Source organism: Apostichopus japonicus, chromosome 21, assembly GCF_037975245.1.
Source record: "Apostichopus japonicus isolate 1M-3 chromosome 21, ASM3797524v1, whole genome shotgun sequence".
In the NCBI taxonomy this organism is placed as follows: Eukaryota; Metazoa; Echinodermata; class Holothuroidea; order Aspidochirotida; family Stichopodidae; genus Apostichopus; species Apostichopus japonicus.
The window spans coordinates 322454-444349 of NC_092581.1; the positions used below are offsets into that span (position 1 = coordinate 322454).

Genomic DNA, 121896 nt, shown 5'->3' on the forward strand with positions numbered 1-121896 from the left:
ATTTTGGATCGCGGGCTCGAGACCAGGTGGGGGCAGTTTGCTTTTGCCGCGATCTTATACGGTCTCTGGAACTTTAAGTATTAGAAACGAACATAGATTTATATCAACTGCTGTCGTGGCGCGGTTGGTTGCTCTGTACCTCGAGAGCGTGACGTATTTTGGATCGCGGGCTCGAGACCAGGTGGGGGCAGTTAGCTTTTTCCGCGATCTCATACGGTCTCTGGAACTTTAAGTATTAGAAACGAACTTAGATGTATATCAACTGCTGTCGTGGCGCGGTTGGTTGCTCTGTACTTCGAGAGCGTGACGTATTTTGGATCGCGGGCTCGAGACCAGGTGGGGGCAGTTAGCTTTTTCCGCGATCTCATACGGTCTCTGGGAACTTTAAGTATTAGAAACGAACATAGATTTATATCAACTGCTGTCGTGGCGCGGTTGGTTGCTCTGTACCTCGAGAGCGTGACGTATTTTGGATCGCGGGCTCGAGACCAGGTGGGGGCAGTTTGCTTTTGCCTCGATCTTATACGGTCTCTTGGAACTTTAAGTATTAGAAACGAACATAGATTTATATCAACTGCTGTCGTGGCGCGGTTGGTTGCTCTGTACCTCGAGAGCGTGACGTATTTTGGATCGCGGGCTCGAGACCAGGTGGGGGCAGTTTGCTTTTGCCGCGATCTTATACGGTTTCTGGGAACTTTAAGTATTAGAAACGAACATAGATTTATATCAACTGCTGTCGTGGCGCGGTTGGTTGCTCTGTACCTCGAGAGCGTGACGTATTTTGGATCGCGGGCTCGAGACCAGGTGGGGGCAGTTTGCTTTTGCCGCGATCTTATACGGTCTCTGGGAACTTTAAGTATTAGAAACGAACATAGATTTATATCAACTGCTGTCGTGGCGCGGTTGGTTGCTCTGTACCTCGAGAGCGTGAAGTATTTTGGATCGCGGGCTCGAGACCAGGTGGGGGCAGTTTGCTTTTGCCGCGATCTCATACGGTCTCTGGGAACTTTAAGTATTAGAAACGAACATAGATTTATATCAACTGCTGTCGTGGCGCGGTTGGTTGCTCTGTACCTCGAGAGCGTGAAGTATTTTGGATCGCGGGCTCGAGACCAGGTGGGGGCAGTTTGCTTTTGCCGCGATCTCATACGGTCTCTGGGAACTTTAAGTATTAGAAACGAACATAGATTTATATCAACTGCTGTCGTGGCGCGGTTGGTTGCTCTGTACCTCGAGAGCGTGACGTATTTTGGATCGCGGGCTCGAGACCAGGTGGGGGCAGTTTGCTTTTGCCGCGATCTTATACGGTCTCTGGGAACTTTAAATATTAGAAACGAACATAACATCAACTGCTGTCGTGGCGCGGTTGGTTGCTCTGTACCTCGAGAGCGTGACGTATTTTGGATCGCGGGCTCGAGACCAGGTGGGGGCAGTTTGCTTTTGCCGCGATCTGGTACGGTCTCTGGGAACTTTAAGTATTAGAAACGAACATAGATTTATATCAACTGCTGTCGTGGCGCGGTTGGTTGCTCTGTACCTCGAGAGCGTGACGTATTTTGGATCGCGGGCTCGAGACCAGGTGGGGGCAGTTTGCTTTTTCCGCGATCTTATACGGTCTCTGGGAACTTTAAGTATTAGAAACGAACATAGATTTATATCAACTGCTGTCGTGGCGCGGTTGGTTGCTCTGTACCTCGAGAGCGTGACGTATTTTGGATCGCGGGCTCGAGACCAGGTGGGGGCAGTTTGCTTTTGCCGCGATCTTATACGGTCTCTGGGAACTTTAAGTATTAGAAACGAACATAGATTTATATCAACTGCTGTCGTGGCGCGGTTGGTTGCTCTGTACCTCGAGAGCGTGACGTATTTTGGATCGCGGGCTCGAGACCAGGTGGGGGCAGTTTGCTTTTGCCGCGATCTTATACGGTCTCTGGGAACTTTAAGTATTAGAAACGAACATAGATTTATATCAACTGCTGTCGTGGCGCGGTTGGTTGCTCTGTACCTCGAGAGCGTGACGTATTTTGGATCGCGGGCTCGAGACCAGGTGGGGGCAGTTTGCTTTTGCCGCGATCTTATACGGTCTCTGGGAACTTTAAGTATTAGAAACGAACATAGATTTATATCAACTGCTGTCGTGGCGCGGTTGGTTGCTCTGTACCTCGAGAGCGTGAAGTAATTTGGATCGCGGGCTCGAGACCAGGTGGGGGCAGTTTGCTTTTGCCGCGATCTTATACGGTCTCTGGGAACTTTAAGTATTAGAAACGAACATAGATTTATATCAACTGCTGTCGTGGCGCGGTTGGTTGCTCTGTACCTCGAGAGCGTGAAGTATTTTGGATCGCGGGCTCGAGACCATGTGGGGGCAGTTTGCTTTTGCCGCGATCTCATACGGTCTCTGGAACTTTAAGTATTAGAAACGAACATAGATTCATATCAACTGCTGTCGTGGCGCGGTTGGTTGTGCTCTGTACCTCGAGAGCGTGACGTATTTTGGATCGCGGGCTCGAGACCAGGTGGGGGCAGTTAACTTTTTCCGCGATCTGATACGGTCTCTGGAACTTTAAGTATTAGAAACGAACATAGATTTATATCAACTGCTGTCGTGGCGCGGTTGGTTGCTCTGTACCTCGAGAGCGTGACGTATTTTGGATCGCGGGCTCGAGACCAGGTGCCGGCAGTTTGCTTTTGCCGCGATCTCATACGGTCTCTGGGAACTTTAAGTATTAGAAACGAACATAGATTTATATCAACTGCTGTCGTGGCGCAATTGGTTGCTCTGTACCTCGAGAGCGTGACGTATTTTGGATCGCGGGCTCGAGACCAGGTGGGGGCAGTTTGCTTTTTCCGGGATCTGGTACGGTCTCTGGGAACTTTAAGTATTAGAAACGAACATAGATTTATATCAACTGCTGTCGTGGCGCGGTTGGTTGCTCTGTACCTCGAGAGCGTGACGTATTTTGGATCGCGGGCTCGAGACCAGGTAGGGGCAGTTTGCTTTTGCCGCGATCTCATACGGTCTCTGGGAACTTTAAGTATTAGAAACGAACATAGATTTATATCAACTGCTGTCGTGGCGCAATTGGTTGCTCTGTACCTCGAGAGCGTGACGTATTTTGGATCGCGGGCTCGAGACCAGGTGGGGGCAGTTTGCTTTTTCCGGGATCTGGTACGGTCTCTGGGAACTTTAAGTATTAGAAACGAACATAGATTTATATCAACTGCTGTCGTGGCGCGGTTGGTTGCTCTGTACCTCGAGAGCGTGAAGTATTTTGGATCGCGGGCTCGAGACCAGGTGGGGGCAGTTTGCTTTTGCCGCGATCTTATACGGTCTCTGGGAACTTTAAGTATTAGAAACGAACATAGATTTATATCAACTGCTGTCGTGGCGCGGTTGGTTGTGCTCTGTACCTCGAGAGCGTGACGTATTTTGGATCGCGGGCTCGAGACCAGGTGGGGGCAGTTAACTTTTTCCGCGATCTTATACGGTCTCTGGAACTTTAAGTATTAGAAACGAACATAGATTTATATCAACTGCTGTCGTGGCGCGGTTGGTTGTGCTCTGTACCTCGAGAGCGTGACGTATTTTGGATCGCGGGCTCGAGACCAGGTGGGGGCAGTTAACTTTTTCCGCGATCTTATACGGTCTCTGGGAACTTTAAGTATTAGAAACGAACATAGATTTATATCAACTGCTGTCGTGGCGCGGTTGGTTGCTCTGTACCTCGAGAGCGTGACGTATTTTGGATCGCGGGCTCGAGACCAGGTGGGGGCAGTTAACTTTTTCCGCGATCTTATACGGTCTCTGAAACTTTAAGTATTAGAAACGAACATAGATTTATATCAACTGCTGTCGTGCCGCGGTTGGTTGCTCTGTACCTCGAGAGCGTCACGTATTTTGGATCGCGGGCTCGAGACCAGGTGGGGGCAGTTAGCTTTTTCCGCGATCTCATACGGTCTCTGGGAACTTTAAGTATTAGAAACGAACATAGATTTACATCAACTGCTGTCGTGGCGCGGTTGGTTGCTCTGTACCTCGAGAGCGTGACGTATTTTGGATCGCGGGCTCGAGACCAGGTGGGGGCAGTTTGCTTTTGCCTCGATCTTATACGGTCTCTTGGAACTTTAAGTATTAGAAACGAACATAAATTTATATCAACTGCTGTCGTGGCGCGGTTGGTTGCTCTGTACCTCGAGAGCGTGACGTATTTTGGATCGCGGGCTCGAGACCAGGTGGGGGCAGTTTGCTTTTGCCGGGATCTGGTACGGTCTCTGGGAACTTTAAGTATTAGAAACGAACATAGATTTATATCAACTGCTGTCGTGGCGCGGTTGGTTGCTCTGTACCTCGAGAGCGTGACGTATTTTGGATCGCGGGCTCGAGACCAGGTGCCGGCAGTTTGCTTTTGCCGCGATCTTATACGGTTTCTGGGAACTTTAAGTATTAGAAACGAACATAGATTTATATCAACTGCTGTCGTGGCGCGGTTGGTTGCTCTGTACCTCGAGAGCGTGACGTATTTTGGATCGCGGGCTCGAGACCAGGTGGGGGCAGTTTGCTTTTGCCGCGATCTTATACGGTCTCTGGGAACTTTAAGTATTAGAAACGAACATAGATTTATATCAAATGCTGTCGTGGCGCGGTTGGTTGCTCTGTACCTCGAGAGCGTGAAGTATTTTGGATCGCGGGCTCGAGACCAGGTGGGGGCAGTTTGCTTTTGCCGCGATCTCATACGGTCTCTGGGAACTTTAAGTATTAGAAACGAACATAGATTTATATCAACTGCTGTCGTGGCGCGGTTGGTTGCTCTGTACCTCGAGAGCGTGAAGTATTTTGGATCGCGGGCTCGAGACCAGGTGGGGGCAGTTTGCTTTTGCCGCGATCTTATACGGTCTCTGGGAACTTTAAGTATTAGAAACGAACATAGATTTATATCAACTGCTGTCGTGGCGCGGTTGGTTGCTCTGTACCTCGAGAGCGTGAAGTATTTTGGATCGCGGGCTCGAGACCAGGTGGGGGCAGTTTGCTTTTGCCGCGATCTCATACGGTCTCTGGGAACTTTAAGTATTAGAAACGAACATAGATTTATATCAACTGCTGTCGTGGCGCGGTTGGTTGCTCTGTACCTCGAGAGCGTGACGTATTTTGGATCGCGGGCTCGAGACCAGGTGGGGGCAGTTTGCTTTTGCCGCGATCTTATGCGGTCTCTGGGAACTTGAAGTATTAGAAACGAACATAGATTTATATCAACTGCTGTCGTGCCGCGGTTGGTTGCTCTGTACCTCGAGAGCGTGACGTATTTTGGATCGCGGGCTCGAGACCAGGTGGGGGCAGTTTGCTTTTGCCGGGATCTGGTACGGTCTCTGGGAACTTTAAGTATTAGAAACGAACATAGATTTATATCAACTGCTGTCGTGGCGCGGTTGGTTGCTCTGTACCTCGAGAGCGTGAAGTATTTTGGATCGCGGGCTCGAGACCAGGTGGGGGCAGTTTGCTTTTGCCGCGATCTGGTACGGTCTCTGGGAACTTTAAGTATTAGAAACGAACATAGATTTATATCAACTGCTGTCGTGGCGCGGTTGGTTGCTCTGTACCTCGAGAGCGTGAAGTATTTTGGATCGCGGGCTCGAGACCAGGTGGGGGCAGTTTGCTTTTGCCGCGATCTTATACGGTCTCTGGGAACTTGAAGTATTAGAAACGAACATAGATTTATATCAACTGCTGTCGTGGCGCGGTTGGTTGCTCTGTACCTCGAGAGCGTGAAGTATTTTGGATCGCGGGCTCGAGACCATGTGGGGGCAGTTTGCTTTTGCCGCGATCTCATACGGTCTCTGGAACTTTAAGTATTAGAAACGAACATAGATTTATATCAACTGCTGTCGTGGCGCGGTTGGTTGCTCTGTACCTCGAGAGCGTGAAGTATTTTGGATCGCGGGCTCGAGACCATGTGGGGGCAGTTTGCTTTTGCCGCGATCTCATACGGTCTCTGGAACTTTAAGTATTAGAAACGAACATAGATTCATATCAACTGCTGTCGTGGCGCGGTTGGTTGTGCTCTGTACCTCGAGAGCGTGACGTATTTTGGATCGCGGGCTCGAGACCAGGTGGGGGCAGTTAACTTTTTCCGCGATCTTATACGGTCTCTGGAACTTTAAGTATTAGAAACGAACATAGATTTATATCAACTGCTGTCGTGGCGCGGTTGGTTGCTCTGTACCTCGAGAGCGTGACGTATTTTGGATCGCGGGCTCGAGACCAGGTGGGGGCAGTTTGCTTTTGCCGCGATCTTATACGGTCTCTGGGAACTTTAAGTATTAGAAACGAACATAGATTTATATCAACTGCTGTCGTGGCGCGGTTGGTTGCTCTGTACCTCGAGAGCGTGACGTATTTTGGATCGCGGGCTCGAGACCAGGTGGGGGCAGTTAGCTTTTTCCGCGATCTCATACGGTCTCTGGAACTTTAAGTATTAGAAACGAACATAGATGTATATCAACTGCTGTCGTGGCGCGGTTGGTTGCTCTGTACCTCGAGAGCGTGACGTATTTTGGATCGCGGGCTCGAGACCAGGTGGGGGCAGTTAGCTTTTTCCGCGATCTCATACGGTCTCTGGGAACTTTAAGTATTAGAAACGAACATAGATTTATATCAACTGCTGTCGTGGCGCGGTTGGTTGCTCTGAACCTCGAGAGCGTGACGTATTTTGGATCGCGGGCTCGAGACCAGGTGGGGGCAGTTTGCTTTTGCCTCGATCTTATACGGTCTCTTGGAACTTTAAGTATTAGAAACGAACATAGATTTATATCAACTGCTGTCGTGGCGCGGTTGGTTGCTCTGTACCTCGAGAGCGTGACGTATTTTGGATCGCGGGCTCGAGACCAGGTGGGGGCAGTTTGCTTTTGCCGCGATCTGGTACGGTCTCTGGGAACTTTAAGTATTAGAAACGAACATAGATTTATATCAACTGCTGTCGTGGCGCGGTTGGTTGCTCTGTACCTCGAGAGCGTGAAGTATTTTGGATCGCGGGCTCGAGACCAGGTGGGGGCAGTTTGCTTTTGCCGCGATCTCATACGGTCTCTGGGAACTTTAAGTATTAGAAACGAACATAGATTTATATCAACTGCTGTCGTGGCGCGGTTGGTTGCTCTGTACCTCGAGAGCGTGACGTATTTTGGATCGCGGGCTCGAGACCAGGTGGGGGCAGTTTGCTTTTGCCTCGATCTTATACGGTCTCTTGGAACTTTAAGTATTAGAAACGAACATAGATTTATATCAACTGCTGTCGTGGCGCGGTTGGTTGCTCTGTACCTCGAGAGCGTGACGTATTTTGGATCGCGGGCTCGAGACCAGGTGGGGGCAGTTTGCTTTTGCCGCGATCTGGTACGGTCTCTGGGAACTTTAAGTATTAGAAACGAACATAGATTTATATCAACTGCTGTCGTGGCGCGGTTGGTTGCTCTGTACCTCGAGAGCGTGAAGTATTTTGGATCGCGGGCTCGAGACCAGGTGGGGGCAGTTTGCTTTTGCCGCGATCTCATACGGTCTCTGGGAACTTTAAGTATTAGAAACGAACATAGATTTATATCAACTGCTGTCGTGGCGCGGTTGGTTGCTCTGTACCTCGAGAGCGTGACGTATTTTGGATCGCGGGCTCGAGACCAGGTGGGGGCAGTTTGCTTTTGCCTCGATCTTATACGGTCTCTTGGAACTTTAAGTATTAGAAACGAACATAGATTTATATCAACTGCTGTCGTGGCGCGGTTGGTTGCTCTGTACCTCGAGAGCGTGACGTATTTTGGATCGCGGGCTCGAGACCAGGTGCCGGCAGTTTGCTTTTGCCGCGATCTTATACGGTTTCTGGGAACTTTAAGTATTAGAAACGAACATAGATTTATATCAACTGCTGTCGTGGCGCGGTTGGTTGCTCTGTACCTCGAGAGCGTGAAGTATTTTGGATCGCGGGCTCGAGACCAGGTGGGGGCAGTTTGCTTTTGCCGCGATCTCATACGGTCTCTGGGAACTTTAAGTATTAGAAACGAACATAGATTTATATCAACTGCTGTCGTGGCGCGGTTGGTTGCTCTGTACCTCGAGAGCGTGAAGTATTTTGGATCGCGGGCTCGAGACCAGGTGGGGGCAGTTTGCTTTTGCCGCGATCTCATACGGTCTCTGGGAACTTTAAGTATTAGAAACGAACATAGATTTATATCAACTGCTGTCGTGGCGCGGTTGGTTGCTCTGTACCTCGAGAGCGTGACGTATTTTGGATCGCGGGCTCGAGACCAGGTGGGGGCAGTTTGCTTTTGCCGCGATCTTATAAGGTCTCTGGGAACTTGAAGTATTAGAAACGAACATAGATTTATATCAACTGCTGTCGTGCCGCGGTTGGTTGCTCTGTACCTCGAGAGCGTGACGTATTTTGGATCGCGGGCTCGAGACCAGGTAGGGGCAGTTTGCTTTTGCCGGGATCTGGTACGGTCTCTGGGAACTTTAAGTATTAGAAACGAACATAGATTTATATCAACTGCTGTGGTGGCGCGGTTGGTTGCTCTGTACCTCGAGAGCGTGAAGTATTTTGGATCGCGGGCTCGAGACCAGGTGGGGGCAGTTTGCTTTTGCCGCGATCTGGTACGGTCTCTGGGAACTTTAAGTATTAGAAACGAACATAGATTTATATCAACTGCTGTCGTGGCGCGGTTGGTTGCTCTGTACCTCGAGAGCGTGAAGTATTTTGGATCGCGGGCTCGAGACCAGGTGGGGGCAGTTTGCTTTTGCCGCGATCTTATACGGTCTCTGGGAACTTTAAGTATTAGAAACGAACATAGATTTATATCAACTGCTGTCGTGGCGCGGTTGGTTGCTCTGTACCTCGAGAGCGTGAAGTATTTTGGATCGCGGGCTCGAGACCATGTGGGGGCAGTTTGCTTTTGCCGCGATCTCATACGGTCTCTGGAACTTTAAGTATTAGAAACGAACATAGATTCATATCAACTGCTGTCGTGGCGCGGTTGGTTGTGCTCTGTACCTCGAGAGCGTGACGTATTTTGGATCGCGGGCTCGAGACCAGGTGGGGGCAGTTAACTTTTTCCGCGATCTTATACGGTCTCTGGAACTTTAAGTATTAGAAACGAACATAGATTTATATCAACTGCTGTCGTGGCGCGGTTGGTTGCTCTGTACCTCGAGAGCGTGACGTATTTTGGATCGCGGGCTCGAGACCAGGTGGGGGCAGTTTGCTTTTGCCGCGATCTTATACGGTCTCTGGAACTTTAAGTATTAGAAACGAACATAGATTTATATCAACTGCTGTCGTGGCGCGGTTGGTTGCTCTGTACCTCGAGAGCGTGACGTATTTTGGATCGCGGGCTCGAGACCAGGTGGGGGCAGTTAGCTTTTTCCGCGATCTCATACGGTCTCTGGAACTTTAAGTATTAGAAACGAACTTAGATGTATATCAACTGCTGTCGTGGCGCGGTTGGTTGCTCTGTACTTCGAGAGCGTGACGTATTTTGGATCGCGGGCTCGAGACCAGGTGGGGGCAGTTAGCTTTTTCCGCGATCTCATACGGTCTCTGGGAACTTTAAGTATTAGAAACGAACATAGATTTATATCAACTGCTGTCGTGGCGCGGTTGGTTGCTCTGTACCTCGAGAGCGTGACGTATTTTGGATCGCGGGCTCGAGACCAGGTGGGGGCAGTTTGCTTTTGCCTCGATCTTATACGGTCTCTTGGAACTTTAAGTATTAGAAACGAACATAGATTTATATCAACTGCTGTCGTGGCGCGGTTGGTTGCTCTGTACCTCGAGAGCGTGACGTATTTTGGATCGCGGGCTCGAGACCAGGTGCCGGCAGTTTGCTTTTGCCGCGATCTTATACGGTTTCTTGGAACTTTAAGTATTAGAAACGAACATAGATTTATATCAACTGCTGTCGTGGCGCGGTTGGTTGCTCTGTACCTCGAGAGCGTGACGTATTTTGGATCGCGGGCTCGAGACCAGGTGGGGGCAGTTTGCTTTTGCCGCGATCTTATACGGTCTCTGGGAACTTTAAGTATTAGAAACGAACATAGATTTATATCAACTGCTGTCGTGGCGCGGTTGGTTGCTCTGTACCTCGAGAGCGTGAAGTATTTTGGATCGCGGGCTCGAGACCAGGTGGGGGCAGTTTGCTTTTGCCGCGATCTCATACGGTCTCTGGGAACTTTAAGTATTAGAAACGAACATAGATTTATATCAACTGCTGTCGTGGCGCGGTTGGTTGCTCTGTACCTCGAGAGCGTGAAGTATTTTGGATCGCGGGCTCGAGACCAGGTGGGGGCAGTTTGCTTTTGCCGCGATCTCATACGGTCTCTGGGAACTTTAAGTATTAGAAACGAACATAGATTTATATCAACTGCTGTCGTGGCGCGGTTGGTTGCTCTGTACCTCGAGAGCGTGACGTATTTTGGATCGCGGGCTCGAGACCAGGTGGGGGCAGTTTGCTTTTGCCGCGATCTTATACGGTCTCTGGGAACTTTAAATATTAGAAACGAACATAACATCAACTGCTGTCGTGGCGCGGTTGGTTGCTCTGTACCTCGAGAGCGTGACGTATTTTGGATCGCGGGCTCGAGACCAGGTGGGGGCAGTTTGCTTTTGCCGCGATCTTATACGGTCTCTGGAACTTTAAGTATTAGAAACGAACATAGATTTATATCAACTGCTGTCGTGGCGCGGTTGGTTGCTCTGTACCTCGAGAGCGTGACGTATTTTGGATCGCGGGCTCGAGACCAGGTGGGGGCAGTTTGCTTTTGCCGGGATCTTATACGGTCTCTGGAACTTTAAGTATTAGAAACAAACATAGATTTATATCAACTGCTGTCGTGGCGCGGTTGGTTGCTCTGTACCTCGCGAGCGTGACGTATTTTGGATCGCGGGCTCGAGACCAGGTGGGGGCAGTTTGCTTTTGCCGCGATCTTATACGGTCTCTGGGAACTTTAAGTATTAGAAACGAACATAGATTTATATCAACTGCTGTCGTGGCGCGGTTGGTTGCTCTGTACCTCGAGAGCGTGACGTATTTTGGATCGCGGGCTCGAGACCAGGTGGGGGCAGTTAACTTTTTCCGCGATCTTATACGGTCTCTGGGAACTTTAAGTATTAGAAACGAACATAGATTTATATCAACTGCTGTCGTGGCGCGGTTGGTTGCTCTGTACCTCGAGAGCGTGACGTATTTTGGATCGCGGGCTCGAGACCAGGTGGGGGCAGTTTGCTTTTGCCGCGATCTGGTACGGTCTCTGGGAACTTTAAGTATTAGAAACGAACATAGATTTATATCAACTGCTGTCGTGGCGCGGTTGGTTGCTCTGTACCTCGAGAGCGTGACGTATTTTGGATCGCGGGCTCGAGACCAGGTGGGGGCAGTTTGCTTTTGCCGCGATCTTATACGGTCTCTGGAACTTTAAGTATTAGAAACGAACGTAGATTTATATCAACTGCTGTCGTGGCGCGGTTGGTTGCTCTGTACCTCGAGAGCGTGACGTATTTTGGATCGCGGGCTCGAGACCAGGTGGGGGCAGTTTGCTTTTGCCGCGATCTTATACGGTCTCTGGAACTTTAAGTATTAGAAACAAACATAGATTTATATCAACTGCTGTCGTGGCGCGGTTGGTTGCTCTGTACCTCGAGAGCGTGACGTATTTTGGATCGCGGGCTCGAGACCAGGTGGGGGCAGTTTGCTTTTGCCGCGATCTTATACGGTCTCTGGGAACTTTAAGTATTAGAAACGAACATAGATTTATATCAACTGCTGTCGTGGCGCGGTTGGTTGCTCTGTACCTCGAGAGCGTGACGTATTTTGGATCGCGGGCTCGAGACCAGGTGGGGGCAGTTAACTTTTTCCGCGATCTTATACGGTCTCTGGGAACTTTAAGTATTAGAAACGAACATAGATTTATATCAACTGCTGTCGTGGCGCGGTTGGTTGCTCTGTACCTCGAGAGCGTGACGTATTTTGGATCGCGGGCTCGAGACCAGGTGGGGGCAGTTTGCTTTTGCCGCGATCTGGTACGGTCTCTGGGAACTTTAAGTATTAGAAACGAACATAGATTTATATCAACTGCTGTCGTGGCGCTGTTGGTTGCTCTGTACCTCGAGAGCGTGACGTATTTTGGATCGCGGGCTCGAGACCAGGTGGGGGCAGTTTGCTTTTGCCGCGATCTTATACGGTCTCTGGAACTTTAAGTATTAGAAACGAACGTAGATTTATATCAACTGCTGTCGTGGCGCGGTTGGTTGCTCTGTACCTCGAGAGCGTGACGTATTTTGGATCGCGGGCTCGAGACCAGGTGGGGGCAGTTTGCTTTTTCCGCGATCTCATACGGTCTCTGGAACTTTAAGTATTAGAAACGAACATAGATTTATATCAACTGCTGTCGTGGCGCGGTTGGTTGCTCTGTACCTCGAGAGCGTGACGTATTTTGGATCGCGGGCTCGAGACCAGGTGGGGGCAGTTTGCTTTTGCCGCGATCTTATACGGTCTCTGGGAACTTTAAGTATTAGAAACGAACATAGATTTATATCAACTGCTGTCGTGGCGCGGTTGGTTGCTCTGTACCTCGAGAGCGTGACGTATTTTGGATCGCGGGCTCGAGACCAGGTGGGGGCAGTTTGCTTTTGCCGCGATCTTATACGGTCTCTGGGAACTTGAAGTATTAGAAACGAACATAGATTTATATCAACTGCTGTCGTGGCGCGGTTGGTTGCTCTGTACCTCGAGAGCGTGACGTATTTTGGATCGCGGGCTCGAGACCAGGTGGGGGCAGTTTGCTTTTGCCGCGATCTTATACGGTCTCTGGAACTTTAAGTATTAGAAACGAACATAGATTTATATCAACTGCTGTCGTGGCGCGGTTGGTTGTGCTCTGTACCTCGAGAGCGTGACGTATTTTGGATCGCGGGCTCGAGACCAGGCCAGCGCAGTTTGCTTTTGCCTCGATCTTATACGGTCTCGGGAACTTTAAGTATTAGAAACGAACGTATATTGATATCAACTGCTGTCGTGGAGCGGTTGGTTGTGCTCTGTACCTCGAGAGCGTGACGTAATTTGGATCGCGGGCTCGAGACCAGGCCAGCGCAGTTTGCTTTTGCCGCGATCTCATACGGTCTCTGGAACTTTAAGTATTAGAAACGAACATAGATTTATATCAACTGCTGTCGTGGCGCGGTTGGTTGTGCTCTGTACCTCGAGAGCGTGACGTATTTGGATCGTGGGCTCGAGAACAGGCCAGCGCAGTTTGCTTTTGCCGCGATCTTATACGGTCTCTGGAACTTTAAGTATTAGAAACGAACATAGATTTATATCTACTGCTGTCGTGGCGCCGTTGGCTGTGCTCTCTACCTCGAGAGCGTGACGTATTTCGGATCGCGGGCTCGAGACCAGGCCAGCGCATTTGCTTTTTCCGCGATCTTATACGGTCTCTAGAACTTTAAGTATTAGAAACGAACATAGATTTATATCAACAGCTGCCGTGGCGCAGTTGGTTGTGCTCTGTACCTTGAGAGCGAGACGTATTTTGGATTCTCGGCTCGAGACCCGGCCACCGCAGTTTGCTTTTGCCGCGATCTTATACTGCTAACCCCTACTGCTTACACAGTATTGCTCATATGTGTATCTACACACTTCACCGTGTGTACTGAAATGTCTGAAAATACATCTTTATGGACCAAAAATGATAATTGCATAGAATTCTGTTGTGGTTTATATTGTGACGACAATAAAAAGTATCATTTTGGTAATAACAAAAAATCATCTCTCACTTTAGGTGGCATACTCCTATTGGAGTCTATATCAATCCGCTCAAAAGCAGCGGGAGAACATCTTTTTGTGACCTGTTATCAATCATGATCTAGTTTTTTGTGGCATGCATGCTAAAGAGCATTAATGGAAGTACATGTGGTGAGAAAATTGGGTTAATTGAGGCTATTTTAGACCCCTTTATGCCTCCCAGGAGCAGCGTAGGAAGTTTGTTTACCACTGAGTGAAGAGGTTTGTTTACAAGTGACGAAAACTTCCGGCTCGGATAGCAAAAAATCTTCATGATCATGGTACGGAAACCTGATGATGCCATGAATGGCCAATTTGTCAGCTATCCGGTGATGGGTAGCGTTTAGCTAGTGAAAACTTCTTTCTAGACTAAGAGACCACATTACTTTTGTGATTTAGTGTGTAAGTCAATGGGGCTTTTAATGGGCGTATGCTACCTTAAGCAAAAATGCAAAAATTTTTCATTTTAAGTGCTAGAAGTCCCAATTTTGGACCAAAGTAGTTGCTATGGTGTGTAAAAATGGTTTTCAAGCAAAAGTCTGAAAATTCAAGCTTGTATGATTTTTACGCATAAATTAGTATTACAGACTTAAAGTACCACAAAGAGCATGTGCGTTTCTATACATGAGACCAGAACAACATTTTGAGCATTTCTGACCAGTTTTCCTCCCAAATAAACTATTGGGTCATTAAGCCTTGACCTACCAAAGCTTCCGTAATTTGATTCATTCCTTGACCCTGCTAAGTAGGTGCCAAATGCACGATATTCAAAATCCTTCAGAATCAGACCAAAATGCCTGCCGTGTGTGTGACGTGAATGACTTAGTTCAGTGAAATTTGACATCCGTGGGCACCTATAGTACATGGTAACCATATTTTAGGTTATTTTTGCTAAAGTTGGAAGTACCTGGTGTTTGACTAAAGACAAATACTCAGTTTCAATTCATGAAATACCCATAATGTTGTTAGCTTAGGCCTCAGGTTCATAATGGCGCTACGTTAGTACCCTAGACCACGTCTACACCAGCTGTAGCACAATGTTGTATGAGGTCTGTATCCTAAGTGGAGTGGCTGCTGAGTGCTAAAACCTTACACAGAGAATGTTTTGAGTCTTATTTAGCAAATAATCCACAAAGGTATGCATTTTCTGCTCCTACATATGTGCATCAAGGGGTTTTGAGCCTATTTTCACTATCATTAGTTTTCTGTTGTTTTGTCAATTTTCAGAGAAAGTTGATGTGCCAAGTCCTCAGCATTCACAGCGATATACTTTGAATGGGTGTGGTATCAATGGCCTCAACTGGTTAGATGAGGTAACAACAAATCCCAAACAACTCTGACAGCAGAAAGAGATATCCTGATGCTTCCATGGGAGATCTACTGTAGTAACTACAGTATAGGAACCAGTGCTCGCCACCAATGGAGAATAAGGTAATTTGACGTTGTTGTTCTTTGCCGAGCAACAAATTTGAATGTTTTATCATGAAATATGCCCCCCTATCCACCTCTCTTCCCTTATAACTGTCTTTAATACATTGTAACAACCTATGCACAAACCTTTAAATGGACTGGATATGCTGTTGAGGTGAACAGTGTATCTAGATAGCATTTCAGTATTTGTTCCTTTTGACTACTGTACATACTGTTACAGTGTGTTTCAGTGTGTGGCCGTTGAGCGTGTCGTATCAAGAATATAGGAGGCGATCATTTATTTAGTAACAGACTTGGTTTATTATTGTACTTCAGTAGCCATATTCAATGGAGTGCACAGACTCGTAGTGTGTAATATGAAGAGCAAGTACGGTAGCTCATATTGATCAGCTACATAAATGTACTTGTCACACAGTGAGGCTGTGGTTTACAAATCCCGATGATCCAGTTTTGGCAAAGAACACCTTCAATTCTCTTCTCTTATTCTTAGTAACTTAGCAGTTGCACTGGAGTGACATGCAATATCAGTTTAACATGTTCCAAACAGTTCAGGAATACATTGGGGTATGTCCTGTAGGTCAGTTTGGGAGGAATCAGCTGAGCTAAACAAAAGTAGTTTTCATCACTTTTCAGAGCCAGAGACGAAAAAACCCTCCCCGCAGACCCTTCTCTGGATGACGTTTCTGCAGGTAGGGCAAGCCAGACCAAGTGGGCGGTGATCAGGAATACCAATACAACCTGCAGGAATCATAGATGCACCCAAATTGGTCAAGCTTATCAAAATTGGTGACTGGAAATGTTGTTGCAGTCGTAGACCTGGTTACTGCTTACACAGTATTGCTCATATGTGTATTTACACACTGCACCTTGCATACTGAAATCTCTGAAAATACATCTTTATGGACCTAAAATGATAATTGCATAGAATTTTGTTGTGGTTTATATTGTGACGACTATAAAAAGTATCATTTTGGTATTAAAAAAAAAAATTCATCTCTCACATAAGGTGGCATACTCCTATTAGAGTCTATATCAGTCCGCTCGATTGTTCTCCTTCAAGAAAAGTGCCAAAAAGCAGCAGGGGAACATCTTTTGTGACCTGTTATCAATCATGATCTAGTTTTTTGTGGCTTGCATGTTGAAGAGCATTAATGGAAGTACATGTAGTGAGAAAATTGTGTCAATTGAGGCCATTTCAGACCCCTTTAAGGCCTCCCAGGAGCAGCGTAGGAAAATTGTTTACCACTGAGTGAAGAGGTTTGTTTACAAGTGACAAAAACTTCCGGCTCGGATAGCAAAAAATCTACATGGTCATGATACGGAAAATTGATGATGCCATAAAAGGCCAACTTGACAGCTATCCGGTGATGGGTAGCGTTTAGCTAGTGAAAACTTCTCTCTAGACTTAGAGACCACATTACTTTTGTGATTTAGTGTGTAAGTCAATGGGGCTTTTAATGGGCGTATGCTACCTGAAGGATTCTTGCCAGGTTTGTTACTGTTTTTTTAAGCTTTTTATATGGACAAGAGTTCACTCTTGTAGCTACATAGTGATTCCAAACACAACCTTTGATTCAAGTCCTACAATTCTTCCATATCAGAAAGACCTATAGGGTCGTCCCCACATCCATTGCTTGTCTCTCTGTGATAGCACTGTGATAGGCCCTTAATAGAGCTTGCAAATTAACAAACCTGTTTCCTGTAGATTCTGCAAACATGGTTTGTTGTGACTGAGTTGAAAATATCTCATGTCCTTTATCTGCTGGGTTAATTACTCTCTCATACTCTTCCTTGTCGAGCCTTCTATAAGCAGGTTTGCAAGAGGAATTAGTTGCCATATCTGTATCAGAAGAGCTAGGAATATCACCAGTGCAATTGGCATCAGCTTCAGCAGCTGTTCAAGCAGTAAAGCCAAACCTGTTACCTGGCTTGAAGGTTATTACATGCCTATCAAACATGCCTTTCCTTCTACCCATTGTTCTAAATACTAATCAGTTTTTATCCTTAAAACATACCAATTTTCCAGTGACCTATTCACTAGTTTGGTTTGTAAGCATTTATTGGAAGTCTAAGCAGTTGAATAGCTACACATAGAATGATACAAGACAAGACTTACACTGAGAAACTAGTCAATATGATCGACTACAACTAGTTTGGAATGTTGTTTGAACAGTGCCCTCATTCTAGATCCGGTCACAGCTAGTGCATAGATCTCCTAAGTAGTTTTTGCACCAAAATCTGACAAAATACCTTTGAAAAGCAGTGCCAAAGTAACAAGTAACTTTTTCTCTTTCACTTTAGAGCCACAGCTAAGGGCACATGCTTACTGGATGCTGGGAGTGATCAAATTTTCAGAGGGAAGAAGGCCAACCAAGTTTCCACCAGAGGGGGTAAGTAGCACCAAACTGAGGGACTGTGCTTAAAACACATTGTGTGGACCCAAGAACAATTTAGACATTCAGTAGATGCCTGTCATGCTGATGGAATGACTTCTTATCACACTAGGGAATATGTCAATCATTGGGCTCTCACTTGTTTAAAGTTCAGTACTGTATTATTCATATAGACTGTACAACATGTGTGAAACACCATATGATGATTCACCCAATAGACAGAGATACACAGAAATGATGTAAGTCACAACTTCTCAAACTATCATAAAAAGGAGGTTTAATGTGGAGTTTAAATATCTCAGCTGTTACTTAAGGTGGCATACTCCTATTAGCATCTATATCAACCTGCACAAGTGTTCTCCTTCAGGAAAAGTTCCAAAGAGCAACAGGAGAACATCTTTGTTTATATCTTATCAATTAGGATCTGGTTTTCTTGGTTTGGCTGTAATGGAGCATGAATGGAAGTACAAGTGGTACACAGATTGGGTCAGTTGAGGCAAGTTTAGACCACTTTAGGTCTCCCTGGAGCAGCATATGAACATTGTTTACTGCTGAGTAAAGAGGTTTGTTTACAAGTGAAGAAAATTTCAAGCTCTCATAGGAAACAAAAAGTCTGCACAGTCATGATAAAGAAACTTGAGGTTCAAATGAATGTGATAAATTAATTAGAATAAACCAAAAGCAAATAGAATAAAGGGTAATTTAAACCAAGAAATACTGCATGACGCAACTCACATGCATACCTGTAAATGTTACCCACGCACGACGACACATACAACACTGACACGTAAAGGGAAACACAGCATCACACGCATTAAAACAATCGAAGACCATTAACAGGGTGTACTGCTGAGTTTCTGGAGAAAGATTGTAGAACAAACCACCTGCTGCTGAAGAAACAAAGTCTAAACATTCAAGAGTTCTGCTGCCTCCATTGGTCTTTATTATAACTTTCTGTCAAATATCATTGGAGATATGGATATTTTGGCTTCCAGATTAAAGGTACAAAGCCAACATGTCTGGGAGGAAATGCTCCTAAAAAGGTCAATGCCCGTTCACTGATGCACATATTATATGACATCACGGTCACGCCAATACATGTGTCTAAATGCTTCAAAGCATGCCTTTTCTTTCATTGTTGATGCTGGATCTGGAAAATAACCATTTCATCCTTAATTAGAAGTCTTGAATTTTAATATATCAACACTGAGGGAACCCTGAAGGATTGATAATCCAACACAATTGTAGAATAGAAAAGGTGAGGGATTTCTCAACCAAGGCTTCCTATACAATTGAGTTTTCTCCTGGCATCTTGAATCCAGTGAAATGACCATTGGCTGGAAACTCACTTCTGATTCTTTGGACTGCACATGATGGTAGCACAACCCTGACGTGTCTTGCTAGGAACCCCCAGCACCTTTGAACCTGTTGACCGTAGGCTATGTATCTGTACTGCCTAAAAAAAAATATTGAAAGTTCAAAATGTATGAATGTTGGCCCATGATGTCCACAATAACAAGCAGGGATACAATGTACAGTTATGGTTACATTTGTTGTGAATTTACACCTTCCATATTTCATGAAACATTCTTTTGTTCAGACAATTGATTTGCAAAACTCCAGGCCTAAGTACTAGCCTAGTAATAATGAGTATAAAATGACACATATGCCTACCTAGCATGGCTGCATAATGCAGCTTACGTCCCGAGCCAAACTTTCAGTATGTAACCACCACTACTACTACTACTACGCACCATACTGAACATGTATGAATACATAGCCAACACACAGTACATATGGGTTGTAAGGATTCTATGGTTGTAAGTCACCGTAACACAACTCACAATATGGTTAAGGCAGTTCCGCGAATTCCAACCACACATGCAAAAAATGGACTGGATTTTGTTTGCTTCATTACTAAATTCTTACCAGGTTGTATGCTCCTTGCAATAGTTCCGAACGGGTTTCTTCTTCGATATGTTGTGGAGCTTCAATTTCGGCTCATTTGACAGGCTCGAACTGATACGGTTCTATATCCTAACAGTAACACCTCAGGTCCACCCTCAACATTTGGTTCAATATTGGCATGATCATCGCCTTCACTCTCTGCTTCGAATATTAGAAAGGGCACTCCAATTCTAGTACAATTTCACTGCCTGGTGAAGAACCACTATCACTTTGAACTTCGGTTGCCACATTTGGTTCTAAATCTGACATTCCACAGGAAATTTAGATTTGAATTCGTGCTGACTTGTTATCGATTGTTTTGTGTATTTATGTACACTTGTCGGAGTGTAGGTATGATATATGTTCGGAGGAAACAGCGAGAGCAAATCGTGTTCCTAAAATGTTGTCACATTAGGTCATGAGATTACGAAAAAAAATTTCGAAGGGAAAAATCAAGTTTCTAATTGGCAGAGTGGTTGATATATGTTCTAGAGAACATGCTTAGATGGATCCCAAAAATACAGGATGTTGAAATTTTCGTGTCGTGGCCATAATAAGTAAGAATTTGAAAATTGCCATTTTAGACTCTATGAGCCTTAAGTATAGCTAAGGGTATTGGTTATGATATGTAATCACGGAATATGACAAAAAGGTCTCATCATTTTACGCTTGAGTGATTTGGGGGCAAATTTTGTGAAAAATCACCAAAATATCGCAATGTGGCACGAGATTGACACGGAAGTAACAACACATTGGTACACCATGGCATGTGCCCAAAAATGCACTGATGAAGTAATAATTAGACTGGAAGAACATGTTCATGGCCTGTAGATACCAATGTACTACCTGTGTCTGTTGTTTTGATCTGTGTGTTATTGAGATGTGTAGTAGTACAAGTAAAGGATGGTATAAGGAGCCACTAGTTTCAATGTTAAGCTATTGAACAAGTAAAACCTGAGGAACTGAAGTTGTACATCTGGTGAGTAGTCTACTTTTATACAGTGTAGTGCTGATAGTCGTGATCGATTAATCGCCAGTAGTCGCGATTACACTTTGGAAGTTTGATTAATCGCTCTCAAAACCTAAGTTGCGATTACTGGACTAAAGCTAGCACTACACACAATCTGCTATTGAAAAATAGCCTAACCTATCAAAAACAACACTTAAGCAGTTTGTCAGCAAATATTGCAAACACAGGTTCTTACAATGCTACACTAGAACTGTGCTGTGTTAAAAATCAGCAAGCACCTGTTCAGGTTAGATTCATGCGTTTACTTGTTAGTAATACGATTGTTCTGCAGTGCAACATTTAGTCCTAGCAATATTTCATCATTGCGCATAATTGCAAATTCCCAAATTTATTAATCTTTAATGATTGCCAAAGAATTTGTAATTTCTTCAAACATGCATGTTTACAGTATATTTCATTTCTGGCCAGTGGTTCACATGTATCATATGTCTGATAGAGTGTGTCGATTGCGGTGAAGTTTCATTTCAATGTGTCATAATATGTGCGTGCTATCACACTAGGCTAAAGCCTAGCCTAGAAGGTGAACGTCCTTCTACAGAAAACTCTTGCATAGTAATCATCACACCGCTACAGGGTGTTGCATCTATTCATTTTTTTGCTGTGATTAGTGCTAGTAGTTGTAGTAGCCTTGTAGATCCATTCCAAAGTTTTTGATTTACTTTGAAGGATTTTAAGAAATGTTGAATATTGAAATTTGTTGACAGTTTTTGTTTGGTAGATGTTTTAACATGAATTAGACATCACACATTAAGACTTGAAAGAACAAATAGGGACAGTGCACCATGGAAAAAGATTTGTTTGACTGTATTTCTGCAATGTAGAAATGACAGTGATGATGCCATAACTGTAACCGAGTATCGCGAGAAGAGCTATGCGATTAATCAACTACAAAAGTAAGAGTCGACTATCAGCACTAATACTGTGTACCTAGCAGAGCAAAAAGCGACAGTCAGAATTTAAATGCATACATTACAATGTAATATATGTGGTGTAAGAATCAGTTTTATTGAGACCCAGACTGCAATCAGAATAAGGATAGGCCTATATACAGTAACACATTTGTAAATGGAAAGCTCACACCTTCACAATGTCAGACTAAGATTGGATGGCATGGGCTGATGAAATAAATGCAAATGTTGCAAAATATACATCAGCCCCAACAAGTTACACAAAGGGCTGCAGGATGTGGACAGGTGCCTACACCATCAGTAAGCCAGGGGCACCAGCATATGGCATTATCCGCACAATGCTATCCCTGGCAGCTAAGAGAAGAGCCACATACCAGCATCTGCTCTTCAAAGTATTGTGCAAAGAAATTAACTTTTTAAGTACCAAATCATTTCACATTTCCCACATATGCCACAACAGCCTATGTGTGGAGGTGTCACATCCATTGCTTGTGTCTCTGTGAGCCATCATAGCACTGTGACAGGCCCTTAATAAGACTTGCAAATTTACTAACCTGTTTACTGTAGATTTTGTCATATATCAGAGGAGAGTACTGCTTTAGTCAGTGCTCTGTAGAGAGACCTGTTTATTGAAATCTAAACTGTACACTATGGGTGTTTCACATCAGGTTCTCTGCTGGGTGGATGCTTTTCTGAGTGATAGAGAGCAGTCGGTTGTTGTCAATGGGTCTAGGTCTAATCCTTCTAAGGTTACTTCCGGTGTTCCGCAAGGGTCAGTTTTGGGACCCATTCTCTTCCTGGCCTATATTAATGATATTGGTAATGCTGTTTCTTCTGGTGTCCGACTGTTCGCTGATGACTGTGTCTGTTATCGGGTTATCGATGATGTCAGTGATGGTCAGCAACTTCAGGAAGATATTAATATACTAGGGCAATGGGCTAAAGATTGGGGCATGAGTTTCCAGCCGGGGAAATGTAACATTATGACCATTACTAGAAAGAGGAAACCTGTAAATTTCAATTACATGCTCAATGGGGTTCACTTGGTTAAGGTTGATTGTATTAAATATCTGGGTATTCATATCACTTCAGATCTCAACTGGGGAAAGCATATTCAAAATGTGTGTAACAAAGGAAATAGGATATTGGGAGTTCTTTGTAGAAACTTATCCCCTTGTTCGAAGGATGCAAAATTGGCTGCATATAAAGGTCTCCTCCTGCCAGTATTGGAATATGCCAGTTCTGTCTGGGATCCCCACCAAGCTTTCTTGCAGCACAACCTCGAAAACATTCAGAGGCGTGCAGCCCGTTTCATCGCTTCAGATTATTCAAGAGAGCCTGGCTCTGTCTCATCTCTGTTACGGGACCTAAACCTGGTGCCCTTGGCAGAGAGGCGCAGACAAAGTAGAATCATCTTATTTGCTAAGGGCATCTATGGTCAGGCTCAGATCCCTATTGACTGCCTAAGAAAGCCTCTGCGTAGGAGTCGGAACATGCACGATATGCATTTCTGCCAACTGTATGCCAGTACCAATTGCTATAAGTACAGTTTTTTTCCAAATACAATTAGGGATTGGAATAGTCTGCCTTCAGACCTCATTAGTAGTTCCAGTGGTTCTGTGAATCCTGTCACTTATATCAGTACTCGGGTCAGATCTAATTAATTACTCTCTTGACGTGTGTGTGGTGAGATATTGTCCCTTTTTGCGGATGTGTCACCGTATCGAAGACGAAGACGAGGTGTACTACATCAGAATGATAAGCTGCAGCCATTGTTCTACTGAATCCATTACATGCCTTGCCATCAGCATCAGTTGTGAGGTACATGACCGTACCCATTCTTCATAATAATAATCAGTTTTTTATCCTCAAAGTTCAACAAAATTCCAGTGACCTATTCACTAGTTTGTTTGTATACAAATGCTTAAATGGTTATAAGCATTTATTGGAAGTCTAAGCAGTTGAATAGCTACACATAGAATGATACAAGACAAGACTTACACTGAGAAACTAGTCAATATGATCTACTACAACGATTTAGGAATGTTGCTTGAACAGCGCCCTCATTCTAGATCTGGTCACAGCTAGAACATAGGTCTCCTGAGTAGTTTTCGCAACAAAATCTGACAAAATACCTTTGAAAAGCAGTGCCAAAGTAACAAGTAACTTTTTCTCTTTCATTTTAGGGCCAGAGTTTACTCGATACAGGGAGTGATCACATTTTCAGAGGGAAGAAGGCCAACTTGCGTCAAGTTTCCACCAGAGGGGATAAGTAGCACCAACTGAGGGACTGTGCTTAAAACACATTGTGTGGACCCAAGAACAATTTAGACATTCAGTAGATGCCAGCCATGCTGATGGAATGACTTCTAATCACACTAGGGAATATGTCAACCATTGGGCTCTCACTTGTTTAAAGTTCAGTACTGCATTATTCATATAGACTGTACAACATGTGTGAGACACCATATGAAGATTCACACAATAGACAGAGATAAACAAAAATGATATAAGTCATTACTTCTGAAACTATCATAAAAAGAGGTTGAAAGTGGATTTTAGAAATGTCAACTGTTACTTTAGCTGGCATACTCCTATTAGCATCTATATCAATCCGTACCAAGTGTGCTTCTTCAGAAAAAGTGCCAAAAAGCAACAGGAGACATCTTTTCTGATATGTCATCAATCACTGGACTGGTTTATGTTTTTAGTTCTACCATGTAGCTTGTACTCTCTCTCTGAGTTGTGCTCACCTCCTTCTGTATGCTCTGCCTCTGTTATATAGTCTATCATACTGTTGTTTCCTTTGCATCTGTTTCAGAGTCTGGATACATAGACTATTTGAGCTCACCTCTAATCCTGCAGCTTCCATCTTCCTGGCTATGGACTCTTCAGGCCCTTTATTTGTAATGTTTGTGGCACTGTGGTCCCTGTACTGACTGTTGCATGAAATGCTTGTGCTATGTTTTGGATTGGAAACTGGAAAGCATTATTGACTACCTCTGCTTTTTGAGTGGAAGTCTGAAACTGAGTGGACCATAAACGTTTGCTGCAGGTGGGTGTCTCAGGTATTTCATTTACAGTACTGATTTCGCTTAACTCCCGTTGAAATTTGTTAAAAGGAAAATAAACAAATTTCTTCGTTTTTTATCGAAATTTGCCGATTTTTATCGAAATTCAACGAATTTTAACGATTGGTGATCTCAATCATTTCCTACGTGGAATTTTCAACGATGCGTTGAAATTCTTTTTTAAACGAAATAAAAGGTCAATATGTGGTTACGCGAAACGTCGGAAATCTTCGTTTATTAGTATCGATTAGACTTTGGTACAGTCGTTTGAAAGCAAGAATATTTACAAAAGCATTCTCAGGCTTGCATGAGTAGTAACTCTCAAAGAAACATGTAGTAAAACTGACGGGGGACGTTTTCTGACTGAACCCCAAACACAGTGACATAAGTCTTAACTTTGCCAGGCTATCTTGGAGGTTGCAGTACACGCTATGTACCACGAGGCACCCTTCCAGATAAGTTGGAGTGCTGTTTAACCATTTAAATAACAATGAATGGACATAAATAAACTTGGTTTACTTGCAGATTGCAAAAAATAGTTATTTTTAAGAGATGTAAATTTGGTTTTTTATAAGAGTTGAAGTATGAAACTTTGTTTCCGAGCGAAAACACTTGAAGCAGTTACTTGAAGCAAAATAAAGATGCCCCGCCCATTCTGCTAGGACGCTTCCATTTTTCAAAAATGCGTTTTCTCTTTTTATTTTTTCTATTTTGTTTAGTATAGATTTGGCATGAGACATGTTACTCAGGTTAACTTTGATGGAATAATTTTATACCAGAAGTGGAAAAACTTAACAGTTATTACATTCATTTCGGATCATTTCCGAACAAGATAACACACTAAGGGTGTGACCGTTTAAACGATTAACCGTTTAACTGGCCGCAAATGCACTATCAGTTTAGAAAATCACAAACTGTATAAACGGAAAATTAAAAAAAAAAAATCAAATACATTTTAAACATGAAAATTATTTAAAAATATGTAAAGAACTGAGTAATGTACTGCAAACTATTAATAAAAAACAGAAAAACGATGTTTTAGGCATGAATAATGTGTTCAATATAACTATAGTAGTAGGCCAATAGTCACGAGCTCATGATAGTGTCGTCAATTCGTTTTCCCAGTTTATATTTGCGACATATATCACCCGTGTACATCGATCAATGGCATGGTGAAATCCTGTGTGAAAATATGTCGATGCCAAAAGACGCAAATGGTCGTTCTAGAAAGTATCGTAATAACATTAACAACACAAGGCCAGTTTGCTCTCTCAGGTCCGCACGTATACAGCCATTTTTTCCACACATGGTATTATACTGTGCATGCATTGCGGGCGGGATTGCGGCAAACATAAAAGAATATGAATGAAAATGATAAACCTTACGATATTTTTCACAAATATTGGTGCTTAGATAAGTGCTTCCTCACAATCAACGAGCCGCCCCAAAATTTGCTCCGCTTACGTAAAACTTCTATATATATATAACACTTGCAAAAATTCGAGTTTTTACACACATAATTCCCACTGACATTGGTCATAGAACATAAGTAGGTCATTGACATTTGAACTTGCCCAAGTTCATCGCACCATGGGAACGACACAACACATTGAACATGATGTTACATTCTTCCGCCATCTGGACGCTGAGTGTAAATTTTGGTGTAATATGCAAATTATGAATGGTACTGCGCTGCCCGGTTAAAATTTAACCTATTGCAACACCAATTTTGGGAAGCTGTTGTTGAAGAAACTGTTGTATCAAATGTAAAGTACTGTATCATGTATGTGACACAAGAGAAAGAAAATGAAATCGGAGGCTGCTACAACCCATCCCACAACACGTGCGTGCGTAATTTGATTTCTAAACATGACTTTTAATGAGTAAGCAGGAAAGGTGGGTAAGTTTGCTAAGTTAGGCGAGTTTTTGTTTAAAATCTTGTGATAGATAGACAAATATATTGTTTTTTTCTTCAAAAGTTACGAAGTTGCCGAAGGCCGAGTTATATAAATTCAGTGATCTGAACTTCTGAAGACCACGATATACTGATCAGGTGTGTTATTCTTTTCAGCAATTATTACACGTAATGTTGGCAATATTATTGGGCCTAATTAGTAATTAACATACATTGATCATTGTCTTGTTGCCTGAATTGCTACTTTTTGGAAAAAAAAAAAACCTTAATTATTGTACTCATAATGTTTAAATGGTTAGTGAAATATCTGTTAGGTCACACCCTTATAACACACAAAAAAAAAACGACTTTATTGAATGAAAATATACTGAAAACCATATCGCAAAAACACAAAATCGCCTATAACTCGAAAACGGAAGGAGATATCGACTTTTGTCAGCTGCGTAGGGATTTCCTATACCGAATTTTGATGTGCTCTATCCACCTGTGTCATTTATGAGCTTCTCTGACGTAAGCTGCAGAACGTAATTTCTCCATACCAGTTCCGCAACATTTATTTACGCAGTAAACATTGTTCATTATGTTTTCTTTCACAACGAATATTCAAAGTTGTGCTCCACACGCTTCACAGATATTATTTTATGTTGTTCATTTTCAATTCTAGTTTAAAATTACATTTTCGAACGATGCATTGCATGCCTTGTCAAACATTCCTGATTAGTAAAACTAAGGAAGGATATTTGATTGATATGATTTTATGAGCTGTTCCACTTGAAAAATGATGATAAAACCGAAAAACAAAACATTTACTTCTCATGTGACGCATACCGGGAGACTCATAAAAACCCCCTTCTCATTAAATTAAATTTACATGCCGTCAGGCCAGTTGAAAGCCCTCCCCAGTAATGTTTGATCAGCTCTTCCCAATATACAATACTCAAATAAGCAATGAAAATATATTCATTTTCCACAGGTTTCCATTCCATTATGAATAGTAGGGGCAAAATAATGTTTGCTTCTAGAGTAAGCCAGCCAAAGGTTCTGCAGTGCTAAACCCCCCACGAAGATAAATACTATGCTAATTAACAGATGGTAGGCGTGAATTGACAAAGCCAGGTTTATGATTGGACTAGGCCTCTCAAAAAAGTTTGGTCGCTGGGGATATCCAGGGTAGGGAATGCACATGTAAGCAGCATACTGTAGGTGGCCCAGACCCAGGCTGCGACCTTAATTACCAGGGCAGTCCATCTGCATTCGCGGGCAACTTACAGTAGCTGGGTTAGGGGGAAAATAACAGGATGTTTTGTATTTTGCGTGCATTGAAGCCGGGGGGGAGATTTTTTGGTTTGAAAGTGAGTGCGGTAAACGGTACTGTAGTACGTCAAGTAACACAGGAATTTATTGGAAAAAAAGATCTCTTTGATATCCAGCTACGACTGTTTCATTGTGTAAATTTTTTTTTTATTTCTTGTTTTTCTGACGCTGCGTTCATTGGTGAGTTACTTAAACTTATCTTAGTTTAATACTAGCCTTTAACTTAAGTACTTGTTACGATCGACCAAGACCAGTTTTTTATTATCCTAGCCAAATAATTTTTCAAGCACCTAGTACAGAACTTACTCTGTCTTATATACAATCAAACTTTTGTAACATTTGTAATATTCCTCAGCCACTTCTGGTATAGTCTGAAAACGGCTGTAGTTACACTAAGGATTCAACGTAGGTCACAACCTTGATATGTCTAGAATTGCCTTTGCCGTTGTTGATCGCGATAACTTTCGTGGAAATTTCGTTGAAACTAAGTTGACAACCGTGCCCGCAGTAGTCTAAATCTTAATGAAATTATTTGTTTTTTATCGATTTTCAATTTTTTTTTATCGATTTTCAACCTTCTTTATCGATCATTGCTTTTTTTGCAACGGGAGTTAAGCGAAATCAGTACTGTAGTTGTGTGCTATCAGTGTGGGATATTAGCAGAGATCTCTTTGTAGCATTTGGCATGAATGGAAATGTGTACTTCCTGCCCCTCTTGCATACAAATGAATGCTTCGGGCAATGTGAATGATTTCCAATGTAGCACTTTGCAAGGCAGTCTTAACATGTTGATAAAGCCTTCATAACTTTGCAGTGGTCGTATTTGAGGGCTTTAATTCCTGCAAGTAGTCACCTCTGCCAGTAGAAGGCAGGTCAAGTCCTCTGCAATGCACTTTTGTATCAAGTGCTTCCTAGTCACAGTTTGTGCAGGTAACATATCAGAGGAGAGTACTGCTTTAGCCAGTGCCCTGCGGAGTGACTTGAGTAGGTGAACTTGGTCTAACAGCATATGGTTCTCTGTTTCAGAATGAGTAGCTGCAGCCATTGTACCAGTGAGCCCTTTACATGCCTTGCCATCAGCATCAGTTGTTAGGCACTTCTCCTTTAGTGGGTTCTTACCAGTAAGTAATTTGGATGCACAAATCTTTCCACCATTCTGTTCATCTTTGACATTGGCATCTTTACTGAACAGCCCTCATGGACTGGACATTGCAACTTGTGACCCCTTCTTCTATTCATTTCACCAATTAAGTTACAGTTGTTACTGTGATTGTAATCAAAATTAAATTTATCAATGGTGACATTCTCAACAATTACATCTCTGTATTGGCTTGCACGAACAAATGGAGTCTTACTTTTTGCATTAAGCAGACACGTATGATATTGACGATCATATTCTGCAAAAATTGGAGAGTCTTTTGAGAGGCCATGCAGTTGCAGTGTCTTCTTTATACACCCCTTTTCTGATATATCATTTTCATTCATTTCTTCTATTGCAGGTCCAAACTGGTTGGCTGACTTTTGTAGTGTACTGACAGCGGGACTTGGAAGAGAGATGCTGCTGAGCATTCTATGAGCTGCACTTGAACCGATCTACATCTGATGCAAGCCTGACTGCCGTGCAATGTTTAGTTCTGAAGGATTCTTGCCAGGTTTGCTTCTTGGTTTAAACCTTTGTAGATGGGCCAGAGCTTACAGTACCTTTGTATCTTCAGAGAATGCATCCAAACACAACCTTTAAGCCAAGTCCCACAAATTCTTCATATCTAAGTTTGCAAGAGGAATAGGTGCCACAAAGGCGCTCACTTCACAAAGTTATTAGCCTCCCCCAACCAAATGTTTTTTACCTACTGAAAGAAAGATAATTTGCAATGTGTTTTTCAATGGTTAAACTGATATTATTATTACCATAAATATTGTATTGACTTCCCCAATAATTCTAACCAATATGGAATGGTAATAATTACACAGCATATGATTGTATGTTATTGGCATGCGATGTAAAAACCTGTGCGGGCATGCCTATATGATATGCACATTGACATGTGTAACACGCGAAACTCGAACAATTTAGGTTATATTTTCCCAGATCAGCCCCCCCCCCCAAATCATATTGGGCCCCTACGCCTATGACGGTAGTTCTATTAGGCATGTTTTTTGGAGTATTCAAAATCATACCAAGTTTTGTGTGGTGGAGTATAAGAATCGCGAGATACAATTTATGAAAGTGGCAAGGAAACATGGTAAATATGACTGATAAAAGGCCAATGTTGACCGAAAATGTCAATTTTTAGGTCATTCACAATCACAGGAATATATGAATAGGCCTAGATAAACTGTGGTGCGACAGTCGGAAATTCCAGCTGTCGCACTCCAATTTTCCAACTATCGTCAGTTTTATCAAGTTCGGGGGGTGAGACACCCCCCACACCCACCCCCCCTTCTAGCCACGTCCGTGGGTGTAAGTCACAACTTCTCAAACAATCATTAAAAGAGGTTTAATGTGGAGTCTAAAAATTTCAATTTTTAGTTAAGATGGCATACTCATATTAGCATTTACATCAATCCACCACAAGTGTTCTCATTCAGAAAAAGCAACAGGAGAACAAATTTCTTGATATGTTATCAATTAGTGTCTGGTGTTTTCTTGGCAGGGATGTTAAGGAGCATGAAAGAGAGTACAAGTGATACAAAAATTTGGTCAGTTGAGGTAAGTTTAGACCAATTTAGGCTTCCCTGGAACAGCATACAGAAATTGATTTCTGCTGAGTAAAGAGCTTTGTTTACAAGTGAGGAAAACTTCAGTCTCTCATAGTAAACAAGCAATCTGCATGGTTATGATATAGAAAATTGAGGGTGCTATGAATGGCCAACTTGTCAGCTATCCAGTTATTGGTTGCATTTAGCTTGTGAGAGCTAAATAGATTAAGGGATCACATTACTTTTTGATTTAGTGTGTATTGGGTAGTGTTTGCACGGGTTATCCGGGTACCCGCCCGACGCCATACTACCCGGTTCCTAATTTATTACCCGCATCCTCCGTAGTGTGATATAAAAAAAAAAAAAAAAAAAAAAAAAATCGCAAATCGATGGTTAGGCAGATTTCCCATTGACTTAGTGTGGTGTTAGGCTACCATGTGTCGAAGATAACAGCAATAACGAAAGTACTCCATGGATATCTTATAACTGCGTCACAATTTCAGCGAATAAACAGATGGTTAGGCCTAGCTAGATTTCTCATTGACTCAGTGTGGTGTGGTGTTTGGCTACCATGTGGAAGAAATTATTATTTATTCATTCGTTTATTTCATGGAAGGAAAGGCTGACAAGGAATTTTATGAGATGTTTACGGATTATAGACGGATTATAGACGGATTATAGACTAAAAAATAATAATCGCAAGTGGCTGTTAAAGTGTTTACTAATCGTTTATTCCAAATGCGATCAAATTGTGCGAATCGCACAATCTCGCGGCTAATGCGAACCCTGGGCCTGCCTAATAGATAGTAGTAGTAACAACTGTTTACGAGCTAAATTGGATATTTATATGGTGAGATCAATAGACGTGGAGAGCAAGCAAAAGCCGCGACGGCAGTGCGATGTTAGTAGTAATGTTAATTATATGAAGTTATTAACAAGTTAATGAAAGAAACAATAGCAAATAGAAATTATTGAGGAAGGTTTTATACCTTATCTTACACCTACGTTTTTGAACATGAAAACATTGTCAGTAGAGAATATGATTCATTTATTATGGCATCCAATATGTCATTTCTTGAAAATTGTGATACTCGAGGGTAAAACAATTTTTTTCCGGGTACCCGGATACCCGACGGGTAACGGCTCTTGGGTACCCGGTTCCCGATTTTTGGACCCGTGTAAACACTAGTATTGGGGCATTTAATAGGTGTATACTACCACAGACCCTTTTATCATGCCGACTAGTATTCAGCAATTGGTTGAGCAATATTGTGTGTCTATGTGTAGGACATTTTATTTGACCGCATAAGAATCATAAACATTTTCAGAAGTCCAACACCTGTTAACAAACAATTTAATAACTTGTTAGTACTTTTATTTTACAATCATTTGGTCAGCATGGAATGTCATTAGTTGAATCACAGAAACTATATTTGGTAAGTTGAAACTATGAAGAATCAACAGTGTGTTTTGTTTGTTTACTATTAAAATAGGAATTAATGGCCAAAGAAGTTCAAAATTCCAAGGCTGCTACTAGTGCTTGAGGGAAGACTGAAAGCAGAAAGAATGCCTAATGACAGAGAAAGAAGACATTATACAGACACTGTGTGACTGCATGGTAGGATATACATGGCTAAAATAGGTAAACAGTTTAATACTGTAAACTCACACTATATCATTGCCAAACAGCACTCTGAAAACTGAAATAATCACGAGGAGCGATTTAATGCTGCAACGTTACGCTGGAGACCCGACTTGCATTTGACAGATACTAATAGTGGGCCCAACTTACAATAAAGTGAGCCTAACGAGTAACTTTGAAACACTTCTTAAGTTCAGGCTCAACCTTGAAACTTATTTTTCGTGACGACCTTCAAAACTTGTTTTGCGACAAGCTCTGCTAACCTTTCAACCAGAGACAAATAAATCATATTTGCTCACGCTCGAAATGATGCTGATTTAATAGTTGCGCGCAGATTCCTCAACATCATGTGTATTTACTGCGTTACTAGCGGGGCCCTATGTGGGTGAAAGTGATTTGTATGTGCTTCCTCCTGCACTGCTGACAGCCGCCCGGTCCATACATTTGTATATTCCCACCTACGAAAACCAGTGTCTAATATGTTTATGAGCTTGCCGAACGTTACAACATCATACAGAAAGCCATGCCGGACAAAATTATATTTAATGAAATAGTAACATATACATTAGTTACTATTTATAAATATATGATATACAAATATGTCATGCATAAACTATATACACGAGGTGTATGAGTAATCTGAATATAAAACGGCATTGCTTGTATATATATATATATATATATATATATATATATATATATATATATATATATATATATATAAATATATATATATATGTATAAATATATATATATATATATCTATGTATATATATCTATATCTATATATATATATAGATATATTATAGATATATATTTATCTATATCTATATATATATATTATAGATATATATATTGTAATAAACGTTAACTATTACGAGTCCATTGCTGTTCCTTACCTATTTTTAATTTGTCAGCTAGACTTGTGTATTCATTGTCTATTTCGGTGGCGGTGTTGCGGTCCGCATATTTGTATTTCTGAGGTATGTTTACAGTTAGCAACCCACCATATTTGGCGGGGTCCATCTTGTACATGTTCCTGGTTTTGTCTGCCTCTACAAAGATTTCTTTAGAGGGTGTGATGTTTTCTATGTCCTTCTTGAGGTTGGACAGGAACTTCTCCATCACTTCGTTGAACTTAATGTTCTCGACCATTTCCAGCATATCGGACTGGAATGAGACCAACTCCGGGATTTGTGGGGGGACGCATCTGGATTTTAGCCCGTTTGCATCGGTGGTGGCGGTGTTGTCCTCGTCACGGCTGGTGTCACTCGTTTCCGCATCGGTGTCAGTATCGGCCAGGATGAATAATGCTCTCCATCGCATCCATTTATCAGCTTCTCTGTCATCTCCAGCAGTCTTTTCAAGTATTCTCTAGTTGATGGCAAAGGAATGTTCTTGCCCGAGTAGTTCATATTGTATCTGTAATAAAGTATGGGTCACTATTCCACGAACTACCATAAATATATATATATATATATATATATATATATATATATATATACATATATATATATATATATATACATATATATATATATATATATATATATATATATATATATATACATATATATATATTATTAGAGAAAACCAGAGAAATAAGATATGACTCATAATTGACAAATAAGGAGTAAGTTTTAGAAAATCTATTGGAATTTTCGGTCCCCCCTGGGACCTTCGTCAGCAATACTTGGCAGTTGAATGAGAAGTACAAAATGTGTTTATTACATATATATATATATGTATATATATATATATATATATATATATATATGGAAGACTTCCTCCACTTTGTACTTTTGTGGCAAACAAATAAATAAATAAATAAATAATATATATATAATATATATATATATTTATATATATATATATATATCTATATATATATCTATATATATATCTATAGATATATATAGATATATTATAGATATATATTTATCTATATATATATATATATATATTATAGATATATATATTGTAATAAACGTTAACTATTACGAGTCCATTGCTGCTCGGAGTTGTACAGCGATCGTCAGGCCTACTGATCCGTATAAAATATGGGTCGCTATTCCATGAACTACCATTTGGGTTTGACACGGCTGGGTGGTTTCCTTTTGTGTCTGTTGCCATGTCTACAGGTAGAGATGAGCTCGCTTCTCTAGTTGAGCGTGTTGCCTTTGAGGATGGTAATTTGGAGCTTTTCTTTGCAAAGATTGCATAGACCAGAACCAGACTGCCGCTTGTGCGTTTGGACTGTGACACAATTTCCCAGTGTATTGAATATTCAGCTTTTTTCTCCTTGAGTTGCCAGATGTGTTTAGAGAGTTCCGTTTCTTTCTTATATCGGTCATGTTGGAATGATTTGGTGTGGTTGTTGTATCTCTTCTTAAATTCTCCGCTCGCGAGGCCTATGTATGACGCGTTGTCGGTTCATGACGTGACTGTGGCTTTGTAAATGACGTCATTAACCAAGCAGTTGCCGCGAAGTGGGCAACTGTCTACTTCTCGGCAGTTGCATGTCTTTTCCTGGGGGGGGGGGGTTGGCTCGTTTCTTTCATGACCTTTGAGTTGTGTGACTTGATGATCTGTTGCATGTTTCTCATACAGCTGTAACTTTATTTTGACTGTTGATCTGTTGAAGATTTTGTGTAGCTTGTTGGTCTGTGGGAATTGCTTGTCGATGAGTTTTAGGAAGTCCGCCGCAAAGTTGGTCTTTACGTTTTTGCTGTACGGGGGGTTGTACCATGTGATTTTTCTTGACCTGCATTTCTTGTTCTGTTTGGTGTCTTCGTTTTCCTTGTTTTGGTATTTGATAGTATGGTTGTATCCAGCTGACCAGAGGGCATGATTGTAGGTGGGTGCTGCTTTCTTGAATGCATCCTGGTTAGATGATAGACCAGAGACTGTTCTTTCGATGGCTGGCAGTATGTTCTTTAGTATTGCGTGCGGGTGGTTCGAGTGTTGGCTTATGTAGATTGGTTCGTTGTTTGGTTTTCTGTAGGGCTGGTATTCATGTTCAAAGTGACGTCAAGGAAGTTGACTGTTTTCAAGTTCGTTTGGACAGTGATTTTTAGTCCACATGTATGGATGATCTTGATCAGGGCTTTTGGTATTCTGTCTGCTTTGCTGCCTGAGCATGACCTCATTACTGCTAGCCCATCGTCCCTGTATAGAACCAAACCAGTGATATCGGGGTTTTTCTCCAGTTGGTTCAAAATGAATAGTCCCACCAATTTACAAACTTCCGCTTTGTCAAATGCACCCATTGAGACGTGGAATTGGTTGACTGTGTCTCTCTTCTCGTTTGCCCTTGTGATCGAGAGATCTCCTTGCGTGCATGATAGTCTTGTATTCAGTATCACTGATTCTGGTGTATGCTTTGGCCCATGCTAGACATTTGTGTATGAGATCCTTGCTTATTGAAGTGTAAAAATCAACAATATCGAAGACCAGAAAGGTGAGACTGCTCTTTTCCTGTATATTTTTAATCCATTCCAGTACGCTTGTGGTATGTTTTCATTTATGTGGTCCAGCATGACCTTGCTCACTTGTCCCATTTCAGGTTTTTTGTGTTTATTAGCCTGCATTTTGTGTTACTTTGAAAAATTTCTTTGTGGTCCTTGATTGTCACGAAAGCCGTTTTGGGTCCAGTTTTATTTATTCGGTTACCTATTTTTAATTTGTCAGCTAGACTTGTGTATTCATTGTCTATTTCGGTGGCGGTGTTGCGGTCCGCATATTTGTATTTCTGAGATATGTTTACAGTTAGCAACCCACCATATTTGGCAGGGTCCATCTTGTACATGTTCCTGGTTTTGTCTGCCTCTACGAAGATTTCTTTAGAGGGTGTGATGTTTTCTATGTCCTTCTTGAGGTTGGACAGGAACTTCTCCATCACTTCCTTGAACTTAATGTTCTCGACCATTTCCAGCATATCGGACTCGAATGAGACCAACTCCGGGATTTGTGGAAGGGGGCATCTGGATTTTAGCCCGTATGCATCGGTGGTGGCGGTGTTGTCCTCGTCACGGCTGGTGTCACTCGTTTCCGCATCGGTGTCAGTGTCGGCCAGGATAAATAATGCTCTCCATCGCATCCATTTATCAGCTTCTCTGTCATCTCTAGCAGTCTTTTCAAGTATTCTCTAGTTGATGGCAAAGGAATGTTCTTGCCCGAGTAGTTCATGTTGTATCTGTAATAAAGTATGGGTTGCTATTCCACGAACTACCATAAATATATATATATATATATATATATATATATACATATATATATTGTTAGAGAAAACCAGAGAAATAAGATATGACTCATAATTGACAAGTTTTAGAAAATCTATTGTAATTTTCGGTCCCCCCTGGGACCTTCGTCAGCAATACTTGGCAGTTGAATGATATATATATATATATATATATATATATATATATATATATATATATGGAAGACTTCCTCCACTTTGTACTTTTGTGGCAAACAAATAAATAAATAAATAATATATATATATATATATATACATATATATACATATATATATATATATATATATATTTATATATATATATATATATATATATATATATATTTATATATATATATATATATATATATATATATATATATATATATATAAATATATATATATATATATATATATATATATATATATATATATATATATATATATATATATATATATAGTATTGACATCAGTAGTAGTACGTGTCAATTTAGATGTAGCACACATGACTTTAGTAGTAGTAGTAGTAGTACATGTCAAATTAGTAGTAGTACATCTCAAATTAGTACACTTCAAATTAGTAGAAGTACATGCCATTAGTAGCAGTATATGCTGCTGTGGTCCTTTTTGCATTCCATATACGAAAGCCTTCAGTAAAATCTTCAACGGCTGCATCGCTATGGTTAACTGACTTTGATGAATAATGCAAACAAGAAACGTCCATATTAATGAGGTATGCGAGGCATGCAAGAGCACGTGGCAATAGTTTGGTTGTGTCAGAACCATTACACCATATGGCTTTCATGAAGACGTTAATGTGTTAACTCTTGGACTGCGTGTGCTGATATCAAGGGCGTAGGAACCGGGGGGCTGGGGGGCGCCAGCCCCCCCAGTGAAAAATGTGGAGGGGCGGAAGTATCATTCCGCCCCCCCGCTTCGCAAGTCAGAAAACCCCTTTTTCATTTCCAAATGAGAAAAAAATCTCATTTAGAGCACCAAATAGCATCTAAGGCCAGGTGAAAATGCAAAATTATATACAAAATTGAGTGGGTGGGTTGAAGTGTGCTATATTGCACCAAATTGCATCTGAGGCCACCTGGAAATGCAAAAAAAGTCCAAAGGGGAGGGGGACACCCCCTCCCCTTAGACCCCTCCCCCAGGCCAGCCATCCGTCTTCAGCCCCCCCCACTCAAAAGTACCTTCCTACGCCACTGGCTGATATGCCGTGAATGTGAGTAAAATATTCCAAATTGAAATATGTATTGCTAATCATGCAGACGTCAAAGTGATATCCTTAAATCCGAACTTGAAAAAAAATAATACTCAGCACTTTCTTTATCTTACTTAATGAGTAAAAAAAAACTGATATTTTTTGGGTACACTTGACACGTCATATCTCACAAGAAATGGTTGCTCACATTTATTTTCCGACTCAAGAGTGTACTTTTCACAAACGCTGGTAATTTATGGTTTTAATACACTTAATGATTAGACCCCAAAATACCAAAACTTTGCGCTGCTGTGGCTTGAAAACACCCCATATTGATTAGAAATTATCCTTTCAAACATTTCTGATGGCAATCACACCAACTTTATTATTGGGAGGCATCTTTTTTTAATGTCAATATGGGAATACTTAATGTCAAAAGGTCAAAAGGTGGAGTAGAACAACAAAGGTGGTGTTTGTTTTTTTATAACTCGATGTTATATCTCGATTGTTATAAATCTATCCGGCTACTGTACGTGGCCGAAGTAGCGGCATTTTAGTGAATGCATCCATGCGATTTGCAGTGAAAGGACAGACGGGGGGGGGGGTGGGGTGCAGGGACAATGATGCAAGGGACAAGAGAAGTAGGGTTTCAGGAGCTGTTGTATCCTTCCAGAATTTTGGAGGTTTTCATAGACTTTCCTTTATTTTCTAATGCAAACAGCTCTTTCAAATGTTCTACTGCCCTTTTCCCTAAGTTGTCAAGTTTAGAGTATAAATCTGTCCTTCGTCTGGACAAACATCATATTTCTTTCCCCAGGTAGGCGTAGTCCCTCCATATATGATGGGCTGTATTTGTTGTTCTCCCCAATCCTTACTCATGTGAGTCCTGTCACTGTACCTGTCCCAAATCCCTACCTTTCTCACCCCTCTGGAATCCATTTAACATTCAACTGTTAGACCACACTGCTACTACTGTAGTTGAACATTACAGTGGAGTAATTGCACACGTGAATAATCAAAATAGAATATTTTGGAAAACAAAAGTCGATAATAAGTAGTTTATTATATAAACAGTATCAGTAAATGGAGCAACAATAAGCTGTAACAGAAACTAACAGGGTAGGATGCAGAGATATTTATATATTGAAAGCTTTTATTTAATGCAGTTTGGTGCCTTGAATCAGCAATTGCAGTTTTTACCTAAGTACCCAGCTTATTATAATGTACCCTCATTAAGAATCCGGAGGGGCACAGCCACTATTTCGAGGGAGAGAATTAGAAATTGTCTTTGATTTTCATTGAGATAGCAGGGGCACTACGGCAACTTTGTAGTTTTAGTAGGAAAACAAGGCTATTTACATACACTTGTGAAAAGGCACCAAGGCGCATGGTTTCCAGAGTGAGAAAAAACAGGTAGAATTGACAGAATTTTAAGAGCAACTTTTTTTTCAGTGGTTTTTTGAAAACTGTACATCAAAACCTTAACATTTCCTGCAGCTGCTCAATATTTACTGGCTCTTGGCACAAATTTTGCTGGAGTTTTGGACAATCTTAGAGCCCTGACTTTGATGATAAAGTTGTAGGATGATCAAGAGAGCACCTAAGGCATTGAAAGGGTTAAAAGGCATACCGCAGTTGTTGCTATCAGTGATGGATGATTTTTAAGCTCATTACCGCAAGAGGTATTTTGCCATCCACCTGCTTCCTGACGTACATATTTTTACATTCATTGAGTGTGTTTGGTTTTTAGCTCATACCAGCATGCTGGTGTGAGCTATTGTTACAGTGCGGCGTCTATCACTCTATCCGTCAACAATTGGTAAAACCGCTCCCACTCGCACAACGTTTGATGGAATTTCATGAAAATTGGACACAAGGACCATTGGGTATAGGGCCATCAGAGATGGTCCGAAATATGGGGTCAAAGGTCACCTGTGGGCCGTAATGGGCCATTTTGTGGAAATACACAAAACGCTTCTTCTCCTACAGATTCCATGGTACAATGTTGAGGGTTTGTCACGATAGTACTATGGAAGTTTTACCTTCAGGGTGTTCATGAATTTCAGATCAAAGATCAACTAGAGGTCTTTTGTGTCCCGGGCCCCGGCCCAATATTTTCAAATTGCTCCTGTTCGTACAGTGTATGGCCAGTGATAGTGAAACTTGGTCACAACGTTCCTCGGGATAGGAGTTACGAGGAGTGTTTGGAAAATTGAGGTCAAATGTCATTTAGGGGGTCATCGGGGGTCATTCTTTGTAATATTTTCAAATATCTCAATCTCCTCAAGATTTTGATGGATCATATTCAAAGTTGAACTGATGATTGTTGGATTGTGTATGAATAAGGTGATGCCTAATAATTTTTGGTCAAAAGTTAATTAATTACAATTAATCCCCATTGTTTAAAAAAATCTGAGCCTTCACCTTTTGCCAAAGCTCCTTTAATTTGTCTCCCAGTATCTGCAGTGTTTGTTTACATTTGTGGTTAAGCTCTGCAGAGGCTGTTAGTGGAATTAAAGCAGGACTGGGAGTTGTTATTAACTGTTGAACTGTAAGCGTGAGAGCCCTACAGCCAATCAGCACTTGCCGATTCTTAGAAGTCTTTGAGCCTGAGGTATGTAGGCAGCTATGGCGGGCCATCAGTCTCAAATCATTGGAGATCGACTTATACCGATTTAAATCGACATATACCAGTTTCCTTCGACATATACCAGTTTCCTTCGAATTATACCAGTTTCATTCTACATATCATCGATTTAAATCGACATATACCAGCTTCATTCTACATATCATCGATTTAAATCGACATATACCAGTTTCATTCTACATATCATCGATTTATTTTACTTATCATCGATTTAAATCGATGATAAGTAAAATAAATCGATGATATGTCAATAGTAACTGGTATATGTCGATTTAAATCGATGATATGTAGAATGAAACTGGTATATGTCAATTTAAATCGACATATCATCGATTTATTCTACATATCATCGATTTATTTTACTTCTCATCGATTTAAATCGATGATATGTAAAATAAATCGATGATATGTCCATTTAAATCGACATCTACCAGTTTAAATCGATGATATGTCGAATTAAATCGGTAGAAGTCAATTTCCGTGGACTTATACCAGTTTCTAGCGTCTCAAATTGACATATACCTATTTAAATCGACATATCATCGATTTAGCTCATTAACATATTCCAAATTAAATCGATGATAAGTAAAATAAATCGATGATATGTAGAATGAAACTGGTATATGTCGATTTAAATCGATGATATGTAGAATGAAGCTGTTTAGGCTTGTAGTTAACGGGTCAATTGAGTTAAAGTTAAAATTGGTCTAAATTGTGCAAAAGAGTGTGTCCTAGACTGTTAGTCCGATCAGGTTCAAACTTGGTGGGTAGGTGCCTGACCATGTACTGTAAACTTGATCTTTGGTGATTGTCTAAATGTCATAGGTGAAAGGTCAGATACCCAGAAAGTGTAGCCATTTTCTGCTTGTCAGCATGTTGGAAAAAGTCATTAAACCACAGATATGTTGACTATAATGAGACAAATTTTAAATTAGAACTTATGCAGTTGTTTAGGGTCAAGGTCAAAGTTCATTGTAGATCCATTCCATCATAGAGATGAGTACCATAGATTGCCATCTTGTCTTATGTTTTAATCTTAATAGATGCTAAGATCCCATAACAAGGGAGTTTATTAGGCAAGTTTCAGGAGAGATTATAAAGATGGCTACCTTCAAGGTATGCAAGGAATTAAGATGACTAATGAAGCAATCCATGGCAGAATGAAGGTGAGATGACAAAACTATTAATTAATGGATCATTCAACTGTCAATTTGAGTATAGTTTCATTACTTTAATGTATGTTTAATTGCTTTGTTCAAGGGCTGTCCTAACATGTTAGTGTTTGATATCATGAGATGCAAGGTTAAATTGCGACTAACATGCAACATCATGTAACATGTTGAAAATTTCAAGTTTCAGTGCTTACACTACATTTCATGTTTAATAGAATGTTGAGTGAAACTACCCACTGCTGTAGGGGAGGAAACATTTGGTGTTTAATCCACAAGCTCCAGCTCATTCATTGGCGCTTAAATTTCAACTCCTACCCAGATCCCAACGAAAAGAGTAAGTGACGTCTGCTCTGTAACGCGACAATAGCATAAGAGACGGTGGTATGAACAGACCTTATGGGGAAAAATTTAACACGTCATTTAACGAAAGTGAAAATACAGTATTCCCCATCTTGGTGGGGTGGAATTCATTTCCCCCGTGGGTTGTATAACAAAAGAGAAATCTGTAAGCAACGATGATTATTAATGCATCTTTGCGTGATTGATTACTAATCCATCTTTGCGTGATTGATTATTAATCCATATTTGCATGATTGATTATTATACAAATATTGAATGGTTATGAGTGCAATAGTGCAAATATTTCATGAGTTGAAAGATGGAATGTTCCATTCAACGGGCGCAGCAGAGTTGAATGGAACAAATTACATCTTTCAACGAATGAAATATTTGCACTATTGCACGAATGGAAACCATTCATTATTTGTTTTATGCAACATATTATACTAAGACGGGTAAAATGCACTCATGCAACCGATTGTTTTGAACAGACAGGTTTCTCTGCTCTCTTACCATTGAAAAAGTGCTACCAAAAAAGTATAACTCATGGTTCTATTTCATAGAGTGGAATAGAGCGGATTTTGCATGCAATCAACAAGCAATTGACCAGTCAAATGACCAGACTACAATTAGGTGTTGTATAATAATGCATATTTGCATGATTGATTATTAATCCATCTTCTTTCTGCTTAGACGTTGAAGGACAGCGTAGTAAAATCAGAGGATTCCGTGAAGAGACTGTTAGCAGAGATCAAGATGTTAGGTCAAAGGGTCGTTCAGTCTCATAAAGCCATACAGAAGGAGGAAGAGCCAGGTACATTTTCAAGTTTCTTCCTTTTGGGTTTGGTACGTTGAGAGTACAAGATGGATATGATGCTCGCATTGTATAAAATTATTGGTAGCAGTATGCTGGAGACAGTGGGTTGTAGGACTATTGTTTGCGAGCGGGTCACAGATATGGTCATGTGCGAAGAAAGTTGGAATGAATTTCAAAACTAACCAATGAGTCGGTCTTGCGTACAAAGATTTACTTCGCTGCTAAATAAACCCGAGCGCGTTTAACAGGATCATGTCAAGCATAAATCAGGGACGTTTAAATTTGGTGAAAATGTTCTATTTATGGTAGTTCACAAGCGAGAATGTTACCTAACTTATATGGAATTGATGCCAAGTTTTTGTATTGAATGAGTGCAGTTGTTAAATTTTTTGTCTCCGCCATCCCCACCCCACCCCCGGAAAGAAGTATCCCTAACCATGATGGAATATCACTTAGTAATATTCAGTCTTACCGAAGGCGATGGAGTACAACAGAGTTGAGGAGAGTGGAATTTTCCGAAGGTTAAAGTGTCACTGTTCCCCTGACCAACACGGGAATGATGCTAACTTTGTTAATTTAGGCGAGGATAACAGCTAGGTACTTGACTCCATAAAGAACTCTGACATGTGGGTGTATAGAACAGAAAAATATATTGATACAATTACCGACTGAAACACCCGTTCATATAGAACGCGGACATGTGGGTGTATAGAACAGAAAAATATAGTGATACAATTACCGACTGAAACACCCCTTCATGAAATTACACCCTTCATATAAATCACAAATTAGGGAATGATTGAATTATAGCATTAGGAAATTCTAGAAATTAAGAAACTTGATCTCTTTTCACATCTTCAAATGACAATTTCAATCCAAAAGTTTGGTAACCTTCAGGTCGCTGTCACTGTTTCACCAGCTCCCGTCTTTTGGGCTACTTTCTCTTTAGGCCAGCACCCCTTGTCTCTCTTGCTCCGCTGATTGTCGAGAACTGCAGGGTACAAAATACGTTAACTAGTATTTTGTCTAAATACATGCTCTGGAATTATCCCGAGGGTATTTGTAAGACGAACCCTAACCACAGTGAACCTTCCTGCAGATGTGAATTTCCCTTTGGGATATTGAAAACGCATAACACATAACAACATAAATAATTACATAAACCCACCACCAAGTCCTAAATTATCACAAGGCTCCCAATTCTATAATGCCCCCACTAACTGCTCCAATACAACACTTACTATATGCATACTATCTCTACCCCTAGGGCAGCTTCAATGGCCAGGATTATTCTAGAACATAATCTCTGTATCTGAAATATCATGCCATACCCCAAGACACAATGCTCCTCTCTAAAGTGATCCCTGATTGCATAATCTTGTAACACATATTACTAAGTATTATTGACATATCCCCTAGGCTAGAGCCAAAGTTGCCTAGGTCGGGATACAAACCCCCACAACAACAGTGACACTTCAATAAACAAAATGTCACTGTTCACCTGTCCCCACATGTTCTTAACAAGGATAAATAATGTTGACTTACTTCACTGGGCTTTGACTTGCTCTCCAGGTACAGACTGGCACCACGATACATCCACACAGAACCGGTTACTGGTCAAATTAACTCAGGTGGTGACAATAAGTAATATATGTTTTTTTGCATATAAAATGTTGGCCTCGCAGGCTAAGCTTCAAGCATCTCAACAAGCCTGAATACAACTTAGTGCCCTCACAGGGTCTTACCACAACAGCAATAATGACCAACACACCACGCCCACAAATGACACAGCCAGTCTTGTACAACTGTACCTTTCAAACCCTGGGAGTCAAGTGAGGAATATTCTCCAACTCTGAAATGAATGCATACCATGTACTGCTCAAAACAATACATAACACAAAACAAGACACAAACAAGACAAATATACAGGACACAAAGGGATAAAGCTACTACCTTCAAGTCAGGTACAATCTAGCTTGTGCCATTCAGAGTCACTCAAGTGATACATAAGGCAATACATAACATAAAGAATACATCAAGTTTATGTACTTCGTCCTCAGATTTAGTGTAAAGTATTTTTTTGGGGTGAATATTGTAAGGATAACAAGCTCGTTCCTTTTTTCCTAGAACTGAATAAGTATTCACGCAAAGCAAATTGCTCTTTTACCCATCATCAAAGTAGCTGTGCAGTTACTAGTGTATTGGAAACAATATGATACCTGCCATAAGTTTTGCCATATGGTACTGTGCATTATTTTTTTTGGGGGGGGGGGGGGGTTTCCCTTAAATTGTATGCGCATTGTGTCACGTTTGTTTTGACAAATAAGGCTTTGTTCTGTGCAGTGATAATCTTTCCCTATAATCCCAGAGATATAAATATAAATATATTTAGAGGAAACTCTTGAAAAAGTTTGTAACAAAATTAACGCCGAGTCAGGTCAGATCTTTCTGGAAACCCTACACGTAATGAGACTAGGAGAGAATTGGTCTGGGAGGATGGGAGGGGGGGGGGCGGGTTTTAGTGGAATATTTAGGAACATTGCAGTTATTGTGTGTTGTTCTCCATCTCAATTAAAGACCTGTTATTTATGTGTAAATTAACACCTAGTTACTTAGTATTTTGCTGTTTGGATGCAGCCAGGGGTGGGACCTAGATTCCCCATCTCTTAGATTTTGTCTGTAACCCCACCAAAACACATATCCAGTACCACTAAACCCACTCCGAACTCTGTTGCTCCATTTACCCGAGCAAATCTTGCTATGAAATTGACTGACTTGCTACACAAATGCAAAGATATTGGGCATTTTTTTTTTCCATTAACAGAAACTCTAGTGTTATCATCAATATAATGATAAACAAAATGGAGAAACTTTCAGCACATGTATTCAAAATAGTAAACACTTACTTATTGCCTCCACTCCACCCTCCAGTTTAATATTCTGGCTTTGCTTTCTGATTATGTGCAGGTTTGAGATGTAGTACATTTCTCCGTCCGTGTTATTGTCAGATAATGAAATGAGAATAAGAATTAATAAAATTGTAAAAGAAAGTTTCCTTCCTCGACAGCATGACTTCATATCCGTCACTTCTTCAGTATCTACCTAAATGACAAATGTAGGCTGAATTTTAGACACAATAATGTCGTAGTCCATCAGAACAAGGTTAATTGCTGATCCAGTTCCAAGCTATTTACCGTTAAAATATGCTAAACCTCCGGTATGTTCCTTTAAAGGCTAACTTGATGATGTTATCAGCTCTTCTAGAACAGGCTTTAATGTTAATGTTAACCCATTGCTTTACATTCTAATAACTCACTCAACCAAAGCATGTTCCTTAAACTTGATATTAAAACAACAACACCCTTGCACCCATTGAAAGAAAATTAGACACCATCTATCCAAAAGTTGACAAATTTGTACTACCACTGTAAACATGTCATTTGAGACAGGTAAATATCTTTTTTGTGATTTTGTGCTGGATCTGAGGAACTCAGCTAAATGGTTAAAGTATTAGACTAAATAGTCTTGTCACTCTAAACCGATGAACCTCGGCAAATTAATGGGTCGTTCCCTTACAAATTAAAAGTGGCAAAAAAAATCCAGCCTGGCCTAATAACGCTGTTTTTCAACCGTTCACAACAAATTAACTGAGGTTTGTTAAGCTTTGTTTCTAAAGTCATCTTTTTTATGAATTTTTCCTTCATGTCTTTCCATTGTAATATAGCTTGTAAATCTATTGCAATCAAAAAATTTTACATTTTTTTTTACATTTTATAATAATATTCTGTAACTACTGTAGTTGATACAACAATACTAGACATTTCACTAGTAGATGGGTTATAAATAAAATTTAAAAAATTGACATTTCTGACATTACATAAGTTAGGGAAATCATTAAATGTTCTTAGATCTCTGTCTGTGGCTCTGACTCCCTCCCACCAAGAAAGTGTTAATCCCCCACCCCCTCCTATCACCCAAAGCAATCCGTTTTTGCCCTTAAAATTATTGGCTATCGTTGACTCATTTGAGTCTTCAAATGTAACATGCATGATCTACACTTTATGCAGAGTTCTTACGTCTACATGGCTTGTGTATTCCTATCTAGTAATTTTCTTTCATACTCTTTTATCGACAGAACCACCTATGGTGTCCAACATGGAACAGCTCCCAGAGAGACCTCCAGAAGACTTAAATTTGTAAGAGACTTGGGAAGATGACGAAACATCAGACAGAGACAATAAATTGGAATCCCAAGCCCCTGTAGCCGATTCAGATCCCTACTCTAGTCTCATTATGGACATGAAAGCCTCCATCTTACCTCCGAGTTAAGTACAGTCTAACTTATACCAGATCAGGAAAGGCTTACAAGATGATAACCTCCTGAAGGCAGAAGAAGACAGAAAAGTTTGTTCCAATTCTGGTAGCGACGTGCCGAACGCTTCATCAATCCAAAGAGACAAGCTGATGGAAGTTACCCCCAAAGGGATTAGAAATGGGACTAAAGTTGAAGAAGAATCGGAAAGTGATTCGATCCAGCTACCAGATAGTCCTGCCGGTCTCAAACTTTCAGGATCACAAACTTTTGAGCCACCGATGTTGCAGCTTCTTAAAAGATATATTTATTATTATTATTTGTTTCATCACATAGTATTTCAAGGTGAACAAGACAATATAAGTACAAATAAGTAAAAAATGTGAAAGGAAGTCAACTAAGAAACCCTTTTGGGCTTAATCGAATTGAGTACTCCCTATCTATATGTACATGTATATATTTATATATATATATATATATATATATATATATATATATATATATATATATATATATATATATATATATATATATATATATATATATATATATATATATATATATATATACATATATATGTATAAACTGTATATATATGTAAGCTTTTCTACTTCTTTATTTTGTATCACCATGTGTGTAAATATTGAAGCACTAAGATATGCAGTTTTTTCCTTGAAATAGCAAGAGATATAATAGAGAACACTGTTATGAAAGCTGTACTTAAAACACTTGAAAAACTGCTCTCCTAAATTTTAAGGAATAGTTTGGCAGAATTTTTTTCTGGGGAACTCTACCTTTATTTCATGCATCGTCTTGAATACTTCTGCAATACCATAAGACCATCTCTGCCCTGCACCTAAAAATACTGGGTTTTTTATTCTCTCTTGCATGTTTTCAAAAGTGCCCTTCTCAAGGGTATCATGTTGAAAATTTTCTCATATTTACAGATGGAAATTATGAAGTTATGTCAATTGAGGTCATGAGCGGCCAAAATACAAAAACCTTGTAGTCTAGTTTAGTGAATATCTGTAGCATTGGTAAAATGTCATAATTAGGTGGTAGGTCCCCCTCACTGAGCATTACACTTTGAGCAGTTCTGTTAAGAGGTCAAATGTAAATTGGAGTCATCAGCTGCCAAAAGCCTGAAATCCTTGTCGACATCAAAATCAAAGCTGCGATTATCCTCATGCTCAGAAATGTACAAGAACTGAATGTTCTATGAAGAGGTCAAAGGTCACTTAGGGTCAAATTCTGACCACCTTGATCAGGCGCGTATCCAGGGGGGGCACGCGTATCTAGGGGGCGTTGGGGGCGTGCGCCCCCCAGGTAAGAAATAGAGGAGAGAAAAAAAGAGAGAAGAAAAAAGGGGAAAAAGAGGGGAAAGAAGGGGAGGAAGGAAGGGAAAAGAAAAAGAAGAAATAGAGGAAAAGGAGAAAAGGAGGGAGTAGAAAAAACGGCAAGCAACTGGGAAGAGAAAAAAGAACAGTGACATAATTACAGGGCTGATCCCTATTATACACATAGGGTAGCCAGTGACGGATCAATGATTTTGGAATGGGTGTGCGCCTCACCCTACCCCTTCCACCGACAACTCCATTTTGACGTTTTCATATTTCCTCTCTCACTAATATATATATATATATATATATATATATATATATATATATATATATATATATATATATATATATATATATATATATATATATATATATAAATATATATATATATATATATATATATATATATATATATATATATATATATATATATATTTATATATATATATATATATATATATATATATATATATATATATATACATATATATATGTATATATATATATATGTGTATATATATATATATATATATATATATATAAACAATTGTACAATTGTGCTATGAAACCAACTGTGGCTGGTCTCGAACTCGACCGAGTCGTCGGGAACATGATGCATTTTCAGTATTAGACCAGGATCTATATGCGAACTGCACTAGATATATGTCCTTCGATGCAACACTGCCATCCAGAGATAAAATGTTATACTCCGACCTGAATGCTAATTGTTACCCTAAACCTCGTACCGTAACTCATACAATGAATCTAAAAATAAATTCCGCATGTGATTAGAGAATTGAGCACTTCTCCTGTGAATATCATGTAGTGCATGGGGGGGGGGGGGGACAGGCGGACGCACCTATCACTTCTTGAAATTGTTCCAATCTGCGTGAAAATGCCCCACCACCCACCCCCACAACCCCTACGCCCAACCCCTCTTATCGCTTCCCAATGGGTTACAAAACTTAAACAATAACCTTCGCCCGTATTACTAAAACCTTGACAAAATCCGGCAACACACCACTTCATCGATAGATAACGAGTCTAGTGATCGGGCTGTGTATATATATATATATATATATATATATATAGAGAGAGAGAGAGATCGTGCATATGGCAAGCCGTTTTAACATTTACTTCGCAATTAGACTTCAGTCGAATACATTTCACTTTATTGGAATACATTCTACTTAAGTGAAATGTTATTCCACTTAAGTGGAAATGTATTCCACTTAAGTGGAGTTCAATTTCCCTAAAGTAGAATTCCATTCCACTTAAGTGGAAATGGACATTTCTATTTCACTTAAGTGGAAATGCCTCCCACTTAAGTGGAATTGTATTTCACTTTAGTGGAAATACATTCCACTTAAGTGGAATTGTAATTTACTTAAGTGGAATACATTTCCACTTTAGTGGAATAACATTTCACTTAAGCTAAATAGTCCATCTATTTCACTTAAGTGGAATACAATTCCACTCAAGTGAAATGCTTTTCCACTTAAGTGAAATACAATTCCAGTTGAATTGGAATGCATTGGAATGCATTTCCACTTAAGTGGAATTGTATTCCACTTAAGTGGAATACAATTTCATTTAAGTGGAATAATATCTTTTGGGCGTCAATTTCACTTATGTGGAATTCTATTCTGCTTAAAAATACAATTCCACTTAAGTGGAATGCATTTCCACTTAAGTGGAATTGTATTCTACTTAAGTGGAATACAATTACACTTTAGTGAAATAATATCTTTTGGGCGTCAATTTCACTTAAGTGGAATTCTATTCTGCTTAAGTAAAATACAATTCCACTTAAGTGGAAATGTTGATATGTGGCTTATATATAAATACAATTTAGGGTAATGTTCGTCGTAACGCATTCAATTGCTCATCACATATGATGATGTAGTCGATCCTCGTTGCACGTGTACATTATGGCTATGGCTAATCATTCACATCTAACATTGCTGGAATGCGATCAAATAATTGTTGTTGTTACAGACACAATTCGAAGTGTTGTTTTCTCACTTGCACAGGGGAACAATCAGTATGATGCACAACAGAGGCGGCTTACATCTTGTTTAAGTAACATAGGCAGAATTCGTAACTTTTTAGATAGTGAAACTTTTGACGAAGTAAAAGATTCCATCCAAAATAAAAAAAAAGTAATACGTTCTCTAGCCCTTGTCAATGCGTTTTCGGCTGTAGCTCCAACCACTTGTAATGTATTTGCCATGGCTTTATTTTGGTAATGGTATTCGTCAGGTACCAGGTCAGGTACGTACGTACTCACCTTGCACAAATGTTAAGTGCTAGGTGGATCCAGATGGACAGCCGATATTCATTGTGCACATATCGACACCACGTACGTACACGTATCGCGGCAAGTTGTTTATAATGGCGCGCAAAGGCATGGGCAAAGTTTGGCGTTGAATGAACTAGCCAATCACATTCCATTTAAGTGGAATACACTAGCCAATCATATTCCACTTAAGTGAAATAGACTATCCAATCACATTTCACTTAAGTGGAATTGTATTCCACTTAAGTGTAATTGTATTCCACTTAAGTGAAATAGACAGGACATTCCACTTAAGTGGAATTGTATTCCACTTAAGTAGAATACAATTCCACTTAAGTGAAATGCATTTCCTAAGTGAAATACAATTCCACTTAAGTGAAATAGATTTAGCTTAAGTAAGATGCAGTGACAAGTTGATGAATTCAGCTTAAGTAAAATACAATTAAGCTTAAGTGGAATGGTATTCCACTTAAGTGAAATAGAATTCCACTCAAGTTAAATAGTATTCTGCTTAAGTGAAACTGAATTCCACTTAAGTGAAATGTATTCGACTTAAGTCGAATTGCGAGGTAAATGTTAAAACGGCTTGCCATACGTGCACTGACCTAAATGGAGTGTAACCACTCCCGATTTTGCAATTTCCCAAGATCAGGCCCGAAAAATCCCAAGAAATACCAAGAACACTGTGCTGTATGGATTTCTAGCAATATCCAGCGATATCTAGGGATGAATATCCCAAGATCTTACCTAAACTGAAGGCAGATAGAGAATCGAAACCTTCAGTGAACTGAACTTGAAACTGTGCGTCTTTCGAAATGAAAAGAATGTGGGGAATTGCACAATAAACAGATCAAAGTTATATATTTCAGTCTCATTTCAATTATTCGAATTTGTTAAGCAAACAGCAGATATCACATCATATCAGTGAGCATGAAAATGGCGTTCCAGGATGAACAGCCTTCAAACCATGGGCGCAGATCCTGGTGGGGACAGCAGGACGCGTCCCCATCAACTTTTTTTCAGTAGTGGGGACATAATATACCGTGTCCCCACCAATTTTTCTTGACCAATAGCTGCATTTCAAGTTCCCCTGTATTGAACTTTGGCGCAGTTAGATCCAGCCCCTCGGTTCCTACGCCCTTGCTAACCACTGCGTCACTGCAACTGTTGAGAAATAATGCTAATTTTTTCTTCAAAATGGAACGGAGGGTGATGTTCAAATGCTGTACAGGATAACTCAAAACGTACACCTTTATTGAACTTCATATTTCAAATGGTCTCAAAATTGGCATTATTTTCAGTGATTTATACTACATGACTCTAGGTTTGGCAGTAACTTGTGAAAATGTTTCATAGTGAAAATAAAACAATGTCATGTTACTCATTAATTATTAAAGGGTTGGCAGAGCTGCTTTTCTTGCTCAAATTGATCAAAGAATATGTCCATGTGCTCATACATAGAGCATCTGTATGTCTTTATATCACATAGGAAGACTGTTCTCTCTGGGTATTGAAACATTTTGGAATATATATTCTACATTTTGAGTCCTTAAAAGATCTTAATTCTTTTGATTGCCTTGTTGCTAAAGTAATGGTCAAGACAACGTTTCCTGAATCTGCATAGCTCATGTCGCGGAGCGGTTGAAAACTATTAATATACAACAACCAGTTAAAACAACAGTATCAGGCAGTATTTTATCACCCTCCGTTCCATTTTTGAAGAAAAAATTACGATTAAAACATTGAACACTTCTATCGCTTAGCATACAATTTCCGAGGAAACAACACCGTGAAACTGGAGAACATTTATGAATAAGAAAGGTTTGATTTGACTGCGTTGAAATAACTTATGAATGGCAAGATGCGTGGAGCGCTCTCTATCGGCCTCTTTTTTGGTCAGTTTGCAACTTCAGAGGAACAATAGAAACCCGAAAAAAACTTTTAAAACGAACAAAGGATTCACAAACCTTTGTTCTGCCTAAAAGATAGCAGAATGAAACTGTTAGCTTATCCACTAGAGAGCCTGTGTAATAGAATGTGTAAAAGTTTCGATCCTAGCAGGATCTTCTTCAGAGGCTTAAAAAATAAGATCAGCAGAAAGTTTGGTTTATTGTAGATTTGTGTGCGCGGAATTAGCCCGATTGATACGGGGAAAGGTGATTAATTTGCTCTAGGTGGGATCTGGTGCGGTTATCTATAATTCTTTCGGAAATCTTACATACGGCTGGGAGGAGACTAATTGGTCGATAGTTTTGAATTTTGGTGCGGTCTTTACTTAGTTTCGGTATTAAAATCTTTTTGGCGGATTTCCATGGGGTTGGGAAATAACCCAGTCTAAGGAGTTCGTTAAATAGTGGGAAAATATGAGAGTTAATGAATATCGGAGGGGAGTTTTTAGGCATTTGGTCATTTATGTTGTCAGGACCAGTGGAGGATGCATTTTTTAGTGGCACTATACCAATTGTTTATATCTATTTTATTGAGCAGAGGGATGTTTTTTGTTGAGACATCCTAATGGGTTGGTGTTAAAGCTGGTTGCATTTCTGATAATTGTACGGTCTATTTCGTGTTTACAGCTGATATCGTATCGGGGGCCATCGTAGATATTGAATATACTTTTAAAGTACGATTCAATTAGCTTTATTTGGTCTTGAGTTTTTGTGATGAGGTTACCTACGTTATCTCTAAGGCCTTGGTCTGTTTTACCTGTGTTTGGGGTTGTAATGGGGTTAATGATTTTTTTAAATTTTCCAAAAGTGTTTCGGGTTTTTATCATTACTTATTAAATCGCAGTTGTTTGGGACGCGGTTTTGTTCATCCGCCAATATTTGTCTGTTTATTGCTATTTAAGTTGGTTAATTTGGGTTTTTAGAGTTAGGTCTCGGGAGATGATATAGGTTCTACGTAGGCGACGTCTGAGTTTCATAAGTGTAAGGATTTTCTTATTTAGTTTTCGTTTTCTGTTTTGTTTTTAAATGACAGTGTCTTTTGAAAATATTGAAGATATGATTGATGGGCAACGCTGTCACAGTACTTGTCGATGTAATTTAGCCAGGCGCGGCGGAACGGGAAAATTATTGGGGTGCTAATGTGTTAAGATTATCTAAGCAGAGCGCCACCATGGGTTGATGCGGAGCGTACAAGACAATTTTGGGGTTTTCAAACCCCCAGATGCCCGGAAACGGCACTTGCCGAGTGTTTTATGCTGCGAATACCTAGCCCTAAGATATTGGTCTCAAGCCTGCAATTTCTCAGATTGCACCAAAAAATCTGTAAAAGCATTGTAATTTGTATATTCGAGGGTGTTTTAAGAGAGTAGCTATTACTCGTAGTGTACTCGCAAAGACGTTTTTGAGTGTAGTAAATTACTACTTGCAATTAAATGCAATAATTAAATAAATGTCCTAAGAAAAAACAGAAAGCATTTCTTAATGTCAACAAATGGGTAATTCCAAACCATGTGCAGTTGCCAACAAATTTCTATGAACCAAGCACAGTCACGAATGCATGTACCCTATACAGTACAGGTGAAATGCTAATATTGTGTTTTTGTTCGTTTAATAATTAATTGCGCACATAGAGCCATGTTCCACGCCTTGCGTGTACTCGTAGTGTAAACGCAAATTTTGATGAGTGTATAGCGTTTAGCTTATTACACTCTTATTTAAAACACTAATATTCGATGAGGCATGATAGAGACAATCAATTATCATATCGTTTGAATGCTCTGGCTGCAATGCTCCGCACCTACCCTCCCCCCCCCCCCCATGTCCCTGAAGGATATATCCATGGGAAATGTGCTACCATTGGAAGGATATATCTTTCAGGGGATGTTGGAGAACTGGCTGAAATGAGGCAAATCATTGGCCTAAGACGTAGTTGTGTTGCGCTTACCCCCCCCCCCCCCCGGTTCCGCCGCCACTGAATTTAGCTCGTTGTTTTGGTTGTTGTATTTTGGGAGTCTGTTTTATTGTAATTATACGTCACTTCGTTATTTGGTATGCGGTTGAGGTTTATGTCTAGCTCAAAAACGAGTGGAAAAATTGTCACTGATTTAGTCATCTTCTAGGATTTGTATCGAATGTGATTTGTATCGAAAGTTGCGAGGTGATTTGAGGTTACATGGGTAGTCAAGTAGTTCTGTAATATTGTTTATTGGGTTTATCCTAGGATTGGTACTTTGGCTAATTATCGTTAAGTTGTATTTATCACATATTTCTAAGAGATTTGCCTTTTTCAGAAAAAATAATGTGGGCAATTACTAGGAGTTTTGTATTTTTATTAGAACATATATATGCTATGCTGGATATGGGCTCATTTGGGGGACTATAATCATACCACGAAAGTGTCCATTAGGTATAGGTTGCATTGAGGGTGTGTTATTCTTTCGTCAAATGGCGTACCATGGGGGGGGAGGGGGTGGTCTATCTGGCAGTGGCGGAGCGTCCATACAGTCAGGGGGCGGATACCCCCCCCCCTGACGGACTCAAATGGACTGCTGGCGCCCTTTTTTAGCTTTTTACCACTTTATATGCTATTATTGACGTTTTTATTGCGCTCTCATCTACCTATTGACATTTATCCTTTATCTGCAAATTAGCAAGGCCCGGAAAGTGTCATTTCCGCCGATCTAAGGAGCATCTTTATTCAAAATTTTCGGTACGCTCCGCGCCAAACCCGTGGTGGCGCTCCGCTTAGATAGTTTCGAAAGCGCCCCTACAGACCATTCTCGCCCCCCTCGACCAATACCCTTAGCTCCGCCACTGCAAATGACCCGATAGAAATACGTGTTCTTTATAAGTGCACAATTTTGAAAAACCCCTCTTTTCAGCCCCCTCTTGTCCTCTCTGAAACACCCATCGACATTAAAATTAGACGTGGAATAGAAGACACCCTTGTCTTTGTTATACACTAATTTCGTGTAATTATCTGACCGGGAAAGGCTTTTTGTTTATATGATTTCTATTTTTTTCATAAATCACAAATCATTTTTTTCCCCTGCACGCCCCCACACAGCACCCAATTCCAAAATAAACTTCAGATTCGTAATCAGCGTGTCGCGAACTACCAGAAAAGATACACATTTATCGCCTTTGCGACAAAAAGTTTTTTCACCTTTAAAAACCGTAAGCAGTTTTTTCCAAAATTTATGCCAAAATTTGACCCATTTATTCATAAATGTCAAGATAAAACTCAAGATGACAAACAAAGGTTTGATTTGACTGCTTTGAAATCACGTATCACTGGCAAGATGCGTCGAGCGCCCTTTTATTTCGCTCAGTTTGCAACTTTTCAGAGGAACAATAGAAAACGGAAAAACTTTTAGGGGCAACAAAAGATTTTAATCCTTTGTTCGTCGTAAAAGTTTTTCGGTCTTACTTTTTCAAGTTTGAGGTGCAAAAACTTGTTGTCGCAAATTCGATAAATGTGTATCTTTTCTGGTAGTTCGCGACACGCTGATTACGAATCTGAAGTTTATTTTGGAATTGGGTATCAAAAAGAAGTACTTTTTAAACTTTTCAGACAAAAAACCTATTTTTGTCGCAAATAAAAATTGCCAAAAATTGACCCCAAATCGATTTCGCCCATATGACGTGACAGGGGGTAACCGATGCTCAGGAGCCCATATCTGCAACTCCCAGGTCCATATCTGCTTCCGTTCGGGAGATACGTGGTCTCAAAGGACCCGATAGAAATACGTGTTCTTTTTAAGTGCACAATTTGGAAAACCCCCTCTTTTAAGGCCCCTCTCTTGTCCTCTCTGAAGCACCCATCGAAATTAAAATTAGACGTGGAGTAGAAGACACCCTTGTCTTTGTTATACACTTATTTCGTGTAATTATCTGACCGAGTGACCGGAAAAGGCTTTTTGTTTATATGATTTCTATTTTTTTCATAAGTCATAAATCTGGACTTTGAAGTTTAAATATTAGAAACGAGCATTAATTCTCAACAGTTCTAGTGGCGCAGTTGGTAGTGCTCTGGACTGACAAACTCCGTGTCTCAGGTTCGATTCCCAGACAGAGCATTTTGATTTTTTTCTCTTTTCCTTCTTCCATTCTGGACTTTGAAGTTTAAATATTAGAAACGAGCTTTAATTCTCAACAGTTCTAGTGGCGCAGTTGGTAGTGCTCTGGACTCACAAACTCCGTGTCTCAGGTTCGATTCCCAGACACAGCATTTTGATTTTTTCTCTTTTCCTTCTTCCATTCTGGACTTAGAAGTTTAAATATTAGAAACGAGCATTAATTCTCAACAGTTCTAGTGGCGCAGTTGGTAGTGCTCTGGACTCACAAACTCCGTGTCTCAGGTTCGATTCCCAGACAGAGCATTTTGATTTTTTCTCTTTTCCTTCTTCCATTCTGGACTTAGAAGTTTAAATATTAGAAACGAGCATTAATTCTCAACAGTTCTAGTGGCGCAGTTGGTAGTGCTCTGGACTGACAAACTCCGTGTCTCAGGTTCGATTCCCAGACAGAGCATTTTGATTTTTTTCTCTTTTCCTTCTTCCATTCTGGACTTTGAAGTTTAAATATTAGAAACGAGCATTAATTCTCAACAGTTCTAGTGGCGCAGTTGGTAGTGCTCTGGACTCACAAACTCCGTGTCTCAGGTTCGATTCCCAGACACAGCATTTTGATTTTTTCTCTTTTCCTTCTTCCATTCTGGACTTTGAAGTTTAAATATTAGAAACGAGCATTAATTCTCAACAGTTCTAGTGGCGCAGTTGGTAGTGCTCTGGACTCACAAACTCCGTGTCTCAGGTTCGATTCCCAGACAGAGCATTTTGATTTTCTTTTCTTTTCCTTCTTCCATTCTGGACTTTGAAGTTTAAATATTAGAAACGAGCATTAATTCTCAACAGTTCTAGTGGCGCAGTTGGTAGTGCTCTGGACTGGAGAGACACAGACAAACTCCATGTCTCCGGTTCGATTCCCAGACAGAGCATCATGTCTGCGGTTAATGTCTAGACAGAGCCTTTTACTTTTCTGTTCTTTGGAGGGAGTGGAAGTATAAATATAAGAAACGAAGTTTTTCCAGAGGGAACCGAAATGGTGTAATTGGTTATTCCATCGTTCAGTAAGCGATTGGTTTGGATTGCATCGGTTCAAGCCCCAGGTGAGTATTCGCAAAAGGAGTTCTGACAAGTGGATAAGGTGAATCCCGAAGGCGGGCGGTCCCCCTCCTCCTGGCAGGTGGACAAGGTGAGTACCGAGGGTGACAGGTGAGAGGGGGTGAGGATGAGAGGGGGTGAGGGTGCGGACAAGGTGAGGTCGCCGCCCCCTCCCCCTGACAAGGTAAAGGCGCGGACAAGTGGAGTTCGCCGCCACCCCTCCCCCTGACAAGGTTCAACGCGGACAAGGTGAGTTCGCCGCCACCCCACCCCCTGACTAGCTAATGGGGGGTGAGGGAGTAGTGGAGAAAATGTTTTTACAAAAAAGACTAAGTCCAAACAGCAGGATCTTTAAATATTTGTAAAGCTTTAGAAACCAGAGGCCCACCTAATGGTCTAGTGGTAAAGACTTTTGCTTTTGCATCTCAAGGTCCCTGGCTCAAACTCAATCTTTGCTTTTCCTTTTACAATACTCATGTAAAAGGAAGAAAAAAAGGAAAAAAAAGAATGATACTTTGAAATAACTTCTTTTTTTTAATGACAAATCAGTTCATGGACAGGATATACCTTCATCCCTCCCACCACAGTTAATACCCTTCAACTACCTGTCCAGAAACAGGTTATCCCTCATCAAATTATTATGCAAATACTAATCAAAACATGCAATACATATTTCATAAACATTCTTAGTGATACCTGCATCTACTATTGAGATGGTTGGGCGACAACAGACAGTTTCTATAATGTTTCTATTATTTATAATATCAGCCTGGAGGGCAGTTATTTAATGATACTAAGCAGTCACATGTACATATGGGATAAGCCTATGGCCTTTTTACTTCACACCAGGTGGCTATCCAATTCACACCAGTACATTCTTTTTGGACATTTTTTTTTAAACATTTGGAAGACCATTTCAACATGAGGGGAAAAAGAATTGATTTCTCCTAGATAAAAATAATAACCCCATCTTACTTTAGCCAGATAGGGCTTGAATCCATAGGTTTGCTTGACGACAAGTTCCCAACAAAAAGGAGTTGGCCTTCCATGGCTGATTGCTGATTCAGTTTACAATACCATGGCGCCCCTGCTACCATCAATAAAATTGTCTTTAACTTTCATTTATTAACTAAACCTGATTTTGAATTAATTTTAGATAACTCAATTTTTACATTTTTTGCCCTCCAGTTTGAAAAAGGAAACGTTACTACCATAGCACAAACAACATATATGTGGAAAGGTTGCTCCCTTTCATTGCTGTCTCAATCACCCCCCCCCCCCCGGCTCCGACTACCACACCCCAAATTATATACACGAAGAGTGCATTATTGAAAGTTTCTTTAAATATAGCCTTATCATGCAGCAAACCTGTGCTACTGCAAACTGAAAATTCAATTCAAAGATTCTCCCTCTTCACTTTCATTTCTCCTTCTCTATCCTTCGCCTCACCAACCCCCACCCCACCCCTGGTCCTTCCAACTACCATCCATAACTCCTGCCAATATTAAATTCAGTCACCTTATCATGCCCCCATAAAGTGTCAGTCAGTCAAGCACCACAATGTTTGTAGACCAAGAAATCAACAACCGAAACCCATTTTTAAAACTTTAAAGCCCCATCAAATAAAGATGCTGTTTTTTTCTTCTTTTTCTCTAAACAAGATAAACACACAAACACCAAATCCAAAATATATAAAATTCCAATTCCCATTTTGAATGTTCTTCAAATTTTGTTTGCCAAGCCAGGTTAAAAAAGTGAGTGTTATTCTTTTTGGCCTTCCTTTGTTGCAATGCAAACACAGAGGTGTTTGCATTGCAACAAGGTGTAGTTTTCTATACTAAAAAACAAATAAAATCAAATAAAACTTAAATAAAAGATGATTATAGCACATGCAGGAGAAGAGTGAGAGCCCTCCCAAATACTACCGGCTTATGTATACAAAAGACCTTTTTCCGAAATCCTTTTTCCGACATCGTGGCAAATCGAGAGTTACTTTTCACCCCCGCTCCACCATCCACGCAGGAACCCACCCAGACCCCCCTGCGGGGACGATTTATTCTGTTCCAGTTTCTCATCCAAGGAGGGTAACTCTATATGGTTCAGAGCTATGTCAAAGAAGAGCGGTTTGCACGGTGACGGCTTAAAGTCCAGTGGAAATGTGGTGAAGTTGGGCTTGGCGGCCAGGTCCGGCTGGTTGGCGTTGTACCGGTCAAGCCATTCCGCCAGCGGTCGATTGTCCTTCAGACCGAGTTGCGCCATTCCTTTGCTGATGAAAGGTTCATTGGAATCTGAAAAATGAACGCAGAGAGGTTCTTGGTAAGCCATGGTTTTTTTTTTATGTATTCTTGGGTGGAGGGTATTTTCTATGGGTGAGGATAATCCGGAGGGTGGGGGAAGTCAATTCAATTAACTGTGAGAAATGTCATTGAATTAGGAACCACCAAAGGCCTATTCTCATCTTTGTAGTAAGTTTGTCACCTTGAGCTACGTGACAGTTCATAAGTAGGGGGGGGGGGTATATTCGAGTGGAATTTGGGATTCATATCCCTGAATAGAGAAAGTTTACAAAAACTTGTTAATTTGCAGTCATTTTTTGTTATTGCTGTCACAAACAGAAATGGATACCCACTTTCTATTATTTGTAGATGACAGAGACTGGTTCAATCGCAGTCTACAAGGCCAGATAAACTCTTTATATTTTGGCTTTCAATTTCTTTATTCTGACAAATTTTGATAGTACAAAAGACGGCAGTTTTGATCAGGCTTTTGATACTTCCTTGTGATCCCTGAACATCATACATTCAGCTACAAGCAAAAATAACTGTTGTCTGTCCTGTCCACCACAATAATCCTATTGTAATATTTTCAGACCCTAAGGGCTAATAGGTCTCTTCCCCCCCCCCCCCCAAAAAAAAAAGGTGTGAAAAGGGGCGGTGCTGCTTCCAACCGAATGAATCTTTTCACTCATTGTTTAACCAAAGAGAAAAATTTGGGAAAGAAAACAACAGATTATTAATATAAAGGCCATATTTCTCTGAATCATTGTCTATGCTCTGATGGAATACATTTGTTCCAGTAGCAGGGTTCAATTCCAAGGTTCCAAATGGACACGGCAGTTTAATCTGCATTTTCCTGACGATCAGACCCAAAAGAGAACATCGATATGTCTCTCCACTGTTATCCCAAAGAAGAAACCTTTCAGAAACTCAAGGGTACTAAAGGATTTCTTCCTTTTAAATTCAATTCCAAGGTTCCAAATGGACACGGCAGTTTAATCTGCATTTTCCTGACGATCAGACCCAAAAGAGAACATCGATATGTCTCTCCACTGTTATCCCAAAGAAGAAACCTTTCAGAAACTCAAGGGTACTAAAGGATTTCTTCCTTTTAAATTAACCAGCATCCTACACAAAATTAACAGGGTAGTAACATGATGGTCTCTGCCTGATTCCCCCTCCCCCCCCCACCCAATTTCTTTTCTTAAAGTTTTGGTATTCATCCTTTCATATATAGTCCATCTTGCATTTTGCCTTTTGAAAAACAAGAATCCTTAATCTTCATCCAAAGCAGCAAAAAGTTTCTTGCCAAACACAGTACATTGATTATTATTATTATTATATTATTATTAAGTACATACCTAGAATGGAGGCCGCCTGAGCAGAGTACTTCAAGTCGTTGATATCTTGCGCAAGAGTGTCCAATTCCTCTACCTATTGATTAAATGAAACCAAAATCTAATCATGATGTCTTTAGGGAGTTTAGAGTTTAGGGAGTTTTTAGGGAGTGTCACTACCCGACAAGCCCTATAGGGTTTTTTAATACACTTCCTTTCACAAGTTTTGTTTCTTATCTCCTTCTATGTCATATGTCATACTTATGTCATACTTATGTTAAAATAGAACAAAAATCAATAAATGAAATGAAATAAATGAAATTAGTTACCTTTTTTTTTTAATTCGAGTAAAAGGTTTGTCTTTGTTGTTGTTGATATCAAATCAAAAGGAGTTTAACCCCTGGTCGACCTGGCGAGAGGTCCTACGGGGGATAATAAGTTTGTTTTTATAGAATAGACATTTTTTTTTTTTTTTCTTGGAAAGGTTGTCTATGTTCAGTCAGGGAATTGCTGGTAAATGAAGTCTTATATATTTATATTGGACAGGATAGCCATAATCATACCCGAGGTCAGAGTCAAAGAGTCAATTAGGGAGGGATTTCTAAAGGAGAGGAATTTTTTAAGTACTGAGAATTGTGGAGACGGAGTGGTTTCTATTGTTTGGGTAGGGAGTGGTTGTGGTTTCTATTGTTTGGTAACAATATAATCTGTATATATAAGTATACTTGGGCCTAGAACCATTTAGGAAAGGATTTTTTTAATGGAATGAGACTTTAAGTAGTAACAATTGTGAATACAGAAAGGGTTTGGTTTTGGGGTAGTGAGTTGTTGCGACTTTGTATTTCAGGGGGAGGTCTTCAATCAAAGGGTCGTTCTCGAGGTTGTTTTTGTATAACTTGGTGTTGAATTCTTCAAGTCGGGTGAAAGTAGATTTTGTGTTTCCTGCACGGAGAACGTACAAAGTAGCAATATAGGTAGGGATTTTGAGTGCGAGTGGATAAGCTGTGGTGTGGATTCTGTTTAAAATTTGTTTATTGGGATTAGAGATGGTAAGCAGGGAGATGCTCCCGTAACTGAGAATCATTTTTACTTTGGATTTATAGATTTGGATAATGGTTTTCGGAGGGAAGTTATATTTGTGTGAGAGGATTTGAATGGATTTAAGTTGGAACCAGCAGCGTCCTGCAGTTCTGTTACAAAGTAGATTAAACGATAATTTGCTATCGAAAGTGGTACCAAGGAAGGTTGCATTAGGAGTAGCAGTGATTGAGGTGTTGAAAAGATTCATTTTGGCAATATGGTTATGGTATTTTGAGTTTATTATGGAGAAATTGGCTAGGTTAGATATTGAGGGATATATTTTTGTTCTCCACATCGAGCACCACTTTTCGAGATGTGTAATTGCTCTTTTAATATTTAGTTCCGTCATATAGATATTTTTACTGGTGCTCCAAATGGCTATGTCGTCAGTGTACTGACTATAGCTGCATTTAGATAGAGGGGGGATGTTCAAATCATTAACATATAGGGTGCAGGGGAGGGGGCTGAAAACAGCGCCCTGTGGAGTCCCTGCACCAAGTGGAAAAGGTTTTGATTGTTGGTTTTTGTAGCATATTTTGGCATTGCGCTCACTAAGGAAAGAGGAAAGAAGTCTGGTGTAATTGGAGGGGAGATTAAAGTTAAGTAGTTAAATTCTTATGCCGTTGTGCCAAGTTTTGTCGAACTCCTTTTTGGCATCAAGGAAGAGGGCAGTGGTATCATGTTTTTTTATGAAGCCGATGCGAATTTCTTTGGAAAGGTGGAAAGTTTGGTTTATTGTAGATTTGTGTGCCCGGAATTAGCCTGATTGATACGGGCAAAGTGATTAATTTGCTCAAGGTGGTTTCTGGTGCGGTTATCTATAATTCTTTCGAAAATCTTACCTAAGGCTGGTAGGAGACTAATTGGTTGATAGTTTTGAATTTTGGTGTGTCTTTACTTAGTTTCGGTATTAAAATCATTTTGGCGGATGTCCACAGGGTTGGGAAATGACCCAGTCTAAGGAGTTTGTTAAATAATGGGAAAATATGAGAGTTAATGAATATCGGAGGCCCACGGAGGGGAATCTTTTAGCATTAGGTCATTTATGTTGTCAAGACCAGGGGAGGAGGCATTTTTGCATATTCAGTGGCACTATACCAATCATTTATATCTATTTCTTTGAGTAGAGGGATGTTTTTGTTGAGACATCCTTAGAAGTTGGGGGTAAAGCTGGTTGCATTACAGATAATTGTACGGTTTATTTTGTGTTGGAATCTGTTATCGTATGGAGGGCCATCTAAGATATTGAATATAGTTTTCAAGTATGATTCACTAAGCTTTATTTGGTCTTAAGTTTTTGTGATGAGGTTACCTACTTTATCTCTAAGGCATTCGTCTGTATTACCTGTGTTTGGGTTGTAATGGGTTTTCGATATTTCTTTAATTTTTCCAAAAGTGTTTTGGGTTTTTGTCATTAATGATTGAATCGCATTTGTTTTGGACTCGGTTTTGGTCGACCGCCGATATTTGTCTATTTATTTGTTTTTCAAGTTGGTTAATTTAGGGCTTTAGAGTTGGATCTGGGGAGATCATATAGGTTCTATGTAGTCGACGTCTGATTTATTTAGTGTAAGAATATTCCTATTTAGTTTTGGATTTCTGTTTTGTTTTTTAGGGGCAGTGTTTTTTGAAGGTATTAAAGATATGTTGGGCAATGCTGTCACAATATATGCCGATGTAATTTAGCTTGTTGTTGTGGTAATTGGCAATAGTGTTGTTTGTTATGATCCCTTTTTAAATGATGTCCAGTCTGCTTTATTGTAATTATACGTTAATTCGTTATTTTGGATGCGACTGAGGTTTATGTCTAGCTCAAAAAGGAGTGGAAAATGGTCACTGATTAGGTCATCTTCTAGGATTTGAATCGAATGAGTTTTAGTTGCAAGGTGGTTTGAGGTTATGGCGTAGTCAAGTAGTTCAGTATTATTGTTTATTGGGTTTATCCTAGTTTTGGTATTTTGGTTAATTATTGTTAAGTTGTGTTTATCACATATTTCTAAGAGGGATATGCCTTTTTCAGATATTTTGGTGCTACCAAAAATGATGTGGTGGGCATTTAAATCTCCTAGTAGTATTGTATTTTTATTAGAACTGTTTTTGATTGTGGATATGGGCTCATTTGGGGACTATAATAGCTAATAATGTGGAGAGGTTTATTGTCTCTTTCGAGTACAATTTCAATTGTTTGGGTTTGTTTGGGAGGAGGGTGGCTTTGAGGTTGTTTTTTTCAGCAATAAGTACTCAAACCATATATCGAGAGATATCGTGTCTGAAAGTTTGGTAACCAGGGATGCTAAGGTGGGAATTTGTATTTAGTTTAGTTTAAAGAAATGATATCCGGGGAGTGGTTGGCGAATATACTAAGTAGGAGGCTTAATTTTGGAAGGATACTGTTGATATTTAGGTGGAGGAACTTGACCGAAGGAGGGAGTGTGCTTGTCATGTAGGTGATTGAGGAGGGCTAAATATTGAAGGATGGTGGAGACGTTCCATAATTACAGTTTCTGGGATATTTAAGTTTAGGTGTTTTAGTGCTAACACGGTGGCGTAACTGGCAAGGTCGTCAGATTTAATATTAATGTTGGCTGTTTGGAAGGTGTATTGTACTAATTCAATTACAAAGGTTGGGATATTAAGTTTTTTTTCAGTGACGATTTTATTCGTTATTTCAATTTTAGGGGTAAAATTGGTTACATTCGCGTAGGTTCTTTGTTCTTGTTGTTTGTTATTAGCTTCAGTTTTAGCTTCTTTAAATTTTGGGCATCCTTTGTAAAGGGCGACATGAGTCCCTGAGCAATTGGCACATTTTGGGTTTTCTTTTGGTTTGGGACAGTCTTTAACTCTGTGGTTTTTGCCACATCTGAGACATCTGGTTTGATTTTTGCAAGTATGGGGGGTGTGTCCAAAGAGTTGACATTTGAAACATTGAGTGATTTGGGGGGGTTCGTGGTATTCTTCTGTTTTGTGTTTAGAGTATCCTAAGTAGAAACCTTGTTTGATTAGGGATTGTTGAGGCTCTTGTTCTTCAAACGTCATTTTTACTTTCCAAGCTGTATTGTTTGTGGCATGACTAATGAGTCTTTTAGCTTGTATTGGGGTGTATTCTTGGTCTTTGAGTTCTTGTTCAATATCTTTGATTTGAATTTCAGGGTTTATGCCACAGGCTACTACAGAGAAGTTTCTTTGTCATACTCTTTTGGGGATTCTTGGTTTGGGGTTGCCTAGTTAAGTCTTTTGATTCCATGGTTTCAGGAGGATATTTGCAGTTTTAGGGTCATGGGGGGTGATTAGGATGTCGTTACTACGAAGACGGTTTATATTTGAGATCATGGCATTTGGTTTTTCTTCATTGATTAGTTTAGCAAGTGTTTATTGGGTTTTTTGATAGTTCTGGTAAGATTCCTGGTACAATGATTGTTTGAGCGGACTTTTTGGTGGTTGGTTTGGAGTTTGGAGATGGGTTTATTTCAACGTATATTGGACGTTGTCTTTTTCTGCTATTTTTGTACAGGGATCCAGTCATTAATGTCTATGTCAAAATCAGAGAGGTTTAGGTTTTCGACTAAGGGGGCGGTTATAGGTGGGTAAGGGGTTGTCATATTGGCAAAACAGCCCCTCCCTACGGGTTTTAAATGGCTTTTATACAATGAAATTGATCATAAACTTTACTTACTAGAAAGAATTAGTCTCCAGCCTAAGACGGCGGACGGAAAGAATAGGAACTCCTTTTGAAGAGACACACTATGAATCGAAAGTGTACTCTGCAGCGTTGTGTTGGTATCCAAGGAGGCGTACGTTTTGTAAATGGCGGGTAAGTCATAGAGTGAAGGATGATGGGGTGGCGCTATGTCAAAAAGCTAACTGTTGATCAATATAGTCCACAGAACCCTAAGGAAAGGAGAGGAATGCACAAGAAATAGCCAGTTTTCTTCAAAGTAAGTCTCGTACATTTAGCACAAAACATAAAAAACTAATTAGCAACTAATTCCAACAAAGTTTAGACTGTGATTGAAACTTTACTGGTGGAAACATAATTAAATATGTATTTTTATGAACCTTTCTTTCTTATGACTAACCTTGACTGTATATTGCAGCTTTCCAGCTTAGCTGGTGTTTTTCCTTCAAATGAGTTTTCTTGAGTCATCTTTGCGTTTTCTGATCTTGACAACAATCAACTGTCTTTTTAATTTACCACAACCCAGACCACACTAATTGGCAACTCTTTCCAACAATCTAAGGCAACAATCATCAATTTAAGACAACCAAATTACTAATTACAAAATGATTCCAACAAACTAAGGCACCGGGTCTCATTAATTTAGCACAAAACAGACCACACTAATTAGCAACTCATATCAATAAACTAAGGCAGAACTTATCAATTTAATACAAACACACCACACCAATTACTGACTGGTTCCAATAGGCTAAGGCTGAGGTCTTATACATTTAGCACAAAAATGTCTCCTACATTTCTAATTAAAAACTAATACCAATAAACTAAGGCACCATGTCTCAATAATTTAGCACAAAAACAGACTACATCTCATGCCAATAAACTAAGAAACCAATTAGGTTCATTTTGATGTTGTCATGGTTGCTTGGAATGAGTGGAATGTGTCACTCTGTTCAAACTATATCATGGAATTTGTTCAGCCTTTCTGTAAGAATAGTAGTTTAGCACACAAAAAACATCAAATACCAACTGGTTCCAACAGGCTAAGGCACCATGTCTCATACATTTAGCACAAAAACAAGAACACACCAAATACCCACTGGTTCCAACAGGCTAAGGCACCGTGTCTCGTACCTTTAGCACAAAAACTGACCACACCAAATACCAACTGGTTCCAACAGGCTAAGGCACCGTGTCTCGTACATTTAGCACAAAAACTGACCACACCAAATACCAACTAATTCCAACAGCCTAAGGCACCGTGTCTCATTCAATTAGCACAAAAACACACCACACCAATTACCGACTATTTTCAATAGGCTAAGGCACCGTGTCTCGTACATTTAGCACAAAAACAGACCACACCAAATACCGACTGGTTCCAACAGGCTAAGGCACCGTGTCTCGTACATTTAGAAATGATCTTGACAACAATCAACTGTTGAGAGGACAAGACTGATGTTCATGATACTGGCTCACACTGATGTTTTCCTTGAATCTTACTTTTTCTCCAATTTCTATTAAATCACCTCCAGATAACACTTCCAGATCTCTCTGTAGAGGACAGGCTTGAAGGATCTTCTCGTATTTGGTGGAGTTTATGATCTTTCAACCACTTGTTCTAAACCTGATCCAGCTTCATTACAGACATCCAAGACTCACAATTTTCCTTCAATTTGCTTCATCTTCTTCTTTCACCTGAGACAGTATTGTAAAAGATAAGAAGATTTCATATATTGGAAAGCAGATAGACATTGCAACTAGACTCATTTTTATACACTCCCTTCCTCCCCTCCCTCCCCCTGACTACCTAAACAACCCTGACTGCTGCCTCATTGATATAACAATATATAAACATTATGTATATGATGTGGTTTAATGGCAGAAATAAACGAAACAAATACCAGAGCTTAAATATTTCTGTGTTACTATAGTAAACTGCATACCCAAACGGAAGCATTACAGAATCTTCAATGTCTCAGACCTCCAGCAGGATGTTACAGTCACAGTTCATGGAGTCTCCTTGTGAATCAGTGTGGCCAATGCAATGCTGTAAAGACAAATATCAAAGCAATATGTACAGTATATATATACCTTTGGTGTGACATAAATTTAAGTATTTTTTTTAAAGTAGTTTTACATAAGATCATCTTCCTGTTTGCATATGCAGATACCTTTTTGATGAATGTTTACAAACATGAATAAACTGTACCTCTATTTGTTACTAAGTGTTACTAAGTGTTTATTTTTAATACTTGCAATATGACTCTTTAATAAACCTTACTAGACATTGCTATCAAACCTATGGAGTACTTCGTAAAATACCAAAACTTCCTTTGATGTATATTGTTCACTATAATGGTCAAGCTGATTGAAAGGAATGAATTCAACACAATTTGAGAACATTTCATCAGTCAAACAATTTGGAGAGCATGTACTAGTTTAAACAAACTTAGCAAGCACATTCATGAGGAACTGGAAAATTGAAAAATGTCTGAAATAAACATCATTCTTGAAACGAGAAACTTGACAAGTGAAATAAGGACCGACACTTAAGCTACAACAAGTACACTTAGCAAAGATGAAAACTGGCTTTTCAGCCAACACACAAGTACCAACAACATCAGGGGCGGCGATCTGTTTCAAATATTGGGGGAGACATTTGCTTGGATGCAGGCGAATTACTATCAAAGCGGAGCGCCACCATTGGTTGGCGCGCAGCGTACAAGAAAATTTCTGGTTTTGATAGCCCCCCAGATCACCGGAAATGGCACTTCTCGGGCTTGAAAATGACCAACCAGATGTACACTTTTGCCTGAGAACCAAGTTTTTCCTAATAGTTTTTTTTTTCCATTCATACCTTTTTTCAAGGTTTTCACCAGTCACACATCATGTTTGACCTCTTTGCATCTCCAGTGGATCATTGCTTTTGTAGGTAATTCTACGTAACGCCCCACAATACCCGTCAGCCCCACTTTTCAAGGTTTTAAGCCCATTATGTGTTCAGAATTTGAATAATAAATTCACTTCAAACATACCCATAATGTTGCACAAAATTGCATCTATGGACAACCAATATAGAAAACCCCCCTCAATCCCTAACAAACCGGTCAAAATTACACGAGTAGAGGGAAGTATGATTAAGAATGTTGGTCAAGGAACTTTTGAAAATTCAGACACAGATAAATTATTGGTGTACAAATATTAAAAACTCTTATAACGGCTACTATATAAAATTTCGATATCATATAAAATACCCAAAAAATATGCTCGAGGGGGAGGGGCGGTATCCACCCTTCGCCCCCTCCCTTGGCTACGCACCTGCGGTTAGAAATCTTGTAGGAAACAGGCCAAATTGGAAACCCATTGAACCCATATCGATGTGGATCATATATATGATTGTACGTACTTATAGTCATACACAAGAGGCAAACCAAATTTCATTACGGATGCGGTCCGTCTAGTTATTCATTTCGAAAAAAAGAGTAAAAACTACTTTCGGTCATATATAGTAATAAATTGTGACACGGTTAGACAGGCACCTTGTGAGGAATTTGCCAAGGGAGGGGCAAAGCTTGTACCCAGACTTTCTAAGCGTAGCGCCACCATAAGTTGGCGCGAAGCGCAAAAGAAAATTTTGGCCGAAAATGCCTCCTAGATCGTTGGAAATGGCACTTCCCAGGCCTTATAAGTTGCATCTAAGCATTTTCTATTTTGAAATTACTAGCGATATCATAAAAAAATACAAAACATATGCTTCAAAAAAAAAACTATGTCACCAAATATTGGGGGGGATATTAGATATTATATCCCCCCACCTAAAATATTGGGGGGGACATGTCCCCCCCGTGATCGCCGCCCATGAACAACATATTAGTATATTCATGGTAAACCATCATGTGCTTCCATGACTTCTAGCACCTGTGTAATAATATTCTATATCAACAAGGTCAGAGATACTATATATTGTACTTATCTCTCAATACTCTTAATATGTGTTTACCATGAGTTGTGTTCCTCACAGCTTTCAATCAATGTTTTCAAATTGAAAACCAAATCAAAGACAATTAGTCAACAATGAGAGGTCGACTTAGCAAAGTTTGAATTCGGTTTAATAATAATCAAAGTTTCAGTGAAACAGTTCTGCAGACCATAAAATCATGCCTTAGGCATCAAAGAAGGCTATGATCTGATAAAGATATGCCAAGAGTTGGACCAATACTGTTAAGCCTAGCTTCAGGTCAAAATTATGCTAGTTGATCATATTAATACATGTATATCAATTTAGTTGCCTACGCTAGGTAACATCAACTTTCATGGAGGGTTTTCTCCATACTTGAACCATCACTAACATCAATTAGACCACAGAGCTAGGCCTAATTGCTTGAGAATTTCATTTTACAAAGTACTGTTGCTTGTATAAGAAGCCTAGGATAGGCTAGTTAGTCCTCATCTCTATCTAGCCTTCGCTTTGGTAGGCTAGCCTAGGTTTCCCATTTTCATTTGGTGGTAGGCCTAGCCTGGGGCCATCTGTTCCCTCCCCTAACAACGTTATTTTCCTCCCACTTAAAAGTTGAACAACTTACATTAACATTTTCAGGGGAGTTAACTAAGGTTTTTCATGGGAGGCATATTGGCTAGGCTATGTGGAAAGAATAGATGTTGTAAGTGGAATAACTGTAAGAAAAGATTTAAAGGGAGAAAGGTAAAGTTAAGGGTGAAAAATAACACGGTTAAGGAAACTAACATACTATTTTCAAGGGAGGAGACTGTTGTTCTGTAGGCTCTGACTGCATATTCTTGTAGAGTAAGCTAAAGAAAGTTGTGATAGTATGAAATAGAAAATGTGACCAGGTATCTTCCTTGTGTAACTGTTCAGTGATTGGAAGATAAAAAAGTGTTTGTGAATAGGCCGGATTGTTTGCATAGGATTGTATGCGAACATGGGGTAATATACATGGGTGGAATTCATAGTGGTAATGGGTCGTTTGCTTGTAATGGCATTCATTGTGGGAATGAAATAACATAGAAAATTTAGCCTATAGGTATGCCCTCCTTGGTTCCTCTCCTTGTTTTCCTATTTACCAGTTTCTTCAATTACTACAGGTACAAGTGTCTCTTGAAATATGTTCCTTTCTTTCACCAAACTCTCCTAAATCACAAGACACATTTACTACGTGCAGTTGCTTCACTACCTAAATTAATTCTTTCCACAGCCAAGCCATCTTTCTTTCCTCCCCTGAAAAACATTGGTTTCAACCCCTAAAAATAATTTCAGGGAGGAAACTATTGTTTTTATTCTTGGAAGTTGGAGAAGAAACCAACGGACTTGCCTGTCATGATGGAAAAAAAAAAAGGAAAGAGAGCTTTCATCCTAAGCTAATTTGTCCGGCTGCGAGTTAGTTTCTTGTGGATGTGTTACTGTTATTGTTAAGTGCTAGATGGCATAGCCTAGGCTATGGTAGGCTACTCTGGTAGGAATTTAAAGACATTTAGGCCTAGGCTAATTAAGTTAGGCCTAGCCTAACCGTACTAGCCTTAACCAGAAAGTAATTAGGCCCAACCAGCTAGGTCTAGTATTTTGTCGGAAGATATATAGTGACCTACTTTACTTACGTTAATTGTCTAGTGAATAATCATATTAGGCCTAGATTAGCATTCCAACTAGTATAGACGCCAGTGCCTACGTGAGCTAGCCTATCGTTAGGCCTAAGCTATACTATTATATGATAGGCTAGCGTAATTTCTCACGCTCGCTGACTCAAACAATGTGAAGTACTAACTTGCTCCATAAAACTAATACACAACCTTCGAGCTGGCGAATATATCTGCCATTCACATTCTTTGGCAGTTACCCCCCCCCCCCCCCCATACAGAATAGGCTACAAATTACAATTACGTATGAATTGTTAGCCAACGGCTGCCAGGAAGCGAACTGCACGTACTGCTCGTGTAACCTTTCGTGAGCTTTATATAAAGATCAAAATTCGCGCTCCGTTGCTTAACCTCTGACCACGACCGTGTGCGTCTATGGCAAGCCATGTGGGACAAACACCGCATAATATATCAACGTATTAATTGCAAAAAAATAAACTAGCAATGACATGCTAGATGCATATCCATTTGAAATCATTACATTTACAACGAAACAATTCAAATGTTCTCATAACATAGGCCTAAGGTCATTAAACATGTTGCATGGTCAAGATAATTTATTGAGTTCGCTGCGAATCTCGTCACAAAAGTTGTTTTAATGACCAATATATCATTACTCGAATGGGTTGGTCTGGCATTAGGCCTAGGCGGGACAGTAGGCGTACTGTCATGATCAGCCCGGGGGGGGGGGCGAGGGTGTAGGTCTGGCGTATCCATGGGACAGACATTCTAAAGATAATAATTTACACTTTTTGAGGGGGCCGGACTCTTGGGGCGAATCTTGACATAAAAATGTCAACCTAAAATTGTTTAGCTAGCTGCATGAACATTCTCAGATACAACATATTTTGGCAAAACTGCTTGAATTTTGTGATAAAATGTCACATTTGAGATTTTTTAGATAAACTGTCTGAATTTTTAACCCATTCCCCAATATAAATGAAGGTATTAAATGAAATTCACTGTTTCTCTGATCCATGTAGAGGTTTTGTTCTTAAAGTACAGTCTTACCTTTTTGTGCAGAGTTCTAGAGCATCTGTTCCTTATGCATGTCTTGAAGTAGAGGTTGGGTAAAGGAGAGGTTTGCTAAATTTTAATAGAATCAAAAGTTATATCTACTTCAGTTGCTGTAACTGTATCTTAGGTGCCCCCCCCCCCCTCCCTCTGCCAGCTAGGTTTCATCTAGGATGAACCACTGGTGCTGTGATCGAGTGGATAAAGGCAATGGCATGTGAAGCAATGAGGTTTGGCAATCAGGAGGTTCTATGTAAGGTGGGTTTATCATCCAAGAGCAGTCTACAGTTTTCCCATCTGAAATGAGTTTCTAAATTTTATATAAAATGTTGAATTGGAAGCCACCCGTAGTGTAAGTTGTGATCCATACGCCTGTGCGCGGGCTTCTCCCACATTTGTGTTTGGTTAAGCTTTGTAAAAATAACTGCTCATTATCTATTTATTACAAGGGCCGTGTAACCCCATTCTTATCTTTGGTATGGTTGGAGGGGGTATCTGCATTTGTTGGATGTGTAGTGCAATTGGACACCAAGATCGATTAAGAAACAGAAAACCACATTTACATAATGTTACAGCTCTGATATAAATCTTTGCTTTATAAGAAACTCAAAGGACAGCCATTTATTTTACCACTCCGTGGAAGCTGGAATCCTTTTTATTTATCAACAGCATACATACACACCATAATTGAATGATAATTAAACAGTAACATAAAAGATAAAAGTACTAAAACTGAAAACATGATAAGAAAATGACATCCCTTGATCAAAGTACAGTGAACTGGAGCCTCTGGAGAGAGATGTATACTAATACAAGCCTTTTAATTAGGTTGTGATATTGTGTGTTCAATCACATCTATAATAATCAACAATGTGGGTAATCATTAATAAGTACTCATTTGAGTGTGAAAATAAAGCCTACAGGTTGTCAAATAATTCATTGTTAACAGTTAGATCATATAGCAAACAGAACAAGTAGCTACAAAGGAACGTACTTCCTTCATAAAATATCGCCCCAAGTGTCTTGCAGCATATATTATGTAACTTAATTATACTCAACTATCAGAGTGAACAATAGAGTTAACAACTCTACAGTAAAGGCTACCATTTGAATACTGTACTATTGTTACGCCCTGGGTTGTTCGGGATGCGTGTACCCCGTATTTAGAATGCGCCCAGGGCTACTAAGAATATGTTTTCCCGTTTTGTTTGAATAATTTACCCTGCGATTTGTTGTCCATTCATTCACCATTCCATTTACTTTTGTTTTATTATGCAGGTCTCTTTCGCTCTCCCCGTCGTCTGCCATCACCAGCATTCCAGGCATTCGCTCTTTTATTACGCGAGTTGTTCTGTTTACCGTTTATCTATTGTACTTTCACTTGCTCTCTTTACCTTGTTTAATTAAGACGTTGTTTTTCTTATGTATTTTGTTTTGTGGACACTTAATTTATTTCGTTGAAGTTCGGGCAGAGAACTGGAGACCAGCGGTGAGCAGCACGGCAATTAGAGTATAGTATTATTTTAAAGGCAAGGTTCATTTATTTTAGAGAGCGGGTCCGGGAGTGAGGGCTGACTACCGGGCGCGATTCCTTTTCAGGGGCGGATCCAGGGGGGGGGCCGACCCGGCCCCGGCCCCCCCTTTTTGGAAATCAGTTGCGTTTTTTTATGTGGGAGTACTTCAAATTCCTAATAGGCATAACTTGGTGAAAGAAAAGCCTAATATATATCCAGCTGCTCTTCCCTGAAACGCGATCGTTTTTATTCCAAATTCGAAACTAAGGCAATTACCAGGCCTACGCGACATCACATATTAATTAGATACGGCTCAGTACTATAGTGCTGAATATTACTGTTAGGGAAAATCAATGCACAGTTAGCAAGTATATCATAATTATCTGAATGAAACGGGGTGTAGGCGGTTTTACACTATCTAACGCAACGTAGTCGCCAAGAACCTGAAGTATTTTTAAGGGAGGGCCCAAGGAACATGAACTTATAGCATGCTCCTCGTGGTGAAACATAACCAGGTGCGTATCCAGGGGGGGCGTTGGGGGCGCGCGCCCCCCGGGTAAGGAAAGGAGGAGAGAAAAAAAGAGAAGAAAAAAGGGAAAAGGAGGGGGGAAAAAAAGAAAAGGAGGAGAGGAAGGAAGGGAAAAGAAAAAGAAAAAAGAGAGAAAAAGGAAAAAAGGAGGGAGTAGAAGATAGCCAAGACCTCGGGAAGAGAAAGAGGAACAGTCATAGTTAAAGCGCTGATCCCTATAATATACACAGGGTAGCCAGTGACAAATCAAGGATTACGGAGGGGGTGTGCCCCTCACCCTACCCCTTACACCGACAACTCCATTTTTGACGTTTCCATTTTTCCTCTGTCACTAATGTATCTATATAAATACTATATATGGTCTATCATAACGTGTGTGTGTGTATGGACGCCTTAAACAATTGTACAATTGTGCTATATGGAACCAACTGTGGCTGGTCTTGAACTCGACCGAGTCGTCGGGGTACATGACGCATTTCGGGAAGGGGCGACCGCCCCCCCCCCCCCCCCGAGCAAATTTTCTTTATGACATCGCTAGTAATTTCAAAATAGACAATGCTTAGATGCAACTTACAAGGCCTGGGAAGTGCCATTTCCAGCGATCTGGGAGGCATTTTCGGCCAAAATTTTTCTTGTACGCTTCGCGCCAACTCATGGTGGCGCTTCGCTTAGATAGTTTGCCTACAGGCTTCGCCCCTCCCTTGGCAATTACTCGCTACACGCCTGTTCGAATTTGTAAAGCAAAGAGCAGATATAACATCATATCAGTGAGCATTGAAATGCATGTTCCACGATGAACAGCCTCAAAAACTGTCTATGTGTGAAGTTAAAGGCGTAGGAGCCCAATTGGATTTGGGGGGCTGTAATGACTTGCCCGAAAAAAAACCAAAATTTTTCGCGCGCTCTGCGCGCGTTCAACATATTAATGCCAATATCATATCATATCATATATATATGTTATAAGCAAGCATCGGTCATTACAGTGCATGGCATCGTGTACCGCACGGTCCGTGAAAGTTGCACAGTATACCGCTGGATGCTATGTAAACAACCAAATGTCTTATGTAGATGGAGAAAAACCATACAGATCCATTTATGTCAAAACTCTCTTTTACAGTAGTCATGTCGGCCAAGCTTAAAACTTTATTTTAATTACCAAGGAGATCATTTTTAAGCTATTCATTGCTATTTATTTTTCTTTCAGTAGGTGCCCGAAAAAGATGGGGAAAAATTTGGTTGCGGGGGGGGGGGGAGGGGGGCTGCAGCCACCGCCTCCTACGGGACCTACGCCTATGTGTGTAGTGTTCGGTTTCGATATACCTCATATCGGAAATATCTGCTATTTTGCATTTCCTTCAACCAAGTTTTATAATAGCCATTATAAGAGGTTGCAATATTTCTACACCAATAAATTAACTGTGTCGGAATTTTCCAAAATTTCCTCACCAACATTCTTCATCATACTTTCCTCTACTCGTGCAACTTTGACCTGTCTGTTAGGGGTTCAAGGAGGTTTTTCTATATTGCTTGTCCATAGATTGAATTTTCTGCAACATTATGGGTATGTTTTCAAGTGATTTTATTCACGAGAAATGTGAATTTTCAAATTCTCAACAAATAATGGGCTTAAAACCTTCAAAAGTGGGGCTTTCGGATATTGTGGGCCGTGACGTACAATCACCTACAAAAGCAATGATCCATAGGACATGCAATCAGGTCGAACATGATGTGTGACTGGTGACAATCTTCAAAAAGGTTATGGATGGAAAAAACTTTTGGGAAATACTTGGTTCTCAGGCAAAAGTGTATATCTGGTTGGTCATTTTCAAGCCCGAGAAGTGCTATTTCCGGTGATCTGGGGGGTATCAAAACCAGAAATTTTCTTGTACGCTGCGCGCCAACCGATGGTGGCGCTCCGCTTAGATAGTAATTCGCGCCCCCCCGGGTTAGAAAATCCTGGATACGCGCCTGATAACTGCACCTATTAGGTGAATTGAGTGTACTGTTAATAGTAGGAGAGACTAGTGTAGGTTCTTATGACCAACTAGACCGGTTTCTGCTCTCAAACTTTATAGGAGGAGCTTCATCAGTAGTAGCCTTTGAATATTTTATATTCGGCCTGGGCGTCTCGTTCTCAAAATGCATCTATTTTCTGTGCACGATTTTTTATGGACTCATAGTGCAGCTATAAGAGCATCTAAAAGAGCTTCGTGTGAACCTTGAGAGTCAGCTGATTCTTCGTTAGTATGAAACCTTGAGTTAACAAGTAAACCTTTGAGATTTTGGGCCCTTTTGTATAGGCTAGAATCGGTTCTTTTGGAAACAGTTTGGATAATTCCGTGTGCAGGGGCGTAGCGAGCGGGGGGGGGGGGTGGGTAGTGTGTATAATAATTTGGTCGCTGTCGGCAAATTTTGGGTCTGTCGGCAATAGGAGAAAAGGTGAAGAGAGCGGAAGGGGAAGAAAGAAGGAAAGCTGAATAGAGAAAAGGAGAACGGAGCTTCTTTATCGGTTATTTCGATTTTCCAGTTCTTCATCTGATAAACTCATTCACTAATCCAATCACCCGACGCCTGCAAGTTAAAAACCTCTCGGCAAATAACTGATAATGTCACGGCCGTCAGTATAGCTACTGTAGCCAGGCTCAGCTAAGCGAGTGCCAGAATCGCCGGCAACTCAGTGAAAGAAATGGAATTAAAGGCTTCCGTATAGGCCGTAGCCCATGAGTCGTGCTATCGTGTGCAACGTGTTGTTATTATCCTCTGTTCAGAATGACGTCATCGCAGATGTCATTCGTTCTCCGTGGAAAACTTAAGGGCACGGCTCACGAATTGTACACAATTTTTAACGTTTCTCGCTTGTATATCAATGAATGTTGTTATTTCTCATTACCGGAAAGTTTTCTGAACATTTTCATCACGAAGTTTCACTATTTCAACGATCGGTGAAAGAGAAAACACAGTTCGATAATTGGTCCCAATTAATTCTTCTTCTGCCGACTGCCATAAAAATAATATCGAAATGGAAATTCTACGGTGCCAAATTTGACTTAAAATATGCACCAGATTGCATCTAAGGACGTTTCAAAACTAAAAATTTTCCAAAGGGGAGGGGGACACCCCCTCCCCTTAGACCCCTCCCCCATTTCAGTCACCACTTCCAGATCCGTCGGCAAATCAAATTCTCCACACCCCCCAACAAAAACCGCTACGCCCCTGAATAGGAAGCAAGAAATAGTCCACAAATTCCGATATTTTTTCGGTCGGTGATCCGTTTCCGCTTATTATCGGGCCCTCCCTTAAAAATACTTCAGGTTCTTGGCGACTACGTTGCGTTAGATAGTGTAAAACCACCTACACCCCCCTTTCATTAATAAGTATATCATAATTATCTCATTGAACATATCTTGTTTTATGTTTTTCTTGGGGTGAATCTGGCGTCATAATTTTCGCGCAAAAGAAAAAACGAATCGACGCAATAATAGTGTATGCATTGTACATGCACTGTTGAGCGTTCTTAAATATGTGTCTATCGAGAAAAAATATGTGCACAAAAAAGCGTGTCTGCAACGTTTCTGGTTTTTCTAGTTTCTGGCGAAATGTTTCACCATTTTGCATCTAAGCACTCACAATTAACCAAAAATTTCCAAGGGGGAGGGGGCCCCTCCCCTAGACCCCTCCCCCAGGACGCAGATTACTAAAGTGCTACCATCGGGATGTCGGCCCCCCCTTTCTCAAAATCCTGGATCCGCCCCTGCTTTTGTATTGTACAACTAATAATTTCCCGTCCTGGTTGGCTTCTTTGCATGTTATAGACTCCGGAGGTAGGGTCAAATTAGGGCTCTCCCCGGAGGTATTGCAGAAGTTAATCGGGGCGGGACCACATTAGGCAGTATTTCTTTAGTCTGCCGTTGGCGCCACGTGTCAGGTATTCACTCTCGTGATTCTTAAGAGCCGTGCTGCCCACGCCCTGGTATGTAGTGTATTTGTTATTTATTTAAACTGAATCTCTGCCCGGAACGTTGTTTGCTTTTATATTTGTGTACGGCAGAAAGTCACTGCCTTATTTTTGTTAAGTGTATGTTTAAAGTTAATTAAGCTATTAAATTGTTGATTTGAGACCCAGTTCTCTTTAACTATATTCTTCTCTCTTTTTTGTGTATTGGTTCAAGCCCTGCTAGCATAAGTCTTCGCCTCCCCCCTTCCCCTGCCCTGACATCAGGTGGCCTCCAGCTGCATGATTTCCCACGCTACCGCTCGGCCGGGGTACAAGGGCGTTACAGAAATTGGTGTCAGAAGTGGGATTATTTTTGTCACCCCACCTCCCTATTCAAGTTTGCTGGCAGGGCTTTGGAGCCCCATGGTATTTGCGAGTTATTTTTATTTTGACAATTTAATATCATACCAAGTTTCTTTACCTTTAAGTAAGCCTGGTTTCTGGAAGGAGGCGAGATGGCTGCACGACGAGAGAGCGAGGGGGACTCTGTGGAGAGGCTTATTGCCGAGATAGAGGCACTGGAGAGAGAAGCTGAGGTTTGTCAATTACCAGGGATAGGGATTGGTTATATAATAGGGGTACTTCGCCAGGCAGAGGGGTTCGTAATTCAAATGCCTTAGGTGACTCATTCCGTAAACCTATTATTATGCCAGATAGTTATGATGGGAGAAGAAAGTGGGATCATTAGCTGACTCATTTTACAGTCTGTGCGGAGATTAATGGGTGGACGGAATTAGAAAAATCAAAAATCCTGGTAGCTAAGTTAACTGGGCACGCCCAGGAGGTATATATGGGACTATCATCTACAGACCGTGGTAGTTATGAGACCACTGTAAACGCACTTTCTAGATTTTTTGCTCCAGCAGCCCTGACTAGCGCTAGAAGGGCAAAATTAAGATCTAGAGTACAGGCAGAGGGTGAGACCTTACCTGGGCTGTGCTCTTCAATCCGTCGGGAAGTGATAGAGGCTTATCCCGGCCTTGATATGCGAGCACATGACGAGTTAGCTCTAGAGTCTTTTTTGGGTGCTTTACGTGACAGGGATGCTAGGATCAGTGGCGTAGGAAGGTACTTTTGAGTGGGGGGGCTGAAGATTGATGGCCGGCCTGGGGGAGGGGTCTAAGGGGAGGGGGACCGTTTGCATTTCCAGGTGGTCTCAGATGCAATTTGGTGCCAATATAGCACACTTCAACACCCACTCCGTTTTGTAAACTTAATTTTGTATTTTCACCTGGCCTTAGATGCAATTTGATGCTCCAAATGAGATTTTTTTCTCATTTGGAAATGAAAAGGGGTTTTCTGACTTGCGAAGTGGGGGGGGCGGAATGATACTTCCGCCCCTCCACATTTTTCACTGGGGGGCTGGCACCCCCCAGCCCCCCCCCCCGGTTCCTACACCCTTGGCTAGGATTGTTGTTCGAAGGGGTAGACCCAAGACAATAGAAAATACTCTGCATCTTGCCCTTGAGGTGGAGGCCATTGACCAGGCAGAGGGAGTGATGAAACCCCGGCGTTCTGTCTATACTGTTTCGGCATCGTCGGATACGGTTGGCGGAATTACTGAAAGATTGGATAGGCTGGAAGTACAATTGGGAAAAGGTTTGGAGGACAATGCTAGGTTAAGTCAATTTGTTCAGCAAGGTCCGCCAGCGCCACCCCCTTTGACTGGGTCTGGGCCTGGTCCCATGCAGTGTTGGGGGTGTGGGCAGTTAGGTCACATTAGCCGGTACTGTCCCTCTAAGCCAAGTAGACAGGGATCGGGAAACTAGAGTCAGTCGGGGATGAGGGGTGCCCCTCGACTGAGCAAATTGAAGCCCTGCAACGTTTTGGAAATGGGGAGAAGGTCAAGTCAGGGGGAGCTTTGTGTGCAAATATATGTATCTCTAATACCGAGATTGCCTTTTTAGTAGATACTGGCGCTGGTACTACCATCATTAATGTTCAGACATGGGAGCATTTATGCTCTGCAGGTAATTTGGCTCCACTTACTGAGACGGGAGCCAGTTTTGCCGATGTTGATGGTAGGCCACTCCAAGTAAAAGGTAAATGTAACTTAACCTTCAAATTTCACACCCTGAAGATTCCAGTGCAAGTCCTAGTTGGCGGTATCACTGCCCCTGGTTTACTTGGAATTGACTTTTGAGAACATGAATGTTTGATACAATTGGGAGGTAAACCCCTATTGTTTGTTGGTAGGACCGGCTTAGCTGTTCCTCTTTGTGAGACTCCGCTGGATCAGCCAGTTAGGGTAGCACTGGTTGAGACAGTCTTTATCCCTGCAGAGAGCGAGATTATGGTGTCAGGGGTGTTAGAATTGATGTATGGAGTGCCCCCGGGGAAGCTGAATGGGCCAGGCCTACTGGAAACTAAACCTGGAGTGCCTGAACGCCGCCATGTTATGGTTGGACTTGCTTTAGTTGATACTTCTAGAAGGACTGTCCCTATTAGACTATTAAATGGTACTTCGAATCCTGTAACATTGTACAAAGGTACCCATGTAGGCATAGTTTCCCCCATTGCCAACGTTGTGGAGGTAGATGAGGTAGAGAACAATTATACCAGTGGGTTACCGGCCGAGATGGAAGATTTGCTCCATCGAAGTGGGGAGGGTGTACCCGATTGTGAGCGTATTCGTTTGAGGCAGTTTTTGCAGGATGACCGTAGTGTGTTCTCTTGCGAAGGTGACCCCTTAGGAAGGATTGGGTTGGTTAAGCATTGCATTGATACGGGTGATGCAACCCCAATCCGACAGCTCTCTAGGAGACTCCCTTTTCATAAACAGGTAGAAGCACAGGCCGAAGTGAATGAGATGTTGACGCAAGGCGTCATTTCTCCTTCTAAGAGTGCGTGGTCCTCCCCAGTGGTTCTAGTGAAAAAGAAAGATGGCTCTTTGTGGTTTTGTATAGACTATCGTAGGTAAAATGACGTTACTAATAAAGACGCCTTTCCATTGCCTAGGGTAGATGATAGCTTAGATGCATTGTCAGGGGCTAAGTGGTTTTCTACCCTTGATCTAAAAAGTGGGTACTGGCAAGTCGAAATGGACCGTAGAGACAGGGAGAAGACAGCCTTCTCAATGGGTAGTGGTCTTTATGAGTTTAATGTGTTACCTTTTGGATTGTGCAACGCCCCTGCCACTTTTCAGAGATTAATGGAGCAGGTACTTCGTGAGTTACATTGGCAAATATGTCTTATATATATCGATGATATCATAATATATGCCACCACGATAGAGGAGCATTTAGTACGCCTAGGAGAAGTTTTCGACCGATTAAGGGGGCAGGGTTGAAGCTTAAGCCTTCCAAGTGTGACTTGCTCAAAAAGGAAGTCAAGTATTTAGGTCACATTGTCTCTGATCACGGGGTGGGTACCGATCCCAGTAAGATCGAAGCAATCACAGATTGGCCCCCTCCCACAACACGTACTGAAGCAACTAAGGGGATTTCTGGGACTGTGTTCCTATTACAGGAAATTTATTAGGAACTTTGCAGAAATTGCCAGTCCCCTACATGCACTAACAAAGAAAGGCCAAAGGTTTCTGTGGTCTGAGGAGTGTGAAGAACGATTTCAGACTCTGAAATCTAAACTGATGACAGCTCCCGCATTAGCCTACCCAAATTTTAGTCAGATGTTTATCCTTGATACTGATGCTAGCAATACAGCAATAGGGGCTGTGTTGTCTCAGACCATTCGGGGTGAAGAACATCCTGCGGCCTATGCCAGTCTTACGCTAAGCAGTAGTGAAAAGAAGTATTCCATAACACGTAGAGAGCTTCTTGCTGTTGTAACTTTTATTAAGAATTTCCGCCACTACCTTTATGGCAGGAAATTTTTGTTACGCACGGATCATGGCTCCCTCCGTTGGTTGTATAACTTTAAATCCCCCGAGGGTCAGGTAGCTAGGTGGCTGGAAGTGCTGGGCACATATGATTTTCAGATAGAAACTAGGCCTGGCAGAGTGCATGCCAATGCAGACGCTTTGTCGAGAAGTGATCCCCCCATGGTGCATTCCGGAGCATTGCCTGCCAACCCTCCGAAAGAGACCCCAGGGTTATGTAACATAGTTACGGCGGACTCTAATTAGGTTGAGAGCTGTACCAAGGAGCAGCTCAGGGGGTACCAACTAAAGGATAGTAATATTGGGCCAGTGTTGAATTGGAAGGAGAGTGGTTCTCGTCCTCCCTGGGAGCAGATTAGTGGGTTAGATAGGGCGGCAAAAGCTTACTGGGGCCAATGGGACCTGTTAAGCACACTATCTTCTAAATGAATGGAAACAGTTAAAAAGATAGTTCATACTGTTCCAGTCTTTGATACACTGTGTATGAAACCGGTGGGGATTATAAAGGTAGGTTTTACACGCTTCACCATGATGTAAGAAATATAAGGGTAATAAAAGGAATATCATACCATCAAAGAATATATAACATTAACTCAAAGGTCACTGTACATCTTGTCCTTTGATGTTAAAGTCTCACTATGCATTCCATCTGGACGGTCTGAATAATAATGTTTTGGAGGTTTCTATTCTCGCTCGTTCTCTGAGATTCAGCCAAAATATTTGGCAAACAATGCACCTACAAGATTGTCTGCTTATTAACTACACAATGGTACCAAACTAGGGTTAGGGAACAGTTTGTTCGTGTTTATAATGGAAGGCATAATGGGGCTTTATACCTAAATATCACATGAAAGTAAGTACAAACAATGAAGGATATTCATCAGAACACAACTACGAGGCAAGTTATAAAACCAACCAATTTACTCAGTTTTGAAATGTAAGTAAAAACAGAGGAGCTGTGTGCTATTCATGACCAACATTTTTGTTTGTGTTTACGTCGTATGAAAAACTCAAAATACCCATATCCGAATGGATTTAAAGAAAAATTGATACCATAGAAAATAAGTTGACAGTCGGGTCAAGTAGCTACTAGATAGTTCCCTAAAAACACTTTAAAGAGTTTTACTTCAGCACTGTCGAAATGGGTGCAATTAGTCTGTAAATATATGATGCTTGGCATGGCAAAACATGGATGGGACAGATATTGAGACTTTCATATTTAGAGAGGACAGAAACAAACAAACAAGCAGAGACTTAAAGTTGAATCCAGATGTCCTTTTATCACTGAATGGAGAATCGGTTGAGAGAGCATTTCAGAGACGAAGCCTGAATTGAAAGCTAAAAGATCAATCAATTTTGTGAAGTAGCATTTAACGTACTACACTTTTCATTCAATTCTAATTACCACCAGGTGAAGGCAATATTATGCAATATTTCTGTACGAAACCCTTGGTGTATTTCTCCCCCTCCGACCGACGCCCAAAGAGGTGCAACTTCACATGGCTAATTAGCCTGATCACCTCTGTCCCTTCTGCTATATGAAAAGTCAAGTAAGACATCTTGATCCTCTCTTACATTTGATCTTTCTGTGGTTTTAAGAATTTTGCATATTTTAAATATTCAGGGTGGCATTTAACCCCCCACTTCCCCACACCCATCACCCTTCACCACCAAGAAAAATGAAAATGGATGAAGTAAACAGGGTGAGAGAGAACTTCAGTTGCTACTGATGTTTGTTCTAAAAATGTCCTCATAGATAATACAGAAACCTCAAGTCTGCAATATAAATCCACCGTGACAAAATGATGATATTTCGGTTGCTTTTATTCCCAAGATGCGCTATTGTCCTTGTTTTGTTATTAAATTTATTTCCTATTCCTGTTGGCCTGGTTACATACCGTCACGAGAATCCGACAGTGGCGCATCCTGGTCGACCGAGTGGGGAAGGAAACCAAAACTTGCAACAACATCAATGACAACGACAGAGTAAATACAGACTTGTGACACGTTGTGACAAGTTGTGACAACGTCACAGCAAAATCACATCATTGTAGCAAATGCCCAAAAAGATGGCTGAATTAAGAAAGAAAACAGTTTCTCCTTTCTCCCCTCTTTTTGGTCGAGGCAACATCGTAGTTTGGAGAGAAAGTCAAGCAATTTTGGGGGATCTAGTTTAGGGAGATTGAAGAATGACAGGGTTTAAAGGTGACATGCACTACTGTAATTTGACTAAAAGTGGAGCTATATTCCATGCAGGCAATTTAGATTAAAGGAGCACTTTTTTCCCCATTTTTTTTGTTTTAAACTGTTTGTTAGTCGAACACTAAAACTAGAAACAGTAAAAACATGGTAAAGACTAACGCTAACAGCTAATATGGACATAGTCGGAGGTTAAAACTTCCTCTTTGTGTAATTTCTATCATTTGCACATCGATTATGTTCGTATTTGATATGGAATACATGGTTTGGTGTTTTATTGAGATTTTTCAAGCTGAATGCTACTTTAACTGAACAATAAACATAGAGTCTGGCAGGATCAGAACCGATGTTTTCAGAAAATCTGGCAAATCTAAAATAATATTCTTTGAGAATCTCTTGGGTATTAATTCTCTAAACTATAGTTTCATTATGAAATTTAATCTTCTTGTATTTTTTTTCTTTCTGATGTTCAGCAAAGATACACACATTACCATAAAAACATTTTTTCATGCAAAAAAGGGTGAAAGTGAAGCTTACGAAAACAATATCACTTCAAAAATAAATTCAAAACAAAACACTCAATTGAAAAGTAAACAAAAGCTGCAGGCAAGTCTTTCAAACATGTGAGTCTAGTCAAACCGATCCGAAAACAACTGCAATTTGGGGGGTGGGGATAGGTGGGGGTAGAGGTTGGGTAGAACAGCACTGATCAAACCGAGTTCACCAACAAAAGTAAAGCAAAGCATTGATTTATGACTCACATAAAAGGTGACATGATTTCTATATTCAATATACACCCACCCGCTTCAACCTACCATAAAAATACAAAAGTAGTAAATACCACATCTTAAAAAACTTTCTTGGGTGAACCCTCCCTACATGTGGAAATGGCTCCCTAAATGGGGAGTCCGCTCCCTCCAAGGGGAGAACCCTACCTACGTGCGGAGTCCGCTTCAACGAATCCAGGGCAACACCCACTGATACACTTTTACATTATCTTTTTTTTTTACCACTTTTTCTATAACATACCAGATACATCATTCACTCCTCGGAAGACCGAATTAGGGGAAAGGCGAAAAAATGGGAAAGAAGTGAGAGGAAGGAGAAAGTGGTGACAAATAACAAAAATAAAACAATCAATTAGAAATAACAGTGTATAACGTCATCAACGTACAGTTTAACCTTCTTCTTGTACTCCTTATGACCTTGTCCCTGTCTTGCAAACTGTTGTGGATCGGTGATAGCGACTGCATCACCACTCTTGGGGTCCTTGTCACCTACCCACTGTGAAAAATGTAACCAGAGAGAAGAGTTACTGGGTTTCCATTTGGCCTGTTTCCTACAAGATTTCTAACCGCAGGAGCGTAGCCAGGGGGCGAAGGGGGAGACCGCTCCCCCCCTCAATTTTTTTTTTTGTATTTTATGATATGGAAGTTTTATAGTAGCTGTTATAAGAGGTTTTAATATCATTAACTGTGTCTGAATTTTCGAAACTTCCCTGACCAACATTCTTCATCATACTTCCCTCTACTCGTGCAATTTTGACAGGTCTGTTAGGGGTTGAAGGTTTTTTTTCTATATATTGGTTGTCCATAGATGATATTTTGTGCAACATTATGGGCATGTTTGAAGTGAATTTTTTATTCAAATTCTGAACAAATAATGGGCTTTAAAACCTTGAAAAGTGGGGCTGACGGGTATTTTGGGCCGTTACGTAGTATTACCTACAAAAGCAATGATCCACAGGAGATGCAATGAGGTCCAACATGATGTGTGACTGGTGTCAATCTTAAAATAGGTAATGGATGGAAAAAAAAACTATTTGGAAAAAACTTGGTTCTCAGGCAAAAGTGTACATCTGGTTGGTCATTTTCAAGCCTGAGAAGTGCCATTTTCGGTGATCTGGGGGCTATCAAAACCAGAAATTTTCTTGTACGCTGCTTGCCAACCGATGGTGGCGCTCCGCTTAGTTAGTAATATACAAAATATCACAAAGCGCGAGAACAATTTGGGGGATGAAAGTTGCTACGCACCTGCACCCAAGCAAATGTACCCCATCAATATTTGAAACAAATCACCGCCCCGGATCACATTAGATAGATATTTATAGATAGATATTTATTCAGCCAATCAAAGGATGACTAACATTGTCCAGAATGGTGACAATCCCGCCTCCCCCTCCCCCCAACAACCCTTCTATCCTTGTTCTCCCTCTGAAAAGATCAAACATTTGCTAAATAAATAGCAAACAAACAAAGGATGACTAACTTCTGATAATTCCATCTGTAGGACATTTTAGATTTATATTTTTTTGTTTCTGGAAAGTGCTAAAATCAAAACATTTTCATCACCTTGGCAAGTGCCTCTTTGATGTCTTGAATTGTCAAAGTCCCCAAATTGCCCAAAATTAAGGATTGTGTCGGGTGATTCTGTCAAACAGATGATGTGCCTACCACCAATTACATGTCACTACTACTCAGGTGTATCTTTGTCTTGTAGCCCTCGTCTTCCCCTTCCTCTCCCCAGTTGGCGTACTCTTGGGCTACCTTCACCTTGGAGTATGTGTTTGGCGTGTTCAGCCATTTCGTCTTCTCCTCTGCCTGCCTCCTGTTCAACATCTTGATCGGTGACTCGTATCTGCTCTTCTCAAATTTGTTGTCGTAGATGTAGATGAAGTTGGTGGAGGCGGCTGGGTAGGCGACGTCGCTCTTGGGCTTCAGTTCGTGTCTCACAAACGGCTGGCCGTACACGTTGCCTGTTATGTAACCCTGTAACAAATTAAAAAGTTCCTGTGATCAAATTTTTGTGCTGGTTGCAGATCTAAGTCACTCTTACATCTAACATCAGCAGCACAACATTCCTCCATCTTTGCTGTTTTACTTATGAAATGATTACATATCAAGTCTTCCACAAGTATCTCTTTGAAAATCTCACACATTCGCTGTCTTTGGTGCATTCAGGACAAACTAATTGGAACATTCCGTTTCTATGCCATTTCCATGAAATATTGCACAATTTTGGATGCAGGTGATCTTGAAAATATTTTCAAAATGGGTGGGGTGTGCAACAGATCACATGGGGGAGCTTCATGAAGTTCCCCAAACCGATAAAGTATCGATTATGTTCAATAGCGTATGAAACCATTCTGATTATTAAGTCAAGAGCTTGCCAATACTATATATTTATATATATATATATCAGGCGCGTATCCAGGATTTTCAAACCCGGGGGGCGCGAATTACTATCTAAGCGGAGCGCCACCATCGGTTGGCGCGCAGCGTACAAGAAAATTTCTTATTTTGATACCCCCCAGATCACCGGAAACAGCACTTCTCGGGCTTGAAATGACCAACCAGATGTACACTTTTTGCCTGAGAACCAACTATTTCCTAATAGTTTTTTTTCCATCCATAACCTTTTTGAAGATTGTCAACCCGGCACACATCATGTTCGACCTGATCGCATCTCCTGTGGGTCTTTGCTTTTGTAGGTGATTCTACGTCGCGGCCCACAATACCCGTCAGCCCCACTTTTCAAGGTTTTAAGCCCCATATTTGTTCAGAATTTGAAAATTCGCATGTCTCGTGAATAAACTCACTTCAAAACATACCCATAATTTTGTACAAAATTTCATCTATGGACAACCAATGTAGAAAAACCCCTAACAGAGCGGTCAAAATTGCACGAGTAGAGGGAAGTGTGATGCAGAATGTTAGTCAGAAATTGTCGAAAATTCCGACACAGTTAATTTATTGGTGTAGAAATATTGCAACCTCTTATAACGGCTATTATAAAACTTGGTTGAAGGAAATGAAAAAATAGCAGATATTTCCTTCAACCGAACACTATACACATAGGCGTAGGAGGCGCGGCGGAAGTGGCGGGGCTAAGGGTATTGGTCAGGAGGGGCGAGAATGGTTTGTAGGGGCGCTTTCAACACTATCTAAGCGGAGCGCCACCACTGGTTGGCGCGTAGCGTACAGAAAATTTTTGAGTAAAGATACTCCCTAGATCGCCGGAAATGACCCTTTCCGGGCCTGGCTAATTTGCAGATAAACGAAGAATAAATAGGTGTCATCTCCAAATTACACCAACAAAATGTGACAAATGTCAATAAGTAGATGAGAGCGCAATAAAAAAGTCAATAATCTAGAATAAGTAAAAAGTGGTAAAGAGCTGAAAAAGGCGCCAGCAGTCCATTTGAGTCCGTCAGGGGGGGGGCATGCGCCCCCTGACCGTATGGACTCTGCGCCACTGCGCGGCGGGGGTGCAGCCCCTAATTCGCCATTACTAATGTAAAAGAGAGTTTTGACATAATTGGACCTGCTTTTCATACATCTACATGAGACATGTCGTTGTTTACATTAGCATCCCGCGGTATACTGCGCACTTTTAACGGACCGTACGGTACATAATGGCATGCGATGTAATAACCGATGCTTGCTTATATGATATCAACAATAACACGTTGAACGCGCGAACATTTTTGGTTGTTTTTGCAGGCAAGTCGGACAGTTTTGAGGCTTTTCATCCTGGAACGCCATTTTCATGCTCACTGATATGATGTGATATCTGCTGTTACAAATTCGAACAGGCGCGTAGCGAGGAATTTGCCAAGGGAGGGGCGAAGCCTGTAGGCAAATTATCTCAGCGTAGCGCCACCATAGGTTTGCGCGAAGCGTACAAGAAAATTTTGGCCGAAAATGCCTCCCAGATCGCTGGAAATGGCACTACCCAGGACCATTTGTTAGCGCGAAGCGTACAAGCAAATTTTGGCCGAAAATGTCTCCCAGATCGCTGGAAATGACACTTCCCAGGCCTTGTAAGTTGCATCTAAGCACTTTCTATTTTGAAATTACTTAGCGATATCATTTAAAACAATGCTGAATGGGGGGAGGGCGGGCGGTCGCCCCCATCCCAAAAGTCGTCATGTTCCCTGACGACACGGTCGAGTTCGAGACCAGTCACAGTTGGTTTCATAGCACAATTCTACACACGAGTTATGATAGACCATATATAGTATATATATATAGATCATTAGTGAGAGAGGAAAATGGAAACGTCAAAAAATGGAGTTGTCGGTGTAAGGGGTAGGCTGAGTCACACTTTTACGAAATCATTGATCCGTCACTGGCTACCCTTCAGCGCTGTAATGATGTCACTGTTTCTTCTTTCTCTTCCCGGTGTCTTCGCGTTTTTCTTTTACTCCCTCCTTTTCTCCTTTTTCTCTCTTTCTTCTTTTTCTTTTCTCTTTCTTCCTCTCCTCCTCTTCTTTTTTCCCCTCTTTTTTCCTTTTTTCTTCTCTTTTTTTCTCTCCTCTTTTTCTTACCCGGGGGGGCGCGCGCCCCCAACGCCCCCCCCCTGGATACGCACCTGTATATATATATATAGTGAATCTAAGAGAGTATCAAGCTGTAACAATTAGAGTTTCAAGTAAGACACAAATCAAATCGAATGGTGTATCCAACCATCCTGATACGTCACAGCTGTTTACTTTGATTGAACGAAGCTACCTGCTTATCCACACTGACTTCCTACAACTCACTTCTCACTGAATTATCTCACTTAATAAAGCGTATTAGCTTGGTACACATATGATCAAAAACCTCATACATTAACTAGCGACGCCATCGGTTGGCAATTAGCATAGTAAATGCTAGCTATGTTTGCCCAGATCTTTAAATGCAAATAAGGCTAGTTGGTCTGCTGCACAGACGTTGCAGGCCAAGTGAGTTGGAATTTTTGCATTTTGAAATCTTACCATATTGTCCAAATGTCTCATCATGGCTTCAAACTCCAGTTTACTGACCTTCACTTTGTGTCCTGTCTCACTGACCCCACCTGCGTCCTTGGCAGTCGCTTCGCCGACCTCGTCTCTGACTTCATCCGGTAGGTGGATGACATTATCCAGGCCTACGGCATGTATCTGTCACGAATAATTAGCATACGGTAAAGCGTTTGAATGCAGTTTGTTGCTACATTATCGAACACAAGTCTTACGAGCGACTCTTTTAATCTCTCTTATTCCTCCTTTGTCGTTTCTCGTTGCCGACTTTGCTCTGCTGGTCCTAACAATACTAAGGAGATACTTATATTTGTCATCTTGTATATGCCATCCGAAGAATGAAACTCAACAATTTCATATAAGAGGACGACAAAATCGTACATGATTTGCCGAAGAAACCATCCGTTTGGCATTTATGCTTCAAAAATACAAGACCCACTAAAGAGTCGTTTTTAGCTTAAATCTGGTTTGAAATTTCGTCCTTTTGATGAAACCTTTGAATCCTTCTCAATTGAAGCATTTTGTCTTCCATCTCTCTGTCAAGGGACAAAAGAGCTAAATACTGCCATTACAGAACAAACACAGAAATGCAATTCTCCTTCAACAGGCAAATATTTGAGCCAACTGTCTGTCTGGGCAATAATACTTCATTTGTTCCTATCCAACAAAATTGTTTTGTCTGTCAACAAAACTGGACCAAACTTGGCTATTTGATTATTTGCTCTTTAATGAACAAAAAGATGTCAACTTCTCTATGGTGGATATAACCAATGCCTGGATTCTGCAAAGCACCTTGATAGCCAACAGGCAAAAGCATTATGTACAATATGTATGAGGTACAATAGAAGCATTGTAACACTATCAGGAAAACGGATGTTTGTGTTTATAAGCCTCTTCTCCAAACGATTTGATACAGAATCCTGTGGACGCCTGCGGGCACAAGCTGAGCTCATCAAACTTACAAAGACCCTCAGGAGCATCCCAGCTTTCCTTTCATGATGTTAGTGTCATCACATTAGTATTTATAATACGCTTTCTGGCCAAGGTGAAGTGCACAGGCACGGCAGTATTTGAATATACCGCGGAGGATTGAAAACTGAAGCCTTTCCAAAATCTCATCGATCATATTCATAGACTTACTGTTTTAGTATTCTGTGCTTAATACTCCCTTTTGAACAGATATTTATTCCTCTTGAATTTTATTCAACTTTTATTAGCAGATTGAATTTGAGTTCGCAGAAATAAATGTTTCAGTTTTTGAGTCGGACTAAATTTATTCCAGTCCTTGCAGCCCGACTGAACTTTATTAACATTAGACTGAAACTTGGAAGAAAATAAATTTTATCCCACAGCGATAGGCCTAGGCCTAAATATCCAATAATGGATGTTCAGAACTTGCTGCAGTAATCCAAGAATATGGAAAATATTGTTGACCCATCGAAGACCAAGCCTAAAAAATGTGTTATTTATTGGATGAAAGATCAACAAGTTAGTACAGAGTCGGTGATGGACAAAGAAAATGCAACTGAAAATGCAGTCTGCTTGATAAAGTGGAGAGGAAAGCGGCCGTATTCTAGAAAAATCATCAAAATAAGTGGTATGTTGACCTTTTTTCTGTTTCATTTCTATGTGTAATCATATGAAACTTTCTGACAGTGGCACAATAACCAAGATCAACTTCTAATTTTATCCTGTCTTGTGCAACGATTAACAGCATATTTGCAGTTAATAAAATTAATAATCAAATTAAAATAAGACAAGGCTACATGTGTAGAATATTTCTTGTTTAGGCCTAAACTTATAAGGTTACTACAGTTAAGCTTATTCTTATGGGTGCATGGGGCAATACCTATGTTTGGTAATTATTTGGACATTCAGTACTTGGATTAGTTTCCTAGTTTTACCTAGTCAAACTTCACGTTCAAGTCTGACGTTTCTCTTACCGTACTACAGAGATTTTACTTACCATTGAAATAGCGTTATAAAAATGCAAAACATTTGAGTGTTGGGCATGCAGGGTTTAATGTGATTACATTTCTGTTTTTCATATGTGGTTATATGCAATGGCCAAATTTTTTATCATTTTAATAATTATTACAGGGGGGGGAGGGCTAGTAAGGTTATATATAAACTTTGTGACATGTTGTAAGACATGTGTAAACATGCTTGCTTGCAAAAAAAGTGGGGTCTAAAGCCACCCATCTCTCCCTCGCGTTGCGACGTCCATTATGCACTGAATATTATATATTATATTTTCCGTTTCTGGTGGGTGGTTATTGTGCCAATGTATATTTGTGCCCTATCATTATTAATTATTTCTATTTGTTTTATGTTCAGAGTACATTCACAGTATGTGTGGCAGAAACCAGTGGACAGAGCCACAGCCACAAGAGATGAACAAACGGTTTGCATGAACAAAACGGTTTGCATACAAGTGCATGAATGCTACAAGATACATGAAATTGAAGAAGCTGTATTTTATTTTTGTTTTGTTTTGTAATTTTATAGTTGTTGCATAAAAAAGGAGACTTCAGAATTCTGGTTATTCTCATTATTTGTTTGGAGAGTTTTAATCAATAACTAGGACAACAAGCTGGCCAAATTCCTAACTCTCCTTACTTGGAACTGATTAGCATACAAGTATTCAATAAGTATTTGAGTAAGTATTCAGAAACCTGTTAAGCCTTCATAAAATAACTAATTAGCATACAAGTATTCGAATACTAGCGAATAAGTATTCGAGTAACTATAAGTATTCGTCAGAGCCAAATTATTTAAATGAGCGAATACTTATATGTAAATGAGCTAAGTATTCAAATAGCTATTCCAAATCTACTCGAATACCTATTCGAATACCTATTTGAATACCTAACAGGTATTCGAATACTTCACTCATTTACATATTTTGGCTCTGAGGAAGGCTTATAGTTATTCATATTAGTATTGGAATACTTATTTTGTACTGTGTGTTATATGGTAAATTTTCTGAATACTGAGGAAATCTTTGAATACTTTTTGAATACTTATCGAATATATTTGTGTAAGGTAAGGGTGGCTTTATTAGAAAGCAGATAATCCGCTTTGTAACGACCATTATTTGTTACCCAGACTCGACAAAAAAAACCACACACACACCGATTGATAAAATTGTAGGTTGACAAAACCCAGACAACCAGCTCTTGATGCTGCAGGGAGAAGAGAGGACCAAGTACTCCCATTCCTGCCCATCAACACCCCCCACTTCCCCCACCACTTGTAATCCCAACCCACTAGTAAAGTGTGTTGCTGAACCTTCAAGACAAACAAATAGAAAACTCAATTATGACTTTCATAAAAGATCTCTAAGTGAGATTTTTCCCACAGTTTCAACTGGTAGCTTTTCTAAGGATTTACAGTAGCCAAAAGACCCTGGATTCCAAGGTCAATAATGAAACACATCTCCCAGGTGGGTAACCTTGCCCTTGGGGTCAGACATCAAAAGGAATATTATGGGAATTTTATCGATGAATGTCAACATTATTAGTGCCCATACATGTTAGAAAGCAAACATCTCCCTACTATGCCTTAATCTAAATCCATAAATCCGATTTGGAGTCGGCAAGTCGCATCAAGACTAGCAATTATTCCAGTCAAACATACTTCTTCAACCGCTGTTCTTTTCGTTTCATGGAGCAGGCTTTGCTATTGCAGGTGACTTTCTGCTGTTACTCAGAGCCTAGTTTGACTCGGAGAAAAGCAAACAAAAGTTTGTACAGAAGCAGAATCTTCAGAGGTGGAGAGAGTTAGAAGAGTGTAATGACTACATATTGATACAGAAGTAGACTACGCTAATGGCAAAATCAAGTTCCGTGTAGGCTAGGAGATACAATCATTCCCAAGACAATAAAAATTCCAAATTGATTATATTGTTTGGAAACAGTTTGAAAATTTCAGATAACTTTTCTCAGAGGAGAGGGTCATAACAAAGATTAACTCAATCCATACCATTTACTTTGTGTTTGGAGTTGACTAATCTTGTCCATTTTCATCCCTCAACCCCCTTACCCCATTCCCGGCTCTTTAGAAAACAGCTTAAAAAAGGAAAACTCTGTAAATTTCACAGGTCTCGAAAATATTCTGAAATGGAGGAGAATGAACAAACTGTAATATAACCAGAGAACATTTGGCCTCACACTGCTAAGTTTTACAAGCAATCCGACCACGTTGGACCAAGTCCAGCTAATTCTTTACCTGTATCTCGCATGCTGCTACACAGTTGAGGGATAGGAAGTACGCCTCCTCTATGGACCCACCACAGCAGACGATACCATGGTTATGCAAGAATAGGATCTTGTTTTTGATGATTTGATCCTCCTGTTCCTCCTCGACCACGATCCCCGTGAAGTCATAGTGTAGAGATCTCACCACAAATCAAGGCTTCTTGACTCATCGACAAAAGGCCACACTTCATAGTTGAGACCTGTCAAGATTCAAAGCAAAAAATTCAAAATCCTCCATATTCTATGACATCTTTGCTTTTAAAGATTTGCTTTGGTCAACAACTTGCAGGAAGGGTAATGCTAGGCAAACATATTGAATATTCAAAGAACATTTAAAAATCCTCCATAATCTATGACATCATTGCTTTTAAGGTAGTTTTTTTTTTTTTGTGGTCAGCAAATTTATAAAGCCAACTGGGTATTAATCAAAACAAATCGAAATGTGACAAGTCAAGCTAAAGATGTTAAAGAAAATGATCAAAATCCAAGTAAAGAAAAAAGGAACCTGCTCTAAGAATCATGAAAGTAATTATAAAGGTGGATACTCACAGCAGCGGCTGCCGAAGTGTGCACATGTTAAATGCATTTAGTACCTGGTCTGGATTTATTATTACTATTGCTTTCGCAGACTTTTAACTTTGAACACTATCTATCAATATGTAGCAACTGCTTTGAAGTTGATGAGAAAAACATCTTTTGGCCGAGAAGCATCCAACATTGGGGTTATTCCACTCATCTCCAGAAGTTATCTGTTGATCCAAAAAAAATCCCTTAGTTCATTTTTGCCTTTAAATAAAACAGTGAGTGACTTAATTATTTAGATTACACAAAAGAAGGCAAAACTATATCAAGAAAGACAATTGATCAAGTTAGCCATTAGCTAGCATTTGAAAGCAGTAGAGAAGACCAGCATATGCAGAGAAGTCTCCTAGATAATTGAAACAAACACTGTTGTTCTATAACTCTATAAACACTACCTGGCAATTGATTGGACATTGTTTATATGTAAAGGATTGGGTGGTTAGAGGAGTCTGGTTGCGACATCCAAGGGGGGGGGGGGGGGGGAGATATAGTATGGCAAGGGAAGGCAGAACTCAGTTTTTCTCTTTAAGCGCTGGTATTTTGTTCCCCACTAGCAAGCTCTACATCAAAAAATAGGAGGAAAAGGAAAACAAATGTGTAATAAACAATGCTTGATAAAATCATAAACTAGCTTTTAAATGTTGGAACACTCCTTTAATGCTCAGAAAATATTAAAGAGTGAATGGCTTCTTTAATATTAAGGAGTAGAAGGCTCTTTTAAATGCTTATGCCATGCAACCCACAATGCTTCTCATGTCAAAAATTAACCTTCTATTCTAAAAATCATGGCTATAACCGACATATGATAAAAAAAAATAAGATATAAAATCTTAAATTTGTCCAAAATCCATAACTATCTAAAAAAATATTTGCTTTGTCAATAGATGATAGATAAAGGGAATCAATACAGCTTATTTATTACAACTCTAAGTGTGCATATGACCAACTAATCCCAATGCCATGGAATACTATTATGTACCAACGCCAACAACAATATGAACACAACAGTTACCTTTATCATACACATGGACACGGCCATCTTATACTACAAAAACTTGTGATAAAACTGAGGGCGTACTGGCAAATACTGCAGAATATGTACAACCTATCTAGCCTTATGCTGTCTACCAACAGAAATCACCTACAACATAAAAATGAAATGCAAGCAAATATGAATACTTGTAACGTCTTCTGTCACATACTGAAATAATTATTGGATCTAGTACAGTAGTAGCAGGCATATCACATAATATAATACATGCTTGGACCTAAGATCTTTAAAAAGTGAGGAACAAACTTACCTGATTGTACCTGGTCTCCATAGCTGCCCTCAGCATACACTGCAAACGTACATTTTCTGCAACACCTAACTTCACGTCAAACTACAAAAAAAGCATCATATCAGTCAAAATCTTAGAAAAGTTACAAATGAAACATGTTATTACCTCATAGAGCTTTTGATGATAAACTGACGCAGGGAAAGTTAATTAAAAATAACAAATTTTTTTGGATATATACATAAATCTTAGGTTTCGTGTATAAACTACATTGTCAATGGTCCTGACCACAAACTTTTTCAGGTTCCTTACCCGCAACTTCCTGGAGTTTTGAAGGCTGAAATTGCAAATAAACTAGTGCATATCCCTACACCAGTTTGAAGGGTCACATTGCAAATAAATTAATGCATATCCCTACACTAGTTTGGAGGGCTGAAATTGCAAATAAACTAGTGCATATCCCTACACTAGTTTGGAGCGCTGAAATTGCAAATAAACTATTGCATATCCCTATAACTAGTTTGGAGTGCTGAAATTGCAATTAACTAGTGCATATCCCTACACTAGTTTGGAGGGCTGAAATTGCAATTAACTAGTGCATATCTCTACATATAAATAGACCTATCAAAAAGCCCAATCCTTGAGATCAATTTTAAGTTGGTCTGACTTCATGAAGTCAAAAAATTGGATAACCAACCGTTATTGGATAACCAACCGTCAACCTGTTGACACTGCTCCTTGAGGAGCTCTTATATATTCTACTCTCTAATGATCTCCGAGGTTAAATAGAGTGTGGTTTTCACTACATCTTGCAAATTGTATTATTTGAGACACTAATTGAGACAACATTTAGCAGAAAATTTTATTTTGTTCCAATTTTGGAATACTTTTTCTGCTGGAGATCTCGGCAACGACGTCCTGCGACGTTCGTTAGCCTACAAGATTGTTAGTATGGATTCTGCGACAGTGGAGAAATTAAAGGAGTGTAGCATCAGAGTTGCCGACAGTTCATATAAAGATACTGAGATTTTGTATGCTATCATGAATGATGTTGGTAGAGATGGAATTGCAAGTTGTGTGAAATCTTTAGGATGCTGGATTATCACATTAAAAGCAAAGGAACAAGCTGATCTTACTGTATTTTGGACAGTGGACTCCTCGTGAATGGGAATCAGTTTCTACTGGTGTCAACAGAACGTTCCTAACTGTTAGTGTTTTCGGAGTACCTTCATTCATACAGGGCGAAGATCTAACAGGAAAACTTTGTGAGTATGGGTGTAAAATAAGAGGCGAATGGAAAGGAAAGACCTTCCCCAGATTCCCAAATATCGGGAACGGAATACGATATGTACAGTTAAAACTACCTGAAGAACACAAGAGCTTGCCTTACGCAATTAGAATTAACGGGATTAATATGAACTTAACGCACAATGGTCAAACTAAGGTATGCAATTTGTGTTTGGAAAGCGATCACATCAGGAGAAACTGTCCTAACTACAAATGTTAAGTTTGCGATGTCCAACGGCACCGGGAAGCTAATTGCCCAAAGGTCAGATGCTTTAAATGCCAAGAACGTTTGAAGAGTATCGCCATGACAACACAGACACTGGCTCGACCCTAGATACACATGAAAACGAAACACAATATCAGTCTGAGGGATAAGTCACTGGGTCGGTTGAACAGGACGATCACGCTATTCAAGAAGCTAACGAGGTCAGGGCACAGAAATCCGAACAAAACACGGATTCAACAGCAAAGAAGAACAATAACGCGAAATCCAGACACCCGAGTAATCCTAACCAAGAGTTAAAGAAAACCCACCAACAACAGCGAACTGAACAAAAGACGACATTGCCAACACAAAAAGTAGTAGAACAACGGAGAACACAACCGGAGACTGGATCTCAGCGGATGGAGGGGGCAAGCACACAAAGGGGAAACATCCAACCCCACAAAAGGCAAATATCCCTAGACGAAGACGGCTTTCAAACTATCAGACTAAAGAAGAAAACATTTATTCCTAATCTCAGCAGAGCGAGAAATGTCAGAACAAAGGATTCTTCGGCCGAACCTATGCAAAGATGATGGCGTTCATGTTATACGGTACATTTATTTATTTATAGCGATGCAAGCTGCAAAATACCTTGAAACAGGGGAGGAAGCTATCGCATGCAATTACTACGATATTGATTCATACAACAAGATGTCTCGCGAACACATATTGTCTTTATTCCACCATAATAGTCGAAGCCTTAACAAAAACTTAGACGACATAACTACATTTACGTCTCTATTGAAGGATTTCTCTGTCATTGGATTTACCGAAACCTGGCTTACTGCAGATATATCCCCCTTAATCCATATCAATAACTATACGCTTGTTGAAAGGCATCGTCCCGAAAGGAGAGGTGGTGGTGTTTGTTCATTTTTCAACAAAGATCTAAATTTCAAACTCAGAAACGATATAAGCATTTTCAATGATTCTGTCAATGTTCATAGAGGTTGACATAACATCAGCAATGAAAAATTATACCATAGGCGTAATTTATAGGCCTCCAAAAAGTTCACTGCATATTTTTCTGACACACGTAAACAAAATTTTAACCCAACTCTCCAATGAACGACATAGTGCGTACATTATGGGTGATTATAATATTGATCTTGCTGACAATATTAAATCTGCTGACTTTTTAAACTTACTATATGCCAGTGGATTTTTTCCTACTATTACCAAACCTACCTGTGTGGGTTGCACTTCTGCAACTGTTTTAGATAATGTTATAACCAATGATGACTGCAAACTAATAACTGGTATCTTTGTAAGCGATCTCAGTGACCATTATCCAATATTTCTCCAAACTGCCATACACAAAAGTAGACAAAGGGGCCCTATGTATGTAAGGAACTACTGCAAGACAAATGTACAGAATTTCTTCTCAACAATCCGAGATGCTTCTTGGGAAAATGTTTCATCCCAAACTGATGCACACATTGCCTATTCTAATGCCATATATAATCAATGCTTTCCTGAGCAATGTGTCACCAAATCTAAGAAACGTCGAAAGAGACACCCGTGGATTACTGCAGGTATTCTAGTTTCTATCAAAAGAAACGATAAGCTATTTAAAAGACATATTAAGAACCTGTCTGGTGTAAATAAAACTATTTATTCTCAATATCGTAATAAGCTCAATCATGTTATCAAATTTTCTAGAAAATTATATTTCAACAATAAATTTTATAATGCGAGGAGTAACCCAAAAGGCACATGGGATACCATTAACCAATTACTCCATAAAGGTCGTAAACAATCATCGTATCCCTCTTCTTTCAAGGATGGTGACAAAGAGATTAACACCGACCATGATATTGCTAATAAAATTTAATGACTTTTTCGTCAATCTGGGGCCATCACTGGCAAGTAAAATCAACCACAAACGTAAATCACAGGAATCTGTTAACATTGATGTTAACACTCATTCCATGTTTTCTCATCCTGTCAGTGAGGAGGAGTTGTTAAAAACAGCAACCTCTTGCATGAAACCTGATAAAGCAGCTGGATACGATGATTTTAAGCCTGGCATTGTAAGACAAGTTATCTTATTTATTACCAAACCATTAACCCATATTTGCAATTTGTCGTTCAGTACCGGTATTTTCCCTGATATGCTAAAAATTGCCAAGGTCATCCTTGTCTTTAAGAAAGGGGATTCAGAAAACTTTGAAAATTATCAACCTATATCACTATTATCATGTTTTTCCAAAATAGTTGAAAGGCTTCTGTATAATCATATTTTTAACTTTATTTCAAAATATAACATTTTATGCCAGAAACAGTATGGATTCCGTCCTGAACACTCCACTGAGCTAGCACTAGCTGATGCCATTGACAATTTGTATAGTAATCTTGACAAGAATAGTACCTGTGTCAGGGTTTTCCTGGACCTCTCAAAGGCCTTTGACACAATAGACCACACAATTCTGCTTAATAAATTACACTGTTACGGCATAAGAGGAACCCCCCTAAAATGGATCGACAGTTACTTAGCAAACCGCTACCAATATACATCCTACAAAAATGCTCATTCCCAACCGGAGAGAATTCAATGTGGTGTGCCACAAGGCTCTATATTTGGTCCATTGCTTTTTATCCTATATGTTAATGACATTACCAATGTTTCTGATAAAGTTAAAGTTGTTTTGTTTGCTGACGACACAAATATTTTCTTCGTATCACAATCGAGAACTTTATTTCATATTTAAGTATCAACTGAATTAGACAAGTTCAGCGACTGGTTCGCTGGCAACAAATTATCATTGAATATTGATAAAACAAACTATATAGTTTTTAATACTTATAAAAATTTTACATGGAATGCTGATATTACTATGGGTGGTAAAAGACTACAACAAGTCAATAGTACTAGATTTTTAGGCGTATATATAGATCATGAACTTAAATGGTGTGACCACATTACAACTGTCTGTAAAAAAGTTGCAAAAAACACCAGTGTTTTAGCTAAGCTTAAGCATTATCTGCCACACACATATTAAAGATTCTCTATCAGACATTAGTCCAGCCACATATTACGTATTGTTGTAACATATGGTCTGGTACTAGATATACCAATCTGAATCCCATTTGTATTACACAGAAGAAAGCAGTCCGCCATACAACACATGCCAAACCAGAGGGACCACACAAATCCTCTTTTTAAGCGTTCTAAGTTGTTAAAAGCTGATGACATTATTAGAGTTAACCTTGCTACATTTGCTTATAAGGCCTGGAATGAACTGTTACCAAATGCTTTTAATGACTACTTAATATGTAACAGTGATATTCATCATTACAATACCAGATCTTCAGGCAATGCACATTATAACAGGTATAATTCTACAATGGGGATGTTATCACTGAGGGCACGTACAATCAAAACTTGGAATTCTCTATCAGGCAATATTACAAATAAACCTTCTGCAAAATCATTCAGAAGAAACTTTATTCAAAAAATTATTGCGTCTTATTAATTGAACATGTTCATTTTTTCTTATATATTTAGTTCACTTTTTCCTTTTCTTAACAGGGAGTCCTCTACTTTGTTAAGCCATCTGAAGATTTTTTAGAGGACTTCCTATCACATTGTATATATTCACGTGATAAAACAAATAAATCAAATCAAATCAAATTTGTGAATAGGACTGCATAATGCAATTTTAGCCTAGTATGTTAATTATTTAATGTCTATTCTCCTCAAGATGAGCTTCATTCTCAAAAGTTATACCTGAACTTACATTTTATGCCTATGTTTGCTAGCTGGGTCATCTACTTGGTTAATTTCAGTGGAACAGGTGCCCCCAATGTTTCTTCTCCTCTTTTCTGCTTGCATGTGTTCCTCTCATTCCTTAATTTGTCCATCAACTTCATGCTCCAGTACTCCTGTTTCAAAAGGAATTATAAATAATATCGAATGCTCTATGTTCACATACTAGGTAATCACCAATCACAATAAATCCCATTCCAACCCCATAGCTTCAAGCACACACACATCTAATCAAATACAAGCACATGCTGTTTGAAAGCCGTTATTTCCTATTCACAGTTGGTTTGGTCTACCAAACACTCTGAAATTCTCTACAAAGACAACGATGCACAGAGCTGACCTTGGCAACCTAGCATAAGGAACTATATTTTACCCAGCCCAGACACAATAGCATGTGCATATCAACATTACTTACTACAGGATGAGCTCCAGGTATATGGCTGCCTTTCCCAGGAACGGGTACCCCCGCTGCCTCTGAGTAGTGGGCAGTTTAAGTGCAGCTCGTAGATTGCTCAACAGCATGTCCCTTCCCAGTCCTGCTGTCAGTACACTACAACCAGTTTGTACCTACAGGTAATGAAAGAAATTAATGAAAAATAATATGGCACAAAAGAGGGGTATAATTAAGAAGACACTGCAACTGCGTGGCCTCTCCAAAGACTTTCCAATTCAGGCAGAATATGATCATATCACAACCCTATGAGTATAATGCAAGAAGTAAGACTCCATTTGCTCCAACAAGCCAATGCAGAGATGTAATAGTTGCGAATGTCACCATGGATACATTTGTTATTGATTACCATCACAGTAACAAGTTGTGTTTAATGGGTGAAATGAAAAGAAGAAGGGATCACAAGGTACAATGTCCAGGCAATGAGAGCTGTTCAGCAAAGATGCCCTATTTCGGAGATCATGAACAAAATGGTGGAAAGATTTGTGAATCCAAATTACTTACAGCTAAGAATCCACTAATGGTCAAGTGTCTCACAACTGATGCTGATGGCAAGGCATGTAAAGGGTTCAGTAGTACAATGGCTGTAACTACTCATTCTGAAAGTGAACTTAACCTGTTAGATCAAGTTCACCTACTCAAGTCACTCCGCAGAGCACTGACTATATTAAAGCAGTATTCTCCTCTATGTTCCTGCAAAAACTGTGACTAAGAAGCACTTGACAATCTTATAAATACCTGGAAGAAACCATCACTGATAAATTGGAGTGGGATGAACATGTAAAACGTACTCTAGCAAAAACTAATCAGCGTATGTTCCTATTACAGAAGCTTAATTTATTCAGACTAGACCAACTCTCCATTTCTCTATTCTATATTAAAATCGGCAATCAAGACCACCATTACATTCTGTTTAGCAGCGTGGGGTGAAAATACTACTGCTACAGACATGACCAAGTTAAATAGACTAGTTTCTAAAGCAAGGAAAGTTTGTCGGTCACATTACCTCAGTTCAGTAGATGAGTTGCTTGTCAGAGTATCACAGAGTAATATGAAGTCAATCATGTCATCCCAACATCCTCTGGGGCATCGGGTAGATTACAGCAATCAAACGGGCAGACTAATTGTCATGAGATGCTGAACCGAGAGATACAGGCGTTCTTTCTTGCAAAGGGCTATTCTCAATCTTGCCAATGAATTATGTAGGAAATAGGCCAAATATATGTGTCAGAACATGGACTTAGTAGTCTTAATTTTTCGTTTTAAGAATCAGATTTTTATGTATTTCGATGTATTTATGAATGTCAATTTTTATGGTCAATAAAGATCCTTATATCTTAAATATCAAAAGCACTTTATCAACATGTTTAGACTGCCTTGCAAAAGTACTACAGTGGAAATCATTCACATTGCCCAAAGCATTCATTTGTATGCAAGAGGCCAGGAAGTACACATTTCCATGTATGCCAAATGTTACAAAGGGTTCTCTGCTAATATCGCACACTGACAGCAGGAAGCTAAACAAAATACCTGAGACACCCACCTGCAGCAAACATTATGGTCCACTCGTTTTGAGACTTAATTCCACTCAAATGTAGATACCGTCAATTAGGCTTTCACTGTGACCAATCCAAAACATAGTACCACATTTTCATGCAATGGTCAGTACAGGGACTACAGTTCCATACACATAACATATAATGTGCCTGGAGAGTCCATAGCCAGGAAGATGGAAGGTGCAGTATTAAAGGTGAGCTCAAATAGTCCATATATCCAGACTCTGAAATAGATGCAAAGAAAACAGCAATGTGATGAATTACGTAAGAGAGGCAGCTAGAGCATACAGAAGGAAGAGAGCACAACTCAGAGAGAGAAAGTACAAGCTACATGGTAGAACTATAAACATAAACCAGTCCAGTATCTATAAGAAAGATCAACTGATTCATGACCAGTTACTCTAGGATGAAAAACTACACTGATGATAAAGATGACAATATTTATCAGTGATGGCAGTAATTTGTAAACTGAGTCTATCCACACTCACTGTTATGAGTTAAAACAGTATCACTCATTCAGGGAAGTAGGCAATCAAGCTGATGACCATAAACTTGGCAAGTGCCATCAAACTTTCAAGGCTTTCTGCTGTGTTGCACTGCAAGATACTGTTGAGAGATGTGACATCTCTCTCCACATGTAGGCTGTTGTGGCATATGTAGGAGATGTCAAATGGTTTGGTCCTTAAGATTTCTTTACTTTGCACAATACTTTGAAGAGCATATATGTCAGAATGTGGACTCTGCTGTTAGCATTGTGAAAATAATGCCATATGCTGGTGCCCCTGGCTTACTGATGGTGTAGGCACCTGTCCACATTCTGCATCCCTTTGTGTAACTTGCTGGGGCTAACGTATGTTTTGCCAACTTTTCATTTATGTCATCAGCCCATGCCATCCAATCTGAAATTGCAAAGGTGTGAGCTTTCCAGTTACATATTTCTAAATGTATATAGGCCTAAGCTTATTCTGAATGCAGCTTGGGGCTCAGTTCAGCTGATTCTTACACCACATTGAGTAGTAATATATGCTTTTAAACTTCTGACTGTCACTTTTGCTCTACTAGGTACACTGCACAGAGAAGGCTACTCACCAGATGAACAACTTCACTATCAAATAAGCTACATGTACTACTTAGTGAGTGTAAGTCTGTGATGGTATAAGCTCTGAGGTGATGGGTATTACTTTCACTTTTCCCCTTTGAGGTAGCTGAGAGGTTTTTCACACCTACCCATGCAATCATCCCATTCTTTATCATAAAGTTGAAATTTGATTTCTTCTTGAATATGAAACTTTTTCCTAATTTTAAGTTGCTAACTCTTCAAACTCAAAAACTTGTTTCTGATCTTTTATGGTGAGATCATAGATGTGAGGAGTTCATAAATACTGATTTAGCTTCAGAACCAATTCTACATGTTAATCTTCTTACAACTGTTTATTCAACATCTATGAGAAAAGGTTTCCTCATGTAAGTGAATGAGGTGTCAATGTTCCAAAAGTTTATTGAACCTCTCTGTCCAGCACATTTTCGGCATTTATATGTAAAATTCCACCTGTTTTCTGCCATACTTCCTCTGTTGGAAATGGTGTAGTGCAACCCTGCATTTCTGTACTGTAAAGAAAGAAAAAATAGATAACTAAAATCCTGGTTATCAGTACTGAAGGGCTCATTTGTTAAAATTACAACTCATTATTCTTAATCGTAGTTCACCATAAACATAGATTGAAAAACAGATCTTGTCTCTTACTATTTTCATAACCAGAACTGCATGTGGATTCCTAACATAGTTAACGATCAGCTATCTGCAGTATTCTGTTCGTAAGGTGTTTGTGTAATGCGGCTGAGCAAGAGTCTTTCCAGTAAAGCTGTTGGAAAAGGGAAGATCACTAATGGAGTAAATGAAAAGAATTAAATGATACCTTAAATAACTGTTGACTAGCTGATAAACATATTTATATTCTTAAATGCAATTTCCCCAGATTAGTGATAGTAATATACCTAACATGTGTTCATCCGTGGGTGCGAAAGCAATTATTTACTCTGTCACTGTGAATTTCCCTCATGCAGTGGCATTGCTGGCACGACTCTTGCTCAACAGTGTTCGTGTTACATTTGCAAAGAAAAAGTTAAGCTTACCTTCTAAAAGGTTAAGTTAACCTTAAAAGTGCTAGTTCAAAAAGGTTAAGGAGATTGGCTTTTGCAATTGCGTAGGCCTAAGCACACATACTTTATGCTTGACCTTATTAGTTTAGATTAGTTTAGTAAAGAAAAAGGATCAGGAGGGACACTCAAGTCCCCATCAAAGACCCTATAGGAGAGGGAAGAAAACTGATGACACAAACGATCAGACCCGATTACAATGCTTAAAGTGCTTGTCCAAAGCATTCTTAAACCCATTCACACTACAGTACTTGCAAGTACAACTTTCTCAGGCGAGCCATTCCACTCATTCACAACCCTATTAGAAAAAAAGGTATGCCGAATATTAATGCTACTTTGTGACTTGTGGAGTTTAAGACAATGACATCTGGTACAACCACTATTAGCAAACATGAAAAAGTCAGTGACTATCAAGATACTTAATCAAGATATCACTTTTATGAAACCTACGTTTGAGTTGAATCTTGGACTGCATAATCTAGATCTATGGGAAGACTGTCCATGAACTTGTGTTTGAGTTACTTTATTACTCTGAAATTTAGTGACTCTAGCCCTGACTCGTTGCATAACTGGTAATAGTTCCTGAAAACTCCACATGAATTGAATATGGACCACTGAATCAAGAACTACTGGAGACTAATAATTCTTCACATCCTTAGCTAGATGAAGTAATGGTTTCTAATACAAACGGTATACTTTATCAATCCCGTTCTTGAACCATTGACCCAAAATTGTGTCCTTTCTGGAGAGAAGTATTGAAGGAGAACCGGACGGATGGTGTGCTATTTATAATAATCCCTCTGCCTATACAAATACCAAGGTATTTAATTAAAAAATAGTGAATTGCACATAAAGCACCTAAGGCGACACCTTTGTTGCCCTAGGTGAATTCATCTCTTTTCACAACACTTAGGACGACATAGCATAAACTCACCACTTAGGGCGACGATGGTGATTTAGTGTAATTTCGTCACACTGGACCATTGTTCTCCAGTATGTGCACTATTTATAATAATCCCTTTGCAAAGTACATATAGCAAAGAATACAATTAACTAGTTAATTAATTTCACATATACATGTCACCCTATGTGAAATTAACTCTTTCCACAACACTTTAAATAAATAAATTGAGAAAGACATAACACCAGAGATCTACAGTCAATATGAAAAGATGCCTGTATACAGTATTTAGAACTGCTCAATGGGATCATTACAACTCAAGCTGGACTCTAAACCTGAAAATTTTCAACGTATGAATTCTGGCCATTAACTTACATCACTAATAGTTTCAGAATTTGACTCCTGTTCATTTGTCAGTTTATTGAGTTATTGTAATGACAGGCTGTTAGCATTACACTCATAAACACACATACTGCTACTTCACAAAAATGCATTGTGTTACATATTGAAACAATTTTACATAACACAAAACAGCATGGAATGAAAACAATATGACAAAAACAGGGAGTTTGCAGGAACTCACCAGGACTCACAAAAGCCTTCAAGATCTTTGCAATCTAGACACACCTCAAGGTGCCCCTGCATACTCAAGCATGACATATAGCCCTTGTTACTAGGATATATCGGAATTACTGGATAGGAGTTTGCCCGACAGTGCCAAGTCTCATTGCAGGAAGTCCACTTCATCTCATTTGTTGTATGTAAGAAGAAGTACCTGGAAAGGAAAAAATAAGTTACTCATTACAACAATGTTGCATTTCTATTGCAATTCCCATTTGTTCCTTTACCCTCTGGATTATCAGGTATAAATGAAAACTTTCATTCAGCTTTTACTTAAAATTATCAGAATTATTATTAAGAGCAACAAACTTATCAATCAGATACAGACTATCATCTAAACCCAGCCTTACAAAATGTGCATCCTCATTGTATTGATGCAAGTTTATCAGTCAGATCTAACTGGTGCCATAATACCTCTTTCAAAAATGACTAATTCCCTGCAAACCTAAGCAAATTCCCAATCAGTTTCAATGTTAAAGGTAGTCTGTATATGCCCCAAATTATAGGATGCTATAATTGCTGGAAGTTTTCAACAAGTTACTTTCATGGAGGCCCTTAGTCCAAATTGTTCTCAGACATTCTTAATGAACACACAAGATGACTGAATGTCCCCGTGAGGTAAATTTCATCAAAAGTGGTAATAAAAACAGTTTATAGAATTTTGACCAAAGGTGACCATATTTGAATATTTGCATATTTTGGGCCAACATGGCATAATTTTAAATAATATATTGAAAAGTTCACTTATTTTTGTTTGTGTTGCTTTGATGCTTTTCACAGAACGATCTATATCTCTTACTCATCTAAAAGTTTGCACTGGCTTTGGTTACAGGAAGTGCATGATGATGTGTAAACTGCACCAAGGAATTCTAATGCATCCTCCTGTGCAGTTGAATCAAACTCTGGAAGAATCTGTTTCAACCTTGCGAGACAGGAGGCCCATGAAGTTCAGGTTGAAATTGCGCGGAAGAGAGCTTTGATTACTTCCATTAATTCAGAGCTATGTCCATTATAGTGTCGAATGATGCTGCAAAGAAGCTAAAAAAAAAGAAGGAAAATTTAGATTTGTAGGAAATCTACATCTGACATGGGTGGCTCATCAATATAAGTGGAAAAGATTTGGGTTGCAACCTTCATTTTTATCTATTTTTTGTTAATGATTGCTTGATGTTTCAAAGCACTTTCTTGGAAGTCTGTCACTAGCTTCTGTAGCTGAAAAGTTACTCTCATCAAGTAAAATGATAAACACATCATATCTTAATAACCATTTGTTGGAATATGCTACTGGGAGAAAGGAGTAGAGGTATCATGAACTTGACAAAGAAGAGTGCCCATGTTGGAAAATCTAGTATATTTGGGGGATAATAAAACTTAAAACCCTTCATTGTTGAAGTGAAAATTATGATATTCTGCAATAAGTGCCAATCCTTGGGATGGGGTTGGAACATCACAAAATGCTCCTTGCAATTGTGCTGATATAGGTTGGGTTTTTCCCTTTACTTCTCCAGGCATAAGGTTTTGTCAAGGATATGGTCCTGGCACAGTAAAAGTCTTTCATTTTTCAACACTTCCAGGTGGGGAGGATCAAGTCACATGAAGTCTTGCACCTCCATAGCTTGCAATCCCTGCCTTAATGAATTATTTCTAAAGCTGCATGGGTTGTCTTAGGTTACTTACCTTTAATTTGAATTTGAAGGACCACTACATGCTTTTAAGGCAAAATTGCAAACTGGACAAATTAAGAAATATGATGTCCTTTAAGTTGGCTGAATTGGGACAAATTCATTCCAAAGTCATGACTTGTTTTCTGAACTTTCTCTGTTCTTTCAACTTCCCTGTACATATTGGTCAAATGGTTTAAAATGAGTTGTATGAATAGTTGATAAAGCTGATATATTCTGACAAGTTGTCAACCAGTTATTTCAATTGAATCATTTTTAATGAATTGTCTCACTGTAATTATTGATTGAGTGAGTGATCATCAATTAATTAAACCGTTAATTGAGTTAACGTTTAATTAAAATTAGTTAGGGGAATCAATTAAAAAAAGATGAAAATTAGATGACCTCTATGACTGAACTTTTCCTTTGAACTTGTTAGAGCAGTTTAAAACCTGTATGTGGTACTTCTAGCAACTGTCAAGTTGGAAAAAAAAAAAAATTCTCTTTACATTTTGAATAGCAATTTGGATTTTAGAGGACAAATTATTCCTTGCAAATAAATGCTTTCTTGAGTTCATTCATTGCAATTAGATGGCATATTGTTAATTGTTGCTGACAATAAAATTCAGATTTCAACTGAATCAATTTGAGAAGCTATACAGTATTAAATTGATTTTCATATGTTGGATGGTTATTTGCTAAGAACCAATAAATGCAGATCTATACCAATAGCATGGGTACAGTCTTACAAGTATAGCTGGTACTGTAATAATTTTCAGAGTCATGTACCAACAAGTTATCAAGTTATCCCAACCACTGCAAATATTACCATTTTGGGGTGATATATGTTGAAAATATCTCATGCATGGAAATTATTGATTCAATATAGTTGCAAGCAAATTTGAAAACTCGAGTATACTTACACATTGCTTAATTACAACGTTTTTATCTGTAAAACATGGCACCATATAGCAAAGTTAATGAAGTGTGATGATATGTCCTAAGAAACTGGCCAGCGTCACAATATCCCTGTATCTGTTACGTCCTGAGATATTGGCCACGTAACACAACATCTACTTCCATACTTGTATAATGCTGAGCTGCAGACACTGGCCTTTGTGGCAAGATCTTGAACACATATATTATGTATACTGTCTATCAAATATACTGTATGTATAAAATGTATCCTTATTTTTTTTTAAACTAACAGAAATTTAAGATGGTCAATATCAGTCCCTATTCTGGAACTGCCTCTATGAGGATTACTGTGATGATAGAATCAATGTTGATGAAAGAATAAATGTGACTTCATGCAGTGTTTTACAACCTGTATAAAATTAATACTCCAACCACACATGCAAAGTGCAATGTGGTTCCCAGCTACACCACTCTATGGGGAAATGGTAATTTGATGGCTGTTCTTCCTGCAAACTCAGTCTAGACAGTGTGTTAGATTATCAACTCAACCAACTTTGTCCAAGTTCCTGATGTTGTCGGCTGCAAGCCAGGAATCTCATTGGGTTGCTGCCACCACCATGAAGATTTAAGCAGTATATCATTTCTCCTATAACAACATTGGAATAGTAAAGCAACATTACCGTAATGATGCTATATCGCAATTCCCTTTTGAATTAAGCAATATGTTAAGGGACATTTTCTTAATATTAGTTTGTTCAATATATGAAAAATCAACCAAGTTAAAATGCATTATGGTTTCCATGATGTAACATGAGTAATTTGTGTATGCGTTTGTTTGTGTGTGTGGGGGGAGGGGGGAGGGAAGGGGGGTTGCACACACTTAATAGTAATTAAGGTTCTACAAATATTAGAAAAAGCTAACAATGATGATTGAGATGCAACAAACATGGGCGAAAATGGAAAATATCTGCCAAGAAAACGAGACGGACTATTCCTGCAGGCTATGAGGTATCATTATGTTAAGTATCAACTCAAATGGAATAAATTTCTTCCGATTCTGTGTTTATAAGGAAATTTCAGCTGAGCCCTGTTTTGTCACACATCTCATCAATATGCAGCAAAATCAAAATAGCACTGAAAACATTGCATTGGGTAACCAACCTGCTCAGCCCAATAAACTTTAGTCATACCACATATGGTTGGTGAGCAATTGCAGATCAGGTTTTAATGTTAAGCCCTGCCCACTCATTTTGTTGCACGATATCTGCACCAAAAGCAATAACGACCCTCCTTAGCTCGTCATTGCTGCAAGGATCACCTCAAACCAACCTACCATTCTTCAGATTGGAGCTAACAGTTATTAATGTTAAGCCCTGCCCACTCATTTTGTTGCACAATATCTGCACCAAAAGCAATAACGACCCTCCTTAGCTCATCATTGCTTCAAGGATCACCTCAAACCAACCTACCATTCTTCAGATTGGAGCTAACAGTTATTAATGTTAAGCCCTGCCCACTCATTTTGTTGCACGATATCTGCACCAAAAGCAATAACGACCCTCCTTAGCTCGTCATTGCTGCAAGGATCACCTCAAACCAACCTACCATTCTTCAGATTGGAGCTAACAAGAGAACGTCAGCTAAAATCTATTTTGGTCCTATTTCTTCTTCAAAGGAAGGCCTGTGGAACTGTTAGTATGTGTGTACAGCCCTTTCTCATTCACAGCCTTGACTCCATACGGCTCAAGCCAAGAGTTTCGAACTTCCCTCCTCTTCGGGCATCCTTTCCTGCATTCTGGACGAGAACACTAGAACCAACTTTGAAGGTCTGAATAAAACAAAATCCAGCAAATATACATAAACATCATAATACAATGTATATGTTGCCATTCATTTAACTACAGTCAGTTTTCAATGCACAACATAGCATTATGTAATAACCTGTTTTGATTGCTGCCTTTAGTCAAAATTCTTTTTCTTGCCGTTCTTGGGCTTTGCCAATATTTTCTTTCACAAAACCTTTGATTATGTCCTGCGACTGTGACATGAGTTGTAAAACCCTCTCCCTCTGTGCATCGCTGCAGCAAGAGATTCTGGTTGGACAATGGAGTCTTCAATGTCGACTGGTAACAATGGCTCTCTGGATATATGAAGATAAATTAACAATCAATTATTCCCAACACTTTGTTGACTGAAGAATATTTAATTTTTTTTATATTTTATTTTCGCTATTAAGACCCTGGAACCATAAATTTGAGTCACATCACATACTCAAACCAGCAGAAATATAAAACCAAAGTATATTCTGTGCTGTTATAGGTCCAAATTGCATACCAGCCCAAAATATGATATATAGTATATGAAAAACAAAACCAATGTCAGTGGCATTAATTGCATGTATCTTAATTAATTGGCATGCTTTTATAGTTTAATGAATGTTCATCTTTTGTACTTGCTGAAGAGTGTACCATATACAGAGTTAATCTGTTTATTTGTTTAGGTGTTGTAACTTACATAGGGTTATTGGTGGTCCTCTATTTAGCAGTTTTTCCCTGTACCTGGGATGTGTCGAATGAGATTTTATCCTATAGAGGATCAGTGTAGCTATGCAGGATTTGTCCAAACTCTCTTGTCCCTGATTGCTTTTCTCTGTACAGTATATGACCTTTACAAATGTAAACCTCTATTCAGCAATGGTAGGTTTGAATTATTACAAACCTTCCAAACATCACAACGAAAGGAGAAAGACCTGTTGAACCATGTTTTGCTGTACGGTACCCCATGAGAATGGAAGACAGTGTTTCATCCCAGTCATCTTGGTTTTGATTGACAACTTTGATGAGTGACATTTGCAGAGTTTGGTGGAATCTTTCATCCAGCCCATTGGTCTGTGGGTGGTAGCTGAAGGATACTCTGTGGCTCACCCCTGTCATGTCAAATAGGGACTTGTTCAGAGCATTAACAAATTCTCCTCTCTGGTCTGAGATGAAAATTTTCATGCACACAAATCTAAATAAATGGAAAATTAAACAAGTTGTTAAAGTACTGGTTAGAGTAATGCAGTAAACTATTGGCATCTTCAGAGTGGCTGCGTGGTTTAATCAGGAGATTCTTTTAGCACTGATTTCAAAACAAGTAAGTTAAGCACTGACATAACACCTGGTCTTGGATGCACTGACCGTTATCCCACTAACATTTTATTAACATTAACTTATAAAACAACTTCAAGAAATTTCTGTAACCATTTTGCCGCTTTCTGGGTCACAGGTAAAACTGAGAACAAATGCAGGTCTACGTAACTAACTTCAAAAGTATGTTATGTAAAGTAAAAACAAAGTACATGGATATATACCTGGCCATGGTTTCAAACAGAAAGTTTGCAACGGTTTATGCTGTTTCGTCTCTTACAGCAACAGCCTCTGGCAATTTTGAAAAATAGTCACATAGGGTTATGATGTACTTATTTCCATTGATGGTCTCTGCAAGGGGTCCAATCATATCCACACCCACCTAAAAAAAAAGGAAAATAGCATTCAGAACCATACACAATCATACCAACAACATTCTTGTACAGAACAGAATGCTGTATCAAATTTCGCAAATACTTTTGATACTGGACAGTGAAGCTTTTTTAATTTCAATGATTTAAATTGCATGATTTGGCTTTTCTTGATTTAAAACTATTACTGCTCACACTTTTCAGCACAAAGCTCGGTGGCTGTTTATTGCTCCCGTTAGTCTAAACTCTTCGATCTTTTCCGTATCGATCTTTTTACATTTAATGTTGAATTTTCAGGGCACAGTCCTGACAAACGATATTTTCCAATGATACTGTACTCTTCATCGGTATCCAGCTCAGGAGAAGTCATCTTGTAATATCAGATCGGGCTAAGTAAGTTAACGGTCTCAACTCCTAATGCTTAACCGAGGCCAGAACAGTGCGTGCAAATATGCAACTACTAAGAATTTTGTGTGCCTGCGTGTTACACATTGAAATGTATTGCTTAGTATTAACAAGCATGGCCTGTGTTTAATAAATTTATGTCTTGTTGATCACTTTTCTTTGTTTCGAACTTGGAACCTATTAAGAGTTTATATATCTTTTTTAGTAAGGTTATCAATTAATAACATGTTTGTTTACTCATTATTATTGCCTTTAAATGAACAATATATGTTTTATTACTAAGTATTAGGTTATATTAGGTAAAGCATTGGTGGTGATGTCTGAAACAAGATCTATTTGGATAGGTGATGTTCGGAACAAGAGTCATGACAAAAAAATCTGAGAGGACATTACCCAAAACTGTCAGCTTTTGGTTAATATATATATGCTTATGTTGTGGTTTGATTTTATGGTATTTTGTTTCAATTACTTTCAATTTTGCTCTTTAAAGAGAAAACTGTAATTCAGGAAAAATTGTGATTTTTCTCACGATACTCTAATTTTTCTTTGATAACATCATCAATATCATTGAAAACTTGTCTGATTATAGTAAATTTTATGTTAATAAAGGAACTAACGACAGAATTCCCAAAATGTAGCAGTAATGGAGTGGCACCACCATTAAGAAAAGAACCACTTTTGGAAAATTTGTAGATTGTCACACTTTTCTACCATCTTGAATATAATTTCCGGAATAGTTTAAGGTCTGGTCAATTCTAATTCATAAATTGCAGATATTAATTATGTTTTTTTTTAATTAGAATAGAAGTTCTGTACTGTAATTTGAAAATTTGCTACCTTTGGCAACCGTGAAACATGAACAGACCCAATTTCCAAAATGCTGATGTCAAACTCAAAGGTATAACAAACTTTTGTAAAATTTTGAAGACTTGCAGTGAGAGTTGTACAGTAAACCGCAAGAGTTGGCAGGCCTGCAAAACCCTACAGTAACAATAGTCATCGACTTTTGTTGTAAACGATTTTTGCTGATGTACTGCATGAGCCTAGTCTAAGTCTTAACCCTATTGTTTTAAACTCTAGCCAGTGGCAGTAGGCCAAATTGTATTGGCCTAATGGAATTTTTGGCTGAAACTGTAACTGTGTAAGGCCTAGCTAATTTAGAACTAGCCGTATGGCTGATAAGTCTGTTATCAAATCTTCAATCAAAGCGTTGTTGCATAGCATGCTAGGTGCTTACCCTAGGAGTATCTTAGGCTAAGCCATTACAATCTTCCATATACTTATTGCAATACCACCTGACTCCCCTGTCATTGGCCAAAAAAGGGGATATTGAATATCTACCCCATTTGGTAATGCTAGGCATACTTAATGCTCCTCTGCACAAATTCATGATTAATTAAGCACACAGAGTATTTTTTCATAGGGCAAGCCAAACATGTCTTCATGCACAGGAAAGTAGTGCTGGCCATTATGTTTACAACCATACATGTTGACTGGTGAATTAATTAGGTGAGCTCAAGGATGAATCCTAGTGGCAGTATTGGGGGTAGTTTATGCTATCAAGTAACAAGTTCTTAATGCTCGAGTGAATTTGAGGACTGTTTATCTATAGACAGTCTTGGCCTTCATGCATAGCATTAGACCTAGTATGTATTGCTATGCCCATAGTAGTAGTAGGCTACTTCTTATGGCCATATTCAACTTCAATTCCTATGATCGAGATACACAGCATATAGGTCCATTAGGCCTAACTCAGTCCAGCTACAGTCAGGGTTGCACTGGCATAACTAGGTCTAGGCTAGGCTTGTTATAACTCAGTGGTAGGCCTAGACTAAGCAAGGCATAGGCCTAAGCTTGTTTGCTTTGATCTCAAATAAGTAGTAAGCCAAGCCTAAAATGGAACTGAACAGGAAATCCTGGACTTTATGACCAAAACATGCCGATCTACTCTTACTGTCGTAATACTAGTTGTTGAAGCCTAGCCTAGTACCGAGTAGTAGTACTAGTAGTGCCTATGGCCCTATGCCTATCCCCACCTCACACAGCTTGGTAGTCCTCTAGACCGTCATGCAATTGAAATTTTGTCTCCCAAATCTTTCGTCTTTGTACTTTGGTAGGCAAACCAAAAAAAAAACGAACTCTATCTCCATTATGCTGGCTACATTAGGCCGCACAGCAAGGCAAGATATTTTCTTTAAAACAATACAAAACCATTTTTAGCCTAGCCTACACACGTTTTATACAAAATATGTGTTTGTATGCCAGTGTCGTCTGCACATTGCAAAAACTTAAAAGTTTTTGATTTAGGGTGGCATACTCCTATTAGAGTCTATATCAATCCGCTCGATTGTTCTCCTATCTCAGGAAAAGTGCCAAAAAGCAGCGGGAGAACATCTTTTGTGACCTGTTATCAATCATAATCTAGATTTTTGTGGCTTGCATGTTGAAGAGCATGAATGGAAGTACATATGGTGAGAAAATTGGGTCAATTGAGGCAATTTTAGACCTTTAGGCCTCCCGGGAGCAGCGTAGGAAATTTGTTTACCACTGAGTGAAGAGGTTTGTTTACAAGTGACGAAAACTTCCGGCTCGGATAGCAAAAAATCTACACGGTCATGGTACGGAAAATTGATGGTGCCATGAAAGGCCAACTTGTCAGCTATCCGGTGATGGGTAGCGTTTAGCTAGTGAAAACTTCTATCTAGACTTAGAGACCACATTACTTTTGTGATTTAGTGTGTAAGTCAATGGGGCTTTTAATGGGCGTATGCTACCTTAGGGTGCAGATGGCATACTCCTATTAGAATCAATATCTATCCGCCCGATTGTTATTCAATCTCAGGTAAAGGTCCAAAAAGCAGCAGGAGAACATCTCTTTTTGACCCGTTATCAATCATGATCTGGGTTTTTCTGCGGCTTGCATGTTGAAGAGCATAAATGAACATACATATTGAGCAAAAATTGGGTCAATTTAAAGGCATTGAAGAGTCGCCCCAAACCGCGTGCGGCCATCTGAAACAGTTAACTTTCCGTGGCTTGCAAGTGACGATTTGTTCGTGTCGCTACAAAATGCAGACAGTACAGTAATGAAATGTGTTAACGTGTTATATAAGATGTCCAGCGCTGTATTGTCTGTACGCTATGCTGTAGGTATTGACCGCAGCTGTATGTACTGACTGTACACTAGTGTCTAATTACCGATGGTAGCAAGCTGTGTGTATTTTCTGGGATCGATGGTGGTGTCTAACACTTTTGTTACATCTCATTCGAAACTAGGTCATGTTACCGGCATTATACGTTTCTTTTTGCGCGAGTCTTCACACCCTTTAAGTCCCCTCTAGGCCAAGAGAGGAGATGCTTATCCAACCAATTTTACATAACTCTCTCTTACGCGAAGAGAACGGTGAAACTGTTTTTAACAGTATTTTTATTGATGAGGATATTATTATGGTTGGCGACCTTATATATGAGGTCATCCCAACACAAATGCCATCAGAAACCGTTCATGAATGTATAACACTTACTATTCCCGAAAATCCCATTTCCTTGAATGAAGTACAGACGATTATTTCTATGGTAATGAATGTATTACCCTAGAACTGGTTGACAGAGATCTATTCATCCGACAGAGTGGTATCTAGACAATCCGACTTACACAGGCGTGTATCCAGGGGCGTTGAGGTGCTCGCTCCCCTGGGAGGAAATAGATGAGAGAAATTTAGAAAGAAGGAAAAAGGGAAAAAGAGGGGGAAGAGGAGGAAGGAGAGCAAGGAAGGGAAAAGAAAAAGAGGAAAGAGAGAAAAGGGAGAAAAGGAGGGAGTACAAGACTTGAAAAACGCCAAGACACCGGGAAGAGAAAGAGGAACAGTGACATAATTACAGCGCTGATCCCTATAATATACACAAGGTAGCCAGTGACGGATCGAGGATTTCGGAAGGGGCGTGCGTCTCACCCTACCCCTTACACCAACAACTCCTTTTTTGACGTTTCCATTTTCCCTCTCTCACTAGTGTATATGTACATATATATATATATATATATATATATATATATATATATATATATTTATATATATATATATATATATATATATATATATATATATATTCATTCATTCATTTATTTGTTTTTTTTTCACATAAATATTACAATGTGAATGGAAGTCTGCCTATGCTGGCAAAACAGAAGACTCCCATGATGAAAAGATAGAAAATAGTGAAAATAATGTTAATAACAATACGTATACGCTTCAATATGTGAATATGCTGCTTTGCGACTATGCAGCTAAATCATAATTAATAAGACATGATAATTTCTTTAGCAAGACATTTACTAAATGTGGAGCTTGTTTCCTTATTTTTTAAAGTTATTGACAGTGAATTCCAAATGTTGGTTGCACGGTTTCTGAGGCTTAACATACCAGTGCGTGTTTTATATGATTTATAATGTGCGTTGCTAGCCGTTCTGGTATTATGATTATGGAAATCTGTGTTGCTATTTATAAAATTTCGAAAACTGATTGGTAATGATCCATTCCAAGCCTTGTATGTAAATGTTGCAATATTAACTTTTATAATGTCATCTAATTTCAATAAATTTAGTTTTTTTTTCAAAAATTTCAAAAAATATATATATATATATTCTATTACTGACATTATTAAAAAATAAATTATCGTGTAGGTCATTTAGCAAATGTTATATTAAAGAAACAATTGCATCATATTAATTAAAATATCATATAATTGATTTATTGTCGAAACGTTAAATTTGATCTTTAATTTTTTCTTCTCTTTTCTTTCTTCAGGGAGTCTTCTACATTGTTAAGCTATTGTATGATTTATAGAAGACTTCCTTTCACCTTGTATATTTGCACGTGAAAAAACAAAATAAATCAAATCAAATCAAATCAAACAATTGAGCAGAACTTGACCACAAAATTGTACGTTGCATATGCACAGAACAATAAATATATTGAGATCTTTACATTTCTGAGGAACCACACATATGAAAAACACATACAGTTGAGAGATTTTGATTTTTCCTTGATAGAAATCGTTGATCAAATCCCCAAGTGCGTCAATTATGAGCCCACCATGCTACAGTATGATGTATTTCCGTCACTGCACTGTGTACACAGTTATAATACATATAGGCCTATATCGCGTGTGTTATGTACCCCTGTACGAAACTTTCACTGTGCGATGTTATCGATAAATGCCTTCACAGAAATCTTCGATCAAAGTAGATCATACAATACTACTGTGCTCTTTATGTCTAAACCAATTCCAAACACATCTACATATATTTACGAAAAGCTGCGGGTAATTTTGAACGGGTATATCTTCGTTGCAACGAATGGATGCAGACATTTTGATAACCTCGAAGTAAAGGGTTTATTGTTATGACGTAACTTTTCCGACCAATCATGAGCGACTATTTATACACAATTGAGAACCTGTTTGGGTAAAAAAAAATTCGCTCGCGGGCTCGAGACCAGGTGGGGGCAGTTTGCTTTTGCCGCGATCTTATACGGTCTCTGGGAACTTTAAGTATTAGAAACGAACATAAATTTATATCAACTGCTGTCGTGGCGCGGTTGGTTGCTCTGTACCTCGAGAGCGTGACGTATTTTGGATCGCGGGCTCGAGACCAGGTGGGGGCAGTTTGCTTTTGCCGCAATCTCATACGGTCTCTGGAACTTTAAGTATGAGAAACGAACATAGATTTATTTTATTTATTTATTTATTTATTTATTTATTTGTTTTTCCACAGAAGTACAAAGCGGAGGGAAGTCTTCCATAAAGCTTAAAAGCTTAACAAAGTGGAAGACTCCCTAAGAAAAAAAAAAATTAATAAATACAAATTGAATGTTTGTTACATTATGTACAGAAACTGCTGAAGTAAATGACTCATTTACATAATTTAATATGATGATATCAATTCTTTTTTTAAACATTTCTTAAATGAATTCTTTGTAGCCTTAGATTTAACGGTATTGCTTAATGAGTTCCATAACTTAGTTGCACGGTTGCGAAAGCTGCGTGTACCTAATTTCGTATGATAGAAGTTGCAATGAGCATTTTGTCTATTTCGGGTATTATAATTGTATAATTCTACATTAATTGTATAGAAATTATGAAAGGAACCCGGAAGTAGCCCATGCCATGCTTTATACGTATATCAACTGCTGTCGTGGCGCGGTTGGTTGCTCTGTACCTCGAGAGCGTGACGTATTTTGGATCGCGGGCTCGAGACCAGGTGGGGGCAGTTTGCTTTTGCCGCGATCTCATACGGTCTCGGGAACTTTAAGTATTAGAAACGAACATAGATTTATATCAACTGCTGTCGTGGCGCGGTTGGTTGCTCTGTACCTCGAGAGCGTGACGTATTTTGGATTGCGGGCTCGAGACCAGGTGGGGGCAGTTAGCTTTTGCCGCGATCTCATACGGTCTCTAAAACTTTAAGTATTAGAAACGAACATAGATTTATATCAACTGCTGTCGTGGCGCGGTTGGCTGCTCTGTACCTCGAGAGCGTGACGTATTTTGGATCGCGGGCTCGAGACCAGGTGGGGGCAGTTTGCTTTTGCCGCGATCTCATACGGTCTCTGGAACTTTAAGTATTAGAAACGAACATAGATTTATATCAACTGCTGTCGTGGCGCGGTTGGTTGCTCTGTACCTCGAGAGCGTGACGTATTTTGGATCGCGGGCTCGAGACCAGGTGGGGCAGTTTGCTTTTGCCGCGATCTTATACGGCCCCTGGAACTTTAAGTATTAGAAACGAACATAGATTTATATCAACTGCTGTCGTGGCGCGGTTGGTTGCTCTGTACCTCGAGAGCGTGACGTATTTTGGATCGCGGGCTCGAGACCAAGTGGGGGCAGTTTGCTTTTGCCGCGATCTCATACGGTCTCTGGAACTTTAAGTATTAGAAACGAACATAGATTTATATCAACTGCTGTCGTGGCGCGGTTGGTTGCTCTGTACCTCGAGAGCGTGACGTATTTTGGATCGCGGGCTCGAGACCAGGTGGGGCAGTTTGCTTTTGCCGCGATCTTATACGGCCCCTGGAACTTTAAGTATTAGAAACGAACATAAATTTATATCAACTGCTGTCGTGGCGCGGTTGGTTGCTCTGTACCTCGAGAGCGTGACGTATTTTGGATCGCGGGCTCGAGACCAGGTGGGGGCAGTTTGCTTTTGCCGCAATCTCATACGGTCTCTGGAACTTTAAGTATGAGAAACGAACATAGATTTATTTTATTTATTTATTTATTTATTTATTTATTTATTTGTTTTTCCACAGAAGTACAAAGCGGAGGGAAGTCTTCCATAAAGCTTAAAAGCTTAACAAAGTGGAAGACTCCCTAAGAAAAAAAAAAAATTAATAAATACAAATTGAATGTTTGTTACATTATGTACAGAAACTGCTGAAGTAAATGACTCATTTACATAATTTAATATGATGATATCAATTCTTTTTTTAAACATTTCTTAAATGAATTCTTTGTAGCCTTAGATTTAACGGTATTGCTTAATGAGTTCCATAACTTAGTTGCACGGTTGCGAAAGCTGCGTGTACCTAATTTCGTATGATAGAAGTTGCAATGAGCATTTTGTCTATTTCGGGTATTATAATTGTATAATTCTACATTAATTGTATAGAAATTATGAAAGGAACCCGGAAGTAGCCCATGCCATGCTTTATACGTATATCAACTGCTGTCGTGGCGCGGTTGG

The 121896-nt window shown here is 39.7% G+C and overlaps 1 protein-coding gene across 3 annotated transcripts; it reads right to left on the reverse strand.

Moving 5' to 3' along the window:
* Nucleotides 1–58099: 58099 nt before the first annotated feature.
* LOC139962702 (gamma-adducin-like) lies at nucleotides 58100–109253 on the reverse strand. Of its 3 annotated transcripts, XM_071962908.1 has the most exons (18): nucleotides 108469–109253; nucleotides 107632–107823; nucleotides 105735–105852; nucleotides 105416–105598; nucleotides 103978–104214; nucleotides 103441–103620; nucleotides 102399–102550; nucleotides 101955–102099; nucleotides 96687–96767; nucleotides 94775–95552; nucleotides 90521–90685; nucleotides 87111–87527; nucleotides 80712–86043; nucleotides 67963–68066; nucleotides 67520–67714; nucleotides 66014–66228; nucleotides 61285–61357; nucleotides 58100–59935 (listed from the first exon to the last, which is right to left on the reverse strand). In XM_071962908.1, the coding sequence occupies exons 11-12, from the start codon at nucleotides 90542–90544 to the stop codon at nucleotides 87219–87221; spliced, it is 333 nt and encodes a 110-aa protein (XP_071819009.1). In that variant the 5' UTR covers nucleotides 90545–90685; nucleotides 94775–95552; nucleotides 96687–96767; nucleotides 101955–102099; nucleotides 102399–102550; nucleotides 103441–103620; nucleotides 103978–104214; nucleotides 105416–105598; nucleotides 105735–105852; nucleotides 107632–107823; nucleotides 108469–109253; the 3' UTR covers nucleotides 58100–59935; nucleotides 61285–61357; nucleotides 66014–66228; nucleotides 67520–67714; nucleotides 67963–68066; nucleotides 80712–86043; nucleotides 87111–87218. The 3 variants fall into 3 exon arrangements, with proteins under 3 accessions (XP_071819009.1, XP_071819010.1, XP_071819011.1); XM_071962909.1 differs by lacking the exons at nucleotides 103978–104214; nucleotides 105416–105598; nucleotides 105735–105852; nucleotides 107632–107823; nucleotides 108469–109253 and having other exon boundaries at nucleotides 103441–103811; XM_071962910.1 differs by lacking the exons at nucleotides 101955–102099; nucleotides 102399–102550; nucleotides 103441–103620; ... (3 more) ...; nucleotides 107632–107823; nucleotides 108469–109253 and adding an exon at nucleotides 97799–97929.
* Between the last annotated feature and the right edge of the window lie 12643 nt (nucleotides 109254–121896).

Coding starts and splice junctions, on each gene's coding strand:
- LOC139962702 (XM_071962908.1), bottom strand. CDS start 90,544: ATGATGAGACATTTGGACAATATG. Junction 87,528..90,520: donor TGAGACATTTGGACAATATG/GTAAGATTTCAA, acceptor AATTTGTTACAG/GGTTACATAACAGGCAACGT.